General features: G+C 49.1%; 12 protein-coding genes and 2 pseudogenes across 13 annotated transcripts; 3 read left to right on the top strand and 11 right to left on the bottom strand.

The window, feature by feature from the left end:
• Positions 1 to 16,891: 16,891 nt before the first annotated feature.
• On the bottom strand, positions 16,892 to 18,640 carry LOC120662167 (peroxidase 2-like). Its single transcript, XM_039941288.1, has 4 exons — positions 18,138 to 18,640; positions 17,872 to 18,057; positions 17,616 to 17,781; positions 16,892 to 17,541 (listed from the first exon to the last, which is right to left on the bottom strand). The coding sequence occupies exons 1-4, from the start codon at positions 18,408 to 18,410 to the stop codon at positions 17,153 to 17,155; spliced, it is 1,014 nt and encodes a 337-aa protein (XP_039797222.1). The 5' UTR covers positions 18,411 to 18,640; the 3' UTR covers positions 16,892 to 17,152.
• A 1,244-nt stretch (positions 18,641 to 19,884) lies between these two features.
• LOC120662168 lies at positions 19,885 to 21,332 on the bottom strand (annotated as a pseudogene).
• Positions 21,333 to 22,890: 1,558 nt separating this feature from the next.
• LOC120662169 (peroxidase 70-like) lies at positions 22,891 to 24,820 on the bottom strand. The gene is made up of 4 exons (XM_039941289.1): positions 24,610 to 24,820; positions 23,965 to 24,156; positions 23,690 to 23,855; positions 22,891 to 23,588 (listed from the first exon to the last, which is right to left on the bottom strand). Exons 1-4 carry the CDS (start codon positions 24,808 to 24,810, stop codon positions 23,197 to 23,199), a joined length of 951 nt encoding a protein of 316 aa, XP_039797223.1. The 5' UTR covers positions 24,811 to 24,820; the 3' UTR covers positions 22,891 to 23,196.
• A 6,523-nt stretch (positions 24,821 to 31,343) lies between these two features.
• LOC120662165 lies at positions 31,344 to 32,941 on the bottom strand. The gene is made up of 4 exons (XM_039941287.1): positions 32,752 to 32,941; positions 32,243 to 32,377; positions 31,921 to 32,094; positions 31,344 to 31,779 (listed from the first exon to the last, which is right to left on the bottom strand). The coding sequence occupies exons 1-4, from the start codon at positions 32,833 to 32,835 to the stop codon at positions 31,684 to 31,686; spliced, it is 489 nt and encodes a 162-aa protein (XP_039797221.1). The 5' UTR covers positions 32,836 to 32,941; the 3' UTR covers positions 31,344 to 31,683.
• A 5,026-nt stretch (positions 32,942 to 37,967) lies between these two features.
• Positions 37,968 to 39,004, bottom strand: LOC120659044. Its single transcript, XM_039937117.1, has one exon. It carries the CDS (start codon positions 38,921 to 38,923, stop codon positions 38,177 to 38,179), a length of 747 nt encoding a protein of 248 aa, XP_039793051.1. The 5' UTR covers positions 38,924 to 39,004; the 3' UTR covers positions 37,968 to 38,176.
• A 5,992-nt stretch (positions 39,005 to 44,996) lies between these two features.
• On the top strand, positions 44,997 to 49,894 carry LOC120662164 (pectinesterase-like). Its single transcript, XM_039941286.1, has 3 exons — positions 44,997 to 45,433; positions 45,998 to 46,955; positions 48,970 to 49,894. Exons 1-3 carry the CDS (start codon positions 45,311 to 45,313, stop codon positions 49,662 to 49,664), a joined length of 1,776 nt encoding a protein of 591 aa, XP_039797220.1. The 5' UTR covers positions 44,997 to 45,310; the 3' UTR covers positions 49,665 to 49,894.
• LOC120662163 (probable acyl-CoA dehydrogenase IBR3) lies at positions 49,890 to 57,859 on the bottom strand. 2 transcript variants are annotated; one of them, XM_039941284.1, is made up of 16 exons: positions 57,488 to 57,859; positions 56,702 to 56,842; positions 56,394 to 56,525; positions 55,938 to 56,126; positions 55,776 to 55,853; positions 55,131 to 55,250; positions 54,935 to 55,033; positions 54,742 to 54,859; positions 54,366 to 54,634; positions 54,045 to 54,239; positions 51,645 to 51,787; positions 51,205 to 51,289; positions 50,915 to 51,124; positions 50,686 to 50,838; positions 50,487 to 50,591; positions 49,890 to 50,410 (listed from the first exon to the last, which is right to left on the bottom strand). In XM_039941284.1, the coding sequence occupies exons 1-16, from the start codon at positions 57,758 to 57,760 to the stop codon at positions 50,219 to 50,221; spliced, it is 2,502 nt and encodes an 833-aa protein (XP_039797218.1). In that variant the 5' UTR covers positions 57,761 to 57,859; the 3' UTR covers positions 49,890 to 50,218. The 2 variants fall into 2 exon arrangements, with proteins under 2 accessions (XP_039797218.1, XP_039797219.1); XM_039941285.1 differs by having other exon boundaries at positions 49,930 to 50,410; positions 56,917 to 57,756.
• Positions 57,860 to 63,394: 5,535 nt separating this feature from the next.
• On the top strand, positions 63,395 to 64,582 carry LOC120659043 (ethylene-responsive transcription factor RAP2-3-like). Its single transcript, XM_039937116.1, has 2 exons — positions 63,395 to 63,713; positions 63,839 to 64,582. The coding sequence occupies exons 1-2, from the start codon at positions 63,542 to 63,544 to the stop codon at positions 64,288 to 64,290; spliced, it is 624 nt and encodes a 207-aa protein (XP_039793050.1). The 5' UTR covers positions 63,395 to 63,541; the 3' UTR covers positions 64,291 to 64,582.
• Positions 64,583 to 64,889: 307 nt separating this feature from the next.
• Positions 64,890 to 66,767, bottom strand: LOC120659042 (annotated as a pseudogene).
• A 1,408-nt stretch (positions 66,768 to 68,175) lies between these two features.
• Positions 68,176 to 69,189, bottom strand: LOC120662162 (phylloplanin-like). The gene is made up of 2 exons (XM_039941283.1): positions 68,774 to 69,189; positions 68,176 to 68,701 (listed from the first exon to the last, which is right to left on the bottom strand). Exons 1-2 carry the CDS (start codon positions 68,952 to 68,954, stop codon positions 68,430 to 68,432), a joined length of 453 nt encoding a protein of 150 aa, XP_039797217.1. The 5' UTR covers positions 68,955 to 69,189; the 3' UTR covers positions 68,176 to 68,429.
• A 956-nt stretch (positions 69,190 to 70,145) lies between these two features.
• On the bottom strand, positions 70,146 to 71,388 carry LOC120662161 (phylloplanin-like). The gene is made up of 2 exons (XM_039941282.1): positions 70,888 to 71,388; positions 70,146 to 70,763 (listed from the first exon to the last, which is right to left on the bottom strand). The coding sequence occupies exons 1-2, from the start codon at positions 71,054 to 71,056 to the stop codon at positions 70,486 to 70,488; spliced, it is 447 nt and encodes a 148-aa protein (XP_039797216.1). The 5' UTR covers positions 71,057 to 71,388; the 3' UTR covers positions 70,146 to 70,485.
• Positions 71,389 to 80,654: 9,266 nt separating this feature from the next.
• On the top strand, positions 80,655 to 83,756 carry LOC120662160 (pentatricopeptide repeat-containing protein At3g18020-like). The gene has a single exon (XM_039941281.1). The coding sequence runs from the start codon at positions 80,770 to 80,772 to the stop codon at positions 83,038 to 83,040; it is 2,271 nt and encodes a 756-aa protein (XP_039797215.1). The 5' UTR covers positions 80,655 to 80,769; the 3' UTR covers positions 83,041 to 83,756.
• A 216-nt stretch (positions 83,757 to 83,972) lies between these two features.
• On the bottom strand, positions 83,973 to 85,389 carry LOC120662158 (60S ribosomal protein L22-2-like). The gene is made up of 2 exons (XM_039941280.1): positions 85,060 to 85,389; positions 83,973 to 84,403 (listed from the first exon to the last, which is right to left on the bottom strand). Exons 1-2 carry the CDS (start codon positions 85,305 to 85,307, stop codon positions 84,259 to 84,261), a joined length of 393 nt encoding a protein of 130 aa, XP_039797214.1. The 5' UTR covers positions 85,308 to 85,389; the 3' UTR covers positions 83,973 to 84,258.
• An 18,562-nt stretch (positions 85,390 to 103,951) lies between these two features.
• On the bottom strand, positions 103,952 to 113,439 carry LOC120662157 (UDP-glucuronic acid decarboxylase 2-like). The gene is made up of 4 exons (XM_039941279.1): positions 112,411 to 113,439; positions 112,044 to 112,127; positions 111,192 to 111,266; positions 103,952 to 104,811 (listed from the first exon to the last, which is right to left on the bottom strand). Exons 1-4 carry the CDS (start codon positions 113,299 to 113,301, stop codon positions 104,503 to 104,505), a joined length of 1,359 nt encoding a protein of 452 aa, XP_039797213.1. The 5' UTR covers positions 113,302 to 113,439; the 3' UTR covers positions 103,952 to 104,502.
• Positions 113,440 to 116,846: the final 3,407 nt, after the last annotated feature.

Below are 116,846 nucleotides of genomic sequence, written 5' to 3'. Positions count from 1 at the left end.
TTGCCAAAAGAGTGGAAGGAGCATGGTTTTGGCAATCATGTCGCAGAAGACGTACGAAATCAGGAGTGGGAGTACAGAGGGAATGAGGTAGTGCAAGGTGCAACATATCCAAATGTTGAAGCCGTAAAAGATGCTGTGAGACTATGGGCAATATCATTGAAACGAGAATTTAGAGTCGTAAAGTCTGGCAGTAAAGAACATGAGATGAAGTGTGTGAATGATGGATGTCCATGGCGAGTACATGCATTCAAGGGAAAATGGAAGTCGAACTGGAAATGTTCCATTGTGACAGAGCACACTTGTTTGCTGTCAGAAGTTCTTCCCTCGCATCGCAATATATCATGCGACTTCGTTGCAAAGCAAATATATGGGTTGGTTATGGACAATCTAAATTATGAGCCAAAAATGATTGTTTGACACATTGAACAGACTTACCAGTACACCATTAGTTATTTGAAGGCATGACGGGCTAAACAAAGGGTGTTCGAAATGCGGTTCGGCACATACGAGGCATCATATGATAACCTACCTCGTATGTTATCCCAGGTTGCTGCTAGAAATCCTGGAAGCTTTTATGACACATACCTCGTACCAGCTGTGACTAGGGGGCAAAGCATTCTGCAACGTGCCTTCTTTTGCATAGGTGCCTGTGTTACGGCATTTCAGTGTTGTCTTCCGGTGATCTGCATTGATGGCACATTTCTGACTGGAAGGTATAAAGGTCAGATACTCACCGCAATTGGGGTAGATTGCAACAACCAAATAGTTCCGCTCGCATTTGCATTTGTTGAGAATGAGAACTTAGACAGTTGGTATTGGTTTCTTGAACCAGTGAAGGTTCATGTTGTTGCTGCACGTCCAGATGTGTGACTTGTTAGTGATAGGCATGCATGTCTGCTGCAATCAATACTGAAATTACAACGTGGAACTGCGACAACGCCTCCATTGTGGGCCGATGTGCAAAACAGGAGGTGCATTAGGCATATGGGTGCAAACTTCTATGACCACTTCAAGAACAAGGATCTTAAGAATATGTTTAAGAGGTTGTGCACCCAAAATCAACAGAGAAAATTCAATGCATTATGGCAGATGCTTGATCAGTTGACTGCAGAGCTAGTGAAGGTAAGGGCATCAGGAACAAGCACGAGTCAGGCTGCAGAGGCTAGGGATTCACTTGAGAATCCATGTTCACACTGGATTCGAGGTGCACCTAAGGAGAAATGGTCATTCCTTTATGATACCAACAGAATACGGTATGGTATTTAGACAACAAACCATGCAGAGTGTTTCAATATGGTTATGCGTTCTTGTTGTGCATTTCCTCTTGTGGGAATTGTTGAGTTCATCATGTATGGGTGCATGAAGTATTTCAGAGAGCGTTACACGGCTGCAAGCATAAACATCAGCAACCCCCAAATTCAGTTTTGCACAAGAGTGATACAATATATGCAACAGAAGATTGAAAAGGCTACACTGCACCGCGTCATATCGACAGGTACAATGGAGCATAGATTTGAGGTTCTATGCAAGGATAGAATTGGTCGTGGTATCCGTAGAGATAGGGTGGTACAGGAGAGTTTGATTACAGTAGATGACAAAGCGTTCTGCTCCTTCATGAAGCCTAAGTTATTGCATTTGCCATGATCGCATCTCATTGCGGCATGTGCAGATTCTGGGTTGAATCCAGGAGTATTTGTTTCACCTTACTTCAGCAAGGAAGCAGCTGTATCCACCTGGGGACATGAGGTATACGAGATTGGAATAGTGGGACCTTTCATTCAGGATAATGAGAATAAGATGTTCATTCCTGATCTAGCCACTAAGAAAGGCAAAGGCCGCTGTCAGACACGTCGTATTCGGAATGGTATGGACGAGTCCGAAGCAAGCAAGGCACAAAAGCGTTGCAGCCAATGTGGAGCATTGGGTCACAACTACAAGAAGTGTCCTCAGAATGCACTTCACGATGCTGCTGACGTCGGTCCTTTCGGAAATCCCAGAGATGGAGCACCTCCTACATTCAGATGACCATCGGCGAGAATTGCTCGTGGAAGGCACTCAGTGTCATGATCCACCAGTGTGCAGTTTGTACCTATATACTAATCATGCGTGGAGTTTGTATCGAACATATCTGTAATATGTAGTAATCGTGCGTCCTGTTTGTATAGAACATATCTGTAATGTATAAATATCGTGCGTCGAGTTTGTATCGAACCTATCTGTAATATGTAGTAATTGTGCGTCCAGTTTGTATCGAACCTATCTGTAATATATAAATATTGTTCGTCGAGTTTGTATCGAACCTATCTGTAATATGTAGTAATCGTGCGTAGAGTTTGTATCGAACCAATATGTAATGTATAAATATTATGCGTCCAGTTTGTATGAAACATATATGTACCTATGTTTTCTCATATATTTTTGAATGCAGGTATGGAGATGGACGCCTTGCTAGACCAAGTTATCGACTCGAGCCACAGGCTTACTTTGCAGCAGTTGAGCACCGAGCCCTAGAGGTGCTACGTCCTCGTCCACCCGGGGAGGCGATCTCTATACACCACGATTGGGTTGACAGGTATGTAATGAAATATTATTGTTTATCACTTATGTATTCGTCGGTATTCCTTTGTTTCGAGAATTTTGTTTATTGCAAGTTACGTGAGTCCGGTCTACTGACTCTGGGCTGTCTTGTCGAGGGTGGGCCTATTCAGCTCGACCGATCCCTCCTGACGGCGCTCGTTGACAGATGGAGGCCGGAGACACACACGTTCCACCTCCCGTGTGGGGAGATGACTCCTACGCTACAGGACGTGGCCTACCCCCTTGGCCTCCCTATCGTCGGGGAGGCTGTAGGCCCGCGTGTGGTGGTGGCCTCGTGGAAGGATGACCTGGAGGCCCGTTTTGCCCTGGTTGGCCGCGTGGAAGAAGCAGGTCTGATCAACCCGCACCCACGAGCAGCAGGTCCTTCGAAGACCTAGTTCCTACAGTTCATAGTACATATTCATTGCATATTTAAGTTTAATTGTTACAATTCACATGTTGCATTGTCAGTTGAAACCATTAATCTTAATTGTTTATGCAGCCTACCCTGTTGGCTTCGGATGCCGACGAGTACAGTATAACCAGATCGCTGGAGGCGTACCTACTTTGGTTGTTTGGTTACATCATGTTCAACAACACTCATGACAACTCGGTCGATAGGATTCTCCTTCCGTATGCACGGGAGATTGCGGATGGGGACGAGGACGTACCGGCCTATAGCTGGGGTGAGGCGGTACTTGCAGCCACTTACCGTGGACTCTGCGACGGCTGCATGAAGACACATGGGAACGCTATCCTGGCGGGGTGCCCACTATTGCTACAACTATGGTCGTACGAGAGGCTAGCCATTGGTCGGCCCATTGTCAGCCACGAGCCTTACCACGAGGCCATGTACGGCGACGAGGAGGACGACAGGCCCACTATGGGAACTCTCTGGATCTGGCGTCAGGTACGTTCGCAACAAATCTAATTTTGTTATTCATTGTTACATGATGCATTAGCGCACTTTTAATTTTACTTATTCGGACTGCAGAGGTCCTGGGCGCATGCGCATGTTAGACGCGCATATCCTGAGTTTGTTTCGAAGCTCGACATGCTGACGCCCGAGGACGTTGTCTGGGAGCCTTACAGCCCTGGGGCTGTGGCTACCCGTGCACCAGCAGGCCTGTCTTCGCACTGCTCCGCGAATGCGAGCCTGTGGTTTACTACAGCCGTCCTGGTTTACGACATCGCGGTTGAGGCATATTGCCCCTGGAGAGTCAGGAGACAGTTTGGGCAGCGCCAGGAGTTTCCGGTGCCCACCGCGTTGGAGCGTGTCAGTCGCCAGGACCACAGGTAATTATGAATGAACTTGGCTCATACATTCATGTTGAATCTAATGATTCTTCGTTGTCCACTTTTGTAGGTTGTCAAGGAGTGGCTTGCCGTGCTCTGATGATTGGCTCACCAAGATGCAGCCGTGGGTGGACCAATGGGAACATGCAGACGAGCACTTGGTCCATCCAACAGGACCACACACAGACAACTCCTTTAGGGCTTACCTCACCTGGTACTTTCCCCGGACTCGGGCTCGTCTGGTTTATGTTGACACTCACCCGCAGCCACACCAGGCGAGGCCTCAGGATGGCTATGCCCGGCACCAGGTGGAGGCACTAGCTGGCGCGGTGAGTCTCTTGATCATATTTGCATATATATATATATATATATATATATATATATATATATATATATATATATATATATATATATATATATATATATATATATATATATATATATATATATATATATATATTCATAACATAATTCATGTGTTTCTAACTGTTCCTTTACTGAATGGATACAGTTTCGCCTTTGCAACATGATGGAGACGGACTGCTCGACTTACCTGACGAGGGTACGTGCCGGATCCCCAATGACCCAGTTTGAGCAGACAGAGGTATGGTCGAGGCAGCGTAACCAGTTGTGTCAGGTAGTGCACAACTTGGGAAGCCGTGTGCAGTACGAAGACAGCCACGGGCCGTCCCAGGCCTCGTCTTCGTTCCCGTGTCCGGCGACCGCGTCACAGTACTACACAACTCCAGGTTACGTAGATATCTCTTTAAAATTAGATCAAGTGTTCCTACATATTTATTAATATCACAACAGGATACGATCCAGCTACTGCGTTCGGCCATACTGGAATATTTAGAGGGGCACCACCAGTTGGCGGACCGTATCCAGGGATGGTACTGGGCCCACAGATACCGGCCTACACAGGTTAGTTTATGTTTCATATTTCGGTTTCTACATGTCATGACGAAAGACACGAGCATACGCTAACATCCGCATTTTATGCGTAGGATTCTACCCCGATGCGGGCGCCAGACCTTCTTGTTCCTCCTTTCGACCTGGTACAAAACACTCTCTCAATACACTCACTAATTTACCACGCAACATATGTTGGTTTACATTTATATGTTACGCAGGGTTTGTTTCGAGTACGTTCGTTCCAGATAACAAGGGCTTCACCTTAGACGAACTCGACAGTTTGACTCCAGACTCACCTGGCGCGCACGGTAACCCCGACGTCTTGGGCTATTCACAGCTAGGAGGAGCACCACTTGGGATCTCTCAGCAGTAGACATCGCAGCCCTTTTTGCGTCCTGAGCGACATGTGAGGTCTCCGGATCATCACACCTACTCCGAGGGCCATGTCCGTGCCCAGCAGAGGGCTAAGAGGGTCCGACGCCCTAGGGGTGGTTAGATATATCCGATGTTTGTATCTCTGATATTTATTTGTAATGAGATAGCTGTGGACCGCTTATTTGTATTCGATGTTTATGATTGTGGTAGTTTACTTGTCATTTGTTTCTATAGATACTATTGATGTGAACTTGTTATGTTTGTGGGTTCCATAATGCTCGTAAAATAAGGGAAGTTCTTGCGAATTTTTTCCGTGATTTAATGAAGGACAAGTTAGGTGCGGTAGGAGTTAGCGGCCGAGATCCCGCCGATGATGATGACGACTGCCGCATATAGTGTAAACTTCGTGACACGCTCGAATAGCTCAAAATATGGACCATAGTGTATCTAGCTACAAGTACGAGATCACAGGTTGCCACTGCTCAGCACGGCGATCACGGGTTTCCCACATGTCGCATTGTTAAATTCGAGCGACCACATGTTTGCCCAGACATACGTGACAAAAGACGACAACCCAATAGCAGTGCCCTTTTACCATTTCAAAAAGATGTGACAACACGGCAACCACACCAGCTCACCTTCAAAGCAGTCTCTCTGGCGAGGACGACGAACCTGTCATTCTACAGCGATGGTCTGTGGCGTGTAGTGGGGAATGCGGCATCTAGGCGCGATCGACCGAGCGGCAGCAATGCAATGCTGTGAGTCTGCATGCACTTAGATGATCTACATGCACAGAGATGCATCGAGTAGTCAGTTCGAGAATCGAATCTAGCATTTTCAGTGTTAGGTCAGCTAGCCTCTTCACTGTGTTGTCATGTAGGCTTTTCAGGTGTATTTACACTCCACACTCCGGGTATCAGACCTTTGTGCGCCTATAAATACTCCAAAGTTTGTGAACTCCCAACAGCACTAAAACACCAAAGCTCATTGTATACCCAATGTTTGGAGGTGGGTCTAGCGGAAAGAATTACTACGGTTTTGGGAAAGGAAAAGGGGAAAGAAAGGGAGACCCCATAATATGGGAGGGGCCTCTTGGACCTTATTCCTTTCCGGAACCATTGTTTGAGTTTCCGCCACAGCACAAGAGTGAATTTACCAATGAAACTCCTCTTCGACAATACGATAACCGTAGAGAACCGTGGCCAAAATGCAGACATGGTGAGGACTGCTTAGTGCAGATGTGCACCGACGGGATGGATGGCGGTCGGCGTTTCTTTAAATGTCCACACGCATGGGTAATACTCGGTTGTTTTATTTCTTTATCTTCAATGAGACACCTTACATGAAATTTGTTTTGCAGTCTTCCGATGCTCCAGAAAGCTGTGGTTTTACTTGGTGGGTCGATCCTGCACCAATTGATTCAGTTCAGGAGTTCATCGAGTACCTCCAGATAATGATCTTTGATCTGGAATGTAAGGTGAACCATTATGAGGAAGTGAGCGAGGGTAACAAAGATGACGAAGATGATGATACCAGCAATGCTGCCGGTTCACATGTTGAACCATGCACTATTTCTTACTGCAACTGCCCTTGTCACAAGAAGAAGGGTCCTGCGCCTCCGACACCACCGCCTGCACCACCTGCAATGGGTGGATACTGCGGAGAAGGCTCAACGCAGTTTGCTACGTGGGGGTACGGCTACTAGGACTACCCAACTGCTAGTGACATGCTGCATCGTCGTGTTTGTTGTGGTTTTTTAAATTACCTAAGGCATGTTAGGTTAGTCCAGAATCTGTTTGCCGTAGTTTGCAACGGGTTCTGCCATGCCACTGCATGTGTGATGTGTGTTTCATTATCATTGTATTATGATGTAAACTTGATGGTTCACATTATGTAATGCATTTCTTAGTTCTTATTTCTTATCATTATATTAATTAAATATGTGCTTTTTAGTATTCTAGTGACATGAAAAGCTCCGAAAATATTAAGGACAAGTTCAAAAATTTTATAGATTCCCGGCTACAATGCAAATTAATGGTAAAAGTTACAACACATAGAGTCAAGCTCTCAACTGAAAACATAAACAACTAATTGCAGTGGCATGTGCACGCGACAAGGTAATTTCTTGTTGCATCTAAACCTACCATGCCTTATGGAATGTAAAATGCCGGGATTACATGGTACTACTCTACTGAGTGCACCGAGGATATTTGCCCTTCCTAATTGCTTCGGGCCCGGCTTCCTTCGCACGGCGTGCCCTCTCTCGTTTTCTCTCCCTGTCAGCTTCACGTTCCGCCGCCGCCTTACGATCCACCTCCTCCATCCTCTTGCGGATCTCTTCTTACTCTTTCTTGCGCTTCTCCTCTTGCTGTTCCTCGTGCTTCATTCGGCGCCAACGTTCTGCAGCCCACCTTGCTTGTTGTTCCACAAAGTCCTTTGCCTGCTGCGACTGCACGGTGTCGAACCACTGCATAAAATCACAAAGAGGCGGATGAGACTTTGTCCAACAAAAGTTAGAATCATAACTCAATGTTAGGTCACAAAGAAAAATAGTGTCTGTTGTCCTGCTACCTTGGCCCGGTCTTTGCCGTATCGCTTAGGTGTATCATATTCGTAGTTCTCACACATAAAGAACCTCATGCCGTAGTCATCTCCTAAAACCTCAGATTGCAAGAACTTGCATAACGAACCGCAGAAGCACATTGGCACATCAATTGCTTCGGGTACGGTGGCTTCACACTTGCTCCACGGAATGTAGGTTGATCCTGACGAAGACATTGGCGCTATAGTGTGGTGCGCCAAATGACAAACAATGATTTCAATAATACACCTATCGTATACCAAACAAGTCTGTAATAGTACTGAAATTGTAATACTAAACGAGTGTTTAAAACACCAAATCTAATTCAGCTAATCCGCTAATTAAATTAAATTGTTATACAATATCAACGGATTCATACGGAAGTTACCGGTAGATCACAAGTGCGAAATTCGGCAGAACTTCGCCGCTTTTCTTCTCATCACCCCTCTCTTTTTTTCTGAATATTTGGTGCAATTTTTGGGCTCAAATGAGAAGGGAATGGAGGCCAGGGCTTATATAGGGTGGGAGACCCCCGTCGCCCGTGAAGGGGGGCCTGTCGCCCCGGGGGCGACAGGCCCCCTCCCCCCGGCCCGGGACCTATTTGCAAATTCAAAAAAAAAATTACATTAGGGTCCTGTCGCCCGTTGCTTGGGCGACAGGACCCCTGTCGCCCCTGGGCCGGGCGACCGGGGATATTTTCGAAAATTTTCAAAACGGACATATATTTTTTGAAATTTTTAATTTTTTTAAATATTAAAAAAAACGCGTCCTGGAAAGCATGTTGGGCCGCTACTTGTTTTGTTGTTGCAGGAGATTCTGCGGCCCAGGGCATTCGTATCCTATGGGCCTTTTGGTTTCTGGGCCAGCAAGGCTAAGTTTTGTAGCCTGGGCAGCCCAATTTTGTGTAGAACAGGCCAGGGGCGTTTGTTTGGTCGGCTCCGCTTGCTATCGAATTCTGGCTCGTGTTTAGTTGGGTCTGAATAGGGAGTTAGGCTGCCAGTTCGGCCCGTTTTGCTGCAGTTGAGTCCAATCGAATGCTCACTAACACCGTCTCCGATTCACTCGAGTGACGGCTAGACAGACCTAAAAAGCAGAGCTACTATAACCCTTGTTCCAAATTACTTATGGTTGCAGCTTTCCTAAATATATAGATTTTGCTACGCACATAATGCATATAAAAAATTATGCATATAGAAAAGCCAAAACGACTAATAATTTGAGATGGAAGGAGTATGATATAGTACCAAATAAAAAAAGACACAATATATAGGAGATTAGCAAAAGCAGCAGTAGTGGTGCCGACTTGTGAAAATTAACAATAATCAAGACGAGGGTGTTGACGCTTTTTACGGATCACACACGAACACACTAGATCGTACAGCGTGAGGAAGAGTTTGATGCAGCTCCTCCTGCGTGGAGCGGTCAGACCGATCTAAGGGACCGGTCGCCGGTGTGAAATCGGCGACGGCCGACGAACGCTAGCCCGGGAGGGACCCCGTCAGGACAGACGCACGTAGGGTTGCTCTAGGATCGGCAAGCCACCTATAGTGCCTTCAAACGTCGCGGAGACGAAGGAAGAACAACATATGAGGGTTGAAAAAGCTAGGGTTTGAGAAGAGGATAAGTAGTAATTGTTTTGTATTTTGATCGATTGGATATCCTCAATCTGCCATGACCCTTTATATTTATAGGGTGGGATGGACTTATCCCGCAAGGAATTCCTATTACAGATCAAGATCTACAAAAATCCTTATTTGACTCGGAATCCTCCTAGACCGGTCGGACCTACCGGTCAGACCGGCCGGTCCTTGCCGGATAGGCCACAGTGCCTCGACCGGTCAGATTGGTGCCAATTTTGGCTGTCAACATATGCCCCCAATTTTGGCTGTAAACATATGCCCCCAAAATTGTCTAAGGGCGATGATTAACACTACACCGGCCATTGTTTGTACTAAGGGCGATAAGTAATTATCGGCCATAACTTGCTCTGATCAAGTTGATGTTGAAACAACTTGTTTGGGCTGCCACATCATCTTCATTGTCGCTGACGTCTTTGGCACGGCCTCCACCTGTTGCTCCATCACCTCCTTCTTATGCATACGTTGCAGCCTTCGCTTCTGAGTATGAGACAAGCCTGAGAGACACCACCTCGACTGTAAATATTTGGAGTCTTTCTCCTTGCTCTTCTCATCCTTCTTGCTGCAATCAACATCTTGTTGGACCAGATTATTGCTAGCAACAATCGGTCTTTTTGTATGGTTTGGATACATAATAGGATATTGAATATAATATGACTGCAAATACATCCTTCTATAATCCATCGGTGTATAGAAGTAAGGATACCAGCAATATCATGGAGCAATCGGTCCACTAGATGAAGTATATTTATCTTGACATGATTGCTCTTGATGACTTGATGATGATCCCGTATCCTTGACTTTGCTTGGTCGCCCCTTCTGTCTCTGAGCACTCCCTTACTTCTCATATTTGGCCAAGAGTTCCTTAAAACTCGGCCTTGTCTTGATCTTGAAAGAGTTCCCAGATTTACTGGACATACCGGTCAGCCAAGAAGAACCGTCCATGACGGCCCTCCCAGCTGCCCAGGCAGAGCACCGACCTCAATAAGCCTACCGCATTCTACTCCGATCCGTACATGTGTGTACAAGACTCCAAGTAGCATCATAGTATATAGTATGCGCTTACCGCTACGACGGAGTCACGGGCGGCGGCGGCGAGGATGTCGGCGCAGGAGACGGTCTGATTGCACACGGCCTCTACCTGCGCCTTGATGCTGTCGATGACGGTGAAGCCTCTCAGAGAATTTTCTGTTTGGGATCGCCCCCCTGCTCGCCGGTGAAGGTAGCCGTGTCATTCAGCAGCACAGATGCGTCGCAGCCCTGTATATATGTATCTAGTCATCAGATTAATTAATTTGGTCGGTCATCATGTCCACTGGAACTGAATCTACCAGCAGCAACAGATAAACAAGGCGGGCATGCAGCAGGGACTTGCATCGACGAAGCAGTCGTGGAAGTGCAGCCTGAGCAGCGACCATGCTAGTATTTATAGCTAGCTAGCTAGTATCATCAACAGTTGTAATCAGTCCAGAAGCAGAGACCATGATCATCCAAAATCCGATGCCTAACTATTGTTGAGAACTGCAGAGAGACACCAATGTCGTCGTTGTGCAGTCAGGTACGCATGCACTCGATCGATTTGGGGATGCAAATAATATTGACCGGCATGTGGCATATTGCCCATATGCGAGGAGGTGCAATTTACTCATTAATATATATTTGCAGCATATGTATATTATTGTCACTCTAATTTAGCTAGAGCTGTGCCAGAGACCTTTTCCTTTTCAGGCCCAAGACTCGGTAGTGGAATAGTAGAGCAACTCCAGCCGGGCCCTTAAATGGGACTCTATCTCTTATTTTAGTCTCTCAGTAGAAAAAATATTTCCAACCGGGCCCTATACGAGTCCCCATTTTGGGGAGGCCACTAAATTTTGGTCCAGAGTCCATAGAACTGGAGGCCCTCTAAATTTAGTCACCTTGCTGGAGTTTGAAGCCCCTAAATTTGTATAGGCTGGCTCCTAAAAGCAATATAGGGGCTCAAATTTAGTCTCTCCGCTGGAGTTACTCTAAGTACTTATATATTGTTGTGGTCACCAAAGACACGCGGGCAAGTGTGTTCATATGCTAATACCAATATACTAATAGATTGTGCGTATCCCGCACATTGCTGCGCAGACATATATAGTTAGTCAATCATATCAACCCCTTTTTCTTCACTTTGTGCACTCAATATAATAGGCTGACGTAGAGTTCAGCTCGATAGATTTACAACGCAAGGACTCTCACTGTAAGTTACACAATCCTTTATATGTCTCTATCAGTCAACACAAGTGGGTTCCACGTATCATTGATACACCAATAGCATGCAAATAAGGGGTTGTGATTTTCATCGGTGCATGTGTCCGTATTACCGTAAAAACCAAAATACCCCTGCTATGAATCTCACACTCCACTCGCTGACATCCGGCCCCACGTGTCATCCCCTTCCTCCGTCCTTTCTTTTCCTCTCCTCTTCTCTGCTTGCCGTCATGCGTCGAGGAGGCCGTGCTCATGAGGATGCTGCAGGAGCTCCTCGCCTACCTTCGTGCGCGCACCTCTATTGCCTCTATGTTGCTGCCGCCGCGGGCACGCCGCTTGGAGTGGAGCTTGCTGCCACCGCCCCTGCTCCGCGCCGCACCGCCGTGCCATGCCCGCGAGGTTGCGCCTCCACGCCCCCTGCTCTGTGCGCGCACCGCTGTGCCGCACGCGGGTCTCGCCCCTGCTCCGCGCCCGCACCGCCGTGCCTCGAGCGCGCCGCCGCCCATGCTCCACGCGCACCTGTGAGGCCCATGACAGTGCCTCCGCGCCGCCCGCGAGGCTACGCCGCACCGTCACCGTGGAGAGAAGGGAGGCGGCAGAGAGGAGTTGCCGGCGGTAGAGGAGGGGAGGGGAAGGAGGAAGGAGATGACCGGTCAAAGCCACACATTAGTCAGCTTGTAGCAGGGGCGTTTCAGGCTATGCAAAAATATGTTGGTCTACAAGTGGGCCCGAGAGCATTAAATATATATAAAATGGCACGCCTCAAGAAGATATGAATTGTAATGACATCGTTCGGAATAGGTGAATTGCAATGGCAGATCAAAGTTCTTGAAAAAATTGTAATAGTATGGATCTAATTAACCCTTTAGTTAACATGCTATAACTAAAGTTGCTCCAAAGATTAAGCAGCCAGGGGAAGAATAAAAAAAAAGTAAGTATGCAGCTAAGAACCATAGAAAATTAAATGATTTCTTTTAATACTTATCCAAAACTTCTAGAACACTTTATATTTGGGTACAAATTTTGAATCCTTCGATACCTTACATTCTAGTATGGAGGGAGTACCCAACTAAACATCAACCTCAAGAGTCTATCATGCTTTCATCATTTTATGTGGAAAATGCGTACTAGCGGACGAGACAGGATACCGAGAATCTGACCATCTCAGAGTTATTAGCAAAGAGGTCAGCTTTCGTCCAAGACGATTCCATCTTGCTCTGACCGTTGTGCAGTCATTTCCCACTTGTGAAGAGTCCTGACAAGATTAGCTAGCCGATATTTTAACGAGTTTATTCCTTTTGAACTTCCCTGTCAGCTCCAGCTGGCAGCTGCCCTGAGCTGGCAGCAATTTTCAGAATTAAATCGGCATACCCAGCGGCAGAGCCGGAAGCACCCGAAAGCGACGTGATGCTTGGTCGATGTAGTCGTCCCGCTTGGTGCAGTGCAGAAAAGTCGCTGTGAAGATCCTGTCAAGTCGTGCGAGACGAGTAGTCGTGCCGCGTTGCACTCCCCAAAAACGTGATTGCCGTCCTCACCCGAGCAGGTGAACCCAACGGACGGAGACGTTCCGGAGGCCTACTCTTCCATCTCGTGTGCGCGCTGGAGACGGAACGGGAAGAACTCAGAATGCTGCTGGATTGTGGTGATTGCAAGAGATTAAACTGAAGGAGCCCTCCTCAGCTTATATCAAAGAAGGGAGGAAAGCGAGGAGTCGCGTTGCGGGAGACGGAAGTGGAGAAGACAGAAAACTCCTGTCCGTAATCAAGCCATTGATTGCCACTAATTTTGGTAACTCCCGTAATTAAGTCCAGCGGCAAAAATAAGGCCACGACGGCCCGCTGCCTGCCTCACCTTGCATGTCTCGCCTCATTTAAGTTCACTTAATATCCCATATGGTATTAAACCATTTAATGTGCAATATTGGACCATAGAGTTTTATTAGATTTAATAAATATTAATGGGCCAAGCCCATATTATAACTAACAAGTTATTTATTTATTTTAAAAACTTTCACTATAACTTTTTTAAAAGGAAATTTTACAAAGTACGAAAAAATAGAATTTTTAATATGTTCCCGCAATTTTTTCTCTACTTTGTCTGTCCCCTTTTTTCTCTAATACGTAAAAGAGCTACGCATCACGTACTGTATTAATTAAGAAGACCTTGGACGGCCACTTCACTCTCTCTGCTTGCCGTTCCCATAGATCATTTGTAGAACACTCGCACACATTATTGTTAGATGCGATGGCAAAGAAACGATGAAAATAGCAAGATCATACCACAAGAGATACGAGGATTTAACGTGAAAAACCCCTCCAATGCGGAAGGAAAAAAAACCACAGGCGCCAGCCAGTAAATCTTCACTATATCGGGGTGAGTGTTTACAACACCTAGCGGCGGCTTACAAGAGGAATTACACAGCGAGAAGCAAACCCTAAATGGTATATGAACCGTCCGACGACGACGGACCTCCGCTTCGCTCCGTCAGAAGTTAGCCTTTTCTTGTGCAATAAATTTGGATCACAATATAACAATTATAGCACACGCGCGAAGAGTAAAAAGTAGAGTCGTGCAACCTCATGAATCATGATGATGATGGAAGAATTATAGAACAATAAGCAAAGTGGTACATGCATGCATATATACTTAAGTAATCTCTCAATGCCTTTGCATGAGAAATTAATTGTTACATATATATGTAGAGATACATGTACGGCTTGGCTGTAGTAACACCCCTAAAACTAATCTGAGCATAATCATGTCATCATATGCATCATCATTTAAATTTGAAACTGCATTTGGGTCGATTTCCGGAATGTCCGGGTTAGAGCTGACCCGGAGTATCCGGGTTTACTGTAGCGGACGCGTGTCCAGCACTCAAACACTTAGATGCCATCTCACCCCCTCGCGTCAGCCCAACTCCCCTTCACCTGGGATTCTCCTCCCAGCACTCTCTCTCTCTCACCCCCTCACTCTCTTCAACCCTCTATCTCTCTACTCTTGGCCATGAGAGAGCTCCCTCCTCTCTTCCACCATTGAAGCACCCCCCCTACCTCGCCGGAGCTTCGCCGGAGGATCGCCGGAGTACGACGCCGGCGAGCTGCTCCACCTCGGCTTCATCATCTCCTTGGAGCTTGAAGCTTCCCTAAGCTCTTCCTCTTCCTCCATCTTCCTCAAGCTCCAAGCAAGAAGACCAAGCTCGAGCTTCACCAAGCCTTCTCCTCAACCTAAGAACTCTTGCTGAGGTAGTACTTGACCCAGGTAAGCTCATCCCCATCCCCGATCCATCTCCATTGCCCTAGGTTTTGAGCCATTATAGCCTCTCTCACCATTGATGACTTAGAGCTCTCAAACCTCAATGCATGTTGGTTTTAGCTATCAAAATAGACTCCCCATGTTTCTACGAATCTTTAGAAACAAACCTCACCCCAAACCGAGGTCGGAATCACCAGGAACGGACTTTTCAATGTTCATACGTCGAGCTGCCGAAAAGTCCGGAGTTAGTCCGGGGGTCCGGACTATCCGGGGCTGAAACGCGGACTATCCGGGGTTGATTGTCCGGAGTGTCCGGACTGAAGTCCGGAGTATCCGGGAACCCCTATAAAATGGCCCTTTGATAGTTATTTAATCACATTGCTTTTAGTTACACTTGATCCCCATATGTACTATATATTTAGCCTTTTTTATCATAGTTTTGCACTAATAAATCATGTTTCTCATATCATTTGCATCGTATTGCAATCATCCATGGCATATTTACTTATCAAGCACCATTGCACTCATGTAGAGACCGAAACGCCGGATCAAGAGGCGGGTGAGCACGAGTCGGAGCCCGTGGGAGACAACGCTTCCATTGAACCTCAAGGCAGGCACCTAAGCATCTTTTATCCTATATTTTGGATCAATGAAGTATATGAGTCTTGATTGTGCATAAGTTACTATATATATATATATATATATATATATATATATATATATATATATATATATATATATATATATATCAACATTTGCTTAGAACCTATTTGATGCATTACCAACCTTGTTTAGAACACTATCATCTAGGTGAGTATGGTTGTTTAGGAGTCACGAATTATATCCTTAGTCATGCTTAGCTTCGGTAGAAGATGAGAGGTGGCAAGGGCACCACCGCTCGTGAGTTATAGGATGTTTAATTAATTCTACCTTCCTAGTTGATGATGAATAAAATGTGAGCAACTATGAATTATGATTCGGACTTGAGCAAGAATGGTAGGGTCATGATAGAAAGGAGACCAAATGGTTAGTCTTGCTTGAGTTGGTTAAGGACCGTCTTTTTGGTCGCCGGTCTCTTGAGCACTTTTCCGTACGAACCACATGCTTAATCATGGGAAGGTAAGCCAACTAGCATGAGTCACACCTTGCCTTGATCGGATTCGGTACGGGTTGTGATGGAGTGTGATCGGCGGTTCCGGTGAACTTGTCCTTCCCGACCGTTCGCTCATAGCCGATTGTGTTAGTGTGAAAGGTTGAGGCATGAATCAACACTTATCCTTGGCTATGGGTATGGTCGTTGGTCTTGTCCTCGTGTGGGTAAAGTTGTACACCCCTGCAGGGTCTTTAATCTATTGCAATAGCTGCGCTCTCGGACAGTGAGCACGCTCTTTGAGGTTCGCCCCATTGTAGAGTTTCGTGATGGAGTTCATGGAAGATTGATCTCAAGTTATATATGATCACTTTACTTATGCAATTGTATTGATGAATGACATAGAGATTATAGATGCTTTGTCTTTTGCTTACTATAACTTGATCAAAATTCAATGCTCTTGTGAAAAATTATAAATCTTGACCTATCCTTGCTACTAACCAAATGCATTCTCCTTGAGGTCGGGCTATATACCCACATCGGATAAGTCCTGCGAGTACCCTTTGTACTCATGGTGCTATCGTTAAAGTTGTTGCAGGTGATACGCAGCCGGAGGCCGTGTTTGGCTACTTCTACCCCGCTGACGGAGGTGCGGGTGAGGAGTAGAGGCCGGTGGCTACGAGAAGGGCACTATCGGCATATAGTGTTACCTTCTATTTTGCGTTATGTATGGAGTGCATGTTTAGTAAACTTTCCACTGCAAACTCTGAAAGACTTGATGTAATGTAACTTGAACCTCTTTGTAATATAAACTTGTGGGTGGATGTGCCTCTGTAATGGTATTGCTGTTGTGCTAGTGGAGTGTGTTTAAATCCTGGGCGGTGCTCATGACATATTCCAAGGACTACCGGGGTTAGTCCTCTCTAATTGAGTTGATCAATGGACGATGACTCGATTAAGCGGGATTAACTTGGGCGGGTTCCTCACAGCTGTCTCCATTGATTTCATACACTTGATGGAACAAGCTAAGAGAGCCATCATCAGGTAGTAGTGCACACGACGACGACTCCGACTCACACACGTTGACATGCATGTCGTTGCATTGCTGGTAGTGCATGCATGCTGCAGTAACCTTATTCGCATATAGATATGCTTGATGCCAATAAGCGTCGATCGGCAGGCTTATTATTACGACGAGTTGACCCTCCAGCAGTTGCGCCTGATCTGGCCCTGGGTCCCGGTGAGCGGCTGGAGGTTGCCCATCTTGATCATGGCCGTGGTGAAGGCGGTGGTGAAGGCGGCTGCGTTGGACGCGAAGTTGCGGACAGTGCTGTCGGTGCTGGCGTTGTTGAAGAGCTCCTGGTCGGAGTGCAGGAGCCCCCTCTGGTTGAGCAGGTTGGTGTAGTAGGCGTTGTCGAAGGTGTTGGGCGTGGTGACGTCCAGCGGCGCCAGGTTGGTGTCGCCGCCTGTGGCGGGGCAGTTGGCCCTGAGCGACGCGGCGAAGGTGGGGTTGATGTTGGGCTCGGTGATGTGGGCCCGGAAGTTGAGGCACTGCGCTTGTCCGATTGTGTGAGCACCTGCATGCATGCATCAAAGATCGATTAAAAATGTTATTAGTTTCGATCAAAGCCAGGCTAGCCAGGAGAATTACCAGAGAGGGCAACCAGGTCTGTTGGGTCGAGGTTCTTGTTCCCAAACGCAGTGATAAGCTGCGAGAGGTTAAACTGAGGAGGTGGGAGGTCGCTATTTGCCAGGGCCGCGCTTGAATTGGTAGAGTCCCTTCTTCCCAGCGGAACGGTCCATGAAGGCCCGCCGAGCTGCATGCATGCATGGCCGCTTGTTTTAAATTAAACCAACGCATGCAACAGCTAGCTAGCAACATCGATGAGGCAGGCAATCGATCTCACCGCGACGACGGAGTCACGGGCGGCGACGGCGAGGATGTCGGCGCAGGAGACGGTCTGCGGGCACAAAGCCTCCACCTGCGCCTTGATGTTGTCGATGACGCCGAAGCCCCTCAGCGATCCAGCGTTCGGAAGCGCGTTCTGCTCCCCGCCGTTGGTGTCATTCAGCAGAACGGACGCGTCGCAGCCCTGCAGAATATGATGATTAATATAATTATTGATGCATTAATTTGTGATGGAAAGAAAATAACATGGATCGATGGACTTGCCTGGACAAAGCAGTCGTGGAAGTGCAGCCTGAGCAAGGAGGCTCCCATGCGGTTCTCCTGCGCCACCGCCGCGTTCACCGCGCTCCTGATGGTGGACAGCGCGTTGGGGCACGACGTGTCGTAGAAGGTCGACGACAGCTGCGCCGACGCCCCGGAGGCCAGCAGCGCCACCACCAACACCAAGCAGAAGCACCTAATAATAAGGAAAGAAGCAGAGGCCGCCATGGCTATTGCTCGTGTGCAGGTCTGCAAATTAAAGGGCCCTCCATGCATATTTATACAGATGCCTGCTGCACGCCACTAGCTAGGGATCAGAAAACATCCAAACCGGCCGTGGGTGCACAGCTAGCTAGTCCATTCTCGTCTTGCACTGCAGCTAGCCACTCGAGATCCGGCGGCATACAGTATATATATATATATATTCACCAACTTGCATTGTATGCGATATGTTTAATTTGGCACACAAGACATATATGTTAGGCATGCAGAATTAATTGTTCATCCAGTGCAAGTGTCCGATATGATCCAATTAATAATAATGCATTAAGGCATATATGTTAGGTACCAAGTGCTTGTCAAGGAAGACGGGCGCGGGCGCGGCACGTACGTGTCATGAGCAGTGTGTCTCATCTTGCAAATAATTACACACTGCATGCGCGTAATAATCCCGGAACTTGCACGTTGTGTGGCGATACAAGCACGTAGCCATCTTATTTAAGTCTTGATAAACGAGTGTAAGCAGAAGCATTTAGAATTTAGATTGGATATGTCGTGGATAGTTTATCCGAAATACCGTCAGTGAATTAGCTCCACCAGAAAAATCATAATCTTTCTCAACGAATTTTCCACTTCAATTCGAAATGGGGTACTATATACTAATAGTTCAATTTATTTTTGTAGGAATTTATATTAGAAGCACATTGCATGCATGCTATTTTTTGTGAAGTAATTTGGAACTTGTGCAATATAGATGGTTGTGGCAGGAATTAATTTGAAAACACATATATTATATTATTATCCACAGGCTCAAATAAAATCTTGAGCTATATACTCAGTACCAATCGTTTAGTGATGGCTAACTGGTAGTAGTAGTGCAGTTATTCTACGACCAACGTCATTCTCATCTAGCTAGCGAGACATTGACTCGGGTCCACATGGGTACCAGCCGACGAGACAATGCAACTACTTGGACAAAAGGATTGGACTGGTTACGCACAGAGGTCAGCATTTGTCCAAGAAAAATCCACCCTTGCCTGACCCCGTGCAGCCACTCTGGCAACACGAGAGCCTTGTCAGTTACTAGCTAGTTGCCATCGAGTGAATAGACGACGTTGACGCGCGCCCTGATTCTTCTTTTTTTCATTTAATTAAAACCTACCTTGTTTAGGGAATTAAAATTTTCAAAGTTCGATTGGTTCTTCTCTAAAACATAAGTATTTGCTTTCTTTATTGAATAAGACGAGTGGTTAAAAAAGTTAAACGAATTATAATTTGCTGGAACGGAGGGAGTATCCAAAACAGATTTGGGTGGTGCTGAACATGAGTATGCAACTGGAAAAGGAGTCACCATGTACTGCAAAACTAAAATTAGGTCGATCGAGCTCTCTGTTGCAGCCTGATGATTCGCAATAGCTGTACCATATCGTCTGTTCAGCGTCCTTTGTTCAGATTACATTGCATAACACTTTTGTAGCCTTCAAATTGTAACGGGATTGATATGTATTGATGTACCAATAATGCAAATATGATGGACTGATGGCTGGGGCATATTTAAGCAGAGAGAAGTACACCATATATGGAGCCCCTGTAATACACGAACATCTTTTGTTTGAGCTGATGCATGCATGCCACTTTTGCAGCATGCATCTCACAGTCGTCAGACTTCCTCATTCGTCTAGGTGCGCACAATTGTATGTGAAGCATACTACTAAGATATGGTGGCCGTGCTAGCCTTATTAGCATGAAAACGCTTCTGTATATGGTGATTAATTAGTTCTTAGTTCACTTTGGAGCAGGTGAGCCTGATCTGTCCCTGGGATCCAGTCAGCGGGCTGAGGTTGGCCATCTTCACCATGGCCGCGGCGAAGGCGCTGCTGAAGGCCGCCTTGTTGGAGGCGAAGTTCCTGACAGTGTTGTCCGTGCTGCCACCGTTGAAGAGCTCCTGGTCCGAGTGCAGGAGCCCCTTCTGGCTCAACAGGTTGGAGTAGTAGGCGTTGTCGAACGCGTACGGCGTCGACGTGTCGAGCAGCGCCAGGTTGCTGTCGCCGGAGCCGGTCGGCCGGGGGCAGTTGGCCTTGAGCGAGCTCGCGAACCCCGGGTTGATGTTGGTGTCGTTGTAGATGTGGTCCCTGAAGTTGAGGCACTGCGACTGCCCGATCGTGTGCGCCCCTGCATCCATGCATGCATGCAGGACCTTAAGTTAATTAATTTGTTTGTTCATGCATGGCACTTGAAGTACTTGAAGAAAGCAAAAGCATTAATGGATGGGGCTATATATCGGCGACGGCGAGGATGTCGGCGCAGGAGACGGTCTGCTTGCAGATGGCCTCCACTTGCGCCTTGATGTTGGCGATGACGTCGAAGCCCCTCAGAGATCCCGCGTTGGGCAACGCCCCCTGCTCGCCGGTGAAGCTGCCGGGGATGTCAGCCAGCAGTACGGACGCGTCGCACCCCTGATGTGGTCACTCGCATAGAAATTGGTTGGAGTATGCTGTTAGAACAGAGTCGACAGTTGGGCGATAATATAATTTGACAGTTCCAACTATGACTTGAAGTCAAATTAGAATGTCCAAAGCTAGGTAGCAGATAGGTAACTGAACTGACTGCGGCCAGAACGTTGGAACTGTCACATCAATGACGGACTGTAAAAAAAAAACAAGACAATAAGACATAAGGACTTGCCTGGACAAAGCAGTCATGGAAGTGAAGCCTGAGCAAGGAGGCTCCCATGCGGTTCTCCTTGTTCACGGCGGCCGTCACGGCGCTCTTGATAGTGGACAGCGCGTTGGGGCACGACGTGTCGTAGAACGTCGGCGAGAGCTGCGCCGCGGCGGCGGCGGCCATGCAGAGTAGCAGCAAGACTACTGATGAAACCGAAGATGCCATGGCGAGCAGAGCACTGAGAGCAGAGGATCAAAGGCACTCAGCTGTTTGAGATGCTTGTGTGGAATGCTGTGATAGGAGCTGCATTCCATGCAGATATATATAGCCACGACAACCAGCAGGGTTCACTCACAGGCACACTCCTCATTTTCTCCTCTGGGTAGTCAACTACTTGTCATGCTGCATTGTATTTTTTCCTGCCGACTGTTTTTCGGATGAATGCATGAAGATATACTGGTGCATGTGCATGTACATGTACAATGTACATTCATCACTTCAATTTGTCAGCTGAACATGCCTATCTCTGTCAGCTGCTCTATCTAGTCTTTGTGTCTGCATGGAAGCCTGAATATACAGCGTGTTAACGGGGAATGGCCATATACCATTGATTATTCCTGCAATTTCCATGGTTCCTGGCTAGATATGAGCCTCAGAATTTGGGAAAAAACTATACCACTTGCATGTATACGTGGTATTAGCATACTTTTATATTCTGCATGGAAAAACAGAAGACAAGTTGACTGGGGCAATGCCCATGCTGGTGGTAGGCTCCAAGTAATCAGCATGCAGCTAGGAGATTTAAATTTTTCTTTTCTTCATCAAATATTTTTTTAAATTTTTTGCTGATGGCCTAGCATCTTATCATGCAAACATTACTCCTCCAACCGCCTGATATCATATACCATTCGATCAGAAGGATAAGGACTAAAGAGCTTCCAGTCCAATGCAGGACATTTCTGGTCAACCAGCTAGCACTACTACATGGCCTATAATCATGCACAGTGAGCAAGGAAAAGTCTTATTAGCCCTTGCACTTGTGCGCAGACGTGGGCCTGGGCTCAAGTGCTTCACAGATAGGATACCACTATGTCAGCACCCAGCAGCCATGCTGCAAATTTGTCTTGCCTTGAAATTCAGAGCATGAAATTTATCTCGTCTATAGTTAACAACGGCACGACCGCGACATGCATGTGCGCAAGTGGATCGGTAATTCAATTCGGTGCGCACATTGCAAATTGCAGGATGTGATGTAATTAACGCAATTCTCTGCAGATAGGACTGCCCATTTGTTTATGCTTCTTTTTCTGACCGAGTGTTCCTAACTGTCAGCTCATAGTCATCAGTACTTTTTTCATCAAGCGACACTGCTAATTGGCCTATGCATCAGTAAACTCTAGAAAAATACTACATCTTTTGATTGATTATGACATTATTAGTAGTGTTAAAGTTTGTCTTTTACTGCTAGTTTGTTGACTTTTATATATAGCTCTTACTTCTTAAAGTAAACTGATGATGGAGAACAAACAAGTAACTGTTTGATTATGATCGTACTAGAATGTAGCCATCAGTCAGTTGAGCAGAGAGGTGTGTCAGGCACAAGACATGCATTCTACCCTTGTCATTGTTTCAATCATGCTTCATTGCGGCGCAACATGTGGATCCTTCCTCCCTGTTTCCGACGAGAAGGTCAACATTTGTGGCCGCCTTTCGTTGAAGAAACCATTTGTGGCCGTCGACCAAAGCTGCTCGCTCCAGGAACAGTACGCACGCATGCATTAATTAGTGGTTTCATCAGGCAGGAAAAGAAAAACAATATCTGTAGTAGCTCCGTTGGGCCCTTATAATTTATCACATGAACATCATTTTCAGTGATAGAATGAACCTGCCACCATGGCATTTTCAACTGTAACACTGCTGCAACTGCAACATGATTGGGCAATGGAACAATGGGTCCCACAAGCATTTGCATGAGGGCCACTCACAAAGTTCCAGATGGAGTACATGATCGACATGGGTAGGTTACACGCCACTTTCTCGGTCGTCGTTTATTTTCACACACTACATGATGTTGATGAGCAAATTAAGAAAGGGCTGTTCTGATCCTGTGCATGAACCATCATCAGTACAGCCCCGAGCACTGCTACCACAGTTGACAGTGTCCTAGCTAGCTTGCTAGCTAGTTTACCCTTGAGCAGGCGACCCTGATCTGGCTCTGCGACCCGGGGGGCGGGCTGAGGTTCCCCATCCTGATCATGGCCGCGCCGAAGTCCCTGTTGAACCGTGTCGGGGTGGACGCGTAGGTGCGCACCAGGCCGTCCGTGGCGCCGCCGTTGAACAGCTGCTGGTCCGAGTGCAGGAGCCCGCTCTGCGCCAGCAGGTTGGTGTAGTAGGCGTTGTCGAACACGGTGCTCGTCGTGGTGTCCAGCGGCGCCAGGTTGCCGTCGCCGTTGCCGGCCGCCGCGGGGCAGTTGGCCCGGCGCAGCGTCGCGAAGGCCGGGTTCACGTTGGTGTCGTTGTAGATGTGACCCCGGAAATTCAGGCACTGCGCCTGCCCAATCGTGTGCGCCCCTGAATGCGCATGTAGGTGAGAGTTCAGAGTCATGCATCTAGCTATAGGCACAAGGCATCATGTAATTAAAGAAAGTTCAGAGATCGATGAACAAACAAACCTGAGAGAGCAACCAGGTCGGTTCTGCTAAGGCCCTTCCTGGCGAATGCGGCGGTGAGATTGGCGAGATCCAAGGTCGGAGCTGGCAGGTCGCTGTTGGCCAGAGATAAGTTCGCGGTCGTCGAGTCCCTCCTCCCGAGGAGAACCCTCCATGAAGGCCCTCCTAACTGCAAGCACACGTACAGTAAAGCTGATGGCGCGTAACCGATCTGTTAACTCCAGCAGAGTACTGAGATTGTGGACACACGTCGTCGTGTACTCGTACGTGTGCCTTACCGCTACGGCGGAGTCGCGGGCGGCGACGGCGAGGATGTCGGCGCAGGAGACGGTCCGAGGGCACACGGCCTCGACTTGCGCCTTGATGTTGTCCACCACGGTGAAGCCTCTGATCGATCCCACATTCGGGAACGCAGTCTGCTCGCCGGTGAAGGTGGCCGTGTCGTTCAGCAACACTGACGCGTCACAGCCCTGCAGATGCACACGTACAGATAATACTTATTAGGAGTAGATCGATACCGCGAATCAGTACTATCTACCCGTACTTTTTAGATGATGGGAAACACTTGCAGCCTCCACATCGTGGAATGAATCAGTAGCAGTTCATTTGGTAATAAGTTCATACGTAGACAAGATCGAGAGTCAAATAAAGTCTTAGACTTCAGTGTGCAGTTCAAGAGTCAAAAGGTTCATTGTGTTTGGCCGACTAAACCTGCAGTACTGCTAAAGTCATGTAAATCTGACAGTTCCTACTAGTAGTAGTCAGATAACAGAATTAGGAGTAGTTAATTATTAAACAGCATGCAACGTCGTCGTACCCAGTGGTCACGTACGTCAAAGATTCGATTGTTACTATATAACTAACTACTCTAGGGTTAACTAAAAGTAGATGCATGAGAGTTAGGCTTGAGAGGGATGACTTGCTTGGACAAAGCAGTCATGGAAGTGGAGCCTGAGCAGGGAGGCCCCCATGCGAGGCTCCTGTGCCACCGCGGCCGACACGGCGGCCCTGATGGTGGCCAGGGCTCGGGGGCACGACCTGGAGTAGAATGTCGGCGACAGTTGCGCCGAGGCCGACGCCGCTAGGCACAGGATCATCACCAGGACTGACAGGGAGGAGGCCATGACTAGCAGCAGCTACTACAACTACAGCATGCAATCCTTTTCTAAGTTGAAGTTTTTGCGATGATAAGGCCTGCTGCATAACATGCATTGCACATCTGGGTTTATATAGTACTCCCTCTGTTCCAAATTATAAGTCATTCTATGAATCTTGGAGAGTCAAACCATTTAAAAATTTGACCAAAATTATAGAGGGAAACACAAAAATTTATGACATCAAATAGGTATACTATAAAAATATAACTAACAAAGAATCTAATGATACTTAATTAGTATCATAAATGTTATTATCTTGTTGTATAAATTTGGTCAAACTTGAAAATTTTTGACTCTCCAAAATTCTTGAAATGACTTATAATTGGAATGGAGGGAGTAGCATGCATGCATGCATGTATGTTTGGTTAACTTTATGCCCGTGACAATCTGTTGGTAACATGTCGATCGTTGTAGTGCTGTTTGCTAGCGCTGCTAGCTGCATTATATTTGTGCTGGCGATCAGTATATATATGGTTAGTTTGTCATGCATCATATATACCGGAGATGGCTACTTCAGATCACTAAATAATAATGGCAATGAACCAAGTGCTTGCAGGCCGGCTAGGGATGATATTATACGTTAGATACATACATCGCAATCGTCGATGTACGGTTCTTGTTTCTTACCATTATCTGGCCCTGTCATGCGTGTCAATAAGATAGATAGATTTAACATATATAGAATTGAACATGCCTGTCAAATTTTGGCTCTCTCTGGCGCAAACCAGAAATTAATTTGGCTCTCTCATGCTCCTCGTTTTCTGCTTGATTAGGTAAGGATGTACAAGCAAGAGAACAGATGCATTATTGTTATTGTAATATTTGCTGGCAAGGATGTGTGGCTGTATGATTGTGATACGACGCAACAAGTTGCTGGTTTGTGCTTATCCTCCGTTGAGTTTCTTGACTAATTAAAGCCTCCCTGCACATATAGGTTACTACGGGTTTGTTTAGATCCCAAAATTTTACACCAAAAACGTGTATGAGCTATTAAATAAAATTTATTTACAAAACTTTTTGTATGGATGGGTTGTAAATCGCGAAACGAATATAATGAGCCTACTTAATCCATAATTTGCAACAGTGATGCTACATTAATCATCTGCTAATTATGGATTACTCATGAATTTATAAGACTCATTAGATTCATCTTGCGATTTAAAATCCATCTGTGTAAAAAGTTTTGTAAATAAAATTTATTTAATACTCCAAATTAATAAGATTCTCTTTCAAAAAATTTTGCCAAAATGATCTAAACACACCTACCAAGTATATATGAGTTACCAGCAGTAGTCATCAAGACTCGTTGATAATCATAAAGCATGCAGCGACATGCTTTAATAGTTTTGACAGTTAGAACGACCGTACCAGCAGTATATATGTACTGGAGTAGCGATCGATTACGTTCAGGGCCGGCTCATTATTGTCGAGTGCCGCAGGCGAGCCAGATACGATGGACCTTTTAAACCCAACTATTTTTTATTTATAATGGTAATTAAAAAATAGACTAATAATATATATAATTTATGAAGAATAATGTTAATATAACAAATTAAAATGACAGAAACATAAAACTAGAATTACCTACAACCTCTAGAGCGTTAATGCTAGAGCCAAGGCAGCAGATGCTCGCACCGGCCGGCCTGCGTGTGAATAAGTGCGTCGGACACCGGTCTCCTGTGTCGGTGTCTGGTCGTTTGGAGAAGGAGACCACTTGGCATCGGGTCCGGGCAAAAGTAGATGAAAACAAAACACCGAATCCGAGTCGCGATCGCGGCGTGGAAGTGCGGAAGTCCGGAAGACCGGACGCTACTTGGACCCCGAGTGGATGTTAGTCATGATGAGCTACTTTCTTCTTAGATGGATCCAAAGTAAGAAGTTAGGTTAGCCTAATATATCAGTTCGTGGTAAATATAAAAAATTTGGAACATTTTTTAAATAGAAAATAATTCTTCTTATTGCTGGAGCAATTGTTTCAACATAAAAAATTACTTCATCAAGTGTGATAGTTTAACTGCTAGTCACACATGTGACTCCTAATATTTTTCGAAAGACCTAGGTATCTGGCTGTCTGCTCGTACACTGTGAGTTGGATGAAATACTACTACCTACGACATACTAGATGTTGGGCCCCGGACCGTCGCCCTAGCTGCTCTCCCCCTTTGAGCCAGCCCTGATTATGTTTGGGGACATTTATTATTTCTAGCAGACCTTGATAATAAATCAGTAGCTATATATAATCTGTCTCATATATGGATGGAAACATCCCAAAATAGTCTTGGCTTCATTTCTAGACCTTTGAAAAGTGCGCGGTGTATGGCGACGCCGACAGGCCCCAAGACAGAAATCTTGTATTTTGTTACCACGCGGGAAATTAAACTGCGCGCCCGGCCGGCGACAGAAAATATCACTGTAGAGTTGCTTCTTCACCACGCAGCATCTCGCTGTCAGGCGTCAACGGTAGTCAGAGACAGTACAAGCATCTCGAGAAATTCGCACAAGATGCCACGAACGATCTTGATGAGTATTCCGGCCGCGCGCTAACCATGCTTGTGCCTATCATATCAGCAGGGTCCGACGACGACGACCCTCGCTGGCTCTTCATTTATTGAACAGAAATCAGCAGGATGCCCATCAGCGCAGCTGGCAGGCAGGCATTTTCAGTCGTCTGCTTGCGCTGCAAATAAACTAATACTGTAGATCCGTTTCAAAGGTTATGTGTATTTGGCACCAAACATCATCATCATCATATGTATACAACTACAGTACAACCAGCACGTCATTTTATTTCAGTCATCAGTCTCCGTTTTCAGCTAGCTCAACCGGCCGGGCGCGACAAGCAATTTATTCCGTCCGGTTCTTGGTTTTTTTTCCACGTGAGGATCGGATCAGACAAAGCATGCAGCGGTGACGCATGAAAAAGGTCAAAAACTGTCAAGGAAACGATCGAGACGACCCATCGTATCCTGGCATGATCGATCCCATTCCCTCCCAACCTCTCGCGCGCGCGGCAGCTGACTAGTGCGCCGGCCGGCCCGTGACGTTGCGCGTAGGTACGACAAAGATCGATCAAGCTGGCTTCGCAGTCGCAGCACTGAATTTTAGATTTTTAGTTTCCATGCGTGCGATAGCTACGTACGGTGAGCTGAGAGAGTTTCAACCATGGAAGCCTGAATGGAATGAAGGAGGCATGGTTGGGTTGGGCACACGTCGGTGTCGGGACGGGGAGCCACCAATATTTCATTTCATATTCATATCCCATCCAAGGCGCCGCTCCGCTAGGGAACGAAGAAGCGGCCAAGCAATGCGTTCGTTGGGCTCGGCATCTCTGCCAGTGCCAGCCCAGACTGCGACTGCTGTGCTCGGCTCGGTGTGCGTTCGGTCGGCACGCGCGCAGCTTTCTTTCAAGTTTCCGTGGAAAAATCTCCCTCCACGTACAGCCGTTCTGTACATGGCGGCCAGCCATTACTAGCTTCAACCTCCAGTCCATAGCTATTTTAATTTGGTCACGCTTTGCTTGCTTCTATTATTTGCCAACTCAGTTGGGTACATTTCTTTTATGGAGAAATTAATATGCATGTCTCGAGATTCGAGCTCTCCACTGTATTGATAATAAAATTTTCCTTATTTGAAAACTATTTCTATAATGTTGGTGAGATGGATAATAAGATTGATACAGATTTCCTAAACTTTTCTTTTTTAAAGAAAGTCCAGCATTCATTATTTTTTTTTTGAGAAAAACCGGGTTGCATTTTATTGATTCATATAAAGTATTACACATACATCCTTGCAAAGACATTCCTGAATAAAAAGAAAATTACATACTAGTCCTTGCAAAGGCTTCCCGGTCGTCTTCGCCACCAGGGAACGGAGCCACCACTCGACATTGGAACGGACGCCGAGCTTGCAGCTTGAGGCCGAATCCCACCTCAACAAAGCAACATATGGTTTTGAAGCCGCATCGATCGGCACATAACTAGATGTGCACCTTGACCGCTGAATGCCCGGGCCAAAGCTGGCCAGCAGCCAAATCTTCGCCAAGAGTACGGGATCGGACGCCAGAAGCACCGCCGACGACCCCGAAACACCCGGCGACAAAGCAACCCTAGCGGAAAAAGCAACCAACTCGATTTCTCGAGCAGGGAGAAGACAAACCACCAACCCGGCTGCACGAGTAGGTGTATTACATACCTCACAAGGTAATCTTCAGTTAAGAATGCACGGCGGCCGTCCACTCTGGCGCCGTCACCCTCACCATAAGTACCTCGGAGGGACAAAAGAACCGATGGGAGTCTCATCCCACCGGGAACCCTAGACTACAGAACCTACCTAAACTATAGTATATCTACGCAACCGGCCGCCGATTGATTAACCCCCTCCACCTCCGACGCCGGCGAGGGCATCAGATTTGGAGGCGGAGGTCGAATTGGCGGCGGATCGGATTTCCGCCCTGGTGTCGCCTCGGTTTATTGTGGGGAGGGGAAAGAAGACTCGAGAGCGCCCTGCAGCATTCATTAATAAGAAGCGGAGTTTATATAGACGCCAGGAGCGCCAAAAACAACTTCCGGCCCAAAATGGAGTGTTAAGCCGGCCGAAGATTTCCTAAACTTTAAGCGAGATGGAGAACAAGATTGATAAACTTTAGGCCTTGGTATGCAGTCCTATGGGCCTCTGGAACAAAGTTTTTCGTAATGGCCTTTTGTGTCCTTCAAGGAGGACCCAATCAACAAAATGCACCTATGTCCAACGTGGGCCCAGTTTCAAACGAGCCCATAATCTCAAAGAGGCCCATAGATGGACCACTTGAAACGTCTGGTGGAAGAAGCGTTTTTTTATTTTTATATTTTTCAAAATCGTTTTTTACAGAAATATATTTTCGGTTTCATAATTTACAGATTTATACCCCTACCGCCCGGCTGCGGGGCGGCCGGTCCCCTGCCGGCCTCCTGCCGAGCGGTAGGGACCTTAATATAAATAAAATTTATTTTTAATCGCATTTTGGCCTCTGGGGGAGGCTGCCAGGTACCTGCCGCCCGGTGGCGGGGCGGTAGGCCAGGCAGCCGCCCGACAGGGGGCGGTAGGACCCTCCCACAGGTTAAATCTTGACCGTCAGTGCGGCATTAGATGTGGTTTTAAATATTTTGGATAGAAATAAAAACTGTTAGTAAAGTAGATAAATATGAAAAGTATAACTTAGCAATTCATACACATACGCAACTGAGAATGAAATAAGTATAACATGACAACATGTCTATGACAAAAATTCAGAAACAACTAGAAGCTCTTTGTATGGTCCTCAGTTGCCTATGTGTATGAGCTGGAACTACTAGCATTACCAACGCGCAGGATTCCGTGGATGGACCAGACCAGTACCAGATTGTCGCTTCATAGGCAACACCTCACGCCAGCCAAAACCTGCCCGGCCGGCCTCCTGCTGCCAAGGTCGCTGGACCTGCTATACATAATTACATACTCAACCGGATGCATCGATCGATCATCTCTGTCTGAACCACACTGCAACGCTGGGCTCCTTGCTGGTTCAGACACCAGGTCTGATCGAGATCGTATATCCCTCTCGTGATCCATTGCAGCAAGCAACGGACGGCGCGTGTGGCTAGCAGCCAAGAACACCCAGCGGACATGATGAGCTGCGCTGGCCCGGCTCCTCCCTCCATGTACATACACCACATGGACGCACAATATTCTCTCTCGACCGATCGATCGCGTCGCGCCCCTCGAGACGCGTCCGCAGCTAGCGCCGTTGTTTGGTCTGCGTGCGTGTTCCCGGCCAAGATGTCGCTGTCTCATTCGCAGCAACTGGTCACGAGCGCATAGTAGCCATGGGCGCCGCCAGTTCGTGCCGAGCATGCTCCCCGGAAGGAACAGTGCCCGGCTGACGGGGCGGCAGGCTTCGCCGCTTGTCCCAAGAGATGGCGGCAGAGGAACGTGAGTGACCAGTTGTCCCGCCGTCGATCGCTTCCCCTGTCTTCCCATTGGCCGCGTTCCATGGATGTTGAGCCATCTATCTATCTATCTATCTATCTATCTATCTATCTATCTATCTATCTATCTATCTATCTATCTATCTATCTATCCCTCCTTCCTTTGTTGCCAACCGACGACTACTCTGAACCTGCACGGATCGATCTCATTGGATTCCTGTTAGCTGCTGCGTCAGCAGGCTTCATCATATCCCGTCCTGGCTGGCATCATATATAAGCTAGCATATCATTCATATGCCACGGACATATATACCAAATGCTAATAAGGCAGGTTGATTATCTCTGGTCTATAGCTGCGGTTAGTTACTGCTGGAAATAAGTACGAGATCAACAGTTTAACAGGCAGTTTGCTGTAGTGTCAGGGAGTTGTTTCTGCTTATTATTGCATTTATATTTATTTTGTGCTACTTGACTTGCATGCATGATTGATTACACACGGTTGTCGTCTTAAGTTGAGTAATCTAATTAGCTTCACCATTAGTCAGAGAGGGAGAAACACGAGCAAATTTAGTCATGATCAACAGAAGGAAGCTAAGCAATAGCATACACATGTTACACCTTGTTGCTCCTGCTGGCTACCATACCACGTACAAACAATGCCCAACTCTAGCTAATAGTGCACAGAGGAAACTAAACATGCATGTACTGCAGGTTTTCTGATGGCTCTTGTTTTTCTTCAGATAATATATCGGATAGAACAGAACATGCATCAAGAGAAGGACGACTAGTCACAGGATCGGCAATGGCTCTATATGCACAACCGATCATGCGTGCTCATCACAGGGACTACGGCGACGGCGAGTATTGCAACTCCAGCTAGGCCCTTGCTGCGCGCTAGCTACTCTTGTTGGCGACAGCCTTCCGAGCCGCAGTTCCTGATGGCCCGGAGCACGGCTTGTTTGACGACATGCTCATCCACATTCTCCGCCTGGTTCTGTGCCCATCAGATTATATTCCACCAGCAGAGTAGCCGCGAGTGGATGCAAAACAACTGAACGTGAGCACCGGCATGGCGGCCTAATATAATTGTGAAAGGACATGCATGCATGATTGCGATCTCTTATGATTACCGTACCTCTCCCCCAACAGCCTCGAGGTGGAATGTGTCGTCTGCGCAAGACGCCGTGGCTTCGAGTACGCTGAGGCCCAGCTCATCAAACGCTTCCAGGATAGAAACAAGCAGCCCGGGGCAGCTCTTGTCAGAGAACACGCTGACGAGGAACCCGTGCCCTAGGGTTTCCACGGTCACCTGCATGCACATTGATCCAATCGGATCGAGCATACATAATTGTCAGGTGTACCCAATAATAATAAGCACGCGCCAACACTTTGATTGATCGATCGGTCGATACGCAAAAAGCATTAGTTATTTCAAGTGTATATATAGTATATGTTACCGTCGCCGGGGAGGAGCTGTGCTTGAGCGCGCCTGCTTCATCTTCACACGCGATCTCCTGTTTGAGCCTGACGACCTTCTGCTTCAGTTCCTGGATGTACTCCGATGCGTCCAAGATTATTGAAGTATCGCTCAGCTGTGACAACGAAAACAAATGCCATTCAGGTACTGTGATTTTTCCTAGATAGATTCTGCTTCATCCAGTTACATCCTGACACCTGCTCTAGGGAACATATATAAATGATTGTTTCCTATCTGCTGGTTTATATTATCAGGACATCCAATCATAATTTTGCACTGCGTGCTTCAGCCTACGTGTCGAGCTCGATCTACTTTCTCCTTTAGTTACTATAAACTATTAGTACTATACAGTGTGGTGACTTATTTTATCCTTGCTGTACGTGAGCAAACCTTTGAGACCAAATAAAGCTTCGAAGCTGCTGCTCATCTGCCTCAAACATATATGATTTCACAGGAAAAAGCGAGAGGAGTAGCTAGTGTGTTAATTACCACTCGGGAGTGAGTGACGGATCGCAAGATCTGCAGCTTCTCATGTAGACCGGCTGCTGCTTTCTTGCGCTCCCTCGACATCATCTGCCGTCCTCGATCTCTTTCACAGCACACACTCGGATCTATCCTCCCAATGCAAGTGCCTGCCTTCAACAGAGACAGACGGGATCGGAGAGCGAGCGCGGGCTGTTGCCTGCTTCAAAGGAGGATCCACAAGGCTAACTACTTGCCTTTTTATAGTCGCCCGCAGCCCGTGGAGGTCCCCAGTTTGCCACTCACGTGACCTTATTGTTTTTTCCAGGAAAACAGTAAGAAAAAAATTAACCAAGGTGTGTGTGGTCCCCAGTTTGCTACTCACGTCACGTGACCTTATTGTTTTCCAGGAAAACAGTAAGAAAAAAATTAAACAAGGTGCGTGTCTCTCTCTCTCTCTGTGTGTGTGTGGGGGGGGGGGGGGGGGGGGGGCGTGTGTTTGAGGATGAATTGAAGGAAGATTTGTGTAAACTAACGTTTCTGTTTCAGGCTTTCAGCCTCTCTACTCATGACAATGCATGCATTCCGATAGAGCCAGATGCCCGCATGATTCTGTTGGAGATTCAATCCCTCGCAACTCTCTTCAATATATATCAACCACTTCGTAGGAACATGTATTTAGTGTACACTTAATTATACTCTAACGATGCTCTTTAATGATATTTATTTTCATATAAATTAATTTTATATGCGTAAATATTTATATTTATCAAACATATTCCTTATTTAGATCACTGTGATATTCATTTTTTTAAAATATAGCGGAAAACAGAATAAAAAATTTTAAAATCAAATCGGTGAATTTGTTGAAGGGCTGGTTTTTCAGGGGTGGTCGTTTTACCGGCCTTTTTTCACGAATGTGCCTGAGCACATATTTTATTAAGAGGAAAGCAATATGACCAATACAAACCTTAATACACATAAGCTATTAAGGTAGATACAAGCACCACCTAGCAAGTGGCGTACAGTCTCACAACAAACAAGAACAGCAAGAATAACGGAGGAGGAGACTCACCCAGACCTACAAACCTAGCCACAACCAAACAATCGAACCTGCTTAAGAAAACTACAACGGCAAAGCATCCACCCAACCAGCTAACCACAACGGCAAAGCATTTGCCCGAGGCAAATCCCGACCAACACGACAGGGGCTGCAAAACATCCACCAGAGCAGAATGGTGGCAAGTATTCGCCTGCGAAGAGAGGGCCGGCAAAACATCCACCAGACGACGACTGATGCAACCGAACAATGTAGATGCAACCGAGCGAAGGCAGGCGCAGAAGCGGAAACTTTCCGAATAGAGTAGACGACCGCCACCACCAGAGCTTCGAAGATGACGCCTCAAGGGAGGAAGCTATGCCGCGCCACAGGTGGCGGCGGCGTCCGACCACCATGGTCAAGATTTTCACCCGGAGCGCTCACCGGACAAGAGGGAAGGGGGAATTATGCTTCAAGAAGGTGAGCGGCGCCCGGCGGCGTCACCGTCATCTGCCCACTAGCAGACTTAAGACTTTCGCCTCCACCCAAATCCCTTCCTAGGGTTGACTCCACCACATCACCGGAGAGCCTTCGGCCAGCACCCCACCCCAGCAGGCCACCAGGAAAGGGCGGCCAGCAGGAGGCAGAGCTAACCTCCCAAGCACCACTAGAGGGGTGGAGTGAGTAGGGGTCGAGGCCACCGTCCAAGAACCTGGCCGAGGGAGCGACCGGAGCATCGACACCCGGCGACCAGGAGAAAGAGCACTACTACAGAACATGCCTTTGATCCCTACATTTGTCCCGGCTGCCATTGGACCCCAGGACCAATGGAGGCTTTTGTCCCGGGTCCAATGGCTAGCCGGGTAGGCGGGAGTGCAGGGGGCTTTTGTCCCGGTTGGAGCTACCAACCGCGACAAAAGGTCCAACTCTTTTATCCCCCAGGACAAAAGGACCATTTTGTACCAGTTGATGGTACCAACCCGGACTAAAAGGTTCTCTACAGGTTACTACAAAAAGAAGGCATCTCATATAGAGCCACATGTGATGTAGGTGATATGGTAAGGAATCTATGTGTAAGGCCTGAGGTCCTGAGTTCAACTCCCACTTGGCGCACATTAAATTTTTTTTGTGTGATCGGGACCCTTTGGTCCCGGTTGTAGCAACCCGGACTAAAGCACGGGACCTTTTGTCCCGGCTTGGCAGTCCCGGTTGCTACAACCAAAACTAAAGAAAGTTGGCAAGCGGGACAAATGAGGATTTTTGTAGTAGTGGAGCGCCAACCCCAGCCCCCACGAGGAGGAGCGCCCTCTCGGAGGTGGCGAGCGCCCTCTCGGAGGCGGCGCAAGCGCTCGGCAACCCGCCCTGGGATGAGCAGGAGGGAGCGCCAGCAACGGCAGCGCGGTCGCGCGCCCCCGTCCGCCTTGCCCTTTCCTCCCGGTGGAGTACGCACTGAGGCCTCGTGGCTCTGGTGAGCTGCTCCTCCGGTCTTTGAAGCCGCCGGGCGCATGCGAGACGCAGAGCTCTCAGCCTATTGCACTGTAGCCTGCTCGATGAGCACCTTTGCCTCGTTGCGCAGGTTGCGTCCCTCGGTCGTAGAGGGCTCCGGCATGGCTTGAAGTAGGTAAGCCGCAGCGACGAGCTTTTGGCTGGCCCTTTGCAGTTCCAGCGGCTTATCAACGTTGTCATCGGCCAGGATCTTGCTCAAGCGTGGTACGTAGCAGTCGTGTCTGCCGACGCTCCTCTTCGAGCCTTTTTTCGAGCTCCGCGAGTTGCGCCAGCTGCGCCCGCCGCGCCGTCGAGCTTGACGAAGCGGCAGGGTTCGGAGGGGGTGCCACCACTTGGTTCGCTAGTGGGGGGCCCTCGTTGTTCCCGTCGTCACTCGGCACTTCGTCAACCACCCCATCCGCCAGCTCGACCATGAAGCACTCCCGGGAGGAATCGTAATCCCCATCGCTAGATTCTTCAGAGGAGCAGGTGAGGCAGTAGTCCGTCGCGAGCTGAAACGACCGGAAGGCGTTGAGGTCACGGACCCCGAAGTAGTCCTGCTCCGTGGCCGTGAAGTTGTCCATGAAGAAATTGATGTCATCGGCGATCGATCCCGCCGTGTCGGGGTAGGAGTCGTCGGGTGGTGACGCGATGAGGTTGCAGATCGAGAGGAGGTGGTGACCCGGCAAGTCCTCGTACACTCTCTTGCTGGTGCTGACCGACGAAGCGTAGGTAGCAGCCGCGTTGCGTATCCCAAAAGGAAAGGGCGACGGCGCAGTTGTGCCCTCCTTGGGAGGCTCCGGGGCCACATTCGGTGGTGGTGCCGGCGCAGATAGTGTCGGAGCATGTGGTGACGAAGTGGCGACGCCGCTAGCTGCGGCGCCAGGTTGCGATACGTCAGCCTCAACCCACGTGGGGGAGCTGAGTCGTGCTGCCCTGCGCCGCTCCATGCGCGCTTGCCGCGTGCGTTGGTCCGAGCGCCTGTTGCGCCGGGTCGGTGGAGTTGGAGTGTCGGGGTTGGCCTCGGGCAGGAGAAGCTCCATTTCGAAACCGTTGCCGGTCACGACGAAGTCGAGACTCCCGAACCAAAGCATAGTGCCCGCCGGGAGTGGGCGTGGCTCGTTCGCCATCTAGGAAAAAAAGAGAGAACGAAGACAAAATATCACGCAGCGCTGCCCCCTACCTGGCGCGTCAACTGTCGGTGTCCTGACCCGGGGGCCCGGCACCAACTAGTAACGTGCTGCGTGATCCCTCACTCTGAATGGTTGATGCAAGAGGTAACACAGGAATGCACGGAGTTTATCCTGGTTCCGACCGCGGGGCCGTACGTCCAGGAAAGGTGTGCGAGGGCACTGTACTATCTTGCACCGGGGATGCCTGTAGTAGGGGATACAAGCGAGGCGAGAGAGGGAGGAAAGCTCCCAAGTCTCTGCTAGAGGAGAAAATGATTGAGGCAAGTGCCAATATCGGGGCTCAAGAGAGCGAGTGTGTTCTGCGAGTTACGTGTGTGCGAATGATGATGAGATCGTCTAGAGGATGGTGCCCGCTTTCCCCTTTTATAGACACAAGGAGGGGCGGAGTACATGTACGGGGAGACATAAAGTCGTCGTCTTCTCCCCGAATCGGGGTGCCGGGGAGACAAAGTCGTCATCTTCTCCCCGAATCGGGGTGCGCAGTGACTACTATACAAAGTACACTGTGGGGCACTGAGGAGCATGGCGCCGGGCATGGCGGTTGTCCTGGGAGTCGTCTTTGGTCTTGCGGAGATCACGCCGGCGTGCTGGCAGCTCCAGCGGGCGGCATGGTGGCTCTTGTCGAGGGTACCGTCCCCTGCATTTGATGTGGCGGCATTCCGAGGGTCCTGCAGGCGGGGGTCTTGCTCTGGTCAAGGCCCGGGCCGTGTTCGAGGGTCGCGCCCATGCCAGTCGAGGGTTCCGCAGCAGAGAAAGTACGAGGAGTAGGCAACACAGTGGAGGGAGCAGTGCCGAGCACGTCCGCACAGTGCGTCGCAGGTTCCCACAGTGTCGCTACAGCGTCGGGGAGCAGTGACCGGAGTTGGCGGACAGGACTCCGGGAGCTGTTGCTGTGCGGAGTGGCGGCCTGACGCCGTCTGACCCGGGTGCTGCAGCGGAGTTGTTGGCATTTAATGCCTACATACGGCGGGCGGGTGAGCGGATGGGCCGTTTGTCCTTTCCGTCGAGGGGTGGCCTCGAGCGAGACGGAGTTGATCTGCTTTCCTGAGGGTAGTCTCGTTACCCTCGAGCGAGGCGGAGTTGGCGTGCTTCCCCGAGGGTAGGTTCGCTACCCTCAAGCGAAGCGGAGGTGCGGGGAGCTGTTGAGGGCCTCGGCAGGGAGACCTCGAGCGAGACGGAGATTGCTCCGCGGGTTTGAGGGGGCTCGGATGGGCCACACTGTGTACTTTGGCCGTGGATTGAGATTCTTTGAGTCCTTTCCTTTCCTTCGGATTGGAAGGAGACTGTTGATCTTCGTAGGCCCGTTTGCTGACATGTGTTTTTGCTTTTTAAGGGCGATTGGGTCCCTTGGTTAGGGTGCTCCTAATCATGGTACCCGACAATTTCTATAACTAATGAGACATTTGACCGTATGATAAGGGGATATTGGACGTGGTTACTGTAGTATTACTATAGCCAATCATGGTGCAACTTGACTCATTAGATTCGTCTCGAAAAATTACGCCAATCTGCAAATAAATGTTGTTCAGCACTCCATGCATGCATTCATCTTTTTGTGTAAATTTTTACAAAACACGGTGTTTACTGTTCAATTTACAGAGTCCAGAACACGTATGTAACAACAGTACCAGTTTTTATACGCTTACCATCTAACCCTACAAAACCAAGGCCGTGGCTCAGACAGTACAGGAGGATTGGAGTAACGTACGTAGAACGAGCACGCTACAAGTGTCCTTCAGCTTCCCCAGGCCGCCCTGGTCCCAGCGCCGTCCCCTGCTTGTTCGCGCCGCGCCAGCATCTCGGCGAGCGCGCGGGAGTGCGGCCACTCGGGGTTCCCGCGCGACGCGGCCTCCCGGAACATGGCCTCGGCGCGCGCCAGCGAGTCGTCCACCGTGTCCTCCACCAGCCGGGGCGGCACGTCCGCGTACCGGTCCGTGGCGCTGCCGTCCGTGGCGCGCGTGATGGGCTTCCTCGTGTCGGCGAACTCCACCTCCGCCAGCGGCGACGGCTTGTGCGTCCGGTAGTACTCCCGGTCCTCCTCCCTCACCTTCCGCGCCGCGGACTCCTCGCCGCCGGGCGTTACCTCCTCCCGCGAGTCGCGCGCCAGCCCCGCGCCGGCGGACAGCCGCCGCTTCTGCGTGAACGAAGAGGCTGCCGTCGGATCGGCGAACTCCTGTGTTCCCCCCAGCTTACCTCCGGACGGCGCGAACGGCGGGACGCGCTCCTTGGAGCCGGGAGCCGGCGGCGTCGGTGCGTGCTTGCCGTGGCCTCCTCTGGTGGCCTCCTCAGCGCCGGAGAACCTCGGGGCGCGTTCGGGGTAGTCATCGCTCGGCGCGTCTCCGGAATGCACGGCGGGGTCACCCGCACCAGCGGCTTCCGTGGAGGCGGACAGGAGACGGCGTTGCACGGCCAGGAGGCTGCGGTGCCGGTGGGTGGCGGACGGCGTCGAGGCCACTAGCCGGAGAGCTCGCGCGGTTGCCATCGTAGTACTGGATGTCTGGATAGTTCTTTATTTCCAAGAAAAAAGAGTTGCTTTGGATGTCAGTTTGACGCCTTTGGTTTGTCAGCTCGATCGGTGAGCGGCGGCGAGGATGGCGCTCGAGCTTATATGATCGCCGGTGCTCGGACAGGTGGGGGAGGGGTGGACGCGTGGCGGGTTCTGGAGGGTCGGGAACGATGTGGAAGACACGAGTCGGGTGCGATGCGATGCGGAGAAAGACGCATCGTCTCTCGCTGGAACCTGCCGGAAGAACACTCGGCGGTCGGTCGGCGGCGGCGAAGAGGAGTCAGAAGTGGCGCTGCATTGCTTGCATGACTAGTTGGGCCTGCAATGCAAAGTGTTCTCGGGCTAGCATCTCTATCGGGCCTCATTTGTGTACCCGTTCACGAGATACGGCCATAAAATACGGCCCAGCGAGCGAAAATGAGAGCACGGTGACGGCCTGATATATCATATATGGGTCCATGCGTCTTTTTTATTTTTATATTTTTCAAAAACATTTTTTACAGAAATATATTTTTGATTTCACAATTTACAGTTTTATACCCCCGCCGCCGTAAGGGGGGCAGGGACTTATATGTAAATAAAAAAATTATTTGTGCGGATGCCCTTGGCGGGAGCCTGCCGCCCGGCAGGGGGGCGGCAGGCTCCCCCTCCCCGCAAAATTACAGTAGTGAGCCATTAGATGTGGTTTTAGATATTTTGGATACAAATAAAAAGAACGAAATAGGTGATACATGAGAACGAAATAGGTGATACATAAGAACAAAATAAGTATAACATGACGACATGTCCATAACAAAAATACAAAAACAGCTAGAAGCACCTCCTAACCACCCCGGCCACCCCGGCCATGTCGACCTCTTTTACGCTGAGCGTGGACGTGGTCTGTAGAGTAGGTGTGTCGCTCTGGAGGCCCTACGTCTCTACATGGACGTCCGGTGGCCACAGGTGTCTGGAAGGTAGGATCGGCCTGCTGGTTAGGTGTAGAAAATAATCGACTCCAATCTTCGAAGTTCGCCTCAAAGGTATCCTGTGTGGGCCCTATACAGTAGCAATTAAGATATCTTAATCATCGTCTTATAAGTCATATATTTGGGTACATATTCATCATACGTACCTGTTGGTGGTGGATACGAAGAATGACCCATATCAGAAAGCTGGTGGTGCGATCCTGTAAACCGTTCAAATTATTTAAAATATTCATAGAAATAAGAAGCACATGATAAATTCGGGCTACAGATTAGGTATTTACCTTGCGTTCCTTCTGCTGTCGCCGTAGGATAATACGAAGAAGGTCCAGCATCATATAACTGTTGTGATCCTATATGTAAATATAAAAGGAATTAGACTTCATACCACAATTAATTGAAATTAAGATATGGACTATATGTCTACCGAAAGGTCGTGGTGGTGCCTGTGTTGGTTGAAATGACATCCCTGCAGCTGGTGCCATAGTACTAAACTGAGTCCCTCCGTGAGGTTGATAAGGTGGGTGTGCATCACCTGTATGGACTGAGAATTAATTGTTGGCTTCAAAGTAGGAAGTCAGTAAGTATCCTCACGTACCTGGATAATGCTGCTGAGACCAATAAGGTGCTTGGGAAGGCTGCTGCTGTGTGGGACCACAAGGAAACGAGGTCGAGGCTTAGACGAACCGTACGAGTCCTCGTACGATGTCCGGCTACCAAAGGCTTCAAGCATGGAATGGGCTCTTTGTGAAACTCGGGTCCAGGCCGACTCTTGCTCATTCCTATCCATCATAGATCCCGCTCGAATCCTCATCAAATTCGCCCTGGCATCTACGTCCATCAACCTGCACATTTCAAACTACAGGCAAGAAAAAGAAAGACATTAACAATGCAATCCAAAGTATTTGAAAAGCGATGATAACTTTGACTCACCGCCCCAGCTAATGTCTCATCCCTATGTCGTGCGTAGCCATCCTGTGGTGTCGCAACATGCGGCTATGGTTGCATGTCAGCATATATCAAGCGGCCGATCCAATGCTGACGGCACATGATACAACTGCCTTTGACCGAACTGTGTCCTGACTCTGTCCGAGCAGTGAGCCTCAATGTAAACGTCGTACACCAACGCTGTAGTTGTCATCCAAAAGGCCTGGTCCTGAAAGCAAACCGAAGATATCCCGATCGGTGCACGAGTGTTTATAGCCAACTCGGAGTAGGGCTCCCACACGACGTCTTCAGGTGTCAACCGATCAAAATCAGCCACAAATTCAAGATAGGCCCGACGAGACTGTACGTGGGCCCAACTCTTCTACACAAAATTAACAATAATATGTACCAATAAGAAATACAAAGATGGTCAAACAAAGCAACATAATTGCATTTTTTACAATTTATCTGAAATTTCATAAACTTTTCTAGCATTTTCTAGCATTTCCTACAATTTTTGTACAATACATTTTTATAAATATATTTTTCTAACATTTTCTACAATTTTTATGCATTTTCTACACTTTATCTTAAATTTTCATAAACTTTTCTAACATTTTCTAGCATTTCCTACTATTTTTGTACAATATATTTTTATTAATATATATTTTCTAACATTTTCTAAAGTTTTCTGGTTTTTCTACAATTTATCAGAATGTTGGTAATCAATACCACAAAATTGGTTGGTAAACCTAATTAGTTTTTCTAAAAACTAATCTTAATTCTACCTAAATAATATTAAAAACATTACCTAAATCGTTAAAATATCATTACTGCTGCATACACTAATTATAGAATTAAACATACAAAAAAAATATATTGAGAAAGTTGACAAATATTTATTACCTGCGGTTCGGATCCAAAATCCGGCAGGGCTTCGCCGTTACAATTCTCTCCCACCCCTCCTCTCTCCCTCACCCTCTCTGGATGTCGTGGGAAGAAAATGAGGGGGGAGAGGGAGAGAAGCCTTTTATACAGTGTGGGGAGCCTGCCGCCCCCCTGCCGTGCGGCAGGGGGGCTGTCGCCCGGTAAGGGGGGCGGCAGGCTCCCACCAAGGGCCTCCGCGCAAATAAATTTTTTTTATTTACATATAAGTCACTGCCGCCTCCTTGCCGGGCGGTAGGGGTATAAAACTGTAATTTGTGAAATCAAAAATATATTTCTATAAAAATGTTTTTGAAAAATATAAAAATGAAAAAGACGCTGGGTCCATCGATTTTGGTTCAGGTTCGCAGAGACCACTGTGAACGCAGCACACGACAACGAGGTTTACACATCGAACATTCGAACAGCGTCCAAACCAAAACGACAAGTACTATAAAAAAAAAACCAAAACGACAAGTACTATAAAAAAAAAAACCAAAACGACAAGTGCAAGCTGGAGGCCAAACAGTGGCTGCTGAGTGAGTTGCGTCGTCGGCGCATGCATGGCCTGCTGTTGCCGGTGGGCTCAGCCGCGCCGAGAAAAAGCCGGAGGATGCAGTATGGACAGGCAGGCGCGCAGCTGCGGTACGTAATTGTCGGTAACGGTCTGGATGTTAGTAGCTGAACGAAAGGAATAATGCTGCCTGTAATAATGCCTGACCGATGCTGTTAACCTCCGGTTGATATCGAGGCATAGTGCTGAATTCCCTGGGGCATGCATGCATCATCGTTCTGCTGCTGATTGGGCGTTTTTGAATTTACCATTACCATTGGATCGATCGCTCAGTTCGGCTGGTGCTGATTTGCTGTGAGTGAAAAATAATGCTGTTGGTTGGTGGTAATTTGGTGCGTGAGAAATGCACTACTGACTAGTTAGCTGACCGGCCAGCTAGCCGAACAAAACGGATTTCTTCTATATATCGGGGAGATTTAAAACTTGCTTGTAACCTCAGCAGTATTTTTCTCTCACACCACTCCAGGCACCAGCTCCAGCTCCATCCGGTGTATCTCTTAGTGTCCATCCACGGCAGATATGTCGATCGATGACGATCTTGGAGGAAATGCAGAGGCCGCCGGGTGCAGTACGTGCAGGTGACTGTCAGATGATCTTGGCCGGCAAAGCGTTAACAGCATGCATGTCCGCAGTCGATGTGGGCACCGACGGCCGCCGGTATCCTATTACTATATATTTTGCAGAGTTCCTACCTACTACCATCTCCGCGCACGCGGTGACCGGTAACGCTAGCAGCCTCCATCTGAAAATATATACGACAGCTAGCCCATCGACCGTACCGGACCCAAAGGCAAAATGTGCACAAACGTACATGTTCCATCTTCTGGACGACACTCTATATATATATGATCCATATATGCATAATAATGGATCGGACTTGACTTGCAGAGGATTCAGTCCGTGACTGACCACTACAGTCTCAACGTACAATTCTACTGCGGAAAATACTTAATGCTGCAGAAAATTACTCACAGGTCCACCTAACCTTGCGGATTCACGTGGCAGGCAACTGTTGTCATTTTTGTTGCTTTTCAGGTTTTTCCTTTTATCTTCTATTATGTTTTTCTCTAGAGAAGTTCTCTTGACAATTATTTTATGAAAATTAAACTAAAAAAACTATATTAGAGGATGTGCTTACAAGTTAAAAAGGTGTTAGGAAAGAGTTATACATGAAAATTGTGATGAGAATTTGTCCTCACAAAAGTTATATGATAAAAATTATGTGTAAAATTATATTTACAAGCTATCACCGTCTTTTAAAAAAATAAAACAAGTTATCACTGTCTAAATACAGAAAGTTGGAGTGAACAGAAGACATTGTCGCTGTCGGAGATCGCGTGCCGTGAGGCCTGCTGGCGCGCGCGTGGATTAGCTAGCCCCTATACGGTACGGTAGTCCGGCACCTTGAGCCTCTGATTCTACTTGTGTTGCTGCAGACAGACACTTCTTCTGTGCTGTGCTGTTGATGGTCTTTGGTAGTTGCAGAAGCTGTAGAGCAGGGAAACATTGGAATAATGCTAGTGGCAGTGGCCTAGCTTTTTTTAATTCCCTCATTTTCTTTGAGAAAGCTTTATACTATTTCAAATGTGGGTTTAAAAATCTAGCAAGATGGCAGCAGCTAGCGAGTCAATTGTCAGAGAAAAAGAAACATTTGGATAGCTAGGTCGTGATCAGCATTGCAAAAGTACAGATTCTGATCAAAGATTTGAGCAAATTGTTGACCTTACTTATTGTTATGGGGTTTGCTCCGATCTCGAGCAAGCAAGTTGCTCCAAGATCCCTAGTAAGGTATCCAATGTCATCATCATCCAGAAAGCAATAAACTGATCAAATCGATTCCTTCTTGACTGACAAAGGAGTACTACGTAGTACTCCGCCCTCTATTCACATACGATAGTTTTATTTGGGATGGCATAATAAAATAGGTAAAAATCAATCCTACTTATCATACACAGTTATTTCCTTCAAGTATACTATGAACTACAACTTGGTTTAATTTACACCCTAAACTATGTCATTTAGTTCATTTTATCCCATAATATTTTTGTCCTTTTTATTTCTCCGTAAACAAGTTGAATTTTAATTTCGAATTTTGTAGGGTAGTAGTGAACATCACATTGCATATTAATAAAAAGTGTTATAATTTTTCGTCATTATTTTTATATAATTTTGAACTCCAATGATTAATATATTATTAAATATCCTAACCTATCAAAATAATGACAAAATTATTATGTATTTCCTAACATGGGTTATAATGTGTACTTTCATCCTGTAAAACTCCAACTTAAAACTCTACCGAAGCATGGAGAAATAAAAAATACAAATTGTATTAGGGGGTAATTTGAACCAAAGGACATAGTTTGGGGGTAAAATGAATCAAAACATGGTTTACGAGGTTATCCAGATTTTGGCTATAGTTGAGGAGAGTAATTTAGACTTTTTCCTTTACTTTATTTACCTCAGGAAAACAAGGAACCTTTAATGCTTAAATGGGTACCGATGGGGTAACTTTCACGGCCCATGTACAGAACAGCTATTTCCTGAGGCACAATGCTTAACGGCCGTCACGAAATTAATCATACACAGTTAATATCGCGTTGGTTCGAGAGGCAACCGGCGGATGGGCTCAAATAAAACTACCAATTGTAAAAATTACAGATATTGAAATAAGAGACTAGTATCATGTTTAGCTCAGATAATAAGACTATCAATTGTACTGGTGCTACAAACGGAAACAAAGATTAAGAGCAACGTATAGATAGTGAAATGTCGGTATCGTGCCGACTAATAACATCTTGGGTCAATGTGTCGGAGAACACGAAAATAAAGCTGAAAAAGATCCCCAAATTCCATTTCCAATAACGCTGCTATAAAAGCTCGGCTCCTCCAATGGGACGCTCCTCATCAGACGTTGTCCTTGTCACGCCTGCCACTCTCACCGCACAGTGATCCCACCACCGTACCACAAACATGCCGCCTCGGTCCAGGAGCGCAGCCGCAGCCAAGCTCCCCGTCACTGCCACCTTCCTCTCCCTCGCCCTTCTCCTCCTACCGCTCGGCTTCCTCGCCACCCACAGGACATTTTCCGGTGGCGTCGCCGATATGGCTGGGCAGAAAACCCGATACCCGATACCCGAACCCAAAAAACCCGAGCCCGAACCCGAAAAGTCCGAACCCGAAAAACCCGAACCCTAATTCGGGTTCCAACCCACGGTACCCGAAATTAATACGGGTAGTTCGGGTATTGGGCCACGGTACCCGAAATACCCGAACAACCCGAAATGATTTGTTTTTTCATCTATGATTTGATTTGTGTGCTTCAAAACTATGTTTATTAATTGTGATATGTGAAGTGTGAACTGTCACGGTTTGGACGTGTGAAGTGTTAGTTAATTTCGTTTGAACTGTCAGTTTGGACGTGTGAACTGGATGTATGGTTGGGTGTATTTGATTTGATTTTATACTGCATATGTGGAGTTCCAGAATTTCGGGTAATTCGGGTAAAACCCGAACCCGAACCCAAATTTTCGGGTACCCGAATTTTCGGGTTCTTCTTTTTCCCAACTGATTTCGGGTATCATTTTTGGAAACCCGAAATTCCTAAAACCCGAACTACCCGACCCGAAAATTTCGGGTAACCCGAAATGCCCGGCCCTAGTCGCCGAGTCCACGTCCGCTGCAGAGGAACGTCACCGTGTGCTTCTTGCGGGTAATGACGACGGCAATGCCGACGCCGCCGCCGCGGCGGAGCACGCGGCCGCCGTGGACCGGCACTGCGCCTGCACGCTGCACCGCGACGTGTGCGCGTCGACGCTCGCCACCATCCCGAACCTCGCTCGGAAGCCGCTGCGGGACGTGATCTCCGACGTGGTGGCGCGCGCTGCGGCGGCGGTGCGCGCGTCCTCGTCCAACTGCTCGTCCTACCTCCGCCGGCCCCAGGGCCTGTGCGTGCGCGACCGCCTGGCGCTGTCCGACTGCCTGGAGCTGTTCGGGAGCACGCTGGGGCAGCTGGGCACGGCGGCGGACGAGCTGTCGGCGGGGAACCGCACGGCGGAGGAGTCCATCGCGGGCGTCCAGACCGTGCTCTCGGCCGCGCTGACGAACCAGTACACCTGCCTGGACGGGTTCGCGGGCCCGTCGGCGTCGGAGGACGGGCGCGTCCGGCCCTACATCCAGGGCCGCATCTACCACGTGGCCCACCTGGTGTCCAACTCCCTGGCCATGGTGCGGCGCCTCCCGCAGCGCCGGCGGCGCGGGCGCGAGGCGCTGGAGGGGTACGGGCGGGTGCGGCGCGGGTTCCCGTCGTGGGTGTCGGCGGGGGACCGGAGGCGGCTGCTGCAGCAGCAGGGCGCGCCGCCGGCGGTCGCGGACCTGGTGGTGGCCAAGGACGGGAGCGGCAACTTCACGACGGTTGGGGAGGCGGTGGCGGCGGCGCCCAACAACAGCGAGGCGCGGTTCGTGATCTACATCAAGGCAGGCGGGTACTTCGAGAACGTGGAGGTCGGGCCGGAGAAGACGAACCTGATGTTCGTCGGCGACGGCATGTGGAAGACGGTGATCAAGGCCAGCCGCAACGTCGCCGACAACTCCACCACCTTCCGCTCCGCCACGCTAGGTCAGTTACCGACGATCGCCTGCTGCCTGCATTTCTTCCTCTAATTTTGGCCTGACGATCTAGCAATACTACTAGTCAATAGGCGAAGAGCAGAGGAGCAAATGGGGCGGCGGTAGATCATCGTGATCCTTTCCTAGTGGGGCCCCACGCGTAGGAGACAGCAGCCACTGTCACTCCATAGCTTTTTACTGCTTCTGTATTGCTTCCGCACGGCTGGGGTAGTTGGACGAGTCGGAGGCGCACGGAGCACAGCCGCTGTGATTTGTGAAGCAGCACGAGCAACAGCGAGCGTTGGCGACTTGGTGAAAGAGTCGCTCTTGCCTTGCAATTCCTGCTCTTCTACAACTACTAGTACCCGATGACTTTGCCACCTCAACATTATCTCCGACCCGGTAGAATGGTAGAAGCAGGTCACTCTGCAGAGTGAAGTTACTGTACCGGCCCCATGAATTGAAGAAGCAGCACAGCACAGCACAGTGTAAAATCGATGATTGCAACTTGCGCGCTGTTCACGACGAGCAGCTGTACTCGTCCTTGCCTCTTCCGGCGACTGGCCGGGGAGAAGATAGCTACTCCACGCTTGGCTGGCGCATCGTCGTCGGCCAATGCAACGGCCACGGCAGCAACCTTTCTCTCAACAAACTCGAGTCTCGCGTGGTAATAAGTGGAGGGAGCGCCGACAGCGTATGCAGATGTGATCTAGCACCGTACATGGATTAGTACATTTGATTCACGAGTTGTGTCCTACTACTCAAAGTACGGGCCGGGGCTCTCCCTTGTCTCCATCCTGAATGCTCTTAGACCAATCTTAACTGAAATGGAAGTCTCGTGGTCGTGGAAGTGTGATGAGCCATAAATTTACTGATATGACAGAATTGATACTTCTCTAGTTGGGTTACCTAATTTACAGTTTTGGTAACTATATAATGATATTCTAGAACCGCCAGTGCTAGGTCGACCGCCATCATATGCAATTTCCGACAAGTAAAATAAAGAAGTTAGCTTAATTTTGTGTTTTACTAGTACCGAGTGAACGTGTTAATCCAAAGGGCAGGATAATTTATGAGGTAGGCTCCACCACCTGATACCTACTGTTGTTGTTGTTGCTGCTGCTGCTAGACCAACCAATGTAGGGCCAGGGGAGTCCCTCGGCAGTAACGCAGACGAACCGTTCCGTCTCCGATCTGCACTTGCAAAAATGAAGGAGCTCTGCTTGCTTCCTTGCTTGGAGTGGAGTCTGCCATATATACATAGGGAGTGGACACGCTCACGCTCCTTAGCTTGCTCTTTGGCATTTGGAGTTATGCGGTGAGGAGCCGGCCGGCGGCCATTAACTCGGGCCATATCATGGTCCATGGATGGGACTTGCTTGCACTGGGAGTGCCATGGCTTCTTTGCGCGCAGACGCCAGACGAGACGACGACGACATCGTGCTGCTGTCTACAACGTGGTCTCCCGCGTCGCGTCCTTTTCTTTGTCGATCCTCTTTTTCTCTCTGTTGGATCTGCTGGCGGGGGCGGGGGCTCGCTCCATGGCGGCGATTGGCCTCCCGTCTGCTGGTACTACTAGCTGTGAGGTTATTTAGGGGAGAAGATGCTATGCTATGCTAAGCCAATCCTCTCCAGAGTCCGGGCAGACGATGCGATGCAATTCTTGTGTATGCAGTTGGCACGCCACTTTCGCCTGCTGGTACGTGTCGGGTGGAGGCGTACGCGCGTGTCCCTAGCCTGCACTTGCGGCGGTGCCTACCTCTAGTGCGGGGCTGCGGGCTGCCCTCTACCCGCGCGCGCGCACCCCATCGCCAGCCAGCGCCACACCACGCAAGTGCACGCCGTAGCTAGCGATCGAGGACGACACAGGACATGTACCACAGACTGCACACCATCATGTCTCCATCGGTCACATTATTATGGCATCTATCATGCGCTCATCATCATCAAGTACATACGTGCTCCGATCCATCTGTGGTCGATCGTAACCCTCCCTAGTAACTGTCTCACCATTGCCATTGCAGCGGTGGTCGGCACGGGGTTCCTGGCGCGCGACCTGACGGTGGAGAACGCGTCGGGGCCCAAAAAGAACCAGGCCGTGGCGCTGCGCGTCAACGCCGACCTCGCCGCCTTCTACCGCTGCAGCTTCGTGGGGTACCAGGACACGCTCTACGCCCACTCCCTCCGCCAGTTCTACCGCGACTGCGACGTCTACGGCACCGTCGACTTCGTCTTCGGCGACGCCGCCGCCGTGCTCCAGGGCTGCAGCCTCTACGCGCGCCGCCCGGAACGCGGCCAGAAGAACGTCGTCGCCGCGCAGGGCCGGACGGACCCCAACCAGAACACGGGCATCGTCGTGCAGGGCGGCAAGGTCGCCGCCGCCGCCGACCTCATCCCCGTCCTCGCCAACTTCTCCTCCTACCTCGGCCGGCCATGGAAGCTCTACTCGCGGACGGTGTTCGCGCAGACCAAGATCGAGGGCCTCATCCACCCGAGGGGGTGGCTCGAGTGGAACGGGAGCTTCGCGCTCGACACGCTCTACTACGCCGAGTACATGAACCGTGGGCCCGGCGCCAACACGTCGGCGAGGGTGGCCTGGCCCGGCTACCACGTGCTCACCAACGCCACCGACGCCGCCAACTTCACCGTGCGCAACTTTATTCAGGGCGACCTCTGGCTCAATTCCACCTCCTTCCCCTACACGTTGGGCTTGAGCTAGCTAGTTGCACAACCCCCAATAATAAGCTGCTGGTGCCATCGATACATATGGGAATTTTTAGCCCTTTTTTTTATTCTCTCTCTTTTTTAGAATAATAATAGTGGAGGCTGGGCCCAGCTCGGGTTCCGTAGTTCCTAGTAATCCTGAAAGCTGGACCTCTGCTACTACATGTGTCAGTTTCCATATGATTCTTGGTTGAAGTCTGAAAAAGCCGAAGGCTAATCATGGAAGGAGATGACCTCTCAATGCTTCTGATTCGCTCTACTGTGCAAAAAAAAAAAGCACATTCGTTGCACTGTTACAGCCGATGTTCAAATCTAGTGCCGATCACTGTGCGGCAGCGCGAAGATTGAAAAAGTCATATTCAGTTTCGTGGACAGATATATCGATCCAATGCCACTAACAGTACAATCGTACAACACATTGATGGATATTAACGCCTTTATTTACTCATTGTCTATCAACCACTACCAGCAGTGATGCTGCCATCCCCTAGTCTCGTGAGCAGATTGCTGTTACTTCGTTTATTCTCGAAACTTTACTTCACCCTGTCCTTACAACCTTGCTCTTTGCAGCTCCAGCTTCGCAATCGTCCCGAGATGGACTTCATCAGGGCCGTCTGCAATCCGCAGTGTCCTGGCAGTTGCCCATAGGTGCGATAAGACGGTATCCGTAGAGACACCAGCTGCACCGTGAACTTGCATTGCCATGTCAAGGACCTTCAGGGCCATATTTGGAGCTGCAACCTATACATTGGGGGCCAGACTTGTTGAATTTTGTTGCTACAGTGTTTAAAAAGGTGGTGCTGAGCAATGGTTTTACCTTGGCCATTGCGAGGATACCGCGGGCTTTCTTGTTCCCATGTCGGTCAAGTTGATCAGCTGCTTCTAGAACCAAAAGTCTAGCCTGCTCCAGCTCAATCCGGCACTGTATTTCATGTACAAGTGCATAGTAAATTAATCGATTGATCAGTTCAGTACTTTAGAAGCAAACCATGCAAACAATTACAAAGAGGACCTACCTTTGCAAGGTCTGATAAAAAGGAACCATGCTGGGCAATTCTCTTTCCAAATGCAGTCCTACTTAAGGCCCTCTCGACCATCAGACCCATTCCGCGTTCTGCTGCCCCTATTAGCCTCATGCAATGATGTAGTCTTCCAGGACCGAGCCTCCCCTGAAAAGCATCTTAATATGACAAAAGGTACAAGCCATAGTTGTACTATGGGTAATAACAGCAAAACTCTGCTTACTTGAGCAATCTCAAAACCCCGTCCTTCCCCAAGCAGGATATTTGTTACTGGGACACGCACATTCTCAAAAACAATCTCCGCATGCCCATGAGGTGCATCATCAAAACCGAAGACTAATAATGGTCGCTTTATTTGCACCCCAGGAGTGTTGATGTCCACTAAGATCATCGACTGTTGCTTATGCTTAGGTGCAGAAAAATCTGTTTTTCCCTGTATGAAATAAAAACTTCCAACATCAAAACAGATATATTTATTGCATGACACAACTATAATCAATAGATGTAGATTACCATTAATATCAGGATTTTGCATCTAGGGTCCATAGCCCCACTGGTCCACCATTTCCTTCCATTTATCACATAGAAATCTCCCTGTCTGTTGAGAAGATAAAAATAAAAAAAATCATAAGTATGCATAATGCACAATGTTCAAACAAAAGTAGGTGATGCTATCTATTTAAACTTTCAGAAGAAAGGACAGCATATCATGCAAATCTAAACAAGATCTATAGCTTTTTTTTTCCTGGACAAAAGCAGGCATGACAGAAGGTAGGTAACAGTAGGAATATAAATAAATTCTCATTTCTCAACTCTATGGTAGCTTAATTAACCAAACAAAAACTTGTATTGAGGAGCAAAACAAGGAAGCACAGGCAATGAAATAGTTGTGCAATGCAATTATCTAAGGAACACCAATGACATGCAGCAAACAATTTCGCCTCATTTATTACCTGGATATTGAACATTCTATATTAGTAGCATCTGAAGATGCAACTTGTGGTTCCGTCATCGCAAACCCAGAACGAATTTTCCCTTCCAATAGAGGAACTAGCCATTGCTTCTGTTGCTCCTTGGTGCCATACCTCAACAGGACCTGTAATGACATCCATATAGAACTGTCAGATAATAAATTATTTCAGTGATTATATAATAAACCAGTCAATGTGGAACACATGTTTCAAGGTCCTTCTAAAGAATAAAGATTGCTACGCCCTCCCCTACGTCCATAGCCCAACATGCACACTGACCAAGTGTATTTTTTGAGTAATTAACCAAGGAAGTATATTTTTTTGAATAATTAACCAAGTATTAGATTCTGGAGAAAGACAATGTGACCATACACCTCCTATTAAATGACATGATACAGTTACCTTTTCTCTTCCAAACAATCTAATTCGGGGGGTAGATAATGTAGGAAAGTATGATGCGTATAATGTGATCGGTGTATTACATTGAGCCTCTAGAGCGAATATATAGGAGTACATGGCTTGGAGGGCAAGTAGCCTCTCCTAGAGATAAAGAAGGTTAACTCGGGATTGCAATCAATCCTAAACCAACCATATCCGGAGTTGCCTAATATACTCTAACATCCCCCCGTAGTCATAGAGCTAGCAACACGAACGGATAGACTGGAGAACAATGGAGATATTCCCCCGCAGTCAGAACGCCGGTGCGAATGCTTCGACTGGAGTAGCTCATGCAGATGATAGCCCCTTAGTGCCGAAGTAGCCGAGGTCAAGGTGGATGTAGTCAAAGCCGTGGAGGAGGGCGCGGATCCGAAGTGTCAACGAAGGCATGCGAGTACACAAAATCAGCAGCTTCTTGCCGATGACAGCAGCAAAACGGTGAGCAGCGGATGGCGATGGTAGACGAGGCAGCTGAAAAGCGCACGAGTGTCTTCCTTCAGCAACATCGGCGGCAGTGTCCGCACGAAAACGGCAGTAGGCGCGAACTCGGATCGAGTGCTAGCTTGACGAGGACCGGCAGCGGATGGCGCCACCGCCTGAAGTGGCAGCGACACCGGTGATGATGGCTTGACCACGAGCGTCGGCTGCAGCCTGGGAGGGCGCAGCGACAACCTCATCCTCGGGAGTGTCGACGATGAAGCGGCGACGAACGGCAGGGCGACGCAAACCCGATCTCTGATCAGAAAAAAAAGAAACACAGCAGCAGCAGACTGACCATGGATACAATCTCGGCCAACAGCGGCGCGCGCGACCCGCCAGCGACGCTGGGGGTGGGGGGGCACGGTGCGGTGGAGGACGGGGCGGAGCAAGAAGGCCTCGCTGCAGCATGTCCCGGCGGCGGATCCCGAAGAAGGTCGCCGGCATGGACCGACGGCGCGGCAGCCCGATGTAATCCAAGCGTCTCCTGTGGTGCAGCAACCTAGCGCCCCCTTAGGCTACCTCCGCAGCCACGAAGTCGCACGCAGCGGTATCGGCGGCGTAGGAGGAGGGAGGGGCAGGGCGGTGCCAGATGCGCCGGGGGTAGACGACGAGGGGAGGTGACGCCGAGGCAGCCACGCCGCATCACCACGAGAGGAAGGTCCGTCTGCGCTGCTGGACCACGACGGGCGCGGCGGATCGGAGGGATCCGCCGCGCATCCTACGAGGGAGCTGCTCCCGGCGGAGATCAATCTTCCCGGGGGTGGCATGGCGGCGGCGGCAGCGGAAGCCTAGTTAGGTCACAGGATCGTGACCCTCTGGTACCATGTAGGAAAGTAGGATACGTATAATGTGGTCGATGTATTGCATTGAGCCTCTAGGGAGAATATATAGGAGTTCATGGCTTGGAGGGCAAGTAGCCTCCCCTAGAGATAAGGAAGGTTATTTCGGGATTACAATCAATCCTAAACCAACCATATCCGGAGTTGCCTAATATACTCTAACAAATAACAACTCTACTCTTGGTTTCCTAAGTGGACAAACATTGTGAAATGAATTCTCCCAAGTATATAGTGAAACGGAAGAAGTAGCATACTAAAGATAACACATCATTTGGAAGGAACAATATAAAATACTACGAGCACCTACATTTCGTATATACAGCTAAGTAGTGAAGATAGAATTGCACTAACATATTCCAAGAGTTAACCTAAAACAAACTGCAGCATCTGGTTGAGAAAAAAAAAACTGCAGCATTAAGATGATATTGCTAGTGTTATGATCTACTGAAGATCATAAAAGGTTCTGAAATTGCATTAAGGGGCAGACATTTTCAGAGAACAGTTGTTCCTCCAAATATCTGTATTGATGATGCTAGCTCCAAGGACTGACTCTGAAATACTTAAGCCGACAATTGCGACAATAACTAATATTCCGTATAAAAGAAAGGAGATCCTTCTGTCTTACCTCCATGTTACCCGTATCAGGTGCAGCACAGTTAAATATTTGCGGAGCCCAAACTGAACGTCCCATAATCTCACACAGATATCCATATTCAAGATTAGTAAGACCCGCACCCAGCAGAAGGTCATTTGAACTTCCAGGGGAAACAAGAGAGCCGTCCTCAAATAGTAGCTTTCTAGCTCTAGCTGCACTGTCTAGCTGCAGTTTAATAATTTTAATTAGCATAAACAAAGCAATAACAAAATAAATGAACCCTGTAATATTAATGAAAGAAATGAAATGTGCGGAACTTCTGGAGTAGGGTTTCAAAGGAAGAACATATACCGGAATAAACAAGTTCCATAGGCCCTCCTTCTTTGCCAATGCTTTAAGAGTTTCTTCTTCTGGATGAATTGTCCATCTTGAGGTTGATTGTGCAAGTTTGTAGAACTCACTCTCCATTGGGTATATGTGATCTTCAATAAACTTCATCAATTTCTTTCGAAGGTGCATAACTTTTTCGCTAGGAACAAATTTGCCTTGATCCTTTGTGGAAATTGAACCTTCCTGCTCTCTACCAAATTCTTGCCATGGAGCTGCTGAGACTTGAAAACCTAGAGTTGAAGGGAAAACGATAGTCAAAGCACAAATAGTCTGTCCAGAAACCAGACTCCACTCTATAGCATGAGATTGTTGAGATGAGGTTATTGAACATAATTACCCATAGAAGGTTGTTTTTGCAACACATGTTCTCTATTTATGAAGTCACAGGCACAGTCAACCATAGTATTAGCAATCCTGCCAGCAAATTTAGCACGCTCACCACCTGAAGCATTACCCTGTATGCCAATCCATGCAATTGAGAATAGATCGGCAGTCTTGGATTGCAGATTTCAGAAGTTAAAGATGTATACCATAGTCCATCTGTGATATACTCCAGCGTAGATAGATGCTCCACGAAACAGAGAAAAAGCAACATAGAACTTCCAATTTGCAGCAGGCCAGGGTCTTGCCTGTAAAGCATTTTAGAATAAGGGTGGAAAGAAAACAACCAAATGTAATGTGGCTTATCCATTCAACAAGTCTGGAATATGGGTGTTTGATGCTTACAGAGAAAGAACAGTATACAGAAAGGTACTCTTCCAGTTGAGGAATCCCATCTGGAATGCCAGTATGTTGGAACCCTCCGTAAGAAGTCCTTTCACTGAGTGTTGCATCAATAATATATGGCTGAAAGAGAAAGTCATTATAGTGAACACAAGCAAGTAACCTAAGGTAAACGCGAACGAAATGATATTTATATATTGATCAAGACATGTCAGTAATTGGTTACAAAGTTATGCAGAGACAGTGATACTAAAAAACCATATGTAGAATGAAAAACAGTGAGATTAAGCAGTGCAGTTTACTGCATTAGAAAGGCACTACAATAGCAGAGAGATAAGATCCACTACCTCTGTTTCTCCATGCCCTAAGGAGGTATAAAACAAAACATCTAAACTATTTGTTATTTCCATATCAGGTTAGTGAAATTCTATGTTGATAATCACCACTATGCAATAAAAAAGAATGTAGGTTACGCATGGGTAACTGGCAACTGTTACACAAAAACATTTTTAATACTTTAGCATACAAATTCAAATAGCCACCATTGCAGAAATCTAGCAGAAGAAAACAAGGTGCACATGAATGTGCTACACTAAATATAGGTGACTGACACTTATAACAACATTAAAATAAGAAAGTACTTCATACCAAGCAACTATAAGCAACATCACACATCTGATTCCCCAAGGTGGATAGTTCCCAATCAATAACACCAATTACTCGATCCTGTAAATGAACAGATATAACTATCTTACCCAAATTATATAGCCTAGGCAGATAAATGCATGTTGCAATACAAAAAATGCAAACCTCTGTTGGGTGAAAAACTAGGTTATCAGCGCGGAAATCACCATGAACAAGACCTGTTCCTGCTCCTGCAGAGGAATCTTCTTCTGGTACATTTTCTTTCAACCAACGAGCTAGATCGAGCATCCTTTGATAACGTGCAGGCTTCCCTTCACCAGTAGACGCAAGATATTGCTTCTCCCATCTTTCCACCTGAAATATGAAACAGGAACTATCTAAACATGAAACAGGCTATCTTGAAATGCAATGGAGTATCACAATTAAATATCACACAAAACAATACAACTAGGAATCTTTGTTTAAACTGAGTGATGCCAGTACTGCTTATCTACTAACAACGAAAGGAGAGAGGACATATTTATTTGTAAACTCTTTGTTCAGTAAAAGTACTAAACTGCACTTACAGAAAGAGGAAAAGAGTAAATCAACATGCAAGATATATGAGTTCTTAGAACCTACTTGTCTTTTGCAATAGTTATCTCTTCTCCCATACTTTTGCAATCCAATGGCATTAACATCAACTCTGTGGATGGCAGCCAAAGTTTTGGCAGTAGAAAAATATATAGCCCGCCTTTTAGATGGAGCTACCCCCTGTGAAAAAAGGGAACAAAATCACAAAATTAAAATTACCACGGATGTGCACGCACATTGCGTACAGGCACGGTACCCTCTCTTTCCACTAAAAGGTAGCTAGGAACAGTTTGAAGTTCTGGTCAATAAATAAATGTGATCGACGGAAGAGACTAAGAACGAAATAAGAAGTATACCGGCAACATGCTGTCAGGATATATAATTCCTTCCATATACTCCATTATGTAGAAAGGAGTTCCAATTACATTTGCATCTGTGCAAAGACAATAAACCTTTGGGACAGGGACATCCGTGTGAGAACCCAGAGCTTTGAGAACCTGCTTCCCGAGAGACAATCATGGAGTAAGCTCATATGTTTTTCATGCCAACAAACAATAAAGCAATTTGTTACCTATATTAGGGTACGTGCCAAATCACCGCAGCTAGATAATTCAGATAGTTTTCAATAGGCCCACAAGAATAACTGTCTAGTTAGCAGGAACTATACATTCCGCGCATATTTTTTTCATTAATCAACTGAGTTTACAGGGTTCCAAAGGGTGGGAGATGGCTGAGAATGGCCACTTGCCAATCCACTGATTGATCAATACATATGTAGAGCAGTGAAATGTGAAACGCGTAGCATAAATAAAACAAGGAAAATGTGATCGAACATCACGTGCAAAAATGAGAAAAACGAAAAGCAGAATTAGTGCTGAACCTGCAGCTTTTTTTTTCTTACTGTTATGCAGTGTACGGAACATAGCTCATCGCCTCATCCACTATTCTAATCTTCGCACGCTTCTGGATTCTGATTCTCGAAATTGAAGCTTCCATCCGCCTAGTACCATATCAGATTCGCAACCTTTTCGCCGAGATGTTGAACTAAACGGATCTCCGATTCATTCCATCGGCACCGCGCGTACGGGATTGGGACCGAGTAGCAGAAGAGCGGGGGAGGGGAATGGAATCCGAAACCGGACCTGGTACTCGCGCTCGACGGCGTGTGCGGACTGGAGGATGACCCCGGGCGGCTTCTTCCGCAGGACGTAGCGCCTGATCCCTCCCCCGGGGGCTGAGGCCTGGATGCAGTAGGTGGGGTTGGACTGGCCGTGCCCGAACTGGGTGAGCGCCAACGCCGGCGCGGGCCCCGGGAAGCCCGGGACGTTGGCGGCCGCGTAGCGCAGCAGCGCGGCCTCGTCCAGCGCGTGCGCCGGGTCCACCGGTCGCAGCAGCTCCGAGGTGAGCTTAGCCATCGTCGCCGGCAGCGGCAGCAGCAGCTGGAGGCTGGAGGGGAGCGGAACCGAGGGAGAGCAGATATTTTGTATCCAAAATATTTAAAACCATATCTAATAGCGCAATGCTGTACTGATGGTCAAAGTTTAACCTGCGGGAGCCGGGAGGGGTCTCCCGCCCCCTGCCGGGCGGCTGCCTAGCCTACCGCCCCGCCACCGGGCGGCGGGTACCTGCTGCCGGGCGGCAGCCTCCCCCCAAAAATCAAAATGCAATTAAAAATAAATTTTATTTATATTAAGGTCCCTACTGCCCGGCAAGAGGGCGGCAGGGGCCTTAATATAAATAAAATTTACAGATTTTCAAATTATGAAACCGAAAATATATTTCTGTAAAAACGATTTTGAAAAATATAAAAAAAAACCTATCCAGCTGATGTGATGTGGGTTTTGCCGTGTTTTCTTTTTTGGAGGGACTGGAGGATGTGGGCCGCTGGACAACTGGAAGGCCCATTGATGAGACTTAGTAGTAGCTTAGTTTAATCCCGCTTGGCCTGTGATGTTCCCCAAAGTGCTACTATTAGCGGAAAATGTATTCATCGCATATGCGAGTAGAACTCATATCTCAGAGCTGTACCATACATCTTCCCGATGAGCCGGGTTAGGAGGAGAGGGTTGACGTCGCACCGATGGTCACAGATGGTCTTAGAAGAGGGAGGAGGGGGTGGGAGGGAAGTCCGGCGGCGGCGGGTCGCGGCGGTGCCGCCGCTGGACGCGGCTTGACTTCCTGGGCTAAGGACGGGCGGGGAGCTCGAATCCAAGGTAATTATCGGCGGTGTTGATGAAGGGAGGCGCCGGAGGCAAGGGGAGAAGGGGGCGCTCGGCGCCGATTGGACAAACTCCAACCGCATATCCCCGGTCGACCGCTAGCTAATCAATGTATTAGTCCGTGCTTTTTTATTTTTTATTTGGCAGAACTGCAGAAGACATTTATATATTTGGCGCAATAATGTATGTAGCCACGTAGGTTAGTACTTATTTATTAGTACCCGTAGTTGAACACATTTGACATCTTAAAATGCGGTAGGTGATTTTCTGTACGTTGATTGCGAACCGTCATAGTAAACAACGTCCGAGGAAATTGACCAGCTAGCACAAGCTGCATTATATCGGTGCTTCAGATCTGCTATGCCCTAGCCCTAATAAGGCTACGGACGACCCTTAAGTGGATAGTCCACGTTCGCGTTTGTTGATTTTTCAAAGTGTATTCCTCAGCTCGTCGTGTGCGGTCATGGGTCTTAATTTTCTTCTCTCGCTCGCTTTGTTCGCTGTCAACCAGGCCTAATTTTCATCCCCTAATAATAACATGTTCCTCTCTTTTCTCGTTCTGCTCGATCGATCGGTAAGTATTGTTGCGACTTGCAATAAGGCGTGTGTTAACCACGGGTTGCCAATGCTGATAAATTAACTCCACACGGATATATATGGTTGATGTAACTCAAGTCGCTGTCCAGGGGTCGATATTTTACAGGCATGTACAATGCAAAACGTTGCTTCCCTTCTAATTTCTGCACTGCTTGCCTTCATTTTCTTCCCCTGAGCCAACTATTATACTGTACACCAATTAATGTTAGAGTATGGTCCTTTTATTATCTGTTAAAGATATTACTGTATGCAGCAATATCTATCCGTTGCACCAAAGTTGCTGCCCCTCTATGGGAAAAAAATATACTCGTACAATCCTAGCAGTAAGTACATGCCTTATCCTTTCACAAATAATTCTTTTAGATAACAATCCGCATATTGTAATAACTAACTCTATGAAAATTGAATACCTTATATGCCTAATTTAATAAGATTAAATTAATTACTAAGGGTAGTATGGTCATTTGCCAATAGCACTAATTTATCTAAAAATAGAATTGCGCCCTTCATAGGACGGGGGGGGGGGCGAGAGAGAGAGAGAATTTTACTTTGAAAAAATATTTTAAGCTAACAAAACGTTATGATTTCTAAGTGATTCTTGAAAAGTATGTGCGGATATATTGCTTGCTTCATGGATATTGAGTGTTAACAATGTGTAGCCTAGTGGTTACAATAGTCTCGGGAGCACCTCAGGTTCATGTTCGATCTTAGTGGGAACGAATTTTCTAGAATTTAAAGGTGTTATGCCTATCCCATCGACAGCGAGGCGTGTGTGGTGATTTCGTAAATCTCGAGGATTTGATGGCTTAATCTTCGAAGATGTACATAGGGGTAAAGTTTGCGTTCGTACGTTCATAAAGGGGTGAGTGTGCGGGAGTTATAAGTATTTAAGTTGTAATGTGTAATTAAAAAACAAAGTGCCACGTGCGTCTTAGCAAGGCTTATGTCGTCAGGTAAAGTCAAAAGACTCGCGTCCACAGAATTCCAGTTCTGGACCGTGGCAAGGTAACAACCATTTTTAACTCTAGTTCTTGTGCCCTCTGGCTTACAGTGGTGCTATAGGATACTAGCAAGAATGGCGTTCGCGTACAGCTGGATACTTCCTTCTCCCAATCATCAACAATTTAACAGTATCAACAATATATATATGCTGTTATTGGAGTATATTAATACGGAAACTTTCGTCGGCGGCATGTAGATAGGACATGGAATTGTGCTTTGCTTTCACTGAAAGCAACGTCTCTCTGCACTAATTCAGAGACATAACAATGCAAAGCGACAAATAGCAAGACGAATTTTCATGGCCTATACTACCTCCAATTGCCCAGCAACATCAAATTAATGTAATCGTTTTTTTTTTTGGTTCGTATCCAGAACATCTGATGTGTTGTGTACCTGAGCGCTCGAGCAAGTGCGCATGCACGCGCGGTAGCTTGCAAGTTGCATGCATGAAACCGACGGCCAGGCCTTGGGCCAACAGATTGAAGGCCGAAGCATCCGGTGGGCAATGCATGAAGCATCGTCATCCTTTTAATTTGGTTAGGCGGCGGACTCACTCTTTGATTCCTTTTCCCTTTTTTTATTTGCCTCCCGTGTCCCTTTTTGTAGGGAATTATTTTATTGGTTTTGTAGCCTTCGTTTTTATTTTCGGAAAATCTAAATGGAGAGCCCTCTCCTTTTAGTCTTGTAGGGAGAGCCCTCAAACTTTCCTAAAACAGAAAGTATAATCCCACCAAATTTTCAAAAATAGAAAGTTTGTTATTTTTATCTTCAAAATAATTTTATAACCCAGTGTTAAGAAAGTAACTTTCTACTCTGTGGAAATTACAAAAAGTAACTTCGTAATACATTAATATAACAAAAAGTAACTTTAAGGATCCGTGCCTTTATTAAGAAAAGTAATTTTTATATTTCGCGAAAGTTAAAAAAAATAATATTATAGTATAAAGATATTAGAAAAGATAACTTTCTGGGTTGTGACATAAAGTAACATACCAATAGCATACATGATACATGGTATGAAGTAACTTGTGACTTGTTTATATGGTAGAGGAAGTAAGATTTGTTTTTGAAAAAGTAACTTTTATACTTGGTCCTCCCTTACTCCTCTTTCTTTCGGAGTCTTCCGGCGGCCGAGATGAAGTCTAAGGACTCTCGAAATAAAGCAAAAGGCGACTCTGACCACCTTGTTATCTCTATCGACGTTTGAGCAAGCAGTGCAGGTCCTTTTCAGGTAAAATTTAATGAAACCTAGTACCTAGCAAAAGTTTGCTTCCCCGTCCTGCTACCCATAATTTTGAAAGTCACGTGTAAGCAAGCAATGAGTATGCATGTATGTAGGTGGTTTTTAACACCATGATAATGATCATGTTATCGTAACGTAATTGTGCGTCGTCATCGATCAGCACGTGCTGCAGTAGTATTAGCATGGCGCACGATGGAACGAAAGTACGCGGCAGGGGCTAGCCCCTCTACTACAGGCGGTGGCTTCGCGATCGAGACGATCCATCCAGAAACAGAGGCCGCCGGCCGAGCCCAAACCATGGTCCGCACATCGTCTAGCTGCGAGGAGACACGGAGTATATATATAGATTTTTTTTATTTCTAAAACTTTACTAGCTAGCTAATATTCATTTTATGAGAAATTTGAATTACACCCTCGAACTATCACAGAAATCCAATTTTCAACTTTCAACTACAAAGTCGGATAGCACAGACCATCCAACTATTAAAACCAAGCAAATTTGGCCCTTGAAGTGGTTTCTAAGGTGGTTTTGTATTTTTTTAAAAAAATAAAAAAATTCTAATTAGATTTTAAAAATCAAAACTAATTTATTTTACATCAGAAAAATATGAAACTAGTACCATTTTTTTCTAAAAATGTAACCTATCTATTATTGCTCTATTAGAATTTTAGTTATTCAAAATAATAGACATAACTATAAGCAACCAAATATTACAAAAATAAAAAAATCGATCATCATGCCAATAGATAGATTACATTTTTAGAAAACTTTTGATACCTATTTCATATTTTTTATTTAAAATGAATTACTTATGAATTTTAAGTTTTAAATTTAAATATTTTTAATTCTCATAAAATGGAAAACCACCTTCAAAACTACCTAAGGGGTAAAATTTGCACTGTTTTAACAGTTGGATGGTCTTTGTCATCCGGTTTTGTAGTTGAACGTTGAAAATTGGACTTTTGTGTTAGTTCGAGAGTGTAAACCGGACTTTTCCCTGTGTTAGTTCGAGAGTGTAAACCGGACTTTTCCCTTTTCTTTTTTAACTTAAACTAATTAGCTAATAAGTTTGTGTGTTGCTGCGAAAAGTTATATAAATATATTGATTATAACATAATAATATATTATACATTATATGTATTTTACAGTAACAGAGTACGCGACAGCCGAGAATTTTAATCTTCTTTCTATTTTACTCGACATACAATAATTCTAAACGGTCTCGAATCTTTAACTCAACAAAGGGTCGCCCACCCAGATTTTGATTAGCACTCAGATCTACGGATCAAGAAAAATATTGTTTGCTTTAATAATATATAAAAGTAGAGATAGAAATAGTGATGAACATAACCTTTTACTGCTAGATGGATGCCTACGCTGGTGGTCAAACGGTTGAAGAATGGCACTCTCTCTCAGGCGGAAATGCACGCATGCTGCGTTTCTGCTCGATCTGTATGTTGAAATGTTGTACTAGTACTAGCAACTCGAGAGGCTGTCAAGCACAGATACAGAGCACAGCAAGATAACTGTGCGAAAGGACAGCAGAATGTGAGCTGCAAACATGCTCTCTTCGCATCAACCAGCCATCAGTATTTTTCTCTCACCACCAAACAGTACCAAACACCAACCATCTGCCAACCAGCAGTTTTTTTCTCCCATAACAAATTAGCACTAGCCACCAGCAACAGACAGCCGAACTAGTACGGCGGCGGTGAGTAACAGTGATGACTCACTCAGTAAGGTGGCGCGCTATTCACCAAGCGAAGCAAACGAACGAAAGCAGCGGCGGATCGGGATGGGACCCAGGCCGCCGCTCGCTATACCGAAAGCGACGGCTCCGGATTTGGGATCCACGGATTGAATCTGTCGGCTCGCCTGCCCGTCCGAGGAAGCTGCCACGACGCGTCGCGTTCGTGTTCCAATGCTTGCTTGCTTGCGCCTATAAAAACACGGTGCGGCACACGGCTCCGCTCCCCACCGCCTTTGGCCTTGCCACATCCTGCCATCCATCCATTCGAGGGCACCAAACCCGAGCACCACCAGCAGCAGCGCCATAGCAAGCGGCTAGCAGCGCAGCAAAAGCCTCCGATCCATCACCCAATCCCAAGCGCAGATCCACAAGAAGCATCCATCCATGTGTGGCGGCGCGATCATCTCCGAGTTCATCCCGCAGCGTGACGCCCGCGGCAAGCGGGGCCTCTGCGCCGAGGACTTGTGGCCGCACCCGGCCGCCGGCATCGACGACGTCGTCCCTGCCGCCGACGGCTACGAGTTCACCGGCGCCGCCTCCTTCCCACACGACCAAGGTAATAGAAAACGCCGTCGTCTACTTTCTACTTTTCAGTACGTACGTACAGAGCATGCTGCAACTACTAGTAGTAGTAGCTAACACCACGTACGCACGGGCGCGGCATGTGGCTGCTGCTTGCAGAGCCGGCGAGGAAGCGGGAGCGCAAGACCATGTACCGCGGCATCCGGCGGCGGCCGTGGGGCAAGTGGGCGGCGGAGATCCGCGACCCGGCCAAGGGCGCGCGCGTCTGGCTCGGCACCTTCGCCACCGACGAGGCCGCCGCGCGGGCCTACGACCGCGCCGCGCGCCGCATCAGGGGCTCCAAGGCCAAGGTCAACTTCCCCAACGAGGACCCGCCGCCCGACGACGACGACCACCAGGCGATGATGCCCGTCTCCCTCGTCACGGACTACGCCGCCGCCGGCATCGGCTTCTTCCACGGCCAGCACCACCCGTACGCGCCGGTCATGGCGGCGCTGCCGCCGGAGGACGCCGTGGCGGCGTACGTGCAACACCACCAGCCGTTGCCGCAGCAGGACGCCGGGATGGACATGTGGACGTTCGATGCCATCAACACGGGCGTGCCACTCTGACCACAAACAGATGCTGATGATGCATGCATCCTGCTTGGCTGCTGCTTCCTGTATTACGTTTACGTACTGCTGCTAGCTTAGACTTGCCGCTTGTTTAATTCCCAATACGTATCTGCCGCCGTTTTCCAATACAGCAGTAGTAGTAGTATTTCGCTAGGGGTTTTATACTTTTCATTATACTGTAGCTGTAGGAGAGATTTATCTCCCAAATGCAACTCTATCTATAGCTAGGGGTGGTCGGGTGGCAGTCAGATGAATTCTCCGCGAATAATAAATTGCCATGGATTTCATACCTTTTCGTTTCAAGTCGGTATCAGTACTGTGCAAATAAGATGTCACGCTGAGTTCATATTAACGAACTTGGAGAAGACAGATGACGGTTTTCAGACATGACCCATAATAATGATATGAGAAGCCCGAACTGGTACGACTTTTCCACATGGTTTACCACCCATAATGATATGAGAAAGCATATAGTATATTCGTAAATGGCTGACAGACACAAGTCAGATGGTCCAAAAAGGAGTAAAGTTTGATTGGTATGCAATCCGGTTAGCTGATAGGAGCAATATGGCATGAGTTTAGCTGATATCTGCCACTTAGACCTTGAAGCCCCTGCTGTTCCTCCTCCCTCTAGCCTACTCGAATTTCCGTCCCTTCGAGCGAACATAAGGCTTGGTGTGACTGTGTGGGACTCGAGGCGCAGGGCCAAAGTGCTTAACAGCTTCCCTGGCATTCTTAATTAGGGCCCCTCAGGAGAACCTATCAATGACAAGTAGTAAATTATGAAGACAGCTACATAACAATGAACTCTGGACAAGTTCAGCCAACACGTCAACACATCTCACGGGGCACACGGATGTCATAAGTTCATAACTAAACTTCTCCACCAGTTTTCTTAGAAAATTATTTATCTTTTGAAGAATAATAAAGGGTAGACAACAACCAATCTTGTACTCATAATAGTTGGAGTCGTAGCATTGTTTGACAGGCAGTGTGTTGATTAGTATGCATCAGTACACAGCATACTACCATTCCAGTGTGAAAGGTAGATATCTAAATTGAATGGCACTCTTCAGCATACTGCCAATGTAGTTGGTTGTGCATGAAACAGCCCGCAACAGTTGAAATAATAACTTAAAGAGCTATCTCATGTGAAAATTTGGAAATCTCTCTTCACAAAGATAAGAATTTTCCTGCCAAATTTCCGTCGCAGGTCTAATGTAGTGGGCCGCACTTCCAAAGCAACAACTAGTGAGGCAGTAATATTTGAATAAGAAATTTCCAGATTAAATAAGCATGTACATGTTCCTATTCACATTAGGGTAATTTCATTTCAGCAAACAAACTAATTTCGGTTGGACCATTTGACACCAGGGCAACAATAAGCAAATGCAATGGGCTGGTAAGCCAACCATGTAGTTGTATGCACCTGTTTTATCTCCTTGGCTTGTGTAAACACCCCAAGAAGAAGGTAAAAGATGCAATCTATAACCAATTTTAGCAAAGCTACTCAATAACTACATGAACGATCCATGAATCGAATGTGATCTAACAAAAAAAAAACTTGCTTGGTTGAAACCCACTGATCAGATTTAGAATCGTTCATCTAGGGGCGCCAAACACAATTACTTGTCTGACTAAAGAGAATGGTCTTCTACAATCTAGATGTCAGCCTAACTTATAAAAGATATAAAACAAATTCTCAGGCATCGATGCTTAAAAGCATCATTGCTAGCAAGCTGCAGGTGAATTGCGGACTTAAAAGCTGTACCGTGTTCTGTCCGAGCGGTGCACGGAGTGCAAGTTGGTCGAAGGTGAGGCACTCTCCACCGGCATTGATGATCCTGGCCCTCGCCGTCTCGGTGAACCTGAGCGCGCACACCTTCATAGCCGGCACCTCAGTGATCCTCTTGTCGTCGGTGACGGTGCCCACGATCACAGCGATCTGGTCACCGTACAATCCCACGAGGCACAGTCAGACCTCAGTAAGAAAAGCTCGCCTCACATCACAGGTGAGGACCAAAATGGCATGACTACCTTGCCCTCCATGAACTTGACTAGGCGGCGCATCGAGAGCGGCGGTTGGTTGGTCTTGCTCATGAACAGCCGCTTGAGGATCACGGCGTTAAAGTTGCTCTTTGTCCTTCGAACCAGGAAGCGTTAGAGCTGCGTGCGAGGAGCGAATCGCGTCAAATCGGAACCGCCTAGCAGTAAATGAATGGAGAGGGGGTTATAGAGCATGGTCGGGAGGGGTGCTGACCTTGACGAGGAGCTTGAGGTAGACATCGTCGGACTTGGGCGCTGTGCGCTTGGTCTACTTGTTGCGGCCGCCGGCGACGAGATCGATACCCTACGGGGACAGGATGGGATCGTCGTGACAGTTAGTCTCGGAGTTCTGAAGACGATGAAGAGGATGTCGAAGAGGCGAGGCGAGGTTACCATTGTTGTGTGAGTGTGACCGCGGCCAGGCGGCGGCGGCGGGGGGTTTTTTTTTTTTTTGTTCTAGTGCGGGATGGGAGCGTGGAAATTAAATACCGGGGGTTGAAGTGTATCGTGGGTGGGCTGGGTCATTTCTCTTGTGAAAGCCTGTCCAACCCAGGCCTGCGCAAGAGAAATGGCCCAGCCCACCCACCACGATATGCATGTTGATTAGGCCCAATATCTGGATATTGTCTGGTATTTATTATTATTACTGTGTACTAATGTAGCATGACTGCATGAGCATGCTTTACATATTTTCGATTGCTCATTTCGACGTAGGTCTCATACCTTGCGCTCGAGGTGGAAACAAAAACTTGCTTGGCCAGGCTGAACTTGGAGGCCTCGGTATAATGGACCTAAATTTATTTGGTTACGCCTTGAGGATGCGTTGGCTCTGGTTCAAGAAGACTGATGCTGCCAGGCCCTGGGCAAGATTACCAGATGTCACTGAGAGCGTGGTCATCGACATGTCAATGCCTCAGTGTCTGTGGAAATTGGCAATGGGCAGAAGGCGCTATTCTGGCTGGACAAGTGGTTGCAGGGCAAAGGTATTCAAGATCTAGCTCCTTGTTTGTTCAGTTCGATCGGACCTAGAATCAGGAAAGGGAGAACGGTCGCTCAAGGGCTCGCTAATGACGCCTGGGTACAGCATATCTCCGGGGCCCTAACTGTGCAGGTTATTTTGGATTTCCTCATGATATGGGAGGCAACTAGAAATGTGCACCTACAGTCAGATACGCCTGACAAGTTCATTTGGAAATGGACGGCTGATCACTGTTTTTTACTACTTCTGCATACCGGGCTTTCTTCATTGGGCAAACGGAAATCTATGGAGCCCGGTGTCTAAGGAAAACACGTGCGCCAGGGAAATGCAAATTCTTCATTTGGCTGATCACTGCTTTTTTGCTGGACGGCCGAGAGACGGAAGAGGCACAATCTACAAGATGATGACTCGTGTGCACTTTGCGCCCAGGAGTCGGAAGCAATCACACATTTGCTACTTAATAGGACGCTACTTATGCTGAACTGGCACGAACTTGCTCCAAATGGTCAATGTCTTGATCTCGCCGACTGGTGGACGACGGCCCGCAAGAGTATAGCTAAAGCTGAGCGGATGTGTTTCGACTCCTTGGTTATCCTCACCTCTTGGATGCTCTGGAACGAGCGCAATAGAAGAACGTTTGATTACAAGTCCAAGACTGTCCCGGAGCTCTTGGCAAGTCTGGAGGAGGAAGCGATCTCATGGCTTCTAGCTCGCTTTAGGCACCTAAATGTGTTTGTAGCTGCTGTTTGTAGTTTTCACGGTCGCCAAATGATAAGCATGTAATAGGACTAACTTTGTACGAAACCTCTCTCTTCTCCCTCTCAATGAAAAAAGTGCTAAGGCACGGTCGCGAAAAAAAGGTGGAAACAAAAAGATAATTTCTTATTTAATATACAAAGGTAACTTAATTCTTTTCCTTAGTAGGGATTGGGAAATGTTTTTCCCTCCTTATTTCGCACTACGGTAGTAAGGGGTCCGCATTTTTCTCTTATTGGACATTCTCGTCACTTTCATTAGTTAAGTCGGATGAAACTAGCTCCAAATTACCTCCATAATTCGTGGGAACTTTTATAGTGATGGAGCAAATGGAGATGAACGCATTTTACTTAAACTAAACAGACGGCGCAACGTAGGAGAAGCCCCGAGGGAAGAAGACCATGCTGACGAGGAGCCGGAGGCCGGAGCGGAGCGTCCCGGACGTTGGGAGCGTCGCGTTGCAGGAGGCCAGCGGGGTGCCCACCACGAGCTCGCAGTGGCCGGCCACGCTCGACGGCGCCACCGTCGTGTTCACCGCCATGCGGAACCTCCCCTTGCCGTCCGTCGTCGCGTTCGCCGCCAGCAGGACGGCGCCGTCGTCCGTGCACCGCAGCTGCACCACCGCGCCTGCACACGCCATGGCAATCCAAAAGCAAATCGATCGGGCGCCAATCCAAAAGCAAGTGAACGGTTGGCTACCTGCGAACCCTGGAGCAGAGCCCGTTCTCATGGACGTGCCATTGTTGCAGGGCACGAAGCCCATCACGACGACGTCGGCTTGGATACGCGGCGGCTGGACAGGCGGCGCGCCAGACGCGAGCACGCTCGCTACGGCGACCACGATCCCCAGCAGGAGGACCGTTTTCGACGCCATGGCCATGGGTATGACTGGAGAAGCGGTTGTGCGCCAGCTGTCACTGTTCAGTCTCACTGCGCGTACCTGAGGGTACGGTGGCGAACTTCGGTTCGAGCTGTATATTGGTTCTTCAGTTAAGAGTGTGCATGCGTGTTTATATGGTAGCTTCAAGGCAGAGTCTGATTTGATCTCCTGATTTTAGATGCTACTGGCCCGATTAGTGGGATATCCATGAACTTATTGTATTGTGTTTCTGCATTTCTGACGGCAAATTAAAAGGGTGGTGCTGGGGAGTGACTGGCTGACTGCAAATGTGGAGGATGAATAGCTAACCACTGTGATTACTGAACCAATGCGAATCGCTATTGCTGTTGTTTCTGGTTCCTTTTCTCTTATCTTTTATTTGGCAAATTGTATCTTTTTGCATCATGCATGGTAACTAAATTCAGATGTTAGCTTCAATTCAGAGGTTTTATTTAGTCAGTCAGCAAAGTGATGTCGAAAGTGAAATGATGAAAAGCAGTGCTGCTGTTAGGTATGGGCGCATGCCACACTAAACTTTTTGGGGGTGCTATTTCTTTCTTCTTCTTTCTCGGCTTTACGTTCTTTCCCGTCTTTATTAAAAAAGCAAGAACGAAAGGGTCTCTTTGTTTACAGTGCACCGGTCACGATTCGTTCGGTAGAAAAAAATCCTAGTGTCAGCTAAAAGGCTAACTCAACACATGCTGGTGCTTAAACCACTAGCAAGTGCCGCTTTACTAAATGCGTAATAAGATATTCTCTTCCAACCAAGCAACAATACATCATCGTCAGCTAAATATCCTTGTTTACTATGCTAGATAAGATTATTCAAATTCAAGAATGGGAAGGTTGGAGAAAAATGGATCAACAACGATGATACATGCCGTGGGCAGGTTTATCTTCAGAAAGAATGCTGACCAACAGTATTGACGCTAGTCATGCAGAAGATGATACAAAAAGGTTCAGAACTTGAACCTTCCTGGCTTCCTACGATTTCTAGTATCCAGATTTACGAGTTAAGGAGGGCTCTCTCTGTGTAGTTGATCCAGCGAATTAATAGTGTGACAACTGTCCCAACTAGTAGCAGGAAGTAATTGGAAATTAACAGCGAATTTCTAGTAGCCTACCGTTTGCGAAAAGGAGATTAACAGAGGAAGTAATTGGAGTACTTTGCAGAGAGAATGTCCAAAAACATGCGGTTAATAGTAGGTAGCAGGACTGCTGCTGCCAATAAGCTTCTTAAATTATATGTGGTATAGTAATAGTAATATATAGTGTGACATCTGTCCCAACTATTTACTGTAGTTTGGTTGCTACTTGATGATATACTAGTAATCTTGCGTAGTATATATGTGTACCTAGAAACCTTTGCATCTCCCACAACAAGGAACAACCTTTTGACTTACAGAGATCACCATTATCCACTGTAGAGTACAAGTACAGCATGCAACTATTACAGACGAGACGAGAGAACTTGACATGTGAGATGCATGCACGCTGAGATCGACGATCCAGCTAGCTAGCATCGTCCTCATCAATCTCGCCGGGAGTGGAACGAGAATCCGGCGGGGAAGAGGTGGAAGATGCCGCCGAGCAGGCGCGTGAGCGGGCCCTGCAGGTGGGAGACGAGGCTCCCGACGTCGGTGAGGTCGGCGTTGCACTTGATGAGCGGCGTGTCCACCACCAGCGTGCACCCGCCGATGAACGCCGCCAGCGCGCTCGTCATGTCCAGCTCCATGGCGAAGGTCCCGTTGGTGTTGGTGGTCGCGCCGGCCACAACCTTGCCCGCGCACCGCAGCTCCACGTCCGCGTCTGCAGCAACAGGTGATGAACAGGATCGGAAGAAACAGGACGTCCGATCCATGGCGTGAGCCGATCGATCGAGAAGCTACTGCATGCTAGCTCCAGGAGTGATCTGTTGAGCTCGACGACGTACTCGGGAACGCGGGCGAGGTGGCGATGTCGATGAGGCTGCCGGTGTTGCAGGGCACGACGCCGGTGATGACGAGCCGGCCCAGCTTGCCGAGCCTCGCCTCCGAGGTGCCGAGCGCGCACGCCGCCGCGACCACGGCGGCCGCAAAGAGGAGGACGGCCTTGGATGCCATCTGTCGGAGCGCAACCGGCCGGCCGGGGAAGCTACGCAACTTTGCTGACCTCGATTATTGCTTGTTTAAGGAAGGAAGGCGCCTAGCTAGTATTTATAGACCCGGAAAAGGTACTACCGGTTTTACTGCTCATCACGATATATAACTGCACTGGGTTAGTAGTATTTTGCAATTTTTAACTGCTTTGACCACGATCGGAACTACCAGATGTGTGCCGCGTAACGCAAAAAAGACAAAAAAAAAAACAGTCCTCGTTGAAATTAAAAGGAGGAGAATGGAAATGCAGGCGTGATGATTGCTGAGGAACTAGCTTTGCTTGGGATAAATTCGATGGCTCTGCTTTTGTGAAGCAGACGGCATGGAGGATGGATGCTCTGCGCCTGTGGATCGGAGTGTGGTTGGTTGGTGCACTCACGGGCTGAGTGCTCAGCTGCTGGTGTCGTGGGATTGTAAAGAGAAGAAGATGCCATGGATGTCGGCAGTTGTTTACTCCAGCAAACAGCATCAAGAACAGCAGGGCCAGCTGGAGGGATGCCGCTAAGCTATAGGGAAACAGTTATCGGTTGGCGTGCTCAGACGACTGACGAGGCTCGGCTAGCTGAAGCTGGCATTTTGTTGGCACTAGCAGCATCCGAGTCGAGCGAAGCAGTCACGGATCAGATCAGGAACGAGTGCTGCACCCGGGAGCTAGTAGTCACTGGCCGGCTGGGTGTACCCTCCACTGGCGCCTTGTGCGCGGCTGCCAACTCGTGACGCTCTTCTCCATTGGAGCTACTGTGTCTGTGCAGCAGGATTGGTTTTTGTGCTTCTGTTTGGTTTGGGCAGTAGCATACGTAGTATAAAATTTGACTAATAATTAGAAGTACTAAATAAAGTCAAATTACAAAACTAACTCCACAATTCCTGCACTACTTTGCGAGATGAATCTAATGAGATTTTTGGCCGCACGATTAGAGGTTGGTTACTGTAGCATTATTGTAGCCAATCATCTATTAATTATCGTCATTAAATTCATCGCGAATAGCTACACCCATCTGTGAATTTTTTTTGCAAATAAACTTTATTTAGTATTTCATGCATACAAGATTCTTTTTTGCAGCGCGAGTTACACCCATCTGTGTTTGGTTGCCCCCTAAAAACTTTTTGCCCCTTTGATCACTAAATAGGGGTATTAAATGAAGTCTAATTAAAAAAACTCCATAACTATGGTAAGCGTAGCAGTACTGTAGCTAATGAGGTCTTTGACCGTACGATTGGGGGATGGCTAGACATGGTTACTGTAGCATCACTGTAGCCAGTCATGGTGGAACTTGGCCCATTAAATTCGTCTCGAAAAATTACACCTATCTGTGAAAAAGTTTTGACAAATAAATTTTGTTTAGTACTCTCCGTCTCCGCGCCTACATTTATCTTGTTGTGAAAAAATTTTCATCACATTAACCAAACACGGCCCAAACAGGGCGCGACGAAGCTTTTGAGGCGTGGGGGGTGCTTTGCTTTTTCCCAGCGCCATCATTGGAGAGGGTCAATTTTCAGTGCGTGCGGGGTGTGTGTGTCGTGATCAAGTCGTGGGCTTTTGAAAATCCAACCCAGTTCATGGGCTCTCCGTAAATATGGGCCGTCGATGTCGAGTGGGCGGCAAAGGAAAGGGAAGCCTAACCGTGGGCTCAAACCATCTAGAAAGTTGGGCCCAAAGGTATCACAGTTGGTTGCTTGCTTGCCCGAAGAAGAAATCGCTAACGCAACGCAAGTAAATAAATAAATAAATAAACCGATTTGATGGCGGTAGGTACAGTGTTCGGTGTGACTCTTTTTACCACCATTTTACGAATCAACACAGGCTGAGATGAAATTATGATGACATCTGACCCCGGTGGTTTTCCTCCACCCGTCGTCTTGGTCTCCCACTCTCGCTGTCCATCCATCCATCCGTCCAATTCCCCGGGCGCATCCATCCATCCATCCATCCGCTGGCGATGGCGAGGCGAGGAGTGCGCCGCGGGATACGCAACCCGGCCATTATCGCGCCGTGCCGTGCCCGTCCGAGAAGTTCGAATCAATTCCCTAAATGCCATTGAAATTTTCGCCAATTCTTTGAATGCCACTGAATGGCATTGAAGATATTTTTTTTGTGTCTATGACATGTGGGGTCAATAACATTTAAAGAATTGGCTAAAATTTTAATGGCATTGAAGGAATTGGCTCGAGAAGTTCACCGGGGGCCTCTTCTTCCGTATGTGGCGGCCGGCAGCGCCGTGGTCGCCGTCGTCTGCACTGCACGCCGATCGATCAGGGCTCAGCTGTGCCAAAAGGCATTACTCCTATTGGAAGCTTGCTTAATTGCTTGGTTATGTTGCTTACACCTGGTGGAGACTGACGCATCAACGACAAATAAACAGGAGTGGCAGCAGTTAGTTTTTAGCTGTCTTTTATTTACATTACAGGTCGTCGTGGTCATCTGCAATAATTGATTTAGTATTTTCTGAAACTCCTGCGTGGTCATCTACACTGGTGCTACTACTACACGTGCAAGCGGCAAGCCCATGGCCTTGTTTGGTTTTGTCCCCGTGTTATTTTGACCGCTAATTACGGTGTCAAACAAATCCAGTTTACAAAACCAACTTCAGAACACCCGCGCTAATGACCTTGAATAATCTAATGAGGTCTTTGACCGCGCGATTAGAGGATAGTTACTGTAGCATCACTGTATCTAATCATCGATTAATTACCGTCATTAGATTCGTCGCGAAAAATTACACCCGTCCCTAAAAAAATTTTGCAGATAGGCTTTATTTAGTACACCATACATGCGAGATTTTCTTTTCGGAAAACGTGCTCACTAAAATCCTTGCGAAACCAAACAAAGCCCATGTATGACACACACGACCGTGTTAGGGTTTTCGTCGTCCGATCCTTGGCATTGCTGGAGAAGCCCGCAGCATCTTCTGAAACAACTCCTCAGTGGATTCTCTGTCTGCCCCTGATAATCAACTGTCGACTGACAAAACAAAGAGCCTTCCCTGCAACGTAATTATATAACTAGTGCCTGCCAAATGTCAGTAGTAAGTGTATGCGTGTCGCCGGCCGGCAGCCCGGACGGCTGCCTCGCCTGCTAGTTCGACTTCCACTCCACTCGGTCCCGATTCGATCCACGTCGGCTCCGCCTCTCGACCGCTGTCATAGGATCGGAGACGTGCTCCGATCCGCCGCCGCGCGCCACTCTTGTGTTGCTGTTCCTGTTCGCATCGCAGAGCGAGCTGAGGGTCCATGCATGGATGGCCATGCCGGCCGCTGCTAATTAACTGCTTTGTCAGCGACGATCGATCCATCGATAAATGATGCATCATCATCTCCATGGGCGCGCGCGATTTGTTGGCAATTGGCAGGGAAACTACGTACGTACTAACTGTGACCAGGAACATAGTAAGAGCATCTCTAACAGTGTTCCAATAATCATTTACTAATAACTGGTATTGGGAGACATTCCAATAGAAACTTTATGATTATTGGAGGAGTTACTTTTGCAGTCTCCCAATAATCTCGTACCAGTCAAATAATTTTATTGGGAGAATCACAACTCCCTCTTTATTTATGGAGAGTTGAGGTGAATTATTGGGTTACCCAATAACTAATGGGAAAAGGGAAAGGTTCAGAGAGACTGCTGGAGCACTATTTTTTTATCAACTCTCCCAATATGATAGTTGGATTGGGAATCGAAGGACTGCTGGAGATGTTCTAAGTACAGCTAGCTAGCTTAGCCTTAACTTGCGTGACACACTGTCCACGTATGCAGGGGGCCATGATCGATATATAGGCTTGCGTGTCAGGTCAGCTGCGGATCGAAGGGATCTGGGGCCGGGGTCGCCTTCCGACACAGGTTGCAGGCAAGCAAAGCTTCTTCTTCTGCTTCCCACTCACACAGCCTTCCCATTCATGCTTCTGCTAATATGATTTCAGGCGATGGGGACGCCGGATCCCTGCTGCGCCTGCACCTATCTCCCTCCAGCTCTCAAGCTGATTAATGGTTGCCTGCTCCAAAACACTCCACACCACCGCCATCTCTCTTTCCCCGTTCCTGGTGTATAAAAAGGGAGGGCTCCTCCTTCCTCCTCAGCACTCCTCGCCATTCCATCGAGGTCGAGAGGATGATGAGATCCATCGGTGAGAGGGACCACGCTGGAGAAGCAGGGCACGTGCATGCATACGCTCTCCTCCCATCTCCATTCTCCATGGACCGGACGGAGAAGCTAAGCAAGTATATATATTGCACGTGTTCTCCTTCTCCATCAAGGTCTTTCTCACTTTGATTTGCTGCTATATATGGCATCTCAAGCTAATTAAGCATTGGTAGCCCCTCGCCGTCCGCAACCAAAGGTATGCGACCATACGGATAGATCCATGTTCATCTTCTGTCCAATGAACCAAGATGACAGTGCAGCGCTGTTCATGCTTCGATTCGAGGAATTGCTAATTGATTCCGGCCCCTTGATGCATGGTTCATGTATGCTATTGCTAATAACTTGTGCCATTTGTCTCCTCGTAGCTTCATGAAGCACCAAAGAGTGCCCTTACTTTTTATTAATAAGGCCGATCGAGTTATTAATTTGTCCCCTCACAATAATGCATTTTTTTAGGGACATAATGCATATATTATTGTTTGACAGAAGATCGTATGCAGCTTCTTCTTGTCTGCAGTATAAGATCACAAGTGTCATTTTCGCCTTTCTCCTTTGTTTATTGTACGACCATGACGCAGCGGTAGAAAAATTTGAAACCCTTGCCTGTTGAATTCTTGTCCTTGATTCTGTCAAAGTCGAGTTTAACTGTAGTCCAAATGGGAAATGTTGCTATCAGAAATAATGAATTAAGAAAGCAATTTCCGAAAAAGATAATTACAAAAAAATGCACGTGACGAACAAGTACGTGCACGCCTATATAGTTTATTTCAAGTAGACGATTGTTTTCCTTTTTTTGAAGGTAGTAGATGTTTTTTTTCTTGTTGAAAGGTAGTAGTAGACAATTGTTAACTACTGCAATATGGATGGGTACGTCAGTTACAAGCATTCAGTTGCGGTCATCAAGGATTACATTACCGGCGATACAGCATTTATCAGTGAGCTCCGGTAACGATAATCGGTTGAAAATCGGTGAAAAATCGCCAAAACCGATCGGTAAAGGGACCCAAATTCAAAAAAACGAAAATCGACAATTTATCGTCGATAATCGATGCAAACCGAACGATTTATCGCTTCGCCTACTGAAAATATGTTTTGGCAGTGGAAAAAATATAAAGGTTTGATAGCATTTAATTTTTTAGGTTATGTATTGTATTATATTAGATAAATTACACATATATGCACAATTTTGCACTTGAAGTCAATGCCAATCTTCTCTCCATGTTCCCAAACTAAGTCCTGATTATCAGACATTCACCTGCAAGAGGGAAATCGAATCATGTCTGTGTCAAAATTATGCTACGAATAAATGATACTCGCTCTTAATTTGTACCATTTAGGCATACAATATAAAGTAAAGGCATGCACCTTATTTTCCTATTTAACATAGCATATTGTACAACAATAAACTTTTCTCCGGGACTAATATCTAAAACTGTAGCCTAGATTTTAGATCTGTGATACAACCAACCATCCAAGGAATATTGTATACCAATGTAGTATATTTGGCCAAATCGGTGAGTAGAAATACAAAAGAAGCTGACCTGAACTGAAAATCATCTGATACAAATCGATAATCAACGATTTACCTCGATTATCGACGCCACGATCACAGCTCCCTCGCTCCCAGCTGCAGCATCATCGATAATCGCCGCATATATATATATATATATCGATTATCGGCCTTAATCGCACAAAAATATTTTTTCCCTAAGCAAATAATTATTGCTTTCAACATGTGACAACACTCTGAAATCAAGAGAAGGTCTAGTTTTTTATAAAAATAAGTTCTCTACTTTTTATGAATTTTTTAAAATTTTTGAATTTTCCATTGAAATCCACCGAAATTCCAGTCGGTTTACGTTTTCAGCTAGCATCGGTAACGATAAATTTCACCGATAATCGCGATTATCGAGCGGTTTTGTATTCCATGGCGGTCATTATCTACTGGATCGTGCCGTGGCCTAGCGTGATTTATTTGTTGTGCCAATTATTTTCATTCTATCTCCAACAATTACCCGCTCCTAAAAATTATTTTTCCAGAGGCGGGTCAACTGCTACAATAGCCTCGCTCCTTTTTGTAGGAGCCGGTTGCCTTTAATTTTGACCCGTTCCTAGAAAAAATAGGACGTTCCTACAAATTATTTTCGTAATAGTGCAATGTTCTATTGCGTGCCATGCAAAATCTTTGCGAATTTATCATCACCTGACAAAAAGCCACACCTTCCATATATATATGCATGCAGCGCTGCATTGCAAACTTTTTTACCCTCCGGTTCTACCGGTGATCCTCTATTTGATCATCTTTACCATCTTCATTCATGTTGGTAGTTTTGTTCCATAAGGGGAAGAGATTATATTAGATGAACCATCTGAGGTGGGTTAGAATAATCAAGTGCCACGTCAAAGCCAAACAGCGGTCGCATTTTAATTTCTTTTCGTTAATTATTTTTTTGTTGATTTATTCCATCCTGTTGCCTAGAAGAGAAAGGCAGATGACACACTATAAAAAAAAATAATGCTACAGACTTATTATGAGAAACTGTATAAACTATTTGTGTTAACCCTCTAATTTATTCCATTCATGTATTTCCTACTGGTTGGTAGATGATGCGTCATCAATCGACTTTTGGACACGAGCTAAAGGTATTTGGTCGTTGGAAATTGTGTGGTAGCGACTTAACCCATGTCCAGGAAATTGTGTGGTAGCGACTTAACCCATGTCCACTAAATTCGTTCTACCCATTTGTTTTTGTTGTGAATTGTTGCCTTAGTGGTGTACGTATCATCTATGGGCTTTTCGGGTGAGTCTAGGGACATTATTGGGAACCAAGTGCCTATTCACAGGTAACTTTGTGGATGTTGCGATGATGCCCATTCACAAGCAACTTTGAGTATCTAATAGTGTTCACCCACTAACTCATTCATTCAACTCATTTCTACAGGTTGGCGATGAGTCATGGCCGGCAAGGGACGTGTTGGGACTCATCAAGTGACATGTTTGCTTCATCCTTTGGTCCACTATCATGGTGGAGAGGGACAATGGATGTACGTGGCTACGGATATGTGCATGCACCCACAGCCAGAGAGAATGCTTCTATAGCTGAAAGACATAGCCAGCAAGTTGATATTTACTTGTTCAATTTTGAAACCAGCTTACATTTTTAGAAAAATTTGGTACCAGTTTCATATTTTTTCTGATTCAAAATGAATTAGTTTTGACTTTTCAAAGCTAATCAGATTTTTATTTTTTTTAAAAAAAATACAAAATCACCTTGGAAACCACCCCAAGGGCCAAATTTGCCCTATTTCAACAGTTGGATGACCTATGTTATCCGATTTTGTAGTTGAAGGTTGAAAATCGGACTTCTGAGATAGTTCAAGGATATAATTTGGACTTCTCCCTCCCAAAATAATTCGATTTGTCTTGACATTACAATTGGTATATGCTTTAGAGGAATTCAAATATAACTTAGATGTACGGACACCTCAACTATGTGTTTACACGTACATTTGTAAACTAAGAGAGGCATAAAAATCATAAAGGTAAAAATACACTGTAAACTTGCACCCGCATAGTAGTTGTTGGGCTATATCTCTCATCTCCTCTTTGCTATACCTGCACTGGCCCGCGTACGGTAGCATCCGCGTATCACAGAGAGCGCGCAGCACGCAACGTTTTCGCTGTGGCCATGGCGCAAAGCACAGAAAGGAACAAGCGGGGAGTGCACGTACTTGCACGAGCATGGCCACCAGCCCACTATCCTTTGCGCTGTCGGGCAGGTCGCACACAGTCCAATTCAGTTTCCCGATCAACGAGGAGGCCGGCCGGCCGGCCGGCCGGAGCTCCAGTCCTCCTTGCACAACGCCGCCGCCGTAGGTGTAGGAGTAGTGTACAGTAGTAGCGAAAGGAAAAGCAAGAATGCGAAACGCACACGCAAAGGCACGATCGAATCAAAGAGCCCGTCACTCAGTCAGCAGGTCAGGTACTGCGTGCACTGATCTCCATGCGTGTCTCCCGGGGGACGACGACGACGACGCCGCCGGCCGGAAGGAGCAAGGGTAGCCTCCACGGACGCGCCATGGAAGCCGGGATTCGCGGGCGGCGCCGATCTGACGGGATTTACAGCGGGCACACTGTATCACTTTTTGTTTTGTTTCTGGTAGATATTGTCCTACAATGACCTAACTAGGCTCAAAAGATTCGTCTCGCAACGTACATCAAAACTATGCAATTATTTTTTTATTTACCTATATTTATTACTCCATACATATGTCATTTACTACATTTAATGTTTTGATGTGATGGAGATGTGATGGAAAGTTTGGTTTTTATGGGGGGTTTTTGGGAACTAAACGGGGCCTAGGAGTAGGCAGCTGCGCACACCGGATTCTCACCGCCACCGTCTGCAGCTCTACTGATGACCGCACCTGCACCGTTCCGTTGCCTTCGGAAACGTACTGCTCTCCATTTCCATCCATGCCAAACATCAAGCGAACCGTACTGGCAGGACGCAGGCTGCAGTGGAGAAAAAAAGCTGTCGGCGGGATTGGCTGATGCGACGGTGGTGTGTCGTCTGTGATGGAGTGTATGGCGTCAACTCTGACAGGCAGTCCTGTTTGGTTTGGTTTTTTTAAGGGAACAGTAACAATTTGACAGGTAATTATGATGTAAAAAAATTAGTTTATAAAACCAACTTTAAAAACCTTGTGCTAGGAACCCTGAAGATTCTAATGAGATTTTAAACCGTGTGATTTGAGGATGGTTACGGTAGTATCACTGTAGTTAATCATCAATTAATTACTGTCATTAGATTCATCGCGAAAAATTATACTCATCTCTGAAAATTTTTTGTAAATAAACTTTATTTGATGAAGGGCAGGCTAGAAAATCCGTTCTAGGAAATCTAGAATGGAATCAAACAGGACCAAGTGATGTGCAGCTTGATGGCTGCGTCGAGTCTGTCGGTCTACTCCATCGCTCGCTCCATGACGCAACGCAAGCTCCTGAATGACATGTAGCTTGCGGCAATGGCCTAGGGCATCGCTGGGGACTGGGGTGGGGCACCCGCACCACTAAAAACGCCGCACGCGACTACGCAAGCGCCCTGTCCCTAGGCGTCATTGCTTCACTGCGCCTTGGCTTGGCTGGCAGACTGTTGGTCAACCTGGGCCACGCACTGCCTGACACCACAGAAGCAGCAAGCAAGCAGCAAGCAGCAAGCAGCAAGCAGCAAGCAGGCTGGGCTCACCGTTTCATCTTGGGTTGTAACCAGCATGGACTGGGCTCTCCGTTTCGTCATGGGCTGTAACCAGCATGGATCGTTTTGGGCCGTACGCCGTTATTTTCAGTTTGGTTCGACGGCCCGGTAGTTAGAACTCTCTCAAGTAAGGGAGGAGTGGTTGGGAGCTCCGCCGGGAAGCCCGCCAACCAAACTGCTCGCGACTCAGCCTGCTCGTCGGCGGCAAGCCGGCAACGCAACGTGCCACAGCCTCACAGCGCGTTTGCTATGGCCGCCTAACAAGGGGGCGTCGGCGATGGGTACCGCGGCGAATCCTCTACTGCCGTCCCTCCAACCGCAACACCAGCAGCCGGACCTGCTCCGCCTGGTGGACGAGCTCTGCGCGTCGGGCCGCGCCGCCGAGGCGCACCACCGCGTCTCCCTCCTCCTCCTCTCCACCGCGTCCCGCCTCGACGCGCGCGCCGCCAACGCCATCCTACGCTGCCTCCTCGGCGCGCGGACGCCCCTCCTCACGCTCCGCCTCGTCCAGGCCGCTGCTATCGTCCCCTCGCTCCCCAACTACAACCGCCTCCTCGGCCTCCTCTGCCGCGCGGACCCGCCGCCGATCTCCGTCCTCCTTGCGCACCGCCTCCACCTCCGCATGCGCGTGGCTCCCAATGCCGCATCCTACGCTGCGATCCTCGACGGCTACGCGCGCGTCCCCGACCCCCGCGCCGCGCAGAAGCTGCTCGACGAAATGCCCCAACGCGGGCTGGCCCCCAGCTCCCTCGCGCGCTCCTTCCTCGTCAAGGCATTCCTCCGCGCCCGCGACGTTGATGCCGCCATGGACCTCGTCCACAACCATCTCTGGCCGACCATGGCTGCCACGGATGGCCATCAACTTCGAGAGGACCAGGAGGTTATCAACGCCGCGTTCGCCGACCTCGTGCAGTGCCTGTGCGCCGAGGGGTTCTTCCACGTTGTCTTCCGGATCGCTGAGGAGATGCCGCAGAGGCGGTGCCACGTGCCTGATGAGTTCGCCTACGCGCAGATGATCGACTCGTTATGCCGATCGGGGCAGCACCATGGCGCATCCAGGATAGTGTACATCATGAGGAAGAGGGGTTTGTGCCCAAGCGCAGTCTCCTACAACTGTATTGTTCACGGGCTGTGCACCAGCCCAAAGCCTGGGGCGTGCCTGCGGGCTCACCAGCTGGTGATGGAAGGCACTTCTTTCGGGTATCGCCCGAGGGAGGTGACATACAAGGTGCTTGTTGACGAGCTGTGCCGGGAGAATGAGCTCACCAAGGCCAAGGATGTCTTGGAGCTGATGTTGCAGCCCTCCAGTCAGTGTCGCAAGGATGGGGGTGAAGATGCTGGTGACGAGACCAGGATAAGGATGTACAATGTGTTTCTTGGAGCGCTGCGCACTGTGGACAACCCAAGTGAGCAACTTGGCGTGCTTGTATCCATGCTGCAGGCTGGATCCAAGCCGGATGTGATCACCATGAACACTGTCATCCATGGCTTTTGCAAATCTGGGAGGGCCCAGGAGGCTAGGAGGATCCTGGACGACATGCTCAACGGAAAGTTTTGTGCTCCTGACGTTGTTACCTTCACCACACTCATATCTGGATACCTCGATGCAGGTGATCACGCAGAAGCCCTTGATGTGCTGCACACTTTGATGCCTAGGCGCCGGTGCTCCCCTACTGTTATCACTTACAATTGTGTCATCAAGGGACTGTTTGGCCTCGGGCAAGTTGATACAGCAATGCAGGTGCTTGAGGAAATGAATGCCAATAACGTTGCAGCTGATTCTGTTACTCATACTGTGGTGATCAAAGGGCTCTGTGATGCGGGGCAGCTCGAGAAGGCAAAGGAATTCTGGGACAACATCATCTGGCCGTCAGGTATACATGATGATTATGTGTACAGCTCAATCTTCAGAGATCTCTGCAAACAGAGGAAACTGGAACAGGCATGCGATTTCTTATATGAATTGGTGGATTGTGGGATTTCTCCCAGTATAGTGTGCTACAACATACTCATAGACGCTGCCTGCAAGCAGGGATTGAAGAAGCTAGCATATCAATTAGTCAAGGAGATGAAAAGAAATGGCCTAGCACCGGATGCTGTAACTTGGAGGATTCTTGGCAAATTGCATCACTATGAAGAGGAAGAACAAGAGGAGCACCAGCTTCCGACAGCTGATGTGGGTCGAAGTTCCCCAGATGACAGATTGGAGCCTCTTGTCTTGACTAAAGAGATGCCTTTGCTTCCACCTTTGTCGTCATCCGAAAACATCTATGATGTTGATGAGAATAATTATAGCACGGATGAGTCTGAGGAAGAGGTTGGTTATTCAGCAGATATGGCTAATAATAACAAAGCTAAGGCTGAGGAGGTTGGATACTCAACAAAAGTGACTGTGGAGGAACCACCAGATAATACTGATCCAACAAGGGGAACAGCAATTGATAGGGGTGATATAACTTGGGGAGATGGCCTTAAGAAGCCAGATAAACAACCTTTAATAAGAGAACCACTCTCTAGAGTGGCCAAAAGGGTGTTTGGGATACAGTAGAACAGGTGTTGCTTCTAGTCCTGCCTGAAGACTTTTTTTTGAGGGAATAGTGAAGTCCATTAACTGATAGTCTGATAGGCGCAAGGAGATCCTCGGCCACCAAAATCTCCATGCCTGCAGTTCAGCAAACTGAAAGTCTTCGGTTAGATTGTGCTGACTGCTGACAACTGCAAGTCGGCTTACAACTCTTAACTCTCTGTGTTCGTGAAGAATTTAGTACAGGCCGATTTTTTCTTTTTTTGAAGCGAAAGACTGTGGGGGAGTTCCCCACAGCAAAATTTATATAAAAAAGAGAACAAAGTGAGTTTTACTTACAGATATACTTACAAAGCAGAGGGGAAAGAATATACAAAACAGAGGGATTACAACAAGGGAAAGACTCTAGCCACTGAATAATACAAGAATGTTGATCCTCTCTAACTCTAGATGCACATGCACTTGATCCTTAAACTTCCGAGACCTGAGTTGGATTGTTGGAGAACCTTGGTAAATTTTTTTTGAGTTTTGGAGATTCCAGATTTCCCATGTAGCAATAATAAAAATCTCCATGAAGGAGATTTTCTCTTTCTAGTCTACAGATGTAGCCCGATTTGCTCTTTCTAGTCTTCAGATGTATATAACTGGTATTGACGCAAAGGTTTCTGCCTTTTGTCGTCCATTTCCAGAAACTCGTTGTCGTATTTAACTATTACTGGCTGTTCCTGCCTTTGAGATGCCGTGAGATGCCGTGAGAATATGTACATGAATTTCATGGAGCATACAAAATATTTTGCCAGACTGCGCATTCTTGCATCCATAGCCGATTTTTATCCTTCTAATGATAATTTTAATTTCGTATGTACACGATCTTTTCGGATAGACAAATACTGATTTTTACCCTACTACTAATAACAATAGAATTCGGATAAGCAGTCGGGAGGCAAGCAGAAAAGTAACGCTGATAATTTGCACACCAAAGCAATATAAACTGTAGGCGTCAATCAGAGTACAAGCGAGAAGTTGAGAGAAACCCTACACACTACTTTTCTCCGTTGACAACTTAAACTTGCTTGGACCAAGAGTAGGCACTCAGAAGTTGAGGCGACCAAATGTAAGGATTCTTCAAATTAACCATCCAAAATTCACCACAGCATAACATGAGAAGATAGGTGCAAATGACTACGGGTACAAGTATCAAATTTCAACAGGTTCAAAACTGAGATATAAGTTGAATGCACTCTAATCTTCCTCCTCGCCCTCATTCTCGGCGATGTTGAAGTACCGGAGCTCATAGACAGTGCGGTCCTTGTTGGCTGCAATCACGCGTAGCCAATCCCGCACGTTGTGCTTCTTCAAGTACTTCTTGGTCAAGTACTTCAGGTACCTGATAAAAATGGAGAATGGTTCAATCCGATTAAACAGAACTAATTACCGCCATTAATAATATCATGCCAGATGCTTAAAGACAGCACGGAACTGATGACAGAATTAAATTGATCTTCCCAGCCAGTGTTTGCTTGAGTTCAGGTTAAGTAGATGCAAAACAAAAGGACCTATGTTACATGTCTGCCAAAGGATTGAAAATATGGCTGAGCATAATGTTACAACTTCCAAGCATCCACAATAATAATGGTAGCTTGTTAATCAAATGCCAACCCCTATGCTACAAATTCCAATGGCTGTTGACACTACACAAAATCACCTGAAACTGCACAAAAATGCTAAATCACGGAAGTTAAACTACACAGGATCAAAATAGACTAAACTATAACCAGCGAATGTCTGCGGTCATTGACGAATTCATATATACAGTAAGCTTAGGGACGGACATATGTTTCTCCTCCACACCGAAAAATACACAACTTATAACAGCTGAGTTAATTGAATCAAATAACTGAAGGACCAATCAAATAGCAGAGACTACGTGATATCATGAATACGCAGAATAGAAACTACACAGATCTGCGCACAGATAATGACAACCCGAGGAACAAATGGTAACAGGAAGAAAGCACCGTGAAACAGGAGGTCATGGCATACCTCTTGGAGAAGTGCCCGTCGGAGGTGACAGAGACCTTGGTCTTCTCGCGGGAGACGGTGACGGAGTCGCCGAGGCTCCCGGCCTTGCCGCCGGCGACCTTGATGCGCTCCTGCAGGAACTTCTCGAGCGAGGCGATCTCCATGATCTTGTCCTCCACGGGCTTGGTGCAGTCGATCGTGAAGGTGACCGAGCCCTTCTTCTTGCCCCCGGCCGCGCCGGCCTTCGCCGCCACCACACCGCGCGCCATCTCCCCTGCCCCTCCGCTGGTGCTCGGGTGGGTCGTGAGGTGTGGCGGCTAGGGTTTTTCCGAGACGAGAGAAGGGGATGATGCGGCTGGTGACATATATATAGGCCACGTGGGCTGCCATTCGAGTGCGGCGAGTTGTTGGCGGGCCGGTTTTTTTGAGCGGAGTGACTTGGTTGGGCTTAACTGGACCGTTCCTACAAGAGGTTTTCGCTGGGCCGTTGAGTTCAGATGACCCACGTTGGTTTAAATTTTTAACGGATTGAAATGGCCCACTGGACTAACATTTCTGTCTCTCTTTTTTTTTTCCTCCATTTTTTGGGTCTCAAGGAAGATTTTTACCGTGTGTTTGGTTTGGGGTTGTGTGGGTTGGGTTGGCTCCAACTCTCATTTTGGGGATGGCTCCAACCTTTGTTTTGTTTGGTTGCTGGGTCGGGTTCGTTCCAGTTTCTTGTTTCGTTCGAGGACTACAAAGGGTTGGAGCCAACCCGTCACTTGTTTGGATGGATGGATTGGAATGGACCTGTGGACCTTGTTCCATCGATTAGTCAAGTCTGCAAAACAATGTCTCGTTCCTAAAGCCCCTTCAGGAACCATGATCTATGCCCACCACCGGCCATCACTATGCTCCAGGCGTTCTCACCTGTGGTGACACCGACAGAATCATCTCTGACGGGCACGCACAAAGGCGTGTGGTAAACCCAGACACCCAGCGCACACAGCACACGACAGGAAGCAGAATGAGCACACCAGTGTCGACGCCGCATCACTGGCACTTACACCGACAAGGAACACAAGTAGAAACAGTAGCAGGTTTGGCACCCTGCCAGAGATGCAACACAACCTTCAGGAAAGCCAGGTGCATCAATCTGCAAGCACTAGTTAGCAGTAAAATCATCCCCACACCTATCAGTTTTGGAACTACAATAAAGACTGGGCATGGGGCACCTGCGGGAACAAGTATATCGTTCTCACAAAACAAATTAGCTATACATGGAAAATCTAGAGTCAGCATACATTTAAGCTTCTGGTCAGTACATTATCGCTTTTTAACATATGAGCATTTGAGCTATAATGACCTTTGCATTATCTATCCAATTTAGACTTTTAGAGGCTCTTTCTGGAACAAAGAAACATCAAAAGTTCAAGCCTTTTACAATATATATCAAGTTCAAGGCCTTTACAATATATATCAAGTTTAAGGCCTCCACATAGCACGATACAAGCTTACGTAGACCACAAATATAAAGTTCTATGTGGTACTAACAAAAGAACCATCCCATGCCTACAACTTACCCTTACTGCCCAGAGTAGTTTTCGGCAATATACTTTGCAACCCAGTTTAATTTATGGTCAAAAGGCAGGCGGTTGAAAGCTCTAGCTATGTGAGGTTGGGAGACCAAATGGGCATAATAGAAGGATAATTGAGTCTCATTGAAACTACCATTGAAAGCCATCAAGTTGTCAAACAAATCTGAGGGCACATCATTGTCTGATTTGCCCACTTCCTTTATCGCCTTGGCTATCTTGCTACTTCCTCTATTAATTGCAGCAACCAAAGGATCAACATCAGGCCTCGACCTCTTGTTGCTCTTCTTGCTGTTGTTGGTCTTGCCAATCTTGCTGGTCTTGCTTGCAGATGATGTTGCCCCATTGTTGCCTTCATTGGCAATGGCATCCCCATCACTCTTTCCTGTTTCCTCGGCCTCACAATCCTCTGCACCGCCATCCTCTGTACCTACTTGAGTCCTTTGCAAACTTGCCTGTAGCCACGATACTTCCAAATATTGTGTTCATCTCCTCAAAGTGTTGAATAGGCTTGTTCAGAAAATCAACATCAGACTTGTGATCCTACAATATTTGTACAATTTCAGCAACTACTATTATGTACATGTGGAATCAATGGTTTTCTTGTCCCAAACATAACCAGCAGCAACTTAAGAGGAGCATTTGCTAAAAGTCAAACCTTAAATCAAGTCAAAAATAGTCTACAACACAACAGGACAGTAGGTATCAACGGATTGATATGATGTGAGCAAGTAAATGTGGACAGCATCCATACCTTAATATGATTGTTGTAGTGCTCATCATCAAGAGTTATAGTGCAGGTATCTTCATCCCAATTAGCAGCACTCAAACCACGAAGGTCACATATTTTACGAAACTTCTTTTGCCATGTCTTAAGATGATTCTTAACCTGCTCACCAATGCGCACAATGCCAAATTTCTCTTGGAGAGCCTTTGCACAGCCGTTATAGTGAACCATCTTGAAGGTAGATGAAGTCTTGGTGCCATTAACCACTAAACTGGCAAGGTATTCGAGCATGTAGAATGTATCAGCCCACATTTAGTCCATTTCAGCAAAGCATAGTTTCATGAGACAATAATTTCAGCAAGGTAGCAAACAATAATATCAGCAAGGTAGCAAACAATAATTTCAGCAATGTAGCAAACAAATATGTCCTCAAATACAATTTCAGCCATTCAAATACAATGATGACATTGTCCAATCAAATAAAATACAACATTACATTGTCCAAACAAATAAAATACTAGTTTCCATGGCTCTAACGGTCAGCCCACATTTGGTCAGCCAAGCCTTGTCTAAAAGCGAACATAATGGCATTCTCACTTGCTTGTATCTACCACGAAAAGCATGCTGCATTTCCTTTGGAATAGTGGCTCTTATATGTGTACCATCAAGTGCTCCTATACAATCCTACGTGATGTTCAAAGAAGTCAAGATTAGGACAATTATAGGTTTGTCAAAAAATAAATTTAGAATGTGACATAAGGTTGAGCTGCACACCTTAAAGTAAGGATACCACCTTGTGTCTCCTTCTATTTTAGCGGGAGTGTCCAATGAAGGGGGCCTAATATAATCCTCTCGTAGCTCACCAATAGCATGAAGTACTTTGTTAAAATAATGACTGACTGTTTCTCCGGATCTACCAAAATTGGTTGCAATTACTCTATTCCTAACATTATGTCCAACAGTATGTAGAAACATTGCCACTTGCTGCTCAACACACATATGAACGGTATCTTCAAGTAAAGCATGATCTCTAAACAACTGACAAAACCGAAAAAAATGTGCTTTGTTCATTCTCAGCATGTCTACACAAGTTGTGTCATTCCTCCAAATTTTGTCATTCAGGTAGTCAATCCTCTTCCTATCCCTTTCAAACATTGGGGCATAAGTAATCCCTTCCCTTCTTGCAACTCGTTTTCTTTTCCTAGACCGACCAATAATTGCCATGACCGACAAGAACCAATATGAAGCAGCAGCACAAATGAATACCTTGGTCCTCTTATCCATCTACATACCATAGATTAAAATTGTGACTACAAATGACCTAGCAAAAAAATCATCTAGGGTTTCCATGTAGTAACACAAATCCAGCATAGATCTACATCAAACATCTTTCACACATGAGCAAGGATGAACAATCCAGCATGGATCTACAGAAAACAACACTGGATTTACCTTGAACAATGGAGGGACCGGTGGAGGGAGAGGAACGCTGGAACGGGGGCGGCTTGCGGCCACGAGACCGGCTCCCGGGCGGAGCCGGCGCGCGTGCGCGGCGGCCGGGGAACGAGCCTGCGGGCGGGGCCGGCGGCTTGGTCCTGGCGTGCGGTCGGGGCCGGTCCCCTGCCCGCGCGACCCGGCGCCGTGCGCTCCTGGCGTGCGGTCGGGGCCGTGGGGCCGCTCCCCTGCCCGCGCGAGCTCCTGGCGTCCGCTCGTGTTGTGCGGTCGCGGGCGGGGCCGCGCTCGGGGCCGGCGGCGTGCGGTCCGGACCGGCCGCCAGGTGCTCGCAGTGACGGGAGGGAGAGAGACTGGAGGGTGAGAGAGAGAGGCGTGAAGGGATAAGGCTGGAGGGATTTACTCGTGAGTGATTTTTTCAACCCGAGCGGAGCGGCTCCGTCCGCCGGATTTCGACGGACGAGCGCAACCCGCATCTTTGACGGATATTCTCCTGGGGTTGGTTCCATCCCCTACTCAACTCCTATCCAAACAACAAAAAAATGGGTCGAACCCGTCCGGGTTGGTCCCATCACTCCAACCAAACAGACGGTTAGATGATTTTGGTTTCAGGGATCAGGGAAGATATTAGAGCATCTACAAGAGTTTGCCATATTTTACTTGGCATATCTTGTGTTTTGCCAACTTCTAAAAAGATATGCCAAGTAAAAAAAGAGCTTGTCGGTACCCTGTAACAGGGATACCCACTCTTACTGCAGCAAGACAGGACCCGCGTAGTTACCCGTAGCTGCGCGGGAAAGATGGAGTAGCCAGGCCCCACAGGCCAGGTTTTTCCCTCACCAGGCCAACGGCCCCGGACCGTTCCCCGCCTGAGGATGGGTCCGGTGACGCCACGTGTCTACACAAAAGGGAAGCTCCGAGCTGACCGCCGGGGCCTCGGACCCCCAGAGGGGTCCGGAGCCTCCTGCGCCCGTCCGGACTCCCCTCACCATGTAGGGGTCCGGAGCCGCCACGTGTCCCGGAGACGTGGGGTTGTGCGCGAGTCTTCCGCAGGAAGACTCGCCCACCTACCGCATTTAATGCGATGGACAAGGCGTGCTCTGCCACCGCGGTACACATGACAGCCTTTTGACAGGCCCCGCTGCGCGCCGCGTATTACCAAGGAGCACAGTGGAGCCGCCTGAGCCGCGCCGCGCAGAGCCCGTCTGCCGCATTAAATGGATACGACGGCCCGGCACTTTTCCATCATGCCGCCTACGCCGCTCCCTACATAGCCGCTCAGCTACATAACAGGCGATGCTACTAGCTGCGTCGCGCTCCGTCTCGACAAGACAGCGCCAAGACATGATGGACGGAGGGCTCCGGGAGCAGGCGAGCGAATCCAAGAGAGAGATCTCCCTCGCCTGCAACGCCATAAGGTGTGAACACCTCGTTATTTTATATCGCATCGTTGGGCCCACCTGTCGGGGATCCAACAGCCGTGTACGCGCCCCCTTGAGATATAAAAGGGAGGTGCCCGCAGTGCACAGGACAATCTCCACAATCCAGACAGACTGAAACTCTCGCACCTTCTCACTCTCGTGGAAGGCAATACAACACACAGTGGACGTAGGGTATTACGCTCCGGCGGCCCGAACCACTCTAAATCCGGTTGTGTTCATCGAGTTCTTGAGGAAGATTGATCTAAGACTAGCTAACCCCCGAGTACACACCCTCTGGGCTAGGGCGGGTGCTTTCCGCCACCCGGCTGTGGTTTGCAGCACCACGACATTTGGCGCGCCAGGTAGGGGCTTCTAGCTGGTCGCATTCCATCATCTTCTTCGTCCCCATGGTTCGCGTGGACGACGTGGAGATGACGGAGGGGGTGGCGTCCTCCACGCCACATGCCTCTCGCGTCCCTGCTCCAGGGGCAACTGTGCCTGTGGAGCAGGCACCGTTGGCGGTGGCGCGTGCCGCCCGCCGGCAAGAGTCAGGGCGCCCGTCAAGGGTCCCCTCACAGGCTGCGAGCGGCGGAGCGCTGGCAGCGGCTAGGGAGTTGCTTCGCAACCCCCCGGCTGAGGCAGCCTCGCCAGACGCCCTGAGGCAGTGGCGGGACGACGTCGATCGTCTCCTCCATCTGGCTCAGGCCTCCCCCAGTTCTGCAAAGACTGGGCAACGACCTCCGCCTGGCAACGCGGTGGTACCTTACCATCAGCGTCAGGGCGGTGCATCGGCATCTGTGCGCTCCCCTACCGTGAGGGGTGCACGAACAGAAGACTTGCGGGCGGAGCTCAACCGCCGGCGCGCGGGGGAGGATGCCCGCATCGCTGTCGAGAGGGCGCGAGAGCGCCGCCTCAACTTTGAGGGACGCAACCTCAATGCTGATCTGGACGCGGCGGCACCCAGGCCTCCGGTGAACGCCCGGATTCAGTCGGGCGCACCGGTGGCCGGGGTGGGCTGTGCTGCGCTTGCGGAGCACCTCCGCGCCGTGGCGTGGCCACCCAAGTTCCGCCCCCACCTGCCGGAAAAGTACGACGGTACTACTAACCCGTCGGAATTCCTGCAGGTGTACGTTACCGCCATCACAGCGGCTGGTGGCAACGGCGCCGTCATGGCAAGCTACTTTCATGTAGCCTTGTCTGGGCCAGCCCGGACCTGGCTCATGAATCTCACACCCGGGACGATCCAGTCCTGGGAAGAGCTCTGTGCGAGGTTCACAGCGAACTTCGCCAGCGCCTACCAGCAGCATGGTGTGGAGGCACACCTTCACGCCGTGAGGCAAAGACCCGGGGAAACGCTTCGGGCTTTCATCTCGCGCTTCACCAAGGTACGGGGTACCATTCCTCGTATCTCCGATGCATCTATTATTACTGCTTTCCGTCAGGGGGTACGTGATGAGAAGATGCTCGAGAAGCTGGCGACGCACGAGGTGGAAAGCGTCACTACGCTTTTCTCCCTGGCAGACAAGTGTGCCAGGGCCGCTGAGGGCCGTGCATGGCACTCAGCCCCCCAAGATGGAGACACCAAAGCTGGTGGCTCCAGTGCTACCGCTCAGGGCGGTGGCAAGAAGAAGAAGAAGAACCGGGGTCGCGGGGAGCCGCATTCCGGCGGACCAGTCGTTGCAACAGCAGCGCCAGCAGCGGCGCCGGCTGCGGCTGCAGCGGCTGGGGGCCAGAATACACACGGCAAACGCCCTCGCCCGCAAGGTGGAAGCGGAGGTTCATGCCCAGTGCATCCCACCGCTCGCCACAGCGCCGCTGACTGCCGCGAGATCCAAAAGCTCGCGAAACGAGTCAGTGGGCGGCGTGAGCAGTCCTCTAAGGATGGCTCACCCCCTCCTCGCCAGCGGGCCGGCAAGGAGAAGGCCTCTGACAGTGGGGCCGCGGCCGGGGAGAAGGAGCTGGGGTACCAATCCCCCGCCCGAGAGCTAAAGGGCGTCTATCACAACGACGACTCCGATTCCGACAACGGCGACCGCCGCAAGAAGCTGTACGTAATGTATGGCGGGAGCTGGGAGCTCGTCTCCCGGCGGGACGTGAAGACCCTTCGCCGGGAGGTCCTTTCGGTGAAGCCGGGGGTCCCGAGGGCGGCGCCGCACCAGAGGTGGATGAACACCACCATCTCTTTCGGGCCATCCGACTGCCCGGAGAATATGGCCGGAGCTGGTGTGCTACCTTTAGTCACCGCCCCTGTCATATCCAACGTGAGGCTCTACCACGTGCTGATTGACGGTGGAGCTGGTCTCAACGTCATCAGTTATGCAGCATTTAAGCAGCTGCAGATCCCAGAGTCCAAGCTGACTCCCTCTCGCCCATTCTCCGGAGTGGGCCCACACCCGGTGTTCCCCCTGGGGAGCATCACATTGCCGGTCACGTTCGGGACCGAGGAGAACTTCCGCACAGAGAGCGTCATGTTCGATGTTGCGGAGGTGAACCTTCCGTTCAACGCCATCATTGGCCGACCGGCACTCTACTGCTTCATGGCCATTGCCCACTACGGGTATTTGGTCCTGAAGATGCCTTCCCCTGCCGGAGTCCTCACCGTGCAGGGTGACCGCACCGCTGCCGTCGCTGCAGTTGAGAGACTGCATACTCTGGCGGCAGAGGCTGCACGCTCCGAGGAGGATCCGTCCACCTCGCAACCCAGGGCGCCTGCAAAGGCTCCCAAGGTCCAACCATCTGACCCGGACCAAGTTCTCGTGAAGTCGGTACAGATTGGAACAGACTCCACCAGGACCACCCGCATCGCGGGAAACCTGGAGGAGAAATAGGAAGACGCGCTCATTGCTTTCCTCCGGGCAAATGTCGACGTGTTCGCCTGGGAACCGTCACAGATGCCCGGGATCCCCAGGGAAGTGATCGAGCACAATCTGAGGATCTACCCTGACGCCACGCCGGTGCGCCAGAAGCCTCGGAAGCAGTCCGTGGAGCGGCAGAACTTCATCCGCGAAGAAGTCCACAAGCTCCTACACGCCGGCTTCATCGAGGAGGTCCACCATCCCGAGTGGTTGGCCAATCCGGTCGTCATCCCAAAGGCCAACGGGAAGCTCCGGATGTGCATCGACTACACCAGCCTCAACAAGGCATGTCCAAGAGACCCCTATCCTCTTCCGCGTATCGATCAGATCGTGGACTCCACCTCCGGGTGTGAACTTTTGTCTTTCCTAGATGCATACTCTGGTTTCCACCAGATTCAGATGTCTAGAGAAGATAGGAAGCATACTGCCTTTGTAACAGTAGATGGGCTTTATTGCTACATTGTCATGCCGTATGGTCTAAGGAATGCCTTACCCACGTTTGTACGAGCTATGAACAAAACCTTCTGTAATCTAATTAGGAATATTGTTGAGGTTTATGTCGATGACATTGTGGTCAAGACTAAGGTAGGGTCAACACTAGTGGAGGACCTGTCCCTCGTCTTCGACCGTCTTCGCGCCACGCGCACCAAGCTGAACCCAGAAAAGTGCATCTTCGGCGTCTCAGCGGGGAAGCTGCTAGGTTTCCTGGTCTCACATCGAGGCATTGAGGCAAACCCAGCCAAGATTAAGGCGATCGAAGCAATGAGGCCTCCTGGCCGTATCAAGGATGTCCAGAAGCTTACTGGATCTCTCGCTGCTCTTAGCCGCTTCATATCGAGGCTGGCTGAGAGGGCCCTTCCTTTCTTCAAGCTGTTGAGGAGGTCCGGTCCATTTTCATGGACCAAAGAGGCTGAACAAGCCTTCCAGGAGCTGAAGCAGCGCCTCACCTCGCTGCCAGTACTGGTGGCTCCAGAACCCGGTGAGCCGTTGTTTCTGTATCTTGCTGCATCTGCGGAGGCGGTCAGCATGGTGCTGGTCGCCGAAAGGATGGAGCAAACTCCCCAGGGGAGCACCAAGGACTCCTTGGCCAAGGGTGGTGAGCCGGACCCCGGACACGGGGGCCCGTCAGCCTCGCCCCAGCTTGAAGGTCCGGGCCCTGCACAGGCAGGTCCGGGGGAGCCTCATTCCGGTGGGAACCCAGAACCACTGGGGGCCCAAGGGACGGATGTGATGGACAAGGGCGAGCCGGACCCAGGGACTAGGGTCCGGACCGTCCAAAAGCCAGTCTACTACGTCAGTGAAGTCCTCCACGAGGCAAAGGCCAGGTATTTTGAGACGCATAAGCTTATCTATGCAAAACTTATTGCGTCCAGGAAACTGCGCCACTACTTTCAAGCACACCGAGTTGTTGTAGTGACCTCTTACCCATTAAGAGCGATCCTACACAACTCCAACGCCACAGGCAATATCGCCAAGTGGGCAGCAGAGCTGGCAGAATTCCAACTGGATTTCCAGCCACGCCACGCGGTCAAGAGCCAGATCCTGGCTGATTTCATAGCGGAGTGGACTCCTTCCCCAAGCAACCCTGGGGGTCCGGTCATAAATGCTGGACCCCCGGAGCCGGAAATCAGGACACCAGTCTTCACCGAGCCTCACTGGACACTCTTCTTTGATGGGTCCGCCCGCGAGAAGTGGTCCGGGGCTGGAGTGGTCCTCATCGACCCAAACGGAGATCAGCTGAAGTACATGGTGCATCTTGAGTTCAAGGCCACTAACAACATGGCGGAATACGAGGCTCTGATCTTCGGCCTGACGAAGCCCTCTCATTGGGGGTCCGGCAGCTTCTGGTGAAAGGGGACTCCCAGCTGATCATCAAGCAGGTCCGAGGGGATTGCAACTGCAACAATCCCCAGCTCGCGGCATACCTCATTCACGTGAGGAAGCTCGAGAAGGACTTCGACGCCTTGGAGCTGCAACACGTTCCCCGCGAGCACAACTCAGCAGCAGATGATCTCTCTGCGAGAGCATCTACCTGGGCACCTGTGCCCGAGGGTGTCTTTGAAAGACGGCTGCTGAAACCTACCGCCCAGCCTACCGAGCCGGGTGAGGGGGACCAAGCTGGCACCTCGAAGCTAGCGATCCCGGCAGCATTCCACCTATGGTGCCCAACCGGGGCTGTGTGTTCTGATGAGGAACCTGGCGACCTCACGGAGCCACTCCTACCTGCTTTGGGAGCCCCCGATGCATGGATCTCCGAGATCCAGGGCTACCTGAAGGATAACATCCTCCCTGATGACGATGTGTCCGCTGAGCACATAGTCCGATTGGCTAAACGCTACGCGGTGGTAGAAGGGGATCTCTACCGCCGTGGCGCCAACGGAATCCTCATGCGATGCATTTCCCAGAGAGAGGGCCGCGAACTGCTCGCGGAGATCCATGGAGGCGAGTGCGGAAGTCATTCCTCCTCTCGCACGCTTGTTGGCAAGGCCTTTCGGCATGGCTTCTACTGGCCAACAGCACTCTAGGATGCGGCTGAGCTGGTAAGGTCCTGCAAAGCATACCAGTTCCATGCAAAGCAAATACACACCCCAGCTCAGGCCCTGCAGATGATTCCACCCTCATGGCCATTCGCTGTGTGGGGTGTGGATATCCTGGGGCCTTTCCCCCGGGCTGTCGGCGGGTACCGGTTCCTCTATGTCGCCATCGACAAGTTCACCAAGTGGCCGGAAGTTACTCCTGTGGTGAATATTACTAAGAAATCAGCAGTCGCATTCCTCAGGTCCATTGTGTGCAGATTTGGCGTCCCAAACCGCATCATCGCGGACAACGGGACCCAATTCAAAAGCAGACTCTTCCAAGAGTACTGTGAGGACATTGGCATCCAGCTATGCTTTGCGTCTGTGGCACATCCCCGCAGCAATGGACAGGTTGAGAGAGCGAATGCAGAGATCCTCAGGGGACTCAAGACCCACACCTACAACTGCTTGAAAAAGCACGGAGCCAAATGGGTTGACGAGCTTCCGAGTGTACTATGGGGCAACCGGACCACACCCAGCCGAGCTACCGGGGAGACTCCGTTCTTCCTGGTCTACGGGGCCGAAGCATGCCTTCCCCCAGAAATTCACCTGGGCTCCCCACGGGTCCAGGCCTTTGACGAATCCATGCAGGAGCAGCTGCGGTGCGATGACGTGGACTTCGTTGACGAGCGAAGGTGGCGAGCAGCAATCCGAAATGCACGTTACAACCAGGCGCTCCGGCGCTATCATCAACGGTTCGTGCACAGTAGGGAGCTCCGGGCTGGCGACCTCGTCCTCAGGCGGATCCTGAACCGAGCGGGGCTCCACAAACTCTCCCCCAGCTGGGAGGGGCCTTTCAAGGTTACGGAGGTATGCCGGCCCGGATGCGTTCGCCTCGCCACAGAAGACGGAGTGCCGCTGCCCAACCCGTGGAACATAGAGCATCTGCGTAAGTTTTACACCTAGGCAGAGCAGGGAAATAACTTTTCCTTTGTAATAAGATAGAGTCAGCGTGCGGCCCAGAGCGGTTGAGGGCCACCCTCGTAAACCCGACCTCTGGCACCCATCGCACCGACGGCTAACGCGCGACTCAGAGCGGTAGAGGTCCGACCTCATAAACCCGGCCTCTGATATCCATCGTGCAAGCCATGTACATCGAGATTGCAAAGGAAAGAATTTCTCCTAGTTCTATCTTTGTGTCAAAGCTAAATTACGTATTTCGATTCTCGGAATTTTCGCCTTTTTCTAACCCCCGCGGGACCTCCACTCTTGCTGCTGCAACTAAGATCCGCATTGAGCTGCTGGACTACCGTACAGGTCCGGACCCTCTTGCTGCTGGAGAAGGGTCCGGGCCCCTAGAGACCTACTCTGGGGAGCGGGTACTTGTTTCCTGGGGCGGTTCGGAGCCCAGTGTAGCCGCTTAGCTGGTTCCGTACCCAAAAGCCTGAACTCTCCACCACCCTGTAACGAGTGCTCTAGTACCTGGAGCCGGGTAATTAGGGGCCCGGACCTCGTCCCAACTCAAGAGCTGGCTTCCTAAGTCCAACACGGCATGTCCAGCACTATATCTCAAAGGATCGAGCACAGCAAAGTGGCCTCACCCACTGCTGCGAAGGGTCTGGGACAGTGGAGCCAGGTCCGGAAAGATCGTGCTGTTTCCTGGAATGGTCCGGAGCCCTGCGTAGCGCTTTAGCCTGGTTCCGACCCTAAGCCTACGCACTCCACCACTCTGTAACAAGCACTGACCAACCTGGACCTGCGCATCTTGAGCCCCGGACCCTGTACCAGCTTGGCACTGGTCAGGGATAAGTCCCGCGGGCCTGCTACTAAGCTGTGAATTTGAAGTGGTATACAGGTTAAGCCGCCTCTAGGGTGGTAGCCAGCCTCAAACCATTGAGCCTACCTACCAGGGGGTCCTGGCATCCGCTTCAAAGCCTTCATGCAGACCAAGGTCTGGTTTCAATGGTAGACAGACTCAAAACAACTGAGTCTATCTCCCAGGGGGCCCGAGCATCCACCTTGTCCCAGACACCATGAATGGATTCTGCATGCGCCAAACAGCTAAGTTGCAGTATCATTGCTACCATATAAGCAAATTTGATTCTTCTCTCTGTAGTTCTGTATGCTACGCAGGGAACAAGACGCTTGCTCGTCTTACAAACTATGTGACACCTGTGCCCAAGGAGGTCCGGAGTATCTTCTACGGCTCACGTGGCAGACAGGTCCAAACAACTGAACCTATCCGCCAGGGGGCCAGGGGCGCCAGGATGCCGCATACCGCAAATCAACAATCGACAGACAGCTAAGTTGAAGTTTCTTCTATTTCAAAAACTTTCAACTAATACAATGTTTGTTACATAATGCAAAGGAAAAAAGATACAATCCCCAGCCTAAGGGTCCGCAGGCTCTCGCTTGAAGTAGGCGGCGACGAAGTCAACGACCTCCCGCACGCTGTCCCGAGCGGTGGCCTCCGTCTCTGCTACAGGGCCATCGACCACGGGCGCCAGCGAGATGGCCGGGTCGTGGCTCCGGAGGCAGGTCAGGATGTGCTCCGCCACCATCCGGATCAGCTCGCGGCCCTCGGTTTCAAGCTGTCCAGTAAGGACCGGCCCCAGGCGCTGGAGCCTGTCCGAAGCAGAGCTCAATACTGGGAGGGCGTCAGCTATCGAAGCTGGCGGCTCTGCCACCTGGATCGGGCTCATTCCAAATGGCACCAGTGCGAGGCTCGCTTCGGCCGCCCAGTCAGCAATCCGCTGAGCTCCAGCGCGCTGGTCTTCCTGGTGCTTCTGGACCGCCTCCCGGACAGCCTCTTGCACCCGGGTGTCCAGGGTCGCTTTGGCCACCTCCACCTCGCAGGACCTCTCCTCGAGCTCGCGGGACCTCTCCTCGAGCTTGGCCTCCCTCTGCTCCACCGATGCCTTCTGCTTCTTGAGCGAGTCTCGCTGGCGCCCGAGCTCCTTCTCTATGCCGGTGGCGTGGGCCTCCCGCTTAGCGAGGGACTTCCGGCCCTCCTCCAGATCCGCCTCGTCGGCAGCCAGCTGGCTGGCTCTCTCCTGCAGTTGCTCGCGCCATCCCTGCAGAGTCGCAGAGAAGACGTCGAGCTCCTGCCTCCGGAACTCGAGGTCCTCGCTGCGAGTCTCCAGCTCGGACTGTTGAACTGCGAGTTGAGCCTCGAGGTCGGACCGTTGAGCAGCGAAGCCAACAACCTCCAGGGTGAAGTCCTGCTCCCGCTGCGCCAAGGATTTCTCCCGGGTCGACACTGCGAGCTCTCGGTCAAACACCTTCTTAAGGCTGGCTCGGTAGGCCTCTTGGTCCGACTTGAGCTTCGACCGAGCTTCCGCAGCGCGGGAGGCTTCTGCTTTCGTGTGCGCTTCCAGGCGGGTGTGCCAGTCGGAGAGGCGCTGGCGCTCGCTCTCCAGTGCAGACCACTCCCGCCGGAAGGCCGCCTCGGCGGAGGAGGTTGCCTCTTCGATCGACCGCCGAACTCGCAACAGCACCTGAGGAAGCGGAGTCGCATCCTCCTCCGGGGATTGGAGCTGCAGGAGCCGTCTGCCAAACACCACCTCCAACTCCTCCTCCGCAACAGGACCGGAGCTGGAGGTAGGGGCTTCCGCTGCGGCACTTGTCTCCGGCGCCTCCGCCGCCGCCGAGTCGGGCGCGGCCGGACCCAGCTCCGGCGCCCCCGCTGCTGCTGAGTCGGGAGCGGCCGAGCCCAGCTCCGGCGCCCCCGCTGCTGCCGAGTCGGGAGCGGCCGAGCCCAGCTCCGGCGCCCCTGCTGCTGCCGAGTCGGGAGCGGCCGAGCCCAGCTCCGGCGCCCCTGCTGCTGCCGAGTCGGGCGCGGCCGGACCCAGCTCCGGCGCTCCTGCTGCTGCCGAGTCGGGCGCGGCCGGACCCAGCTCCGGCGCCCCCCGCTGCTGCTGTCGAGTCGGGCGCGGCTGGACCCAGCTCTGGCGCCCCCGCTGCCGCCGAGTCGGGCGCGGCCGAGCCTAACTCCGGCACTCCCGCTGCTGCCGTAGCAGACGCGGCCGCATCGGGTGCCCCCTCCACCGAAGTGTCAGGAGCGGCTGCGCTCTGCACTGGCACCTCCACCACCGTGTCGGGTGCGGCTGCACCCAGCACCGGCACCACCGCCGCCGCCGCTGCTGCACTAAGCACTGCAGAGTCTGGAAATGGCATGACAGTCAGCATCGCATCATGTGCCACTAAGTAAGCAGCAGGACGCCGTACCTGAGGGTCCCGCACCTGCTGCCACCGTCGCTGTCGATGCCGAGGTCGCCGCCGCCCGGGCACCTGCTGATGTGCCAACGGTGGTAGAAGAACCGCTGGGGCGGGAAGCCCTGGTAGCAAAGCAGAAAAGCCATCAACAAAAACAAATAGAACACCGGCACAGGCAAGGAGAGCAGGATGACACTAACCCAACAGTACCGGGTACCCAGCGTCCCCGGAACCCGGGCCTTTTCTCTTGTGGCTGCTGCTGTTGCTGTTGCTGTTGCTGTTGTTGCCCGTGCAGCTGCAATGCAGGCGCAACCCGGGCCTGCACCCGTTGCTGCTGTTCCTGCGGCTGCGGCATGGGCACAACCCGGGGTCGCACCTGTTGTTGCTGCTGCCGTCCGTGCGCCTTCTGCCGCTGCTCTTGCGGCTGCTCCTGCTGCTGCTGCTCTCGCTGCCGGCGCGATGAGCTCCTCGGCGGCGATGGTGGTGGTCCAGTTGCGCCAGAGGACCCGTGGGGGCCGGCAGCCCGGGAGCTACCTTGGCCTGCGCCTTCAGAAGATCTCTGGCGCTTCGCGGCGGGCTCCGAGACCAGGGTCCCGTCGCCCCGGAGTAGCCTCCGCCGGCCTGCGTCCCCCGACGACGCACCGGAGCTGCTCTGAGCCCGGCTAGAACCGGCCGCGGCCGCGCTGCTAGCCGCGGCCTGTTTCCCCTTCGTAGTGATGCCGGACCCCGCAGCGCCCAGCGTAGCCTGATCCCCGGACGTGCCAGGGATCCGGAGCCCGCGGTTCGCGTCGCCTCCGGTCTGGCGTGGGGCCAGTCCCCCGTCGTCCAGAGTCGGCAGGGTTGCCAGCACTGCCACCCTCGCGGAGTCCTCGCAGAGGGGGACTATGCCCTGCGGGGGGATCAGGTTCTCCGGGATGAAGGTGTCTCCAGTCACGTTCCGCACCAGGACCTCCAAGGCCTCCTGGGTCAGGTCGCTTCCCTCCCCGCGGTGGGTCCTGCTGCAGTCGTTGAGGCCGGTGAAGCTCCACGCCGGTCGTGGCCGCTGCTTCAGGGGGGCGATCCGCCGCTTCACGAAGTCGCCGAGCACGTGCCATGAGGTGAGGCCGCTCTCCGCCAGCGACCTGATCTTGTCCAGCACGGAGTCGAACTCCGGCTGCAGTGACGGCTTGGCCCTCCAAGATGCCTTGTCGGTGGCGGGCCCCGCGGTCGGCAGGACAAGGCGCTCGTTGGCTTCGGTGGTGGCGATCACCCAATCCCTGCGCCACTCCTCCCACCTTCCGCCAGCAAGGCCGGGAATGTAAGGAGTCGGCAGGTCGCTCCTTATCTGGAAGTAGTACCCTCCCACTTCGTCCCTGCTCCTTCCGGACCTCACCAGAATGAAGAAGTAGCGGAAGAGGATGACGCAGGGCCGAACTCCTACGAACATCTCGCATAGGTGCACGAAGATGGACGTCAGGAGGAGGGAGTGCGGTGTCAGATGCTGAAGTTGGAGGCCGAAGTCTTCCAGCAGCAGCAGCAAGAATGAAGAAATCGGCAGTCCCACGCCGGCGGAGATGTGCGAGGTGAATAGCACGAACTCCCCGGCGCGGAGGTTGCCAAGGGGAACCGAGCCTGCTCGCACGCCCCAGCCGGTCTCCTGAGCGCTCCACCCAAGCAGGCGGCGCACTGTGTTCAGTTCTCCCTCGGTCTGGAAGCGACGGGGATGAACAAGGGACGCCATCTCTTGGTGGGTGAGGAAGGAGCTTGTGTAGGGGGGAGAGAAGAGCGAGGAAGGCTCGGAGGCAAAGGGGCGCAAAGGCTGGAGGAAGAAGACGAATGCGGGAAAGCAACCGTGGAATGCGGTATGCCCCGCTATAAAGCCTGACTCAACCAGCGCGCCCCGGAACCGTCGCCGGAACTCAAGCGACGCCCGCACCCGGAGTTAGCCGCCCAGTCCATGACGTGGGGGCCCAGGCCCACCTGTCAAGGAGGGTGGGTAATCAACGAGGGTGCGAAAAGGCGGGATCCGAACCGTCGCCCACGCGCGTAAAGCAAGGCGGAAGCCGAGCCGACGTGCGCGCATTAATCGTAGGCGCGGCCGAGCTTTTCGGGAGCTGCGCCGGTGGTAAATGATTCGTTTACTCCGGCCGCAACAATGCCGAGCGTCGCGCGTGTGACTGGGTGAACCACTTATCGTGGGGCCCTTAGTCAGTAATCCGTTGCGACGTGATGAGGCAACATCCAACCCGACGGGTGGTCAAGGCCGGTCGAGACCCCTGCAGAAAGGAGCTTCAAGCTATACAGAGCCAAATCGCTGAAGTGGCCCCACCTGTGGGTTCGTACCTCTCCCAAAGTGGGCCCGGGGGCCACTGTCGGTACCCTGTAACAGGGATACCCACTCTTACTGCAGCAAGACAGGACCCGCGTAGTTACCCGTAGCTGCGCGGGAAAGATGGAGTAGCCAGGCCCCACAGGCCAGGTTTTTCCCTCACCAGGCCAACGGCCCCGGACCGTTCCCCGCCTGAGGATGGGTCCGGTGACGCCACGTGTCTACACAAAAGGGAAGCTCCGAGCTGACCGCCGGGGCCTCGGACCCCCATAGGGGTCCGGAGCCTCCTGCGCCCGTCCGGACTCCCCTCACCATGTAGGGGTCCGGAGCCGCCACGTGTCTCGGAGACGTGGGGTTGTGCGCGAGTCTTCCGCAGGAAGACTCGCCCACCTACCGCATTTAATGCGATGAACAAGGCGTGCTCTGCCACCGCGGTACACAGGACAGCCTTTTGACAGGCCCCGCTGCGCGCCGCGTATTACCAAGGAGCACAGTGGAGCCGCCTGAGCCGCGCCGCGCAGAGCCCGTCTGCCGCATTAAATGGATACGACGGCCCGGCACTTTTCCATCATGCCGCCTACGCCGCTCCCTACATAGCCGCTCAGCTACATAACAGGCGATGCTACTAGCTGCGTCGCGCTCTGTCTCGACAAGACAGCGCCAAGACATGATGGACGGAGGGCTCCGGGAGCAGGCGAGCGAATCCAAGAGAGAGATCTCCCTCGCCTGCAACGCCATAAGGTGTGAACACCTCGTTATTTTATATCGCATCGTTGGGCCCACCTGTCGGGGATCCAACAGCCGTGTACGCGCCCCCTTGAGATATAAAAGGGAGGTGCCCGCAGTGCACAGGACAATCTCCACAATCCAGACAGACTGAAACTCTCGCACCTTCTCACTCTCGTGGAAGGCAATACAACACACAGTGGACGTAGGGTATTACGCTCCGGCGGCCCGAACCACTCTAAATCCGGTTGTGTTCATCGAGTTCTTGAGGAAGATTGATCTAAGACTAGCTAACCCCCGAGTACACACCCTCTGGGCTAGGGCGGGTGCTTTCCGCCACCCGGCTGTGGTTTGCAGCACCACGACAGAGCTTATCTCCAACAGTTTGGCATAATTCACTTGACAAATCCAGATCTAACTTACATCAGGAACCCTGAGAGATAAACAAAATTATATTTACGCCCTTCCACATCTTGAAAACTTAAATCAGGAACCCTTCTCTGTTATTTATTTCTTTTTTCACCCTCCTACCTGACTAGAAACCACGATGCCAACCGCGCGCCGCGCGCGTATATTTACGCGCTGGAGGCTGGTTTTTCTCAAGTTGCCAAAAATTGCCAAGTCTTTTGCCAAACTGTTGGAAGAGTATTTTTAACGTTTTTGCCAAAAATCAAAGATGGCAACTCGATTTGCCAAACTGCTGGAGATGCTCTTAAGGAGCCTAAACATGTGCTGTCCATTGCTCATTTTCTCAAAAGCAAAACACATGGTAGCTTTCTCAATTTTTGGAACTTTTCTCTAGAACTACCCTGCTACCTTAGCAAATTCTGGAGTATACGGCTGCTTTTGTGTGGAAACCTTGAAGCAAATTGACAGTGTGTGTAAAAGAAATTTTAAGTTGCAGCTGAAACAGTCTAATGTAACTTTGCTGAAGGTGAAGAACAGATTGCAGTTCTGGCACCGTCTGTTTGACGCACACTTCCATAATTTACAGCACTTTGCTTATCAGAAACTGCCACTATCTGAAATTCTGTCCCAATTGTGTACATTCTGCAGTTAACAGCAGAAAAACAAATGCAGGCTACTACGGAATAATAAATAGAGATAGAGGCAAATTAGTAGGACAAAATTAGTGTGCATGTGTATTCTGCATCCACAGGTGGTATATTGTTATTGCAGAATCATAGTCATCGTCAGAGACACAGGACAAGGGCTAATAAGAAGATCACAACATACATTTCTTCGAAGAAACAAGAAAAAAACACATGAAAAAAAAATCAAGAAAGAATCAACTCGCGGCGCGCTACTACCAACAAAAGGGACTAAAAATTAAAGAACATGAAGGTCGGCTCGGCGGCATATAGTAGTCGTCGCGATCGAGGAGGGCCTCGACCTCCTTGTGCGGCTCATCATTGGTTCTAGCAGCAGCAGCTACATGTATCCTTGATCTGTATGATGCATCTGCGCAGCAGATTCCTAGTTAATAACTATCCTACACATACTACACGTATCGGTCGATCATCATCCTTGGTTGCTTCAATTCCGGTGGTCACGGATCGGATTCCCAGCTAGCATCATCTTTCCCGGCCTTCATCAACTCTCGAGATCCTAGCTATACGTACGGCTGAAAGAGAAACGAACAATGCAGCAGCTAGGTGGATCATCATCTATCAGTTGTCGCCGGCGGCGGCGTCCTTCTGGTCGCCGAAGATGCGGTCGCGGAAGTCCTGGACCATGAGCGGCAGGCCCTTCTTGAGAGAGATCTTGGGCTCCCAGCCGAGCAGCTCCTTGGCGCGGCTGATGTCGGGCTTGCGCTTGTGCGGGTCGTCGGCGGTGTTGGGGCGGAACTCGATGCGCGCGTTGGGGTCGATGGTGTCCTGCACCACCTTGGCCAGCTCCAGCATGGTGAACTCGCCGGGGTTCCCCAGGTTGAAGGGCCCCACGTGCTCGCCCTCCATCAGCTTCATCAGGCCCTCAACCTAGCATCGATGCGTATAATTTTGCATCAGTAGTGATTGTAAAACCAGAACCATATATGAGTGAATTGTCAGGAACTATAATAGGATCACACGAAGGGATAGTAAAAACAGCAGAGACGATGGAGTCGACACTATGTAAGAAAGGAACAAAAAAAAGATACCTTCATCAGAGACGCGCGGAACGAAGACGAGTTTGTAATTTGTTAATAGAGACATGGGTAAACAATACGCGTCTGTGATGTGTTGGCCACCAGTGGCTGATGTGAATAATTAGAGACTCGTGTTGTGGAAACGCGTCTGTGATTTTTTAGGAAATTATCAGAGACGCGTTTTTAGTGGAAGAGTCTGTGATGATAGAAAGATCACAGACTCGGTTTACTGATTCGCGTCTCTAATATACGACTCTGCTTTTTTGCTCCTCCGTCCTTTCCGTCCACAGCTGCTGCGACTCTGCTTTTTTTTTTCTCCTTCCGGTCTGCCTCCCCCAACCCCCATCAAAACTCGTCAGCTCTCATCTCTCTCGGTCGCCTCGACCCCGGCGGCGTAGGCCGCTCCTGCACCACCGCCACGCCGGGAGCTGTTCCGCCCAGATCTGCTCTCCGCCGCCGCTCCCTCTCCTCTCATTCTCTATCTCTCTCCCGTCTCGCTCTCTCTCGTATCCCCCCTCGCTCTCCGCTGCCGCCCTCTGCCTCCGCCTTCCCACGCCCACGAGATCCCCTCCGCACCGCCGCCGCCGCTTGCGTCCAGGCCCGCGCCGCCTCCCTCGAGCTCCTCCGCTTCCGCCTCCCTCGTGCTCCGCTGCCTCTCCTAAATCGGTAAGTCCCCAAACGTTCAGTTCCTCTCCCAACCCTAACCCTAGGCGCCGCCTCCTCACCGGCGCCGTGTGCCGGCCAGATCCACACCGGCACCGCCTTCTCCAATCTCAGTGCTAGCTGGATCTGCCCCGATGGCGCCGCATCCTCCTCCCTGACCTCGGGCCGGCGCTGCTCCACTTTTACTTCTCGCTTCTACCATTGCTTCCGGAGAAGGTAGTTTACTAACTTATTGAGTGCTACGCCAAAGAATCTAGCATTATAGATGAGCCAAATGTTAATTACATCAGTATACACACAGCTGATTTCCATAAGAAATTTTTAATGATCATGACAATTCTATATTTGTAGATCAAATTGAGAATACGGTTCTATGCAAAGCAATTAATTGATTAACTTATTATCAACACCGCAGGAAGAAAATAACTTGATTCAAGCTACAATCCTGCATCTTGGTAAGTTTTTTTATACATCCTAACTACTGTTCATTACTTGATCATCAGACATGTCAGCAATATTACTTATCCCTGGTTGCTGCTTGCTTTTAGAAAACTTCAATATATGATATAGATTACTGGATGTGGATTCGATTTGTCTCTACTTAATTATACCCATACTTAACTAGGCTGCACATTAATGATATTACCTACTACTAATTAGCTCCTTTGTTAATAGAGTCCTATGTAGTATCTCCTGCTATAGTATGCACATCGAAACTTTATATTGTTATTTATTCAGATACTTGGAACTTCCTAAGTATGATCAGCATGACTAGCAGGCCAATGATTCCTTTCCAACAAACAAATTGTTTTACACTATCTGCTGCTATTTGTGAATTGAGTATTCTTGAGATAGCTTCGATGACAAAAAAATCCCAACATTGACTATTACACTATTGGTACAAACAAATAATGAGACTCCATATATTTCTTCATTCAGTTTTCCTTTTTTTCCCTTAAAATAACTCAATGTTGAAAAGTTAGCACTATTGGTACAAACAAATTCTTTTGTCATTTTCTTGGTTCATTTGGCACTTCGACCAAAGCTTCAGTTAGCATCTTCTACGTGCATCAGATGCACGGTATAAAATCGCGGGCTAAGATGTTTAGCGGAAGCCCTTCCAAAAAGCTAAAAGAGCTATAGCGAAAGCTATAGCGGAGCTATCCATTTAGCGGTTTGCAAAAAAATATGCATAATGTGGCCAATAACATCAGTAATGCAACCAATTTCAGTAAACTTTTCATAGCCATACGTCCATAATACATACAAAATTAGAAGCATCATTGGTCTAACATTCTAAAATAGACTCGACACGTCTCTTGACTGCCTAACTGTGCCCGTGATGCTTTGTCTATGGTCCACCCTACTTATATTGATTTTTTATTTCTTTTGGCTACATCTTTAGCGGAAGTAGCGAACATTTATTATCACTAAATCCTATAAAACAACCCTATAGCGGACAAATGTTGTATAGCGTAGCAGGAGATCTCTTAAAAAGCTAATAGCGGACAAGAGCGGACTATTAGCGGGCTATTTTGTACATAGATCAGATGCATAATAGTTCGTTCAGTTAAGTGTATTGTTGAAAAGTTCCTAGATTTTTTTTTGATGGTCAGATAGGTGCAGATCCATTTAATCTATTTTTTAGCATATTATATTTATCAAAGCTGATATTCCAGGCATTCTTGTTGCATTTTAGTATATTATTCAACACTTTATAAGTTCGACTACTGATTTTAGAATGAATCTTATTCTATTCTTGATTATCATAAAGGAGTACTTTATGGCTATTTAATTTACAAGGGCATATGAGCAGACTATTAGCCATTGCGGACTATTTTCTTTGTTAACTTTGCTACACTTCACAGGTTCTCACGGTTCATGATGGATTGTAAGGCATTCATGATTATCTTGTTCACTAAAGATGTTCTTTTCTATGTTGAGACATGTTTGCTGATAGTAACTAAGTATCTTTTGGACTGAGCAATATTTGCTGGTATGTGTTAATCATTTGGCATGCTTCTTTACTATCTCAAGGCCCTTGTGAAAAGCACAAACTGAAGCATCTCCACCTCACTTGCCTAACTTTTGCATTTACTGACTCCTACTGCATGTTCATTTCTGTAATTTGTGTTGCTAGTTGATCTGATTGCTAACTGCTGCTAGTTAATCATACAGGTTTGTCGTGGTGCTGCAACCACAGCCGGGTGGCGGAAGGCACCCGCCCTAGCCCAGAGGGTGTGTACTCGGGGGTTAGCTAGTCCTAGTTCGATTTCTCTCAAGAACACGATGAACACAGCGGGATTAGAGTGGTTCAGGCCGCCGGAGCGTAATACCCTACGTCCACTGTGTTGTATTGCCTTCCCTCGAGAAAGAGTTCGCGAGAGATTGTGTGTGTGTCTGGAGAGCCTGTAGTGCACAGCGAGCGCCTCCCTTTTATATCTCAGGGGAGGCGCGTACATGGCTGTTGGGTCCCCGACAGGCGGGCCCAACGATGTAGTATAAAATAACGTACTGTTCATACATTATGGCGTCACAGGCAAAGGGGATCTCTCTCCTGGATTCCTTTGCCTGCTCCTGGAGTCCCTCGCTCATCATGTCCAAGCGTTGTCTTGTCGGGGACGATGCCAGACGTAGCCGGTGGCGTCGCCTGCCATGTAGCTATGCGGGCTGTGTAGCTTGCGGCGTAGGCGGCATGATGGAAAAGTGTCGTGCCGTCGTATCCATTTAATGCTGCAGACGGGCTCTACGCGGGTGCGGCACAGGCGGCTGCACTGTGTACCTTGGTAATACGCGGTGCACAGTGAGACCTGACAAAGGTTGCCCTGCGTGCCGCGGCGACAGAGCACGCCTCAACCCTCCGCATTAAATGCGGTGGGTGGGTGAGTCTCCCAGCGGAAGACTCGCGCACGAGCCCGTGCCCCCGGGACACGTGGCGGCTTCGGACCTCCACGTGGTAAGGGGGGTCCGGACGGACGTAGGAGGTCCCGGACCCCTATGGGGGGGGTCCGAGGCCTCGGCTGTCGGCTCGGAGCTTCCCTTACTTAGAGACACGTGGCGTCTCCGGACCCATCCCCAGACGGGGAACGGGTTCGGGGTCGTTGGCCTGGTGAGGGAAGAACCTGACCCGTGGGGCCTGGCTACTCCGTCCTTTCCGCGTAGTTACGGATAACTACACGGGTCCTGCTTTGCCGCAGTAAGAGTGGGTATCCCTGCTACAGGGTACCGACAAGGTTTTTATTCCTCTTTTCTGTTTTTAACCCTTTGATCAAACAAGCCTTCACTACCCACAAACTAACTATAATTCTTTTTTTATTGATTCACAGGGAGCTAAGATTCTCCCCATCCCATGCTTTGCTTTCTTTGTCTTACCATGGTTACCTCCTATTTTTTCTTCTTTGTATTCTGACTTGGTTTCATTTCTTTGGTTCCCGAGAACAGCATTAGCTTATGTGTTGGCTGCCCTCGAGAAATTTGCTGTTTTGTTCCTAAGGTAAATGGTGTCGACTATCATCTTGCTTTGTTTACATGAGCTTTTTTATTTTTCAAGGTAACATTCCTATCCAGACTGTCCTATAGTTGCCCTACTACCTCTTGCTGGCATATGGCTATAGATTAAACTGGTTGATAAATATATCATCTTCAATTTGCTAATGGCTAATCTCCAGTTTTCTTCGTTGTGTATTTCTGGGTGGCCATGACTTCCTTTTTTTAGACCTGTGCCCATAACTTAATAGTTTGACCTATTATGCCATTCATTTTTGTGCAGGTTTCAGCTTTTGATTAGAGAGGTATGAGAAAATTTGAAGTTGAGATATGGAAGGCTAAACCTATTATACCATTCACCTTAAGTGTCTAGTTGGATCTAGGATTCACTATTAGATACTTTGATTTCTATTATTTACTTTTCACCTTAAGTTCTATGGTAGCTCGGTCGAGGAATGCCACATCTACGGTAGCTTGGTCGAGGGTGGCGGGATCCATGGGTCGTCTCCTGCTCCGATTCGGCTGACTAGGGTTATTGCTGTGAACCATCTACTGTGAACCATCTATCTTATGTATTTTGATCATGAGAAGTCTTACGTAAGATCAATTTTCAAACCGTTTTATTGTTTCTTTAACATCATTGTGCAAAGTCTTTTAATGGTTGAAATGTACCATTTGTGAAATATGAGATTTAGAAATGTACACAGTGGATCTAGATTTTTTTTTTGCAAATTGTTATCAAAGACTCGTTTTAACTAGCTGCGTCTCTGATGTGGTTCATCAGAGACGCGTTTTAACTAGCCACATCTCTGATGAACCACATCAGAGACGCGTTTTAACAAGAAGATTCTCTGATGTGGTCACATTCCGCGTCTGTTGTTATCACATACGCAAATTTATAGACGCGGAATTTCCGTGTCTGTGATGAGGTTTAAGAAGAGTCTCTGATAAGGTGTTTTTACATAGTGCGATGTAAAGGAGGATCGATCAATCGAGCGAGGACATGGACATGGGTACTGACGATGGCCCAGCGTTGGCGATAGATCGGACGTGCAACAAACAGTGCCAGACAGAACACTGACGAGACTCACTGGCAAGCTAGCTCACAGCTCCATCTTTCGTGAGGGAGGCTGCCAGCCATGCATGTCGCCATGTCGTTAGCAAGCAGCCACCAAACAGTCTGGAAAGCCCTAACCTGCATGGCTGCTTGTACTGCGCCAACAGGAGGAAACGTATCCTATTCTGTGCAACGGGAACTACGCCGTACGTGAAGCATGTATTTCCTGCTAACTGTTCAGTGTTCAGTACACCTACTCTGCTCACATAATTGTGCATGCACTGTAGGGTAAGGCAGAGCTTTGTAGGTAAGCACTAGGACTATAGTAGTTGCTTTGCGTTGAAGCAGCAGGCAGGCAGCGTTGCAGCAACACGATGCATGGACCAGGCTACTAGGCCGGAGAGATACTGTTGTACGGCTGCTGCTGCGGCATTTAGTGGCAGTGAGGCCCAGCAGGCCCAACTAACAGACCGAGCCAACGGGTCCGCATCAACATGGCTTTCCTTTTCTACTCTCCTACCTTAGTGCCCGTCCGCGGGTGGTCCAGAACACACCGATCAATCGGCACGAAAAGATTGTTCATAGTCCACCTCATCAGAAAATAATAAAAGGGAGATCGCGTGCCGTTGGGAGCACGGATCCGCAACAGCAACCGCAGCCAAGCAGCAGTTTTGATTGTGCACACAACGCAGATGAAGCTGCGTCTCTGAATACGCGAAAGGCTCTATGTTAATTTAGTTGCTGCTGTGTACTCCTATGTTGCAGAAGCAGGGTTCTACTCCATTACTGATGCTCGCGGAGCAGCAGTAAACAATGGGAAAGGCTCTTTGCAGAGTTGCATCTCAAGCAACGGCGATGGCAGTGCAGTGGGCGATAGATGGAGCTGGCTGGATAGATGTGTTTGCTTGCAGGAGGAAAATTAAAGACACGAACGGAGCGCCAATAGGCTCGCTTGCTTTGGCGCATGCAGCTACTCCAGTCCAGTAGTGTGATGAGCTAGCTAGCTAGGCTGAGTGAGAGCTTACCAGATCGGAGACGTACTGGAAGCTCCTCGTCTGCTTGCCGTCGCCGTAAACCGTCAGTGGCTCCTTCCTCAGCGCCTGCAACACGTGCGTGCCCATCAGTACGTGCAAACACATAACATCGCCAATCAGAAAACAAACAAATAAACAAATTAAACCAGCCAGCAGCGGGCAGACAACAACACGATATTTGCAAAGGCCAATCATCAGCAATCAGCCAACAATGCAATATTATACATATTGCTGCTCATCTAGCTATCCCCATGGATCGGATTGAGCGCCATGCATGTGACTTAATTGTGCTAATAAGGCGGGTTAACCACCACCATATATCTATCACCTCTTATTTCATAGGCCAATCTCAATGGAAATGTTATAGGAGTGTCATGAGTATTAAATTTGCAGATATAGCAGAGAAGAGAAGTAGTGTCATGAGATGTGGGAGAAATGTCATCATCCTGATACTCCTCCAACTCAGTTGTCTAGTTCACAGTCTTGGTAACTGTACGATAACACACACATGTACCGTGCTTGCCTGCTTTGGCATGTGTGTATCATTATCAATCAGGCCAGGTCGTCCTGTCTATGTCTATAGCTTTGCATCGTCGGACATCCGTGAGAGGGGGGACGACTGGTGTCAGGTTTCAAGCTAGTGAAAGCATGCAATGCAAGTTGTGCGCGTGGGCATTGACGGCTACTCCTTTTGTTGAGTATTGCGTGTTGATGCAAAGACGACTTGCATGCATTGGGATGAATTATATTATATTAGCAAATAAAGCAACACACTTGCATTGGTCCACCCCTTTTATTTGCATTGCTTCCTTTGTGTTCGTTCCCTAGCAATAATTAAGTTACCTGAGCGACGAAGTTGCTGACGACGCGGCCGTCGTCGATGCACATGCGCGGCCCGTAGGTGTTGAAGATCCGAGCGATCCGAACCTGCGGCATGTGCATGCATGCCCAACAATAAAAGCTTCATTATATTAGCACCTTGTTGCTCCAGTTAGCTTAGTTTATTTATTAAACAAACCTAGCAACTCGTCGTCCCAGACCCACCAGAGTCTACAAATTTTTAATATCTCTCTCTCTCTCTCTCTCTCTCTCTGTCTGTCTCTCTCTCTTTTAACTTATAGACTACTACTCTAGCAGCAGTAGTGGTAATTTTTAAGTAGTGCGGCACAGCAAATAAAAAGAAAAACTCTGAATGATATGATAGAGCAACCTCGAGGTTGGCGCCGCGGTGGTAGTCCATGGTGAGCGTCTCGGCCGTGCGCTTGCCCTCGTCGTAGCAGCTGCGCACGCCGATGGGGTTGACGTTCCCCCAGTAGGTCTCCGCCTGCGGGTGCTGCAGCGGGTCGCCGTACACCTCGCTGGTGCTGGTGAGCAGGAAGCGGGCGCCCACGCGCTTGGCCAGGCCCAGCATGTTGAGCGTGCCCACCACGTTGGTCTTGATCGTCTTCACCGGGTTGTGCTTGTAGTGCACGGGCGACGCCGGGCACGCCAGGTGGTAGATCTGGTCCACCTCCAGCAGGATCGGCTCCACCACGTCGTGCCGGATCATCTCGAACCGCGGGTTCCCGCCGTGGTGGAGCACGTTCTCCTTGCGCCCCGTGAACAGGTTGTCCACCACGATCACGCTGTCGCCGCGCGCCAGCAGCCGGTCCACCAGGTGGCTGCCCACGAACCCGGCGCCGCCGGTCACCACCACGCGCAGGCCCTTGCGCTTCAGCCCCAGCGGCACGCGCCCCGGGGGCCGGACCACCTCCTGCTGCGGCTGCCCCAACGCCGCCACCCTGCTCATGCTGCTGTACTCCACGCTGCTGCTGCTGGTGGTGTGCGTGTACGTGGTCGCGCTGCACGAGGCGGAGGGCGCGAGCAGGAAGACGAGCGCCATGCCGAGGAGCGCGAACACCAGGCGCTGCTCGCCCAGAACGTACCGCACCCACGGCGGCGGCGGCGCCCCCCTGCCGTGCCCGTGCGGCGGCTTGTTGGCCGCCGACGAGGACCCGCCGGCGCCTGCTGCTTCCTCCTCCGCCACCGCCTGCGCGTCGTGCAGGCCGCGGTAGATCAGCTCCGAGGAGCCCGCGCCGGGCATGGACGACGACGGCATCATGGCCGCGCGCGGCTCCCCCTCCTCGTCTCTGTGGCCGATCGATCCGATGCGGTGGCGACCGAGGCGCGCGGCTCGCTCTGCGTGGGGGGAGAGAGCGAGTCGTGGAGAGCCGGAGAGACTACTTTACTTATTTGAGGAGAAGGCGCGACGCGAGAGCCGAGAGGGTCGGTAGGTAGGTGGGCTCGCGGGCCGTGGGCCTCCATCGGGCCGCCACGTGGACCCGCCCTGATTAGCGTTTTTTTCATTTTTTATATTTAAAAAAAACAAAATTTCAAAAATATATGCCGAATAGGGAAATTTTCAAAAATGGGTGTCTGTCGTCCATCCAGTTGGCGACATTACCTAAATGTAAAAAATTATATTTAGGTCCTGGCGCACAGGGCGCATTAAACAGTGAACTTGTAAAATTGATATAAAATTGCAGAACAATTAGAAAAATACAAATTCAACTATTATGGATTCTATGAAACAAGATCTACAACTTTTGTTACATAAAGTTTTAAATTTGATCAATGTATCTTTCTCTATTTTAAATACTAGTTTAATGCACTTTTATTTAAATCTCAAGATCCATCCTTTGGATGCATGTCATCTTTGACCAGAGTGTTGAATATGGTGAGAATAGGCTTGTACAAAATTGGTAGGCCCAGAAAACATTTCTAGAATAAGTTTTTAAATTAGATTTTGTAATATATCTAGTTTAAATGTGTTATTTATCCATGCTGCTATACTGAGTTTTAGAAGAAATAACTTTTATAATACCATTATTTTATTTCCTAAGAGCTATAAAAAAAGTTTGATAAATTTTAGATAAGCACAACTAGACCAAATGAATTATTTAAATAAAAGTTCATTAAACTGATATTTAAAATAGAGCAAGATACATTGATCAAATGAAAAACTTTATGTAACAAAAGTTGTAGATCTTATTTCATAGAATCCAGAACAGTTGAGTTTGTATTTTTACGATTTTTTTACAATTTTATATCGATTTTACAAGTTCACTGTTTAATGCGCCCTAGGCACCAGGACCTAAATGTAAATTTTTTTTACATTTAGGTCCTGTCGCCAACTGGATGGGCAACAGGCATTTAGGTCCTGTCGCTAACTGGATGGGCGACAGGCACCCATTTTTGAAAATTTTCCTATTCGACATATATTTTTGAAATTTTGTTTTTTAAAATATAAAAATAGAAACACCCCTATTAGCGAGTGGCCCAGCAGCTCGACCCTCGATGTGGGCGAATTTGCGGAGCCTACCACCCATCGCCACCAATCGCTCACTGCGTTCGGCAGGCTGGAGCTGGAGGCTGGAGCTGGAATGGTGTGAGAGAAAAATATTGTTGGGCTGGCTGGAGCTGGAGACTGGAGCTGGAATGGTGTGAGAGGAAATTACTGTAGCGCTGGAGGCTACAAGACCAGCCGAACGCAGTGGCTGCTTGCTTTCACCCATCGCTGCAGTACTGTGGCCATGTTTGTTTTCATCAGCTTTTTTTACTCGTGTCATATAAAAAAATCTTACCATTTAGTAATACAAATAAAATTTATTTATAAATTTTTTTGACAGATGGGTGCTAATTTGCGAGATGAATCTAATGAGCCTAATTAATTCATAATTTGCTACAGTGATGCTACAGTAACCATCGCTAACTACGGATTAACATGTCTCATTAGATTCATCTCGCGATTTGGCCCCAGAGTTCTGCAGTTAATTTTGTAATCAGATTTTATTTAATATTAATAAATATCAAAATTCTCCTGGATGTGACATAGTCTAAAGTTTAGCCCCTGAAACCAAACAAGCCCTGTATTGTCCTAATGATTTGGTAATGGACCATCTTACCGACCACTGGGGCGAGACTATGCGTCGTAGCTCTACTAATTTTAGTGGTTTTCTACTTAACAAAACAATCAACTACGTTTATAGAAACAATGTACTAATATATATATATTGTGCCACGAAGATACATGTCATAGTCTATCTAGTGAAATTAGTTTTATAATTTATATATCGTATAGATATTTGTGTATAGTTTTATATAAATTTAGTGTAATCTAAAGAAATTTGCCCTAGACAAAAACTAAAATAACCTACAATTTACAATGAAAACGGCTATCTCATACCACCACACCGTAACCAGTGCAAGGACACTGCAGGGAAGTCAGGCTGCAAATTTTTAGGATGACTTGGTATCATTTTTAGTGATGAGTGTTTGAGTTGTACCATATAATTTTTTAAAAAATTAAGCAAAACTGCGAGTGCTCTGGAAGGTGCATGCCTGCGGAGATCGATCGATTTAGCAAAATGGACAAAACCTTTCAGTTGAATGTGCAGTCATGCTGATCCCGGAGGGACACGTACTCACATGCATGCATGCTGCCTTTCGGTGACACTGTAAGTACTACTAGGTGGTACGCATCAGCTAGCAACAACCAGAGGTTCCTGTTTCAGTGAACTGCACGAGTAACGGTAGTATTTAATAGAGTATTAGGACTACTAGTTTAGTATGGGTTGATACGTGGCTCTGTCTGCCTAATCAGTGGCGGAGCCAGCCCCAGAAATGACCTAGGGCTGGGTACTGTAGCACCAAGGTGGCCGGAACTCGCGGAGGAAGCCACGTTCATGCGTGACGTTGGGCCGGTGGCGCTGACCTCCGCGTTTCCGTTGATCCTGCTACGAAAACCATGAACCACCGAGAGCATCATCATCAGCACCTCAAGGCGAACTCATTTTGCAAGTTGGTTGGGCTCGAAGGACAGATATCACCTGAGCTCACCTACGAGGTCGTCAACGGCAACCATGGCGACGGCGGCGAGCCGTCGCGCAGCTGGTACAGCCCGAGGCTTGGGCAACCGGTGGCCTGAGATCGTAGAGGACCTCGGGGTGAAGCTGTAGATGCAAGGAATCGAAGTTTGACAGAGTAGGTTAGGTGGAATCGAAAAGGGGGCGGCGCAGGCTTGGAGGTCGGCAATGGCGACCTCAGCTCGCTTCTGTCCTTCTGGCGCACGGCGCTCGGCGCGCACGCGAAGAGGAAGGCGTGACGAGGCGAGTGTGAGGTAGAGGAAAGGCAGGCGCACGGCGCATCGGCGCGGACGACGGGAGGAGGCGCCGACGCGAGCTGCAGGTGCGGCCGCGCCCGCGCGAGATCCACCGGGCGTCGGCGGGAGGCAGCCAGGCGGGGGCGGACTGCAGCTGCAGGTGCGCCGGCGCGGCCAGCAGAAGGCGCCTAGGAGGGCTCAGCCGCGGCGCTGGATCCTCTCCGGCGGGGACGGCAGACCGGCGGGCGGCGGCGGCAAATGGAGGGGCGCCGACTCGGAGCGGGGGCGGGCTGCGGTGCGGGGTGTGGATGACGAGCTCGGCCACGCCACGAGTCCACAACGCGGAGACTTGGGTGGGAGTGTGGGACGCGCTGGGCTGAACCGCAGGCCGGCCCAAAACTCGGCCTAGAAGGCCTCTCGCGTCTCGCCTCTCTCCTACGGTGCGTCCTAGTCCTGCCGTCCTAGTCCTGCCGTCCTCCACCTTCTTCCTCGCGTCCGGCAGACCG

The sequence above is a fragment of the Panicum virgatum genome, chromosome 2N (genome assembly GCF_016808335.1).
Source record: "Panicum virgatum strain AP13 chromosome 2N, P.virgatum_v5, whole genome shotgun sequence".
Taxonomy (NCBI): domain Eukaryota; kingdom Viridiplantae; phylum Streptophyta; class Magnoliopsida; order Poales; family Poaceae; genus Panicum; species Panicum virgatum.
This window is presented reverse-complemented; position numbering and strand designations above follow the sequence as displayed.

Excerpts from the sequence above, each read along its gene's own strand:
- LOC120662167 (XM_039941288.1), bottom strand. The coding sequence starts at position 18,410 with ATGCATGGAGGGCCCTTTAATTTGCAGACCTGCACACGAGCAATAGCC. Across the intron at positions 17,782-17,871 it reads CCCGTGACTCCGTCGTCGCG|CTCGGCGGGCCTTCATGGAC; the intron begins GTGAGATCGATT and ends GCATGCATGCAG. Across the intron at positions 17,542-17,615 it reads AGACCTGGTTGCCCTCTCTG|GTGCTCACACAATCGGACAA; the intron begins GTAATTCTCCTG and ends GCATGCATGCAG.
- LOC120662169 (XM_039941289.1), bottom strand. The coding sequence starts at position 24,810 with ATGGCCTCCTCCCTGTCAGTCCTGGTGATGATCCTGTGCCTAGCGGCG. Across the intron at positions 24,157-24,609 it reads TCCATGACTGCTTTGTCCAA|GGCTGTGACGCGTCAGTGTT; the intron begins GCAAGTCATCCC and ends GTGCATCTGCAG. Across the intron at positions 23,856-23,964 it reads CCCGCGACTCCGCCGTAGCG|TTAGGAGGGCCTTCATGGAG; the intron begins GTAAGGCACACG and ends GTGTGCTTGCAG.
- LOC120662165 (XM_039941287.1), bottom strand. The coding sequence starts at position 32,835 with ATGATGTCGAGGGAGCGCAAGAAAGCAGCAGCCGGTCTACATGAGAAG. Across the intron at positions 32,095-32,242 it reads ACAGCTCCTCCCCGGCGACG|GTGACCGTGGAAACCCTAGG; the intron begins GTAACATATACT and ends ATGTGCATGCAG. Across the intron at positions 31,780-31,920 it reads TCGAGGCTGTTGGGGGAGAG|AACCAGGCGGAGAATGTGGA; the intron begins GTACGGTAATCA and ends TGATGGGCACAG.
- LOC120659044 (XM_039937117.1), bottom strand. The coding sequence starts at position 38,923 with ATGGCAACCGCGCGAGCTCTCCGGCTAGTGGCCTCGACGCCGTCCGCC.
- LOC120662164 (XM_039941286.1), top strand. The coding sequence starts at position 45,311 with ATGCCGCCTCGGTCCAGGAGCGCAGCCGCAGCCAAGCTCCCCGTCACT. Across the intron at positions 45,434-45,997 it reads ACAGGACATTTTCCGGTGGC|GTCGCCGAGTCCACGTCCGC; the intron begins GTCGCCGATATG and ends TGCCCGGCCCTA. Across the intron at positions 46,956-48,969 it reads CTTCCGCTCCGCCACGCTAG|CGGTGGTCGGCACGGGGTTC; the intron begins GTCAGTTACCGA and ends TTGCCATTGCAG.
- LOC120662163 (XM_039941284.1), bottom strand. The coding sequence starts at position 57,760 with ATGGCTAAGCTCACCTCGGAGCTGCTGCGACCGGTGGACCCGGCGCAC. Across the intron at positions 56,526-56,701 it reads ATCCTGACAGCATGTTGCCG|GGGGTAGCTCCATCTAAAAG; the intron begins GTATACTTCTTA and ends CTTTTTTCACAG. Across the intron at positions 50,592-50,685 it reads TTTTATCAGACCTTGCAAAG|TGCCGGATTGAGCTGGAGCA; the intron begins GTAGGTCCTCTT and ends CATGAAATACAG.
- LOC120659043 (XM_039937116.1), top strand. The coding sequence starts at position 63,542 with ATGTGTGGCGGCGCGATCATCTCCGAGTTCATCCCGCAGCGTGACGCC. Across the intron at positions 63,714-63,838 it reads CTCCTTCCCACACGACCAAG|AGCCGGCGAGGAAGCGGGAG; the intron begins GTAATAGAAAAC and ends TGCTGCTTGCAG.
- LOC120662162 (XM_039941283.1), bottom strand. The coding sequence starts at position 68,954 with ATGGCCATGGCGTCGAAAACGGTCCTCCTGCTGGGGATCGTGGTCGCC. Across the intron at positions 68,702-68,773 it reads CTCTGCTCCAGGGTTCGCAG|GCGCGGTGGTGCAGCTGCGG; the intron begins GTAGCCAACCGT and ends TGGCGTGTGCAG.
- LOC120662161 (XM_039941282.1), bottom strand. The coding sequence starts at position 71,056 with ATGGCATCCAAGGCCGTCCTCCTCTTTGCGGCCGCCGTGGTCGCGGCG. Across the intron at positions 70,764-70,887 it reads CACCTCGCCCGCGTTCCCGA|ACGCGGACGTGGAGCTGCGG; the intron begins GTACGTCGTCGA and ends CTGTTGCTGCAG.
- LOC120662160 (XM_039941281.1), top strand. The coding sequence starts at position 80,770 with ATGGGTACCGCGGCGAATCCTCTACTGCCGTCCCTCCAACCGCAACAC.
- LOC120662158 (XM_039941280.1), bottom strand. The coding sequence starts at position 85,307 with ATGGCGCGCGGTGTGGTGGCGGCGAAGGCCGGCGCGGCCGGGGGCAAG. Across the intron at positions 84,404-85,059 it reads GACGGGCACTTCTCCAAGAG|GTACCTGAAGTACTTGACCA; the intron begins GTATGCCATGAC and ends CATTTTTATCAG.
- LOC120662157 (XM_039941279.1), bottom strand. The coding sequence starts at position 113,301 with ATGATGCCGTCGTCGTCCATGCCCGGCGCGGGCTCCTCGGAGCTGATC. Across the intron at positions 112,128-112,410 it reads ACCGCGGCGCCAACCTCGAG|GTTCGGATCGCTCGGATCTT; the intron begins GTTGCTCTATCA and ends CACATGCCGCAG. Across the intron at positions 111,267-112,043 it reads TCAGCAACTTCGTCGCTCAG|GCGCTGAGGAAGGAGCCACT; the intron begins GTAACTTAATTA and ends CACGTGTTGCAG.